The sequence below is a fragment of the Pongo abelii genome, chromosome 4, assembly GCF_028885655.2.
Source record: "Pongo abelii isolate AG06213 chromosome 4, NHGRI_mPonAbe1-v2.0_pri, whole genome shotgun sequence".
Taxonomy (NCBI): domain Eukaryota; kingdom Metazoa; phylum Chordata; class Mammalia; order Primates; family Hominidae; genus Pongo; species Pongo abelii.
Window position 1 is genome coordinate 103506797 of NC_071989.2, and position 144179 is coordinate 103650975.

At 41.9% G+C, this 144179-nt stretch overlaps 3 protein-coding genes and 1 pseudogene across 6 annotated transcripts; 3 read left to right on the plus strand and 1 right to left on the minus strand.

Annotated features, from left to right (window-relative positions):
• The first annotated feature begins 14087 nt into the window (after positions 1 to 14087).
• Positions 14088 to 79570, plus strand: RHOBTB3 (Rho related BTB domain containing 3). Of its 3 annotated transcripts, XM_024246860.3 has the most exons (12): positions 14197 to 14724; positions 14899 to 15124; positions 19924 to 20110; positions 31481 to 31635; positions 35362 to 35473; positions 38479 to 38844; positions 46604 to 46716; positions 51123 to 51243; positions 63290 to 63463; positions 66839 to 67005; positions 71905 to 72001; positions 76266 to 79570. In XM_024246860.3, coding segments are annotated over exons 1-12 (1836 nt in total). In that variant the 5' UTR covers positions 14197 to 14722; the 3' UTR covers positions 76382 to 79570. The 3 variants fall into 3 exon arrangements, with proteins under 3 accessions (XP_024102630.2, XP_024102628.3, XP_024102629.3); XM_024246862.3 differs by lacking the exon at positions 38479 to 38844 and having other exon boundaries at positions 14088 to 14724; XM_024246861.3 differs by lacking the exon at positions 63290 to 63463 and having other exon boundaries at positions 14201 to 14724.
• Positions 51251 to 63283, plus strand: LOC129047231 (60 kDa heat shock protein, mitochondrial-like; annotated as a pseudogene).
• A 17553-nt stretch (positions 79571 to 97123) lies between the features above and the next one.
• On the minus strand, positions 97124 to 105957 carry GLRX (glutaredoxin). Its single transcript, XM_003776635.5, has 3 exons — positions 105641 to 105957; positions 99701 to 99820; positions 97124 to 97536 (listed from the first exon to the last, which is right to left on the minus strand). The coding sequence occupies exons 1-2, from the start codon at positions 105845 to 105847 to the stop codon at positions 99707 to 99709; spliced, it is 321 nt and encodes a 106-aa protein (XP_003776683.1). The 5' UTR covers positions 105848 to 105957; the 3' UTR covers positions 97124 to 97536; positions 99701 to 99706.
• Positions 105958 to 116991: 11034 nt separating this feature from the next.
• Positions 116992 to 132087, plus strand: LOC129059286 (uncharacterized). Of its 2 annotated transcripts, XM_054555285.2 has the most exons (3): positions 116992 to 117431; positions 120483 to 120606; positions 131033 to 132087. In XM_054555285.2, exons 1-3 carry the CDS (start codon positions 117049 to 117051, stop codon positions 131060 to 131062), a joined length of 537 nt encoding a protein of 178 aa, XP_054411260.2. In that variant the 5' UTR covers positions 116992 to 117048; the 3' UTR covers positions 131063 to 132087. The 2 variants fall into 2 exon arrangements, 1 of the variants encoding a protein (XP_054411260.2); XR_008525080.2 differs by lacking the exons at positions 116992 to 117431; positions 131033 to 132087 and adding an exon at positions 123164 to 123449 and having other exon boundaries at positions 120340 to 120606.
• The last annotated feature ends 12092 nt before the right edge of the window (positions 132088 to 144179 follow it).

Consider the following 144179-nt stretch of genomic DNA (forward strand, 5'->3'; position numbering starts at 1 on the left):
GTCTCATGAGATCTGATGGTTTTATAAAGGGCAATTCTCCTGCACACGTTCTCTTGCCTGCCACCACGTAAGACATGCCTTTGCTCCTCCTTCACCTTCTGCCGTGATTGTGAGTCCATTAAACCTCTTTCCTTTATAAATTATACAGTCTCAGGTATGTCTTTATTAGCAGTGTGAGAACAGACTAATACGGCTGGGTCATGGGGTCCATATATTTGGTTGCTTCTGTAAAGGTATTTTTTTAATGAGATTAACATTTAAATTGCTGGACTTTGAATAAAGCAGATTACCCTCTGTAATGTGGATGGGACTCATCAAATCAGCCGAAGGCCTTAATAGAATAAAGATTGTCCTCCTTCAACCAAGAAGGATTTCAGCCAGCAGACTGCCTTTGAACTCAAACTGCAACTTTTCCCTAGGTCTCCAGCCTGCCAGCCTACCCTGTAGATTGTGGATTTATTTGAGTCTCCACAATTGCATGAGCCAATTCCTTAAAATAAATCTCTCTCTCTCTCTCTCTCAATATATAGATATGTGTGTGTATATGTGTGCATATGTGTGTGGGTACCCACACACACACATATCTATTTACATTATATACATATACATATATGTTTGTATATACACACACACTACACACACATATATATACACACATCATGTTGGTTCTATTACTCCAGAGAACTCAGCTAATACAGTTGGTGACAAAGGAGACTCTGCAGGGGAGGAGCCAGGGGAAGAAAATATCCTGCCTCATTCTGCTCCCTCTGATCTCTGCATTGACTAAACCTAACTAGAAGCCAGAGGCCAAAGGAATCTGTCGATATACAAGCTAGCTTCCCAGTGGATGGAGCAGGATGGAGAAGAGGAAGAACGGGCCTGGAGGGAAAAAGAAAGGGTTAAAAGAAAAGGTGAGGAATCATTATAATAAAATTCAGGATGGTGGTTATCTCTAGAAGGGTGAGAAGATTGATTTAGAAGGGCCATATAGGATGGGGTTATTTCCTTGATCTAAATGACAGTTAAGCGGGTATTTGTTTTATAATTATTCATTAAACTATACATTTATGTTTTATGCCTTTTGTATATGTTGTAATTTAAAAGTTTAAAGAAGAAAACAACGCTGAGCAATTAAGAACTTATAAAATATTTGAATTCTAAGTGGTAAATAATTTTCCAGGTGAGCAATTTTGTAGCATTTAAAACCAGTTTGCTTTAAACACTAGAAAGTATGTTATAGACCATTATACAAGTCTTAACAAGTGAAAAAGTTAAATAACCCTGAACTAAAAGATACTTTCCCTCTTTTTTTTTTCTTTAAAAAAAAGTTGCTTCTAGCCATATGGGGAAGAAAGAATAATAGCTAGAGACTTGCATATGTTTAAATGCTAACAGCAAGAGCAGTAGAGAGATAAAAGTTGAAGACAGGGGAGAAGAAAGGTGAAATAGATGCAGTGCAGTCCCTCCAACTTAAAAGGTCTACACATGACACTATCAGAGGGATCAGCCTGAAATCAGATAAGGCATTCTTATTGAATTTTGACTGGAGGAAAAAGTAAAGAATGGATGTGGCTACATGCAAATTTGTTAGCTAATTGCGGGAAGCTGAGGGAAGTTCCCCAGCTGATGCCTCCATTTTCTCTGACAGAAAACAGGAGACTGAGGGAAGAGATATCAAAGTTAGAGACAGGGGTAAGTGAGAAGACTTGAACCACTTTGGAGAGCCAGGCGATACCAAATGCTCAATTGAAGTTGGAGGCCATGAATTTATAGTGCCATCAATATGCACTATTTTGAGATTTTCTACAGCAATATTTTGCAACCCAGATATGGGTATTGAAAAATCACACACTAAGGTTGATCCAGGGTTGGGGTTTTAGACTGAAAAACAATAGAACGGGGTGATGAGAACAGAGACAAGAGATGCAGCATGAAATCTCTGTTGGATAGGGAAGAAAACGAAGACAGAAGAGGTCTAGCAGAGAGTGAGAAAGCAGGAGGATCAAGAGTTAGGAGGTCCCAGGAGAGCACAAGCAGGGAGCAACCAGATGATGGAAACAGGGTAGAACACTGCTTGTCCAAGTTGTTGGATAATTGAATGTGTTGTTTTAGATGTGGAGCTGTTGCAGGCAGTGATATTATCTAGGGTATGGCCATGGTAAGAAGATACAAAGTGAAGGGGAGGTGAAGGTCATCATGGAAAAAGAGGCTGAGATGTTGAGAAGGAGTTCATGAAGACATTGAGATCATAGAGGACATGGACATATCTGGGGTAGAGAGAAAGACAGAGGCTAGATACTGAGCATTTAATGAACAATGTGTGTGTTGAGGCTCTGGAATGAGGTTAGGTGGTTGACTGGGAGGTTGCTAAATGACAGCAACAGGAGAGAGAGACGGGAGTATAGTAAATGTCTTCCTTGAATCTCAGAAGAACAGAAGTGCTTCAGGAGGATGAAAGAGTAATTAACTGGCTCTCCCTCTCTACCCAGATTGGAATTCCAGAAGGTGAACTAGAAAGATTCGGCAGGAAGCAATGCATGGGTAAACCTAGATGGGTAAACCTAGATGGCCAAGATAAGTTACAGCTGGGCCTGTAATAAGGCTATCAGGGAATGGGGCAAGTTAGGTTAAACTGGCTTAAAATTTTCAAGAATTCATTTTAGTAACACCCTGATACTGGGTAGTGAGCAGTATTGGTCTAGCTCTGGAGACTCCAAGTTTTTACATCACTACTTGATATGAGAATCTAATAGTAAAAAACATATATACATTACATGCAATTATTTGCATACCTGTTCAGAGAGTTATAAGATTTCTTTGAACCATATTCAGAGACTGGCTTTGTGACTGTGGCTCTTGGATGATCCTTGTAGTTAATGCCATCATGCAGACAGGTCACCAGTCTTTCCTAAATGGCTGAACCTGCCAATCAGAAGAGAAAATTTTAGAAAATTGGTCAGGGCGTAAATTGGCTTAATGCAGTTTACTCTGGAAATGATATCTCTCTGTGATAACTCGGTGTTGGTATAGTTCTAATAAAAGTGTTTACAGACACAAAACATCCTTGGGATCAAAATGACCTGTACTCCAGGTGCTTAAAAAATGTCTGTTGAACTGAAAAGATAATAACGGGCTTCCCATGTAGACTTTCCTATAAGGGAAGACAGTGTTTGCTACCTATTATAAGTTTCTACCCCTTTAATAGTCAAGAGTCCCATTACAAATGAGCAAATTAGTATTCTAGTTTACACATTGGCCTCTTGTGCATTGGATTGAGACAAATCTAGTCCCCTGAGTGTGATCAACCCTGGGCACCTTGACAAAATAAAGTTTCTGGACTTGCAAAACTGAAGAATGAGGCTTGGATAATGTGACTTAACAGGCAATGTCATCCTGAGGCCAGCCTGAGCAGCAAAGCTGGCCTCTCCCCATGACATTTCTAGCTCAGTTGTTTAGAATAGTGACTCTATTTAGATCAATTTCACTTCCTGCAATAAAAATATTTGAGATTATGATGGGGATCGTTAGCAAAACATTGTTGTAATCATAGTTAATGCAAAAGGACTGAGGAATTTATATTAGATCATAGTGAGTTAATAAAATGCACTGGCTGAAAATGTCTCCTAATTTTAGAGTCCAGCATGGAGAGTTACTAATAGTGTACAATTTGTGGCTGTTTGTGGGTGGTGGCCTAGTAACAGACTGTTCCATTTCAAGGCTAAAGCTAGTGAGTACTAAAATGCTTGTGCTGAAACAAAATGAAGCAAAGTAAACTCTGCTTTGTTTTTTGTCCGTTTTGTTTGTATTACATTATATGTCACTGCTTCTTATGTTATACCAGGGCTTCACATTTCTGAGTGTCTCATTCTTTTTATTCATAGATAGACTCATAGACTTTTCCCATGATTCTGAAGAGTTAGACATAATAATCAGTAAAAACAGATTTTTGCCAATATGACAAGCATTCTAGTAACAACTGATTATTCTTTTGTTTCTGTGCACTAACTTGTTCAACAAAATGTCATTTGTTGCCATATTTTACTGAAGAAAAGGATTTTCTGACTCTTTAGAATTTAATGGGTTCTTCTTAGGATTTGTCAGTTTCTATGGTGGTAAACCAAAGTATATAAAAGAAAAGTCACAGTCTAAACATGACACATCCCTTAATTTTACCCGGTGGTAATTAATCCTTATTTTTATATTAAATCAGTAAGGATACACTATGACTTAAAGGCAAAAAACCTTGGGAAGATTTTGAAGAAATCTGGGCTTGCACTGCACTATTTACGTTGCAGCCTGAATGAGATTTTAGGGATGGGAATAGTGGAGGCTTTGTTCAGGTATCTCTAACTTAGTGGAGAAGTTTGAAAAGCTCTGCTTGCCACTGAAATTAGTCCAGAAGGATCTTTGCTTGGCTGTCCATACTTATCAAATCACTGAGAAAGGTCTAAGTGTCTTTTAATGTAGATGGAGAGTGCCCTTGTCCTACCCAGGTCCTAGAACTGGAGAGAGCTGGTAACACAAGAACATGCTGAAGATGAACATTGAAAACACTCCTTCATTAGCAGAAACAGAATGGGCCTTGTCGGAGTTGTGACAGTTACTGACTGGGCAGGGGGTTTGGATCTGGCTAAATATAGCCAGAGGAAAGAAACTAGTAGTATAGCTGGAAAGATGGTAATGATTACACAAATGCATATGTTTTAATTTGAAGGTAAAAGAGGAAAGAATATCAATCAGAGATATTACTGAGGTCCCAGCTTAATATTTTAAATATTTAAGGAGCTCTAAACAGGAATATCTGGTTCTACTGAGAGCATCAAAAAAAAAAAAAAAAAAAAAAAGGAACATGAAGATCAGAATAAGTAAGAATGTGTCCAAGGGAATCTCAGGAGAGAGTAATGAGCAGGAAAAAAACAGAAAGTGAAAAAATGTCTGTAACATAAGCCAAAATTGTTAAATGTTTCAGCTAGGTGATCTATTAGAATGCCAAAAGGACTATTCATGAGGGGTAGAACTGCCAACCTAATATATAATGGCATTGGCAGGGCTTTTCTTAAAAAAAGAAAAATCTCTAAGAAAATTTTAATTACTATTAACTGTAAAATCATTTTTAACTACAGACAGGATTATAGAGTGAGAAGTGAAAAATTATAAACAAGTTGAGAAAAATGAGGACCAAACGTATTGTGTGAGGGTAGACGAGGTCAGGGGAAATGATCTGTGATAGCTTCTGAATAAAAAAGGAGAACATTTCTAAGCATATTTGTAAAACATGCCAGCTGGGATAGTACCCAATGGATGGCCATAGCAGAGATGCATGTAAACGACACAGCAAGCAAAGGGAGTGCAGGAGATGGGGAAGGCTTTTAGTACAGTTAAAACATGAGCCAAATTATAGCAACACTGAACAAAATCTATATTTTAATATATTAGAGTTTGTTGAAAAGAAGATATACCTGCAAAGTATTATACCACTTAACTCTAATATACTGTATTTCTGTATGATTACAAATGGAAAACTTCCAAAAAATTATGCATAACTACATAATACACAATCAATGGTGCTTGATAATAATACTTGTATTTATTTATATACACTCCTGGGGGTGGTATTTTATAATTTAAAAGAGGTTTTTTTTTTTTGAGATGTAGTCTCGCTCTGTCACCCAGGCTGCAGTTCAGTGGCGCGACCTCGGCTCACTGCAACCTCTGCCTCCTGGGTTCAAGTGATTCTCCTGCCTCAGCCTCCCAAGTAGCTGGGACTACAGGCTCCCGCCACCATGCCCGGCTAATTTTTGTATTTTTAGTAGAGGCAGGGTTTCACCTTGTTGGCCAGGCTGGTCTTGAACTCCTGTTGATCCTCCCACCTCATTTTCCCAAAGTGCTGGGATTATAGGCGTGAGCCACTGTGCCCAGCCTAAAAGAGTCTTACCGCTTTTCAAGAGCTAAATAACAGAGCAGGCATATTAAAGTCTGGATTACCAGATTTCTTTGGAGTTCAACCCTTTGAAAAATGCTAGTAGAAACAGGGAGTTCTGATTCAAAGAAACATATGTTCTGCTATTTTTAAGTAATATTTTAACTGTAAAACCAAACAGTTGTTTTAAAAACATCACTGAGCACAATGATAGAGGTGAGTGGATAACAGAAGTTCGAACAAAGAAACAAACATAGACATTTTCTGAAAGAGTTTAGGATAGCTGGATTTCACATGTACATAACATTCTAGATCAGGGCTTCCCTGGGCCACACTGGAAGAAAAAGAATTGTCTTGGGCCACACATAAACTACACCAACACCAATGATAGCTGATGAACTTAAAAAAAAAAAAAGATAGCAAAAAAAAAAAAAATCTCATAATGTTTTAAGAAAGTTCAAAAATTTGTGTTGGGCCACATTCAAAGCCATCCTGGGCCACATGCGGCCCTTAGGCCACAGGTCGGACAAGCTTATTCTAGATTCTCACTTTGACTTCTCCAAACACAACTGAGATTACAGCCTTGCAATTTAAAAGAAATCGACAATTTAGAAGAAGACTGTAGGCTCCTTCTCTGGGAAGAACGACCCAGGGAATAAAATGAGTAAAGTCAGCTTTGCTGAAGACTGACTAAATGGTTATTGGCTTTGGTGAATGACTTTGCTTAGTCACTCTCATGAAGTACGTGCAAACTCTTGTTGTTTTTGTTTGTTTGTTTTTTTTTAAAAAAAGCTAATCTTGAATTTTATAAATTTTGTGTAAATTTGCACACTTTATCTCCCATTAGATTAGTTAAAACAATACAAATACATTTTTCACAGAGCTGATTTCTAGGCAAGTGAGTCTGCAGTTTATCTGTGTTGCTGTTCCCTATCTCTCCTTTACTTCCTGTCTCGCAGCCTCCCTTACCACAGTAGCCAGCCCCAGTGCTGCGTTCTGCATCCTGGCAGTCCCAGCTTCACTGTGGTGTCTCTAAGCTTGTCCTCCAGAGCACAGCCCAAAGCACCAGCCAGGAGTCTCTGAACTTTTTTGACCGAGCACCCCATCAGGAAAAAATGTGAGCACACTCCCAAGGGCTATAAATTACATGCATATATTACTATGAATACAATAAAACACAAACAGAAAATTTTTAATAGATGAGTTTTCCTCTCAAAAGTTATTGTGAATAAAGCTTTACAGGGAGAAGGATAATTGAATATGTCTCATTTTAAAATCTTGGTTTATATTTTATGACACAGCACTACAGTTATCTGGTTTTATGATTAGTTTATTTAAAGGCTCTCTGAAAAGAACTTAAAAAGATATGTGGAATTTAATGAAGAGCTGCTTCATGATTCTCATTTTTCAGTCCCATTATGCAAAGGTTTTTGTTGATATTTGATGAATATATTTCCCGCTTGCAAAATGTTACTCATCTGTTTCTGAAACTAATGGTAATACATTTTTACATGTTTAACACATAGTTTCAGAACTGACTGAAATTATATTTGGAAAATGTTTAGGGAGTTAGAAAATTCTATAAGATACAAGAGTTTTTATAGGTTACATGCATTGTTTTCAATCACAAACATTACATAATGAAGGAGTTAGTTTCAAACACTGGGTAAGTGCACAGACCCTGGGGCCAATTGTCTGAATTGGAATCCCAGCTTCTCTACTCCCTATTTGGGTAGCTGGGATTACAGGCTCCCACCACCACGCCCGGCTAATTTTTGTATTTTTAGTAGAGGCGGGGTTTCAATATGTTGGCTAGGCTGGTTTCGAACACCTGACCGCAGGTAATCCACAAGTTTCTTGCCTCTTTTTTCAGGTGGCCAAGTTTCTTAACCTCTTTGTGCCCCATTTTCTCTCCAGTAAATTAGGATAATAATAGAACCTACTCCATAGGGTGGCTGTGAGAATTAAATGAGTCAAAATTTGCAAAGCACTCAATGTAATGCCTGGTACATGGTAAGTATACTTAAGTATATAAAGAATTATGGAGCTGGGCATGGTGGCATGCACCTGTAGTCCCAGCTACTTGGGAGGCTGAGGTGAGAGAATCAATTGAGTCTAGCCTAGTCAAAAAAGTGAGACCCTATGTCTTAAAAAAAAAAAAAAATTATGCATAGAACCCCGGACATACACATGCCATGTGACCTAGCACACCCACAAATATACTATATTTTGAAGCAAAAGTGATCCTAGCAGCTTTGTTTATAATAGGCAAAATCCTGGGAATAGCCCACTAGTATATCTACAATGGGATGGATAAATAAATGGTGGCATATATTTTCATTGGATGCTATTCAGCAATGAAAAGGAGAAAAACAAACCACAGCTACATCAACACCATTGAATCTTACAAATGATGATGAATAAAAGAATCAAGGCACAAATACCTACAGTGTGATCCCACTTAGGAAGAGTTCAAAAGGAAGCAAAACAAAAATATCTGTTTAGGAATGCACATAGAGGTTGTAAAAATCTAATGAAAAATGAATAATCATTACAAAAGCCAGGCTCATTATTATCTCTGAGGGAAAGAGGAAGAGGGCTGTAGCTGAAGAGGGGCGCCATGTGTGCACACACACAAGCGCACGCCTTTGCGTGAGCACTGAGAATGTTCTCATTTTTGACCTGAGAGATTTTAGGAATGTTTATTTTATAATTATTTATTAAATCATCTGCATAACTTTTCTGCACTTTTTTTATGTGTGTTGTATTGCACAACAAAAGTTTTTCAAGCTGCTATAAAATTCTCGTTTCTACAAAATTAACTACTTGTATAACCTCTTACAGTGTTGCGTATTCTGGCTCCAACTTCTTTGTTAGAATAAATTGCATAGGAGATAGGCTGTGAATGACTTTCATGTGGTTGCTCTCATTGTAATGTTAGCTTGGAATTCTTTTTTTTTTTAAATGTTTAGTCAAAACAACTAATCCATCAGTGGTTACATGTAAAGAAGTTTTGCATAAAACACAGTTTTTATTTTTAAACAGTCAATTATTATTTACAGTATTGTCAAAAGATGTAGAAGAGAAAATATGTCTTCTCTACTACAGCTTTTCTTTAGTGGATCACAAAAAAAGTTATTTCAAAATGTATTTCATTTATTGGAACACAATGTAGTAAATACTACACTGAAACAGAATTTCTCAAATACCATAAAGTGGAACATATTAAAAACATCTGTGCTTTCAGTTTAACCTTATAGTAAACTTCCCACATTGTTTAACTTGTTCAAATACTTATGACTGGAATTTTAGCAAAACTTCATGTGAATATTCTCAAGGTATTTGCTAACAAAGGAATGCAGTTGTTTTTTTCCATTTGCGTTCTATGTATTATTTTAATATTTTTATCTTGGCAAGAAGAAAACTATTTCCCCAAGAGTGTGTTGCTTTTTGACTTTCATTTTTAAGAAAGCTCAGAAGAGACTTTGTAGCATTTATTCTTGGTGACTTTTCTTGGAAGTATTGACTTGTATATAGTACACTACTTAAACATAGAAACTTTATTGAGTTTGCCTTCAATACTTTGATGTTTAGTTTTTAAGTTGCTAGCTAATTGTAATCAGTTCAGAATATCATTGTCTATTAACTATAATACGCACTTAGGGTGAAATCAATGTTAGCAAGAATGGTTGTAAATTCATACTTAAAACAGTGTTCTTTACAATCCATTATTATGGTCAACTTCTTGGCAAATCTGATTAGTCGTCGGTTTCTTACCTTGCAATGTGGCTCCCAAAGAGTGTCAGAAACATCAGCTTGGCTGGGTGTTTTTGCTTGTTCTTGCATTTTTAACACTGTCTCCCTTGGTTCCTGCTGTAACAGTAGTTTACTTAAATATCATTCATAAGTCCCCTTAGAAACAGAAACTGCAACATGTGGCAACATATTGAAAGTGAACAAAGGAGGTAGCCCTCCCGCTACCCCTCTCTGTGCATCCTATTGCTGCCATGCCCCCAACACTTCTTGTGTCTGCCCACTTACTGGTCAACCTGGGGTACCAGCATCAATCCCGTATTAACTAGTAGTAAAGCTTAATTTCTTTCTCCCTTTTTTTTTCGGTAAAAAAATAATGTGTGTGATTGGAAGTTTATTCTGGAATTTCAGGGATCATCTTCTGTACCCCACCTTGAAGACTCTGGCTCTAGAAAAGTGGTCTTAAAAATTGCATTTGTTTTTAACCTTAGAAAACCCATCTTTTTAATGAAAATGAATATGAAACTTTAATATTTTTTAAAAGACAGCAATAAGACTGCTCTGATTGGCTTTAAGATGCCATGTCAGAGTTCAGATCTCACTGCTTACTCTTTTTCTGCCACCTCCTCAAGCTGATTTGAAGATTCTTCTATGGAAACCTAGTTTTCCTTGAAACATAGTTGGAAAAAATCTTCTGCCAAGCCTAGATCTCTAGGCCTGCCCTCACCAACACTTACTTCCTCTCCAGCTGTTAAGGAACCAACACGTTTTTCAAAAACTGGTATATGAATATTCACAATTTGGGGACTAGTAATAGCCCACCGAATTACTTTACATGTCCTCACTGTACTTTATGCTACATCTTATTTAGGGATAAAAACATCTAATAGAATAAATATGAAATGGTGGCATTTCAGCCACTAAAATAGGAAAAAAATATTATTTCGGTTGGAAGCCCTTCCTGTGTGTTCCCCAGTGACCTTGAGGTTGGAGGACATGTGATATCTGTTCTGTTAACACTGGTAAAATAAAATTTTTTAAATGTGCTAATGAGAGAAACTACAAATACATAAACCAAATAAAAATTTAAAATACAAGGGAAATAACTTTTAAAAAGTGGTCATAAGAAAATTATGAAAAGATCTTTAAGATATCAGGAAATGGACCATCTGTGATATTCTTTTAGCCAAGATAAATAACACTAACTGCTGTAATAATTGACCTCAAAATGTCTGGCTCAACTCACTGAAGATCTATTTATCACTCAAATCACAGTACAATGCATGCTGTGAGGAGGCTCTGCTGTAACTAGTCATTCAAGGACTGGTTCCACACTGCAGTGCTAATAGCCTCAAACACCTGGCTTCAAGGTTGACCTGACTTCATGTGGTTGAGACAGGAAGATAAAAGAGAATGGAGAGACACACTTCTCTACTGCTCAGCAGGTATCATATTCCGTTGATGAGAACTAATCATGTGGCCCTACCTATATGCACAAAATTTGAGAAACGTCATTTAGCTATCTTGGAAGAGAAAACAGGTTTGGTGAGTATGTAGCCAGGCTTTGTACCAGATACTCAATTTGTAGCTTAAGTATCACCAGGTATGACTCCAGAAATCTCTTGGGAAGCCTCCACCACTCTTTTTTCTGCCTGCTTTAATATAGAAACCTTCATGCCAGCACTAACTTCATCTCTTGCTGTTCCTAAGACAAGCCATGATCTTCCATTTCTTTATACCTTTGCATGTGATGTCTGTCCAGTTCTTTGAAATACTCCTTCCCTTCTAACCTCCTCTTCCTCCAAATCTAACAAACTCTTAATCTATTAAGACCTAAGACAATGTTTACTGTCTTTATGAACTTCTGACACAGAAAGCACAGATCTCTTCCTAACAGTCACTGAACTTATCTTTTACTTTGTACCTGTCTCTTTTACTGACTGCCTAGGCCTGTGGCATGATCACTTAAGGAACTAGAATGTTTTCAAAAGGATTGAGTGTGCTAATATTCACAAACTAATTAATATGTCAGAGGCGTTTGAACAAGAATGACTCCATCTTGAGTAGAGGCTGGGTACACCAAGGCTGAAACCTACTGGGCTGCATTCCTAGGAGGTTAGGCATTCTTAGCCACAGGATGAGATAGGAGGTCAGCACAGGATACAGGTCACAAAGACCTTGCTGATAAAACAGAATGCAGTAAAGAAGCTGGCCAAAACCCACCAAAACCAAGATGGTGGTGACAGTGACCTCTGGTCAACCTCACTGCTCATTATATGCTAATTATAATGCACTAGCATGCTAAAAGACACTCCACCAGCACAATGACAGTTTACAAATGTCATGGCAACGTCAGGAAGTTACCCTATATGGTCTAAAAAGCAGAGGAACTCTCAGTTCTGGGAAATGCCCACCCTTTCCAGAAAAACTCATGAATAATCCACCCCTTGTTTAGCATATAATCAAGAAATAACTATAAGTATACTCAGTCGAGCAGCCCATGACACTGCTCTGCCTATGGAGTAGCCATTATTTTATTCCTTTACTTTCTTAATAAACTGGCTTTCACTTTATGGACTTGCCCTGAATTCTTCGCTGGAGGTCCAAGAACTCTCTTTTGGAGTCAGGATTGGGACCCCTTTCTGGTAACAAATTGCTTTAGCTTCTTAAGGTCAATGACCAAGTCTTATGTATCTTGGGATCTCCTATGCCTACCCAGCATAGGCTTGGCTCACCTATTCAGTAACTAAGGAAAAAATGAATACTTTGTCCCTTTCTGACATTTCCAAGTTGTTAGCAACTTTGGTGTCCATTTTTGTTTCATTTTTGTATTAATATTTTTATATTGTCATAAAATATAACAATATTTACCATGTTAATCATGTTCTAGTGTTCAGTACACGTTCTAGTGTTTAGTTAATAATGTTCTAGCGTTCAGTTCTATAGTTCAGTATGAACTATATATGCACCTCATGCAACAGATCTCTGTAACTTTTTCTTCCTGCAAATCTGAAACACTATACCTGTTGAACAACGCCCCCTTTTCCCCTCTCCCCAGCCCGTGGTAACCATTATTCTACTTTCTGTTTCTAAGAGTTTGACTACTTTAGATACTTCATATAAATGGAATCACTTTGTGATTTGCAACTGGCTGATTCCACTTAGCACAAGGTCCTCAAGGTTCATCCATGTTGTAGTTTATGAAGGAATTTTCTTCTTTTTTAAACGCTAATCGTCCATTACATGTGTATACCACATTTTCTTTATCCATTCATCCATTCTAGTGTCTTTGTTTTTGACTTCTGGGTTTCCGGAAAAGACTGATGAGAAACTATATTTTACATTAACCCAAGAGAAAAAGTGATCCTGCATGCTGGAATTTTTAAGGATGGTTTAGGTTCTAGAGACTAAAAGAGAAATCATAGAAATTGCAAAGGGAAATTAGATTTAAAAAAAAAAAAACAGTGACCACATAAAGAATGTCTCCCATTATATCCTCTCTGAGCACGAGAAACTATTAAACTGCTTTCAACCTAGCAGTAAGGGCCCATAATAAAAAGCTGTTGCCCTAGTTTTTTTACTGCCCTACTCAATACCCCCTCTTTCAAACCCTCAAAATAGCTCAGTTGAGAAAAGAAACAGTCCAATTTTACAGAAGGGAAAAATAAATAGATAAAAGGATAAGCAAGAACTCTTTTCAACACAGAGTAAGGTACTGGTTAGAATTTTAATACCGTATGGAGGAGTCTAACCCCAGAGTAATCCCTGGCCCATTTTGGTGTTAGTAAGTGGATCCCGGTGTTCATTTGTATCGAGGTAGTTTGAAGCACGTTAGGGATATTCACAGCCTTTACTTCAGTTCATTATTATGAAAGAATCTAAAGTATCTTTGCATTTACATGATTATGTTTTCAGTTGGTCTGCGGAGCTATTATTAAATATGTGGCCATAACGTGTACAGAAAAATCTCCAAGTAAACTGGCATTTTACTTACTAACACGTTAAACCCCCATACATAACTTCCTTTAAAAACGATCACACTAAACATCCCAGCATTTAAAATCCTGAAGTTTTCGGTAAAATACGCTAAATATAGCTTGAAATAGTAAATAATCCCCCTAAGGCGACATTAGCAAATTAATTGGTGTATGAACAAAGAACCCTTTCTACAGCAGCATGAATGTTGCCTTTATTTTTTCTCACAAGTATGATTTTAGAAAACAGCTGTAGCGCATGTTGACAAATGACAAAGCGGCAGACGTGGTAAAGCACTTTCCGTCAAGGCCAAGACGGGGGGAAATCGGGTTGCTGGGGCGGCACTCGGGCTAGAATCCCTAGTTTCCCTAACCTCCTTTTTCCAGTCCGGAGTGAGCGGGGGCCCCATCGCCCCACCCCCCTTTCCTGGCTCTGGTTACGGCCTTGCGAGTTGAACAAACTTGCTGCAGGCGGATTGGCGGCCGGGAGCTCTCGGGCTGGGGCGTTGTATTTATTAATTTATATTCCGCGGCGCCCCGCGAGGGCCGCTCCTTTGTGTCCAGCCGCCGCCGCCGGAGCTCCGGTGCCTCGGCGGGGAGCGCGTCCCCCGCGTCCGCCCGACCCCCCGGGGCCGGCACGTGCTGCGCCCGGTCCGCCGAGGGGGCGGAGGCCCCGATCTCCCCGGCCCCCCTTCCCTGCCTAGAGGAGGAGGAGCAGCGGCAGCGGCAGCAGGAGGCGACAGCTGCCAGCCGAGAAGGCGCGGCGGAGAGGGGACTGCGGTCAGCTGCGTCCACTCGGGGCTGCGCGGCGGTCCCGCGCCCGGCGATGTTCCCGGGCACTCCCTGAGTAGCCGCAGCTTGTCCCCCGCCCGCTAGCCCGCCCTGGTCCCCGGCTCGCTCGCTGGCTGGCGCGGCCCCGGCCCCGCTCTGCGTCGGCCCCGCCGCGGTGGAGGCGCGCGAGGGGGACGCGGCCGGGGATGAGCGGATTGCGGGTGAACTCGCCGCCCGGGGGCCCCGCGAGGCCGTGAGCCGCTGCTTTTCTCCGAGTCGCCGCCCTGCCCTTGGATTTGAGATCATGTACGTACGCGCCGCCGTCCTGCCATTGTCTCTCTCCAGCGCATGCAGTGCGCCCCAGGGACAGGGGCTGGTGCCCATCCTCGCCGCGCGCTGTCCCCCGCACTTCCTGTTCCGAGGAGAGACCCGCGCGCTGACCGTGCTTCCCTTCTCCCCTCTCCCCCTCTGTCCGTGTAGGTCCATCCACATCGTGGCGCTGGGGAACGAGGGGGACACGTTCCACCAGGACAACCGGCCGTCGGGGCTCATCCGCACTTACCTGGGGAGAAGCCCTCTGGTCTCCGGGGACGAGAGCAGCTTGTTGCTGAACGCGGCCAGCACGGTCGCGCGTCCGGTGTTCACCGAGTATCAGGCCAGTGCGTTTGGGAATGTCAAGCTGGTGGTCCACGACTGTCCCGTCTGGGTAAGGAAGAGCAGCTGCTCCGCGCCGAGGCTGAAGAAGCTTTTCTTTCCTTTTTTTTCCCCCTCCCCCTTCTGCCCACTTCCGTGAGTGTGGAGTGTCCGCGTTACATGGGTCAAATTTTTAAACATTTTTGAGAAAATCTTTGGTCCTTTGTTTCAGTGGGCAGAGAACAGCCCCGTCAGAAAACACTCTTAGGAAGGTAGAAGGCCCCAGTGGGAATGTGGAGCACCTACTGGTACACTTGGCGACTGTGGGTTGTCCCTTGGTAGGCAGCTGACAGTTGCATGTGCCAACTCCAAGGGACGGGGTCACTAGGTTTCATCAGCAAAAAGCAGTGTTTTTTTATGCCTACCCTATGGGTGATAGTGTAATATTGGTGTTCTAAAAATACAGCCCTCTCAAAGCTCAACACAGGCAAAAATACTTTTCACTGGGACAGTTCAGAAATAGTTCCTCTGGAAAGCAGAGGAAAAGACAGGGACTGGGAGTTAATTTTAAATGACTCATTTATAGCACTATTAATTGATCTCTGAAAACTTTTAATTTTAATAATGCAAATACTCTTTATGTATTAGCCATTTGTCTTAGTGACTCATAAATCAGAAATAATATTACTAATGTTGCTTGGAAAACTTTAAAAAAATTAAAATTTGTAATAATTGAACAAAATTGTAGTGAAGTGGATAAATGATAGTCCGATTCTTGAGTGTTTGATTAAGGGAAAAGGAACTTACTTTCTGACACATATGAGTATTTTCAGTATACAATAACATTATGTTTGAATGTTTTCCTTTAATCTTATTTGAAAATCTTTGATTCTTTACTGATATTGGAGTTACGTATGTTTCAGCTAAATGTTACATTTAATAACAGAAGAAAGTTTAGTGCCTGAAAAAATACAAATTACCATTGTGTGAGATTTCACATTTAAACAGCAATATTAAAAAAACTGAATTAGGGCTATAGGAAACTATCACGCCATTCTAAAAAATGTGTAGAATGTACTTGGAAAAATTTCTTATGCAAAGTTCCATATAACAGAACAAAAAGATCACTCGCTCGTGTAAGTTTTCAGTTAAAGAAGAAAGTTATGTTAATTTGGTAAAATAAAAAACAGGCCTTTTCAATTAAGAGATGCTATTAAACCCCTAGTTATGATAGTGATGATGCTGTTCATAAGAAGTGTTGGTGGAGAACCTACTGGCCAGAGTCTATGCAGGCAAATGAAACACTTCTTTTACTTGGGCTCTTTCGTTGTGAAAGATCTTACAGCCTAAAAACATAACGGTTCAACATGCAGTTGAACAAATGTTTAGTGAATCGAGTAAATGTAGGGAAAATAAAACTAGCTACATTAGGATGTTAGAATTGCTTTCCCTGTATTTAATTTGAGCTGTTAACACTTTCCTGTTTATATTGTTAATTTCGCAAACAGCAATGCTTTTGATCCCATATACTTTGTCTGTAAAGTGAAATCTTCCAAATGGAGAAAATAAGTCTCTATAGTATGGATTTTTGCCATATGCTGATTGTTACGGTTTATCTTGCTAATCACTTTTTGTTTGGTTAGACTCTGGCCCTATTTAAGGCACCAAGTTTGTAACCAGGTACAATTTTCTAGGTTATAATGATCTTCAGATATGAGACTCCATTTCTAGAGTTGCTCTTTATAAGGTGCTTTTCTTCACTTGGTGGTAAGTAAAGCCCATCAGAGATACTAAAGCTGATTGCATTAATCAACTGTTATTTGATGTATGTACGGAATCAGAATATTAAATACAGCAGAGCAGATAGAGCATAGCCTTTGATATTAAAAGGATCTGATTTCAGATTCCCACATTGCCATTTCAGGTCTGTGTGTCCTTGTTAAATCACTTATCTTCTCTCAGCCTTATTTTCCCTCTCTATAAAATAATCTGCCTCCTAGAGCTGTGCTGAGATGTGAATGAGAAACTAGCACGTGTCAAGTTCTAAGTATAGAGGCTGGCATTTAGTAGATGCTCTATAAGTGGTAGCTAATATAAAAATAAAGTGTTATAACTTTAGTATAGTTATGAATCACTTGTATTAATACTAAGCAAAAGTAAGATTTTCACAGGTCATTCAAGATTTATACAACTACAGTACCAGTACACTGGGGCAGCGATGTTCATACTTCATACATGCAGCCCCACAATCAAGTAAAATAAAATAGTTTCACTGTAGAAATTCAGATTTTTTTTTTTTAAAGATGAGTTCAGTTCTCCAAATGTGGCTCCAAGCCTTGTGTTGCATAACCCCCTAGAGGAAATCCTGGAACTGATTTACAAGGGGTGGGAGAATTTGATTTCCTTCATAATTCTAGAAATCTTTGGAGTATTTTCTCTTTGGCATAGTTTGAGAAGAGATGTGTTGTTGTTGCCTTGAAGTTGAAATGAGATAGCTGTGTTTCTCTTCCCCAGTTCTCTTCTATAGATCCTTAGCCTTACCCTGGATCCTTGCCTTATATACTTGGCACTTTTAAAACAAATGTGCTGCAGATTTATTAGACGTAGCACGTTATTTAGTATGTCTTTCTCTCTCTTTCCCATGCATTTTTTTGGTGTGGTACATTATTATTTCATTTAACGTTTCTATATCTTTTACTGTTTATTAAAAATATTCCACAAATAGCAGTGAGGTAGTTTAATAGATTTACAGTTTTCTTTGCAGGGTTTGAAGCTCTGATTTGGATTACAAATAAAGTATTTATAGTCTTCACATCCTCAATCCTACAGCGTTAAAGATGCCCAGACCCATTTTTTCATAACATTTTCCCTTAAAGGTCCTCCCCTTCCCTGGATACCTCTCCAGTAACTCTGGAATTTTGAACTATTTGGAATTCAAAAAGCAGCTACTTTTGATTTATTCTCTCAGAGTTAAAGGCTGCTTAATATTGGCCCCACTTTTGTTTAGTTTTTTATCTCATTTGTCTTCCTTGTTATACTTACGCACTCTGTTATACTTGTGTACTTTGAACTTGAATGCTATAACAGATGCAGTTGGAACTGAATAGGCTGTGTGGTTTTGGATTTGGCAGTTTGAGAGTTCTGCTGGGAAGCTTTCCCATGTTTTTGCACTGTGTCCCACTTCCCTTCTCCCCCCTTGCACCCTCTACCAAGTTCAACCCTTTGCCTTTGTTGTTTATAGTCCATATTTTGCCCTTTTTTTTTGGTTCTTTTACCTCCCTTCAAAAATACTGTACGCATCCCAGTTTTGATAGGGTATTCATGACAAAAAATTCTGCAGTTCTTGTTACTCTGAGTGTACTTGTGGGAAATGAGTGGCTGGGAGGGTATGGGGAACTGGGGGAGGCACTGATGAGAAGAAGCTCTCTCTTCAGAAGGGCATTGCTGTGTGATACTCCTCCAGAATGTGCCATCGTAGGATAAAAGCTCTGTCACATAGACCTTGGTTGGCTGATTCAAACACTGTTAACCCTGTTTTAGACTCATATTTCAAAGTTTGAACTTTCTTAGCTCAACAGCTTTTGGACCTGTTAGTCAGACCTAGCTATTTTCTTAATCTAGCTTTATTACATCCTAGAAATGTGTACCAAAGGCCACATAAAAGGACAAATGATTAATAGTTAACTAGAATGTGAGAAGAAAACTACTTGTACATTATTTGGTAGTGGAGTTAAGATACCTAAAGATATTTTCCTTATATCACTATTCGTACAGAAACTGAAAAATTATATTTAAAATATCAACCCAGGCCAGGCGCGGTGGCTCATGCCTGTAATCCTCGCACTTTGGGAGACCGAAGTGGGCAGACTGCCTGAGCTCAGAAGTTGGAGACCAGCCTGAGCATCATGGTTGAAACCCCATCTCTGCTAAAGTACAAAAAATTAGCCGGAATGGTGGTGCACATCTGTAGTCCCAGCTACTCGGGAGGCTGAGGCACAGGAATTGCTTGAACCTGGGAGGCGGAGGCTGCAGTGAGCCGAGATCGCACCGCTGGGCTCCATGCTAGGCGACAGAAAAAAAAATCAAAACATTATATTTTTAAGGAATAGTGTTTGTAATAAATTACTTGCCCCAGTTCTAAATAAATATAAATGTTATTAGCTATAGCACAAAAGTAAATATTTCAGAACTAGAAGAGTTTATCCTGAATTTTTAATTTATGTAAGCAAAATACATGAATTGAAAATATATTCCTTACCATGTTAACACCTTGTAATACACAGTATCTCTTTTTTTAATAAAGGAATTTCTCCCTCACCCCACATTCATACTCTCTATATACAGTACTGTCCAAAGGATGGATCAAGTTGAAAAGTATACATGAATTTTGAAAATATGAATAAAGTATATGGAACTTCACAGAATTTAAAATGTATTGCAGTTCAAAACACTGAAAATCCTGCAGTGTCTAACTGGGTCAGAGGAAAACCTTTGAAGCTTCGTTACTCATACTGTTGCTCTTCCATCTAATGCCATAATGTTACACTTTTGAATTTATAGGTGATAAAAATATAGTGTAATTTTAAAACAAAGGGCTTATTTTTAAGTGCAAATAGTGAAAGAGGTTGCTTATTTCATCTGACTCTCAAGAATTCTCAGGTTCTCCTGTTTAACCATTACATAATTGTCCAGGCTACATGAGTAAGTAAACATTTTTAAAAAAAGAGTTGGCAGACTGCAACGCTTTTAATTTTATGTAGTTACTTATTTTAAAATAATTTTTTATGAATTCCAAAAATTAATGTCATAAATTATTTCAGGATTGATTGGAAGATAAGTAGACTAAAGATTGCTATTTGCATTTTGGTTTAGGACATATTTGACAGTGATTGGTACACTTCTCGAAATCTAATTGGGGGCGCTGACATCATTGTGATCAAATACAACGTTAATGACAAGTTTTCATTCCATGAAGTAAAGGATAATTATATTCCAGTGATAAAAAGAGCATTAAATTCAGTTCCAGTAATTATTGCTGCTGTTGGTACCAGACAAAATGGTAAGTATTTAATATTCTTTTTTGTAGTGAGCATGCAAATATTGTATATATTTTAAATAGTGCTAAGTTTATTAATGGATAATAGGGTTTGTTTTTGAAAACCAAAATGACTTTGGTTCAATGCCAGCTGCTGTCGCTTCATCATTTGATACGATAAAAAAACAACAAAGGAGAGGATCATGAACTGCTGTGATTCCGCTGGGTGCAAATCTGTCTTCTAAATGGCTCTTCTACAGTAGTGATGGAAGTCAGCAATTGTATTATTTTGACATATGAGAGGTATTAGGCTGATGCTGAGCCCTAGAAAACTCTTTTTGATGATCTGAAGGTCTACCCAATTGGGAAGGATAGATTGTTCACATGAAGATGTGGGCTTGGGAGCAGGATTTTTAGGTAGATAACAATGAGTGAGCTGGAAACACTGACAGTGCTGCCTAAAAGAAAGGATTGCTTATTTCCATGGCTGATAGATTCATTGGGTTCAGGCTGCTTCAGCCATTGCTGCTGTGCATATTATTGTCAGATACCTTAGGGCCAACTCAGGATTCAGTTTGATTTGGTGCTATTTTACAGATCTTCTTAGTGGTATTTCCTAGTAAAGCTATTTTTAAAATTTTATTTTACACATTATTCTAAAAACTTTTAAATTGAGGTATTGCAAAGTAAAGGACATAAAGTTTACTCATCTTAGAGTGCAGCTAAATGCATTTTTACCCATGTATACAGCCGCGCAACCCACACAGATCAAGGTATAGAACATTTGCAGCACTTGAGAAGGCTCCCTCCTGCTCTTCCCAGTTAATAACGCTCCTACTCAGAGGTAACTGCTATTCTGACTTCTAACAACACAGATTAGTTTTACCTATTTCTGAACTTCATACAAATGAAATTATATGGTATGTAGTAGTGTCTTAGATTAGGCTAATTTCAGTTAGCATAATACTTTTGAGATTTGTCCATGCTGTGTTTATCTGTAGTTTGTTCTTTTTATTACTATATATTAGTCCATTGTATGAATATGCCATAATTTATTTATCTAGTCTTCTTTTGAGGATGCTTAGGTCGTTACCCAGGAGCAGGATTGTTGGGTCAGAGGGCAGGTATATATATAGCATTAGTAGATACAAGTAAGGCAGGCGTGACCTACCCGTGACCCCATATCCCCTCTACTTCCCTATCTTTCTTTTTATTACTGGTCATGATTCATAAAAGAGTTATCTGCACTTCCTGAGTCCATTTCCTATTCATTCTTCAGTCCACTACAGCCTGACTTTGACTTTCACAAGTGCACCAAGTTTGTTCTCACTCAGGGTCTCCAGTTGCTGTGGTCTGAATTTGTTCCCCAAAGTTCATGTGATGGGCGCAGTGTTGGGCAGTGAGACTTTAGGAGGTAATTAGGGCAAGAGGACTCTGCCCTCGTAAATGGATTGATGCTATTATCTTTAAAGTGGGTTAGTTATCATGGGAGTGGGCTCCTGATAAAAGGATGAGTTTGGCCCCCTTCTGCCCTCTGTCTTGTGAGCTCGCTTGTACTTCTTTCCGCCTTCCACCATGGGACGATGCAGCAGGAAGGTCTCACCAGATGCTGGCACCTTGATATTGGACATCTCAGCCTCCAGAACTGTGAGAAATAAATTTCTTTTCTTTATAAATTACCCAGTCTGTGGTGTTCCACTATAGAAGCACAAAACGGACTAAGACACCACTTATATCCTCGTTAGCCAAATTTAATACACTTTAATTACAATTATCTCTCATTGAAGAGATAAGAGATAATACTTATCTCTTATTGAAATTATGGAAACATACCTCTCCCTCCATTTAGTAAAGCCACTGGTTCTTTTAACTATCTGTCTCCTTTACCTTTCTCCCATCCTCCCACACACACAGCGGAATTGTTTCCCAGGGTTCCATCCTTTGACCTCACCTGTTCTTACTCTTCAGCCAAACAATTAACCTGCTAATCTGTTGCCCTGGCTTCTCCTATATAAACACTGATAACTGTTCAGTCTGTCTCTCTGGCTTTAGTCTTGCTCCTGACACATATCACCATAGACATCATCTTCCTCTGGCCAAATTTCCTGTCTTGGTGAATGATGCCAGTCCTATCCATTCACCCAAACAAGAATCATCCTAGACCCAGCCCAATTCCCCATATCCAGTTGATTAAGAAGCCCTTTTGCTTTTACATTTTAAATAAATCTCAAACTCATTACTTTCTCTTCATCTCCATTGGATTTCACATTCTAGTCATTTGGTTATTTGTCATGGTGGCCTTCTTTTTGGTGTCTTTAAGGGATGGTTTCAGATTTTGTAGGGCCTCAAATTTATACAATTTGGGAGGTCCTTCATAAAGAAAAAAACCCACAAAATAACAGATACATATATGTCCAAAAGTAAGTATTTAGAATGATAAGTGAAAGCACAACAAATTACAACTAAAAAGTTGTCAAATACTACAAACATTTTTAAATGTATGTATATATTTTTGAGATAGGGTCTTGCTCTGTTGCCCAGGCTGGGGTGCAGTGGCATGATCATAGCTCACTGCAGCCTGGACTTCCTGGGCTTGAATGATCCCCCCCCACCTCAGCCTCCTGAGTAGCAAGGACTACAGGCACGTGCCACCACACCCAGCCAATTTTTTTGTAGAAACGAAATTCTGCCATGTTGATCAGGCTGGTCTCCATCTCTTAGGCTCAAGCCATCTGCCCACCTCAGCCTCCCAAAGTGCTGGGGTTACAGGCATGAGCCACCACACCTGGCAACAGATCTTTTTAACAGCCTGATACTTCTTCAACTTTTCTTATATTTTTTGGGTGACCATAGTCTTTGGTCGTCTCTTCATATGATAACCACTGATAGGTTATGGCTGTGTCCCCACACAAATCTCACGTTGAATTGTCATAATCCCCATGTGTCATGGGAGGTACCTGGTGGGAGGTGGTTGAATCATGGGAGCAGGTTTTTCCTGTGCTATTCTCATGATAGTGAGTAAGTCCCGTGAGATCTGATGGTGTTATAAAAGGGTAGTTCTGGTCACGCTCTCTTGCGTGCTGCCATGTAAGATGTGACTTTGCTCCTCCTTCACCTTCCACCATGATCATGAGGCCTCCCCAGCCATGTGGAACTATGAGTCCATTAAACCTCCTTTTCTTTATAAATTACCCAGTCTCAGGTAAGTCTTTGTTAGCAGCATGAGAACAGACTAATACAATCACTTTATGATATTTTCTATAGAGACGAGAATGATAATCAGTTTTTCTTTCAGCATATTTCTTCTCTTTCCACATCTTTCTGGTCCTGGGCACCAGAGTTTGTGTTGTATTCCTATTTCAGCTCGAGATTCTTGTCATGACACCAAGTAAGTATGCACTGTGGGTGGCAGAAGCATTTCTGAAAGTCATACATATATTAGGATAGTTATCAAACACTCAACTATACATGGAAGTGACTATAAACCACAAATAGTTCATTAACCCTAAGGTTAAATTCCCTTTAGCAGCATCCCCCAAATGCCCATAGTTACTCCAGAGCTGCCTGATACAAGATGAAGTGATTTGGAGTGGAAAGAGACCATAGTCTTGACTAAATATCTTATTTTGCAAATTTTACAAAAGAATATGACCATGTGAAGATATATTGCTCAGGTTCTTCCTAGGGCTTGGAAAGGATCCACAAGAAAAGAGTCTTGAAGCTTGAGCTTCATCAGCTTTATGGTAAATTGGCCTCTGGTGTACTATTCCTGGTTTGTCTCTTTCTGAAATAAATTCTCTCAGAATAGTCATCCTAGAATACAAGTCAGATCATGGCGCTCAATGCTTTGAATTCTTTAAGAACTTTCTTCTTTGCCTCTTATTTTGCAAAATTTCAAACCTAAGAAAGTTGACAAGAATAAGACATTGAACCCTAGATTTTATAAACATACACACACACACACACACACACACTTTTTTTTGGCTGAACTATTTGAGAGTCAATTGTAAACATTATGAGATTTCTTTATTCCTAATTACTTTAGCATGTATCATCTAAGAACAAGGCCATTATCTTATTAAGCCTAATACAATCGTCAATCAAGAAATCTAACATACTATTACATTTTTACTATTATTTAAGATATAATCCAGCCAGGCGCAGTGGCTCACGCCTGTAATCCCAGCACTTTGGGATGCCGACACGGGCAGATCATGAGGTCAGGAGATCAAGACCATCCTGGCTAACACGGTGAAACCCGGTCTCTACTAAAAATATGAAAAATTAGCCGGGTGTGGTGGCAGGTGCCTGTAGTCCCAGGTATTCGGGAAGCTGAAGCAGGAGAATGGCACGAACCCAGGAGGCGGAGGTTGTAGTGAGCCAAGATGGCGCCACTGCACTCCAGCCTGGACGACAGAGCAAGACTCTGACTAAAAAAAAAAAAAAAAAAAAAAAAATATAATCCATATTTACATTTCCCCGGTTATTTCTTTATAATGTGCTTTATAGCTGGGGTTTATCATTGTTGTTGTTTTTTAACCAATCCAGGATGCAATTAAATATTACACATTGCATTTAGTTGTTATATCTCTCAATTCTCTATTTTATCTTTCTTTCTGTTTTTGTTTGTTTGTTTGTTTGTTTTTTTTTTAGAGACAGGATCTTGCTGTGTTGCCTAGGCTGGTCTGGAACTCGGGCTTAAGCAATCCTCCTGCCACAGGCTCCCAAGTAGCTAGGATTATAGGCATGCATTATCACATCTGCCTTCTAATCTCTTTTAATCTGGAGCAGTACCCCCAATGGTTTTTGGGGGGAGGGACTGTGTCTTTCATAATATTAACATTTTTAATGAACCCAGGCCCTTTAGTTTGTGTAATTCCTTCATTTATGATAAATGTGCTTGCAAAATAGTTATGTTTCTGTTATTCTTCCTATACTTATAAATTGATATTCTTCTGTAAATGGAGCTTTCCTTTTTCTCTGCTCCCAAATTTTTTTCTTAGAATTATTATGATTCATGGATTTGTATTTTAAATTCAGTATTTTATAATCTGTTCTGATTATTCTTTTGGATGCTCACATTGCTCCATATTTGCCTGCAGGGAGTCATTTCAAGCTACCTCTAATCAGTTTTTAGCCCCTTCCTTATTTTCTGGCACAAGATATTCGAGGCTCAGACTTTGCCTATCCCAGTCCTAGAATCAGCCATTTCTTCAGGGAACTCTGGTTCCTTCTAGGGGGTCAATGATATTTAGAAACCAAGGTCTGGGCTCTAGGATGCTCATGACTTTAGATGTCTTTACTTCTGCGCCCTTTAATTGGCTAGAGCCAGGGATTATACTTTTTATTTAAATCATGGGCACTGATGCCCTTATTTCAGTCCAGTATTTGTATCTCATTTCAATAACTTTTTCTTGTAAAATCTTTACCTGAAATACAAGATCCTTCATGAGGTAGCCTCTGACTGTTTCTATAATCTTGCAGGGCACAATCCCCTGTCTTATGTATCAGTCACACTGAACTACTTGAAAAACTTAATGTCTTTCTTTAGGTCTAGGAAAGTCTTAACTGTGTGACTTCAGATATCACCATCCCTCCATTTTCTCTATTTTCTTCTTTTGGGACTCTCGTTAGACTGATGTTGAAACTTCTGGATCTCTTCTCTGATTCTTTTATCTTTCTTTTATATTTCTTATTGCTTTATTTCTTTGTGTTGCATTGTGGGAGAGTTCCTTGGCCTTTTCTTCTGGTTCACACATTAGTTCTGCTGGGTCTGTTCTGCTATCTGCCTTATTAAATTTTTTATTTCAAAAGCTTTTCATACCAGATCTCTAATGGCTGCTTTCATAATTTCTTGTTCCAATCTTAAGGATGCAAACTTTTATTTTAAAAAACTCTCAGGCCAGGCGCGGTGGCTCACGCCTATAATCCCAGCACTTTGGGAGGCCGAGGTGGGCGGATCACAAGGTCAGGAGATCAAGACCATCGTGGCTAACACAGTGAAACCCCGTCTCTACTAAAAGTACAAAAATTAGCCAGGCGTGGTGGTGGGCGCCTGTAGTCCCAGCTACTTGGGAGGCTGAGGCAGGAGAATGGCGTGAACCTGGGAGGTGGAGCTTGCAGTGAGCCAAGATCGCGCCACTACGCTCCAGCCTGGGGGACAGAGCGAGACTCTATCTCAAAAAATAAAAATAAATAAATAAATAAATAAACTCTCAGGATAATTAATGATGCTTACTAATTCAGTTTTGATTTTTCTATTAAGTTTGGTTTTAAGACGGTATTATAAGTCGTTCTACTTGATGAGATTTTATTTTATGGTATGGATGCTTCTTAAACGTTGGGGAATTCTTAATTTGCCTACTTTTGCAGTTGACTTTCCTTGTTGGATTGATGCCTTCCTCTTTCTCTGCCCAGCTGCTGTCTGGGGATGGGGGCGTAAGTAGGAAAACACCCAGGATCAACAGGCCTGGCTGCTTCCACTGGGGTTCTCCCACTCATCCCCAGTCATTTGCCTTTGGGCCTCCTCCTCCTTGTTGCTCCCTGCATTGTTGAGCAGGGAGCACTCTGGATGTGGCTGCAGTGTGAGCCTGTACTCAGAGCTTCAGGAGGCCTCTTCAGTCTGCCTGCCTTCATTCTCTCAAGCACTCCTGGTTTCTGGGCTGATGAGGTTTCCCCTCTAGTTTTTGAGTGTTGCTGTGTATTCATTCCTTCCTGCCTCCCTCCCTGTCTTTCTCCCTCCCTCTCTTTCTCCTTCCCCCTTCCTTCTTTCCTCCCCTCTTCCCTCCTTCCCTCCCTTCTTCCCCTCCTCCCCATTTTTTTTTTTTTTTTGAGACAGAGTGTCACTCTGTTGCCCAGGCTGGAGTGCAGTGGTACGATCTCAGCTCACTGCAACCTCCACCTCAGGTTCAAGTGATTCTCCTGTCTCAGCCTCCTAAGTAACTGCAATTATAGGTATGAACCACCATGCCTGGGTCATTTTTGTATTTTTAGTAGAGGTGGAGTTTCATCGTAGTGGCCAGGCTGGTCTTGAACTCCTGACCTCAAGTTATCCACCTGCCTCAGCCTCCCAAAGTGCTGGGATTACAGGCATGAGACAACGCACCTGGCCCCTTTCCCCCATCCTTCTTTCCTTCCTTCCTCCCTCCCTCTCTCCTTCTTTCTTCTCTCCTTCCCTCTTCCCCCTTTATTTCATCATCTCTGTGATTTGGCAGGAAGAGGAGATCACAGTGTGGGTTTAGCTTTCCATCTTGAAACTGGAAGTGAATGTTTTCCTTTCTTCTCACATCCAGTCCCCTGTATATGCTGTATTCTTAACTGTAGTGCCCCTCTACACAGCCCCTATCATATAAGCATAGCAAATTCACACTTATCTTTTAAATTGTTACACTTTCTGTGAAGCCTTCCTTCCGTAATCCCCCCAGACAGTTAACTTTCTCTCCTCTGTTCTGTAGTGGCTTTAGACACCTTCATTTCAGTGCTTATTATGTTATAACTGTTTGCAGTCATGTCTGTCTTCTCTCAGTTGACTATGAGTTTTTTTATCATTGCATTTTTATATCCCTGGCACTTGATGTGTGGTAGGTACTCACTAAATGTTTATTCAATGAGTGAATGGTTTTATGGATGATCTAAGTAAGTGAAAAAATCAATTTCACTAACAAGATGAAATTAATTTGCCATACAAGATGTAATTACAAAGTAATTACAAAGCTAAATCTGGCTATTCAACTCGAGGACCTTTATTGGCTTCCCCCCATCCATCCCTTAGAATACATGAAACCGTGCTGGGTGCTGTCCTGGTAATTCCCTTGGAACTCTTTTTACCTTTTTGTTTGTTTGTTTTTTGTATTAAATAGAGATGGGGCCGGCCACGGTGACTCACGCCTGTAATCCCAGCACTTTGGGAGACTGAGGTGGGAGGATCACTTGGGATTAGGAGTTCAGGACCAGCCTGGGCAACATGGTGAAACCCCATCTCTAGTAAAAAATACAAAAATTCGCTAGGTGTGGTGATGCACACCAAGAGTTCCAGCCACTAGGTAGGTTGAGGTAGGAGGATCACTTGAGCCTGGGGGAGGCAGAGGTTGAAGTGAGCAGAGATCATGCCACTGCACTCCAGCCTGGGTGACAGAGTGAGACCCTGTCTCAAAATAAATAAATAAATAAAAATTTAAAAAATAAAAAAAATGGAGATGGGATCTCACTATGTCAACCAAGCTGGCCCCCAACTCCTAGGTTCAAGGGATCCTCCCACCTCAGCCTCCCAAGTAGCTGAAATTAAGCACACGCCATCATGCTCAGCTTCTTGAAATTCTTTTTAAGGTTAAAAAGAATTCAGCAAGTATAATCCAGTCTCATTTCTTTCCTTTGATACACATGTTTTTGACAACCTTGACCCTGTGGATGTCTTCATCATACTTGGCTCTGAATAAATTTTCGGCTTGTACTAAATATTGAATCTATCTTGAAAAGAGAATTTTTTTTCAGAATGTGCTTAGAATGTATTCATAGCTTTAAGCTCCCAAAGACAGGCATCCTTTCAGTTATTTCTGAAGCTCTGGTAGAGCCTGGTCCTTTACTAGGCTAGAATTTTTGAAAAGAATTTCTAAAACTTCCAAACAGTGGCAATGTTGTAGCAATTAACCTGCAGGTTCCCAAAGCCACTACTTTTCAAAGAGATGTTATCCATTTGAATGTCAGAGTTACATTGTGCTTGCTTTAAAAAAATAGACAGCATTTTATGATAACATCTTAAGCATATAAGGGAAAAAAAGACTATAATGTTAGCTAGAAGTGTAGCACTCATTCAGAGTCACGTGACCATGCGGCACCACAATTTAAAATTAGTTTGAATCCTCTGCTTGTTCCTGATTAAATGGTTAATGTAAATTAATTTAATTCAGAATCGGTTCTCCTGCTATAACCAATACAAGCCAGACTTCTACTTGGAATCTTAGATCATATAGCTGACTGATCTTGAAGAATATAGGAATGGTTCAAAAGAGAACCACAAAGTAACTATTTAGAAACAAAAGCCTCTCAAGAAGGTTTTAAGAAGTAAGATTTTAGAATCCAGATAAAGGGTAGGTAGCTAAGTGGCAACATAGTTACAGCATAATATAGTATAGAAAGACTAGACATTTTTTCCTTTCTGGTGAGTGAACAAAAACAAATGTCTTCAGTGACATAGAAGAGATACAGGGGCACTTTCTAGAAACGTGTGTAGGTAAGTTGCTTACCACCATGCACAGTGGAAAAACCACCCTGCTAGGATAAACCTGAAATTAGTTGTATTTTCTCCCTCAAATCAAGATTGTTAAAAATTATTTTACATTATGTTCACTTCACTCTTCCACTTGAAACACTCCTGTCTCTGCTTGATTTCTGTCCAGAAATAAAGTTTAATAAGATGATCTGGCTACCCACTCCATTCCATCAACATAAGGAGACCTTTGTAGATATAAGAAGGCCTCTGTTTTCAGAAAATCAAAGGCACTGTTTAGGAAGGCTTTGTGAAGAATGTGAAATACCAACATGTTATTTTTCAAGATAGGCTAAATTCTGTATGAAAACTTTATTTGCTCCAAACTTAAAATGATCTTAGAAAAAGTAAAAGTAAAATCTCAAATTAGAATTTATGGCATAATTTAAAGAACTCAAGTTTAATTTTTAAATCACTGTATCTTTGGAATCAGTAATTCTTTACTAAAACTATATTTTTATTTTTCCTTTTGGTGTCACTTTTATTATCAGGTGGAGCAAGTAGCAGTGTTACGATTGTTTCTCTATCTCTAACCCACAAAGAGACTTGGAAAAGTCACATAACCTCTCTAAGCCTCAGTTTCTTCCTCTGCAAAATGAGAATATGAATATATGGCTTCTGAGCTCCAAAATGCTTTCAGTGAAGCTAAAATTATCTAAGCCATGTGTGTCTGTGTGTATGTGTATGTGCATTTTTACATACATGGTATGCATATGCACTAAATATATTTAGCGTATACCCGATATTTACGTATCTGCTCCATCTGTATGCAATTCATTCACAAGGAAGTTGCTGCATATGCTATGGGGGAGTTGCTCAAATGTCCTTTCAGGGCCAGCGTACTTACTCCCTCAGTTATTGGGGCTTGTTGGCTGCTGCTGGTGCACATCTGAGCCCCTTTTCATGCATTACTCTGTGCTGATGGGAGCTGCCTTGCCCAAGTTATCCCTGCTCCAGGGGCTCAGCCCTTGTCTGATTACTGGTCGATTTAGGGATAGGATACAGCTCAGCTACCTCCTTTCCCCAAAGGAGGAACAACTCTAAAGGCCATCTAAGCTCCAGAGCCCCCTGTAGGATCAGCTTTGGTCCCTGTTCCAACAGTACTGCAATTCCAATTTTCCCTCTACCTAGTCCCGCATTCCTCACCCCCGAGAAGCGTTATTCCCAAGATCACTCCCCAATTAACCTTCTCCACACCCCCCACAGGAAGCCAATCTACAACAACATGCATTTCTAGAAATGAATTTACCCTCTTTTGATCTGGCAGCCTTTTTGAATGATGACACATCTGATGTTGTGGTCACGATACATAACAAATCTGGCTGACAAATATGGAGTTAAACATATATTTTTAGGCTTACTAGGGATGTTCTTATAGATAGATTGTTCTACCACCTTCCTAGCCATAGATCTATAGATGGTACAACTGTGAATTTTGGGACTTTCACTTTTTGAGTTAATACTTTTTATTTCTTCAGTTTTTAATTTTTTAATCTTAAAGGAAAAGATAAAGAATGATTGAACTTGTTCTCTGAAGTTGAATGCTTTAGAGTTTAATGATTGAAATGTCTGAATTAATAGGAATGTACTTCATATGAAGTTTACAAAGAGAGTGACAATTTTGTTGCCTGGAAAATCAGGTCAAATTGAAGGTTCTGTTACAATAGAAGTATAAGGTTTATTCAAACTTTGTAAATAGATTTAAAGTTTATTATATTAAAAAAGCAAATCCACTGTTTTCCATACTCTCCATGGCAATCAAGTCATTACATTTATCTTCTTTTCTACTGGCCTAGAAATACTGATATTCAGGATGTCAAGTTTGTGTAAAAAGAAGCAGGCCCACGAGTACTGGTTGTTTGTTAATATCCATTCACCTACTTTAAAATTTTTCTATTTTCTAAAATACTATTTATTATTCTTGCAGTGAATGCTTGTTTATTTAGGGACCTTTCTATGGTCATTGACACTTTGTATTCAGAGTTTAGTGGGTAGTGGATATACTGAATGCTTTTGAACTGTGGCTCTGGTATGAGCTCTTAGTTTGTTGTTTAATGTTCAGATTGTCTGTGTACCTTTTTTTTCCTGTTTAATTTCGAAACTCTTTGTTTTAAAATTTGTTTTCTCAGAAGAGTTACCTTGTACATGCCCACTATGTACCTCAGACAGAGGGAGCTGTGTTAGTACAACTGAAGGGATCCAACTTGCAAAAGAACTAGGAGCGACCTATCTTGAACTCCACAGCCTTGATGACTTCTACATAGGAAAGTATTTTGGAGGAGTGGTAAGTGGAAATTCCTATTAAGTATAAAGTTATTTGTCAGGTTGGCTCTTTAGGTATTTTGTAGAACATCAGTTAGAACTTCAGATTTAAAAGCATGATTTGTCTTACTTAACCTTGAGAAATAAAATGAGAGTGAGTGGCAAAGGTTTTATCAGAATAAAATTATAATTTTATTTTTCTCTCCAAATGAAACCTTTTCTATTATCTAATATGATATTTTGGAATTTTTCATTTGGTGATCTTTAGTAGTCTTTGTTGTATGTATCAAAAGCATGTTTACTTAACCAAACCTGTGATGCCACTTTTAATAGTCATCTTTATACAGCTGAATGAGCCTGGCAGCCTGAGCCAGCAGGCCCTGAAAGTTCTCTTTCATTTCCATCTACTAGTTGGAAAGAATAATTTTTCTTCCTCTGTGTGTGCTTTGGCAAAATTTTATATCCTCCTAATCTTGTTGTAGCTCAAACAGATTCAGAGGAACTACTTACACAAATAGCTGTTTGTTGGATATGTGGGAACAAGTTTGCTTCCTTGGTTGCAGTGGTGCATATTGGGTTCTGCAGTCATTTTGATGCTGATCTTAACACACAGCCCCTCCCATATAGTATTAGGACTATAATGTCCTTGGAGAATACTGTGGAGTTGTATCATTTAAGAATTTGCTGACACAGAAACTACATTTCCAAACCTCTAAGAAGCAACTCCTCTCAACAGACAAATCTGATATACACGGATGAGAAGTTAAAAGCAAAGAAAACCTACTTTAAGCAGGAGCACTTTGGCATCCCTCATCGGTTCCCTAGCTCTTCACCAAGTACTCTTTCCAATATGCTCCAATATTCATTGTGTAAATTCATGTTGAAATGTTGAGGTTCCACAGATGACTACAGAAATATCATTTGTGTAAATGGGTAAAATAAAGACCAAATATAAATGCTGCTAATTTCCATCAAATATAAATGGCTTTTATTCACCCAATAATATAAAGAAACATTAATATTACAATGTTAAGGAAGATATACTCACAATATTGATATTATCGATGACTGTGAGAAATTTTGTTGCATTCATTTATAGTGATGAGCAGTGAGTAGAAAGGTGGATAAGAGAAATTTAATCTTCCTGTCAAGCAGATTATGTTCTTCTGGCTTTTTAAAAAATCTTAATTTGGTGAAGAATGGTGTGTTTCCTAAAATACCTGGGGAGCTGGAGAGCAAAAAAAAGGTTTGGTTTTGCTTATTTTGAAGGTTCATTTGTCAGATAGTTTTATGCATTAGATTTGGTTTCATTTGTTGAGGGGAGGCCGTTCCCTTGGAAGCCACAGGTCTCCTTGCTCCCTGTTCCAGGATCCTGAACCAGAAATTCCCAGGATCATTCTTCCCACCTTCCCACTCCCACTTTCTCTCCTCTCTTTCTCTTCTTCTGGCTCCTTTTTTCTCTTTCTTCCTAATATCTAATGTTGCAATTAGGGTTAGAGGCATGATGAGGATTGATGTGGCCAAGGTTGGGAGAAAGACATGGCAGTTTCTTTTTACCTTAACTCAAGACCTGTTGAGAATATGGAAACAAGATCAGAATGGTATCTTTTTAGATGCTTTACTTCCTAGTAAAGTACAACTGGGATCTCGAGTGTAAAACAGAATGGCATTGGCAAACATATGGATGGAGATGATAATGTTAGAATGAAAGGAGCATTGAAAATCTGCATTTAAGGGTCAGAGTTGAAGAGCTGTGCAGTACTACCCTTAGACCTAGGCCAGACAGAAAGCCGCCTGCCTTCCAGCTTTAGAGAGCTCCATCTGTCCGTCCTCCAGTTGCACCCCTCCCCACAGGGCACAAGTCAGTGGAGCCAAGGGTTGTGCCCACCTGGAGCTGGTGGACTTCATTCCTTTCTAGACCTGTGCTGTCCAGTATGGCAGCCACTAGCTACGTGTGGCTATTTATATTTAAATGAAATAAAACCAAGTAAAATTCAGTTCTTCAAGCATATGAACCATATTTTAGGTGCTCTGTGGCTACATGTGGCTGGTGGCTACTGTATTATGCATATATTACAGAACATTTCCATCAACACAGAAATGTCTATGGAATAATGCTAGGACTATGCTCCTAAATCCAGTACCCCAGAATTCTCTGGCCACTGGTCCTGGGTCTGTTTCGGCCTGTGCAGGCCATTTTCCTGGGACAGTCCTCCTGATGGTGGACCACATTGCTGGTATATGCACCCCTAGGCCTGCAGGGTGGCCAAAGGGTGAGTCTTTATGGGGAATCGGGGAGGGGACAGTGGACAGAGCTTGGATGTCCACTTGTGTGCGCAGAGCTCTTTAAAGCATGAGTTAGAGCAGGAGGTGAGAAGAGAATGGGTGGTCTTAGGGCTCAGGAATTAGGGATCAGCTCTCCCTTTGCTGTATAAACCTCTGAAGAATCTGAGAATTTAAATATAAATCTTGCCTGCCAGGCTTTTATGATGATGTATTTGTCAAAACAGAAGTATAGAATATCTTTTATGTAACAGTTTGTTTTCTTGATTTACAGCGTTTAAATATTTAGGTGTGTGGTGGGTGGGCCTCCATTTGGACTTTTGCCCCAGGCCTTGCAAGCTAGGGCACAGGCCTGAAGCTATGTAAATGCACCTGAGTGAGATTTTTAGTTTGTAAAGGACAGATTTTAAAGAAATTTGTTCAAGAGAAGAAAGTGAAGTTTCCTGGCTCATGGGAACATCTGTAGACATAGAAGCAGCTCTGTTCCTGCTTTAATTTCACTAATATTAACTGTGGTGGTTGCCCACTGAGAAAATTATTAGCAGCCACACAATTGTAGTGCTTGGCTTTCTTGAGTATTCAAGAGAGTAGCTGCGTGGGATGGCATGCACTTATAATCCCAGTGACTTGGAAGGCTGAGGCGGGAGGATCCCTTGAGTCCAGGAGTTTGAGTCTAGCTTGAGCAACATAGCGATACTCCATTTCTAAAATATATATATATGTATGTTAAATTTAAAAAAGAGAACCAACAATTCCTTCCTTTAAAAAAAAAAACTTTTATTTTAGGTTTAGGGGTACATATTTGTTATATGGGTAAATTGCATGTCACAGGGGTTTGGTGTTCAGATTATTTCGCTAACCAGGTAATAAGCATAGTACATGGTAGGTAGTTTTCTGATCCTCACCATCCTCCCTCCCACCACCCTCTCAAGTAGGCTCTGGTGTCTGCCAGTCACTTCTTTGTGTCCATATGTACTCAATGTTTAGCTCCCACTTATAAGTGAGAACATGTGGTGTTTGGTTTCTTGTTCCTTTGAGTTCGTTTAGGATAATGGCCTCTAGCTCCATTCATTTTGCCGCAAAGGACATCGTTTCATTCCTTTTATGTCTGCATAGTATTCCATTGTGTATATGTGCCACGTTTTCTTTATCCAGTCTATCGGTGATGGACATTTAAGTTGACTCTGTGTCATTGCTGTTGTGAATAGTGCATGTTTCTTTGTGGCAGAATGATTAATAACTATTCCTTCTTGAGTGGATAGTTTATTTATGTTCAGAGAAGGCACAATCTGCTCCACTCGATTCATTTTTTAAAGAAAAAAATTGTTTACATGTGTTTGCTAATGCATACATAGAAATGGTACTGACATTTAAAATGTTTGACAATTGTGACTTCAGATACAAATTTTCATGTTGGATATATAGTTTTGTTGGATCTTCAATTAAAATTTGATTCCTGTTTTAGTTGGAGTATTTTATGATTCAAGCCTTAAATCAGAAGACAAGTGAAAAAATGAAGAAAAGAAAAATGAGCAACTCGTTTCATGGAATTAGACCACCTCAACTTGAACAACCAGGTGCATTTCTTAGCCAATGTCTAGACATTCATTAAACATTCCTTACAGATCCTTTCTCACAGGTCTTAGAGCAATTATTCTCAAACTTGAGCGTGCTCAGAGCTTACCTGACATTCTGATTCAGTCAACCTGGGATAGGGCCTAGAATCTGTGTTAATCAGCCTCCCAGGTGATGCAAAAGCAGATTGGTACTTGAATCACATTTTGAGAAATACTGCTTTAAAAATTGAGCCTATAGATCCTATGTGTCCTGGGTGGGGAGCTGTTCTAGATTAAAGTCTAATGCTAAATAACTACTAAATGCAATGCATGAACCTTGATTGGATACTGGTTCAATAAAAACATCTAAAAGATGTTCTTGGGACATGGGTTAAATTTTAATACGGACTGGAAATTAGATTATATAATGTAATTACTGTTAATTTTCTTATGCATCATAATGGTATTGTGATGAATAGGAGAATGTTCCTGTTCCCAGGAGATGAAGGTGAAGGTATTTTAGAGTTCCCGGGAGCAGTGGCTCACACCTGTAATCCCAGCACTTTGGGAGGCGGAGGCAGGAGGATCACGAGGTCAGGAGATTGAGACCATCCTGGCTAACACGGTGAAACCCCGTCTCCACTAAAAATACAAAAAAATTAGCCGGGCGAGGTGGCAGGCGCCTGTAGTCCCAGCTACTCGGGAGGCTGAGGCAGGAGAATGACGTGAACCCAGGAGGCAGAGCTTACAGTGAGCTGAGATTGTGCCACTGCACTGCACTCTGGCTTGGGCGACAGAGCAAGACTCTGTCTCAAAAAAAAAAGAAAGTGTTTTAGAGCCAAAGCATCCTGATGTCTGCAACTTTTAAGTATTTCAGCTGTGTGTGTGTGTGTGTGTGTGTGTCTGTCTGTCTCCCTAGAGATAAGGGGAAAATTTAAAAAGTTAATAATTGCAAAATCCACATGAGGGATATATGTGAAGGGTATATGTGTGTTCATTGCATCATTCTTTCAACTTTTTTGACTGTTTGAAAATATTTTTAATACAAAGTTCAGGGCAAATAAACTTTAAAATAAATAAATAAATTATATCAACTGTTATCAGAATTTTCTGCATGATTTTGTAATAGAAATAGTAGAGTAGCACTTTGTTGGATCAATGTCCTTTGGAATTTAAGGGACCTCATCTCTTTAAAAAAGTGCAGATATATAGACCACATATATATAAATGATACACACTTGGCTTTGAATTTCCTGGTGTGCAAAGTGAAAGGGGAGACATGGTCTATTAGGTTGCAAACCCTTGGGCCTTAAATCCTTTCTGGATTAGAAAATGAGGGGGAAATGACCACATAAATAATGCAAATAGTTAGTTCTTAGTTCTCATTAATCAAGAAGACAAAATATACCAGATCCTCAGAGAAAGCAAAACATTACATGTCATTTAGCTTTAAAAGAAATACCTTGGCCCAGGCATGGTGGCTCATGCCTATAATCCCAGCACTTTGGGAGGCCAAGGTGGGCAGATCACCAGAGGTCAGGAGTTCGAGACCAGTCTGGCCAACATGGTGAAACCCTGTTTCTACTAAAAATACAAAAATTAGCCGGGCATGATGGCGACGCCTGTAGTCCCAGCTACTCGGGAGTCTGAGGCAGAGCTGCATAAACCGGGGTGGCAGAGGTTGCAGTGAGCCAAGATCATACCACTGCACTCCAGTGAGACTCTGTCTCAAAAAAAAAAAAAAAAAAAAAAAAGAAAAGAAAAGAAAAAAAAAGAAAAAGAAATCTCTTGTGTAGGTCTTCATGTGAGGGCACTAAGTGATATAGTGGATAGGGCTTTCAAAAGTGTCTCTTCAGGAAATGCAGCCTCAGCATTCACAAGGCTATTTCTTGTACTCTTCTATTAAGAGAGCTGTGTGTATAACACTAAAGATATTCCAGGGGTTAAGAATAATACAGTCTGGGTACATATTTGGAACTGATTTGTTCCAAGGATGGATCCTGGGCTCTGGGGCACGTGTCATTTAGGGTTCTGTGAAGGGGCCACAGGCAGTGGAAGCGGGGAGGGTGGGCTGGAATACAGTGCAGGGAGAGCCTGGCCTCCAAAAGACTTTGTTGTTATTTGTTTTATAGGCTGGGGTTTGCTTTGGAATCAAGCATTTTTATTGCTAAAGAAGTTTGAATTCCACTGATTTAGACGGTTGCATACCCTTCAAACAACCCTTCACAAATATCACTTTCCTCAGCTCCTCTTTGGATAAAAATGAGATGGCAGATGTTTTACAGTTAGGGTCTGTGGTGAGGGCCTGGAGTGTAGGTATTCTGAGTTGATTGAGGGCTCGTCTCTCTTTATTGGTGATCAAACTAGTAAACTGAAGGTTATATTTTCTTTTAGAAATTAGGGAGCTGAGTCAGCACTTTTGCTGAAGTGTTTTACTAGAAGGAAAAACTAGTTTTGGAATCCAAATAAAGGGGTCAAAATGTTTTCAAACGATCGAGTTCAGGACTCTGAGCCTTGACTTTGAGAAGTTGCAGAATTTTAACAGCTCAGCCCTCTACCTCTACTTCTGGTCCCAGGGGGAAAAGGACTTCAGATGTGAGATTGGGTTCTTCGAAACTTGGTAGAAGTAAAGAAGGATGACTATGAAATACTAAAGTTCAGTATTTTGGTGGATTGTTTTATTTTGGGACACACAAGTAAGAAGAAATGTTATTTTATTGCTCCGTACGTCATTAGTGGGTTTTTCATTTGCTCTATAAAATGTAAATAAACATAGTATTTGTGTGTCTGTGTTATGAAATTCTACAGTCCCTGAATAATTAGTTTATATATGTTTATAAGTTAGGTTAAGCAGTAGAAAATTGCTGTTTTTGTGCATCAAAAAATGGTTAAATATTGGCTGTTTCTTATGCTTTAACCTAATAATATTTTAAAATATTATACAATTATATTTAAAGTAAACATGAAATTGTTGGGTCTGTAAACCTGAAAGGAGTTTATTATTTTTATTTTCTTTTCCAAAACAGAAAAAATGCCTGTCTTAAAGGCTGAAGCGTCACATTATAACTCTGACTTAAATAACTTGCTCTTCTGCTGCCAGTGTGTGGACGTGATATTTTACAACCCCGATTTAAAGGAAGTTGTAGAGGCCCACAAGATCGTTCTCTGCGCTGTAAGCCATGTTTTCATGCTGCTTTTCAATGTGAAGAGTCCCACTGACATTCAGGATTCCAGTATCATCCGAACTACCCAGGATCTTTTTGCTATAAACAGAGATACTGCATTTCCAGGTGCTAGCCATGAATCTTCAGGCAACCCACCATTACGAGTCATTGTTAAAGACGCCCTCTTCTGTTCTTGTTTATCAGACATCCTTCGCTTCATTTATTCAGGTATCTTGTCAAGTGGTTCTGGTTACTTACAATCTCATAAGCTTTGGAAATGAAACATGCCTGTGACGCTCAAGGGTACTGATTAGTTTTACAGTGATCTTTACCTACCATCTCAGATTAAGATTACACATGAAATATTATTTGCTTTATATATAAGAATTGGTCCAAGCTTTCTGTTTTCCTTACAGATGTACTTGCCTCATCTTTTTCCTATCAATTTCATTTTATTGTGGTAAAATACATAGAACATAAATTTTACTATCTTAACCATTTTTAAGAACACAGTTCAGTGAAATTAAACACATTCATAATGTTGTGTAACTATCACCACCATCTGTGTCCATAATTCTTTTCATCTTATAAAACTGAAACTCTATACCCATTAAACAATGATTCCCCATTCCGACCTCTTTCCAGCCCCTGACAGGAAACCATTCTACTTTCTGTCTCTGTGATTTTAACTCTCCTAAGTGCCTCATGTAAGTGGAATAATACAGTATTTGTCATTTTGTGATTGACGTATTTTACTTAGCATAACGTCTTAACGGTTCATCCAAGTTGTGGCATGTATCAGGATTGTCTTCCTTTTAAGGTTGATAATATTCTGTAGTACATATAGACCACATTTTGTTTACCCATTCATTCATCCACGGACACTTGGGTTGCTTCCGCTGTTTTAGCTATTGTGAGTAATGCTGCTGTGAACATAGTGTAGAAATATCTCTTTTGAGACTCTGCTTTTATTTTATTTTTTGCATATATACACAGAAGTGGAATTGCTGGATCACATGGTAATTCTGTTTTTGATTTTTTACTGCCATACTGTTTTCCACAGTAGCTATACCACTTCACATGCCTACAAACTGTGCACAAGCGTTCCGATTTCTCCACATCCTTGCCAACACTTGCTGTTTTTTTTTTTAATAGTAGCCATCTTAATGGGTGTGATGTGGTATCTAATTTTGGTATTGATTTGCATTTCCCTAATGATTAGTGGTATCAGGCATCTTTTCATATGTTTTTGTATTTGCCTTGGTTTTAAATCTACTTGTAAAAACAGTAATCTGCCAAACAGGTATGTTAATATTTTATTACTTTAAAAAACATCCAAAATATGAAATGTGAGAATTTATTGTCAAATTTAGTTTTAAAAACATAAAATATTCCAAGAGTAAATGAAATCAAGTGTCTATACCTTAAAACCTAGCTATTGACTCTTCAGTTCGACTCTTAGGTTTTGTAGGGCGTCAAAGAGAGAATTGCATTCAGCTTATGGACTGGAAATCAATATCCAGTGTTAGTTGAGGTCTGATTAACTTTGGCTATGACTATCATAGACGTTACTTTTTTTTTTTTTTCCTTACTGTGCCCTTTCTTTTTAAGATTTAGCTTATCAAGTACTTTTCTCTTTGCCCTTTTAAAAACTCAGTAGCAACTATATTTTAAAGATAGAAGTTCTATCTGAGTCATTTTAGCAAATGAATTGAAGGTCTTACATTTAAGTGTCCCATGTAAGAATGGAAAAGAACAGATGTAAAATGAATTTTAATGTAAGCATCTAAATATAAGTTTTCTGAGAACTCCTGTCTTTAATTTTCTTTACCCACTTCAAATCATGTATTAATAACCTGTTAGGCTAAGGTCACTCCTGCTCTGCAGTGTGTCTGGAGAAACATTTATAATTAATTTGTTTTTAGGCTTCAAATAAAACCTAATTGGGAACAGATAAAAAGTTTAAGGTTTGCAAAGCAAGTATCATTTCATACAGGTAGGGAAATTTGGGGCAAACTTTATTTAAGTAATTGATGTTAAAAATAAGGTATTACTTTGTTCATGTGGGTTGTGGTCATGTAATTTTGTAAGTTAAAACTTAAATTATGATTTTGAAAAGTACAGTTGCAGCACGCAGATTTATGTGGATAAAAAATACATATTGGAGTAGAATGTGGTGCTAGGTTAGTGAAATATTGGCTTGGAAAAGGCATAAATTAAACACCTGTACAGCACACACCTAGTATATTGCCTTCAACGGGTTCTCTGTAAGTTTTAGTTGAATTAAAGTGTAGGCTCCAGTAGCCAGGCATCATCATATCAATAAGCCAAACTAGTTAAAGACTTCATTTAGTACTATAGATTTTAACATTTAAACTTAGAATGTCACAGTTCAGAATTTAGGATTTTGAAAAACTAACATGTTTACATGTTAACAGAAAAAAATGTTTTTAATCATATGTTTAAGGAACTGTGAGGGATGTGACTTTTTTATGATAATTTTCTGTTGAAGTTACATGAATTATTCAGTAGGTTTCCACAATTATTATTGACTACTTTCAAAGACGTATGAGCACTCTGAAGTCTTATATCCTTTTTAACATAGTAGCAGTAAAATAGCTAGATGTATTTTACTAGGTAGGATCAGCCAGTGGCTGATCCTGCCTAGCTTTCTCCTGTTATTTAATTGCAAAATTAATACAGGCAGATGGAAAAAAAAGGAAAGAAAAGAAAAAAGTTATCCTTCTACCCCAGACCCTTTCCCCAGAGTCATTTACCTGTTGTAATTTTTTTATGCTTTCATTCTGATAACAGTTTGAAAGAGATTAATATACTGGGGACATTTGCATTAGTAAAAATGTAATCCTAGGTAGCTGCTGCTTTCCAGGGATCGCAGACCATTTCCCATGGCTGAAGTGTAGAGTGAAAGGTGATGGCTAGTGGGTGATGAGGTGGGCGAGGCCTGTGGAAACTGTTCCTGCTGCTGTTAGACTTGTGCTAGAGTTTTAAGCATGATCAGACTGGGCTTTAGAAAGCTCATCTCTGGTGATGGTTGGAGGGTGGAACAGTGCAGCCAAGACAGGCATTCAATCAGGAGGTCCCATTACTCTGATGATCAGCCTCAGGAAGGCCAACATTCAGACAATGGGTGGCCCTGCCATTGGCCCTTCATCATCTAGACCAGTGCTTTTCAAACCTTAAAGTGTGTGCAGATCATCTGAGGATCTTGTTCCTGTGGAGATTCTGATTCAGTTACCTGGAGTGGGGCATGAGATTCTGCATTTCCAGTAGTCTCCCAGGTGGTGCTGGATCTCTGGACTACCAAAAGCAGCTGGAATACCTGCTTTTGGAAGAACTGGGAACCAGCCAAAGCCAGCAAACTAGGGCCTAGAATTCAGTGCAGAGGCCTAGGAAGGCTACCAAGTTATCAGCTTAGGATTCAAAGTAAAAATGGGGTGAGCTGCAAGGCTGACTGAGGCAGAGCTATTCGGAACTGGGGCTCTCAGTACCCTGTGTGTCCCCTGCCTGACGCGAGGAAAAGTGGATGCCTAGTGGTTGGGTGGAAATTAAGTAAGCCTGGAATAGGGATCGGGGGGCAGGCAGGCATGATGGTGTGGAGAGCCTACTGAGCTACAGGTCTTCAACCAGTTCAGAGTCCTGGCTTCTTAACCTGACACTGACCCGTCCCATTTCGGCTGTGATCTCTCCTTGTACGTCACAGCCAAAGCCGGAGGTGCTGTCTGGTCTGAGCAGGGGCACGGGCCATTGACCTGGGGCTGCAGAGATCCAGATGCTGGTTAAGGAAAAGGGAAAATAACTGGTTCTGCAGGTATCTATTTATTATTCTTTAATTATTTACAGATTACAACCTCTGGCTCAAGGAAAAGTTTCATTTACATTATGTTAAAAAGAGATATCAAAGCTGTATTTGCACAGAAAAGACAATTTTGAAAAATGCTGAAAATTAAGAGAAAAAAATTTACCCAGATTCCACTATCAACAGAAAATGTCTAAACATTTATTGCTTTGTTTGATCCTCTAGTCATTTGTTTGTGTATGAATAAGTGACACTGTTTTTGAAAAAATGTATTTTGTAATCAAATCAAACAAAAATTTTAAACCTACATTTTTCTCAGAGACTTCAATAAATGGGCCAGGCTTGTTTTTTTGTTTTTGTTTTTGTTTTTTGTTTTTTTAACATTTTTAAACCTGTGAATAGAATACAAGTGTTAAGGCACAGTTATGCAGTGGTTTTCCCACAGAAGTGCTGTGGTCTGCCCTTGGGTTATGCTAGAGAACCATTGAAGACAGGAATTGTTTGTTTGTGTTCCCATCAGATGGGTTGGTAAAGCAGAGGTTGAACTCCATCGTGTGCTCAGGAATATTTGCCTTGAGCAAACAGGGGCTAGAGAATTATAATAAACCTATCTCCTGTCCTTTTTTTTTTTTTTTTAAAGAACCAAATTACAAAGAGTATCTTAATTATTTTTAAATAACATGCTTTTTTTAACCTTTAGGAATTTGAAATTTGGTGAGTGTTATGTCACCATGAACATTTGGGTCATTATTTAGGAGCGACCTGTTTTAACAACAGTCCAGTTAACATTTTACACCTATCTCTTCCTATTCAAATTTTTGATTCAATAGACACAGTCTATTTTTGCATATGTTAGTTTTCTATTGAATAACAACAAACATTGCATAATGTATAAGTACTTAACTACTAATCCTAAGGAAAGAGGAGTAATGTGATAAGTGAAGCCAGCCCTTTCCTGGTCTTCGGGGAGTAATTCTTACATGGCATACAATTGTAACATTCTTATAATACTTGATACAGTCTTATGGTTGCACATTCTTGAGTCATATGATCTCAGATGGTTAGGAAGTGAAGTATTTGTAAGAACCTCAAGAATTTAGCTTTGAGCTCTTCCTGCCACAGATGGCCCTTAGAGTTTCACATCACTTATTGAAATGCCATCAGAGTAGACAAATATGTGGAAGCAAGCTTTCATCTTCAGTTTACATTCTCCAGTTCTTAGAATCATTCCATGGCATGCCCTTTTCTGTATTGCATAAAAACACAGCCTAGTACACATGAGTATACCATGCGCTCTAAAAGTCTAAGTGAATTCAGTGCTTTAAGAAGTTAACTAAAGAAAATCCCAGTCAGTGATGCAAGATGTCATCCTGCCCTTGTCTGCAGTTGATCAATCGGTAAAGATAGGCAAGATGAGTAAGTTCTGGAGACCTGCTGTGTGACATTGTGCTTATTGTTAATGATATTGTATTTGCTAAGAGGGTAAATCTGGTGTTAAATGTTTTTACCACAGGAAAAATAAAAGGAAAGTCCCAGCCTTAGGATTATTGGTTTATTAGGACCTAAAAGTCTCAAAGATGACTTGATTAATGTTTCTAATTATGAAAACAGCCCAATCAGCAGTGTGCTCTTGAGAATGTCTTACTTTCATTTTCAGTGAGTGATTCTTCCTGTGTGTGTTCTCAGACAGTTCAGTGGCCTGTGGGGATTTACCTGCTACTAATTCCATCTATTTAGATTATTTGATGCTTGCTTGCTTTTAGATAATCTTCTGAATGGAGATATTTTATAGGTGTTTTTTAGTTAATATGCTTTTACTTAAATAACAATGTAACTTTTACATATATAAGTATGTAAAAGAACACAGAGACAGTGCTTGTGTTCTTCTTTAGATTGGATGAGTGTAGACAATAAAAAATACTTACATGTTCCCTTTCCTGCATACCACTAACACTGAGTTTGGGTAATGGCTGAAATTTCTTTCCTTTTTCCTCTTTTTTTTTTTTTTTTTTTTGAGACAGAGTCTCACTCGGTGGCTCAGGCTGGAGTGCAGTGGCATGATCATGGCTCACTAAAATCTCTGCCTCCTGGATTCAAGCGATTCTCCTGCCTCAGCCTCCCAGGTAGCTGGGATTACAGGCACATGCCACCATGCCCAGCTAATTTTTGTATTTTTGGTAGAGACATGGTTTCCCCATGTTGGCCAGGCTGGTCTCGAACTCAGTGGTTGAAATTTCTAAAGGGAAAGCAGTGGCCGTCAGCAGCATACAATGCACATTAGGGTCACCAGGGAGAATTTTAAAACACTGATGCCAGGGACTTCAGACCCAGAAATTCTAATTTACTTGATCTGGAGATGAGACCTCCTCTGATGGTATTTTATAAAAGATCCCAGGTATTTATAATACACAGGTATGGTTGATAATCACTGGCATAGAGTAATTTTCTTGATCTGGGATCCATTGGCTTCTAAGGGGTTCTTACACTCTGACATTGTTATACTGACTTTAATGTTTGTGTGCACATGAAATTTTCTGGTGATAAAATCTAAAGAATTTATGAGATGGGAAAAGAGGATGTGGCCACAAAGTTAAAAAGCATTCATGCAGAAAGAGAAAAACAGAAATCATAGAGCTCTTCTACACTACACAGCTTTGGGAATTTGAGGAGGAAGGGGAGCAATCAGTGAAAGCATAGAAAGAGCTAGCAAAGGCAGAAAGAAGCAGTGGTGTGCTGGAGCTGGTACCAGCTTGTGAGAGCCCGCTTGTGTTTATCATTCCCATTTCCTTGTTCTGTGATGTCATGTTGGTAGCATCACAAAAATGGCAAATGCTACATATCATTTGACTCCCTCCCCCAGGACACACTGTAAGTATTAGGAAGGCCAGGTGGGGAGAAGTTGAAAGGATATGCATTGGTGCTTAGTGCTGCAGGACTCAGCTGTAAGGAGCCTGAGAGCTTCTGGACTTGCAATCTGCCCCTTCCAATTGGATTTGGTTCCAGTTGGTACAGACTGGCTGCAATTGCCTGATCTCGTTGGTTTAATAAGTGTTTATGTGCCTGCCTCATTCCCCAATATCCATGAAGGCATCTGGTGAGTGCTGAATACAGGAATGAAAACATCAGAAGAAATAAACTGAGAGCAGATAAAAAAGGGTCTCGAATTACCCAGAGAGGTGAAGTGACTTGTCACACTAGCAGTTAATAGCTGAGGTAGAACTGGATCCTAGGTCTCCTAACTATACCACCTACACTAGGCTTCTTGAATTATATTTTTATGAGATAGGACCTTCTATAAATCATAGGATGGATGCGAGTAAGCTCTTGGAATATCATGATCAGATTCGTGCTTTTCAAAACTCACCAGCTTTGAGTAATAGGATGGATTTGATGGGGAAAAGGCTGTTAGGGAGCAGGGAGGTTGGATAGGAGGTTGTTGCAGGCCAAGTAAGAGAAGTCCTTGGGGAAAAGGTCAGCTTTTGCTGACCATAGAATAAGAATTTTACAAGACATAGAGGAAAAGAGGCTGACAGAGTGGGAGAAGTGAAATGAGCCTAGGAAGAGAGTTTTGAAGTGGGCTGAGGAAAGGCAAGGGACGGTGGGGGTGATTTTGCTCCGAAGACATGAGCTACATGGACGATGTAGCTCCCTTCCTCAGGCCGGTTTTGTAGAGTTGGCTCCCAAGCATCCCACTCTGCCCCTGACAATGCATGAGACCTTCTGAATGCATTCTGTTGCTGCTGCATGTTCCTCTACCTGAAGATAGTCACTGCTGCCCATAACTGGTAAGATTTAATTCACCCTTGGGAAAGACCACATCTACCTTTTTACTCAGGGCAAGTAAATAATTTGGGTGCTGGACCACTTGTCATGGGAACTCATATTCTGACCATTGCTGTTATCACTAGCTGCCCACCTATTGCAGAGAGGTAGCAGCAGTCCGGGGAGGAAGACTTCAGATTTTGAGAAATAATTTAGGGGAAGTTAAACTGATTTTTTTGAAATGTGAGTGCTGTTTAAATGTTTTAGTATAGTTATAAGGATATATATCTGGTAAAGAAAAATTAAAAGAAAGCACTAAAAAAAGGGAATGTTGTATTTAATAAGAGATATACTTTTGTTACTTCCTCATTTAACAGAAAAATCCAGCATGTACTAATTTGTTTACAGGTGCTTTTCAGTGGGAAGAATTGGAAGAAGATATCAGGAAGAAGTTGAACGATTCTGGGGATGTTTCAAATGTAATCGAGAAAGTTAAATGCATTTTAAAAACACCAGGAAAGGTAAGTTAATTTGTTGTAAGTTAGTTTACTTTGACCCTCTGAATTATAACTCACATACTATGATGAATATAAAATTGAGTCATTAGAAGAGTCAAATACTATATAAATGTAAATGTTTCCCTTAAGTATATTTTGCCATTTAAATATTTAAAACATAAACATGGGTTATTTGTATCTTAGATTGTGTGTGTGTGTGTGTGTGTGTGTGTGACAGGGTCTCACTGTATTGCCCAGGTGGGAGTGCGGTGGCATGATCTTGGCTCACTGCAGCCTCCACCTCCTGGGCTCAAGTGATATCTCCCACCTCAGCCTCCCAAGGAGCTGGGACTACAGATATGCATCACCACACCTGGCTAATTTTTAAATTTTTTGTAGAGATGTGGTTTTTCCATGTTGCCCAGGCTAGTCTCAAACTCCTGGGCTCAAGCAATCTGCCCACTGTAGCCTCCCAAGGTGCTGGGTGAGCCACCATACTCGGCCCTATCTTAGACTTTAATTTATGTAAGAATTAAAATACATGTGAGTCATGTCTTTAAAATGCTCATTTACGAATTCTGCCTTCTGAAACATTCCCCTGGAGCTCTGGGAATACACCATCTATATCAAGAATAAAAGGCTGTTTAATTTGTCCAGGTACAGTTAAGGTTATTAGAGAGGGTGCCTTCTCACTCCTCACAATTTAAGTCTCAAATAGTTTTTGAGAGGAAAGCAGTTTTGCATGTCCCTTTTTCAAGTGTTCTGAGAAATCTATTCAACGAGGTGGACAGTTAAGGATTATCTCATCAGTTATAGGTTCAAAATTATAAATTAGATTCAAGTTTATAAAAACAGACTTTGTATATTGCCATAGACTGGTGCACATTAAAACAGTAACTTGGGATTGTGTAGTCTGTAAGGGCTTTAAAAAACATTTCAAAACTTTAAGACATTACACAATTTAGCCAGTGTATTCTTTTTTCTGATTTTGTGATAAACAAATTGGCTGCAGTAGATAAATAAGGTAAGTCATATGCAATGCTTAGCAGAATAAAGGTATATATTAACTGTAAGAAAAATGATTATTCCTTTAATTTTTTAATACAGATGACTTTTCTGTTTTCTAAAACCTGTTAACATTTTAAAGTTAATGTTTTGCAAATATAAAACTGTACTAGCTTTTAGTGAAGATTCTTGATTGTTCTTTAGTTGAGAAAATAGTCTTTTTTGTAAACAAAGTAACGTGGAATTAAGGGGTAAGATTTTTTTTTTTTTAGTAACACATTGAAGCAGGTATACAGAAGCTGTCCAGTTTTACAAGTATATGGCAGGATGGTAGCTCTTGCAGTCTAATTCAACTAAACAATCATTTGTAAAAATTTGCACATATGCCAAATTCTCATTTTCAAAACAGTTCATCTAGTTGTCTTGATTAACTTGTTTATGGACCAGTGAAAATGTACATCACGTACATTTGTGTTCTCTCAAAATTCTGCTCTCCCATTTTTTTCGAATTCAAAACAGAATAGATGAGGGAATCTGTTTATAGATTCTCTCCCTCTCTCTCCAGTTCTCTCATACATTCATGTGTAATATACATCTATAAAATATTCACAATATGCAAATTCATAACCTTTATATGGCTGACAAGTACAGAAATCTTGTCTTTTCTTCTAACCCTGTACCTTTTCTTGAGTCCGATTTGGAACACATTCCTTTGAATACTAAGAATAAAATGAATTCTTGTTAGGGAAAGGGAAGGCTGGGTGATATGATTCCATGGTATTGTGCTGAATTCCCTCCTCTGCACAGGTGGGAGTGCGGTGGCACAGGAAGAAGGGGTGAAATAACTCTTCCTTCCCTTTCCCAGGTTAAGGGGCTCTCTCATTTACTGAGTACCACACAGGGATGTAACCCTGAATTGGGACTCAGGAAATGTAGATTACAATTGTGAATCTGCCACAAATCATCTCTGTGGCTTTGAGCAAGTCAGAGCTTCCTATAAAATGAGGGATAAATTGGATGGTTTCTGAAGCCTCTGTGAGCTCTCCAATTCGGTGATGCTTTTTGTTTTTGTTTTTTGAGACGGAGTCTTGCTCTGTCGCCTAGGCTGGAGTGCAGTGGCACGATCTCAGCTCACTGCAAGCTCCGCCTCCCAGGTTCATGTCATTCTCCTGCCTCAGCCTCCCAAGTAGCTGGTACTACAGGCACCCGCCACCACACCTAGCTAATTTTTTTGTATTTTCGGTAGAGACGGGGTTTCACCTTGTTAGCCAGGATGGTCTCAATCTCCTGACCTCGTGATCCTCCTGCCTCGGCCTCCCAAAGTGCTGGGATAATAGGTGTGAGCCACTGTGCCCAGCCTGGTGACGCTTTTTGACTGTTACTCTCCTTAAGCGTGGCAGTCACTTGACTCCCATGCCCGAATTCTTTCCATGTGTATGATGGTATGTTGTGTATAGGATCTCAGAATGACTTTATAGGACCAGGATTTGTATGATCCTGTTTTGCCTCTCTGTTTTGCTTATGGATACCATTCTGGAATGTTTTTTTCTGCCTTAGGAGGAAGAATAATATCATTTTTCCCTCCTCACCAAAGATTTTAAACTTCCCACCATAGTAGATTAATTTAGAGTGAGAAGTAGGTGTCATTTATTCTTATTACTGCTAATGTCGTATGTTTATTTCTTAGGGATAAAGCTTTCAGAGTTCCCTAGCTAGCCAAGCAGAGGATTTGCATTCTGACCAGGGCTGGGGCTCTGAGATTCAGCAGGGGCAATGGATGGAGACCTCAGAATTTAAAGTGAATAAAATGTGATATTTCAATAAAAATCATAACTAAATCATTCCAAATTAGGGAACAACATAGATTTTAGGCAAGATTGCGGTCCTAATGAATCCTCGTATTTACAATGACTTAATATTTCATCATCATTTGGGTAACACTACCTGAAAATATTCAGGCTTGTTTTGTTCATCCACTGTAAATAGAGTAAAATTTTAAAAATGAAAGAAAGAAAAGAAAAGGGTGGAGGGTATGGAAAGGGAGGCTGGCCCTTGACTTCCAGGAGGGTTGGCACAAAGGGGATGCCTGAAGACCACAGAAAGGATAGAGCACTAAAGCCTGAGTTATACAGAGAGGCTGCTCCTGGAGCCACTAGCTCCAGCCAGGCGCGACAGGACAGACGAGTTATCAAGGGAGAGGTCTCTGGAACACCAGATCAGAAACCCAGGAAACTCTTTATAGGTTCTAGTGGGCTCTGCTGTGAGTAGGAAGGACAGTTAGGATTATAAGATTGGAGATGAAGATGAAGGTGAACCAGCTGGGCCCGGTGGCTCACACCTGTAATCCTAGCATTTTGGGAGGCCGAGGTAGGCAGATGCCTGAGGTTAAGAGTTTGAGATCAGCCTGGGAAATATGGCAAAACCCTGTCTCTACAAAAAATCAGCTGGGCATGGTGGCGCAGGCCTGTAGTCCCAGCTTCTCAGGAGGCTGAGGCACGAGAAGCACTTGAGCCTGGGAGGTGGAGGTTGCAGTGAGCCAAGATCGTGCCATTGCACTCTAGCCTGGGCCACAGAGCAAGACTCCATCTCAAAAAAGATGGAGGTGAACCACTTCATCACTCTCGGTTATTTTTTTAAATGTTCACTCCTTTAAGAGAAAGTGTTAAGCTAGTAAGTAGAAGGAGGATATGGTGTGATAAGGGAAAGTTGTATTTTTCTTTTTTTTTTTTTTTTGGAGACAGGGTCTCACTCTGTCGCCCAGGCTGGAGTGCAGTGGCATAATCTCAGCTTACTGCAGCCTCTGCCCCCCGGGTTCAAGAGATTCTACTGCCTCAGCCTCCCGAGTAGCTGGTATTACAGGCATGTGCCACCATGTCCAGCTAATTTTTGTATTTTCAGTAGAAATGGGGTTTTGCTATGTTGGCCAGGCTGGTCTCAAACTCCAGACCTCAAGTGCCCACCTTGGCCTCCAAAGTGCTGGGATTATAGGCATGAGCCACTGCGCCTGGCCAAAAAATGTATTTTTCTTAATTACAAATCAAGGCTGTCTTAATGAACAAATTAGGTTGTACGTGTAAACATATTTTAGTAGGCATTTGTATGGAGTTGGACTACTGTTGTCTGTTTCTCAACAAAGACTTATAGGGTTTCAGGACCTTGCAGCTTCTCAGCTATGGAGCTGAGTTTTCACTTAGGCAATTCGTTTACTGCTGTGAATGCCGAAGAGAGCAGTGTTGTTCACTGACAGGCAGCTCATACATTTCTTAAAGGTAAGTCCCTTTGAAACCTGTGATCAGAGATGTCATAGAGTAGGGAATCATATTTCTTTTGAGATTTAGCATAATTTTCCAAATTCCTAGCCTAGCCTATATGTTATCAAAGCATATTAAACAACCTTTCCCCTGTATTTTTATTTTCCCTTATAGATTAATTGCCTAAGGAATTGCAAAACCTATCAAGCCAGAAAACCTTTGTGGTTTTATAACACTTCCCTCAAGTTTTTCCTTAATAAGCCGATGCTTGCCGATGTTGTCTTCGAAATTCAAGGTATGGATCAACTTTTACAAAGTTTATGATTCATTTTTATTTCTTGTTTTCTTTCCTTGCTTTCTACTTCAGGTTTGAATGTTTGGTGTGAAGGGATGATTATTCCCTATTGAGGGATGTAGATTAATACTACCTTAATGTCAACAAAATCTTTCAGGTAAATAGGAAGTATTTTATTAAAATGAGAAAAGAAATTTATATTTCCCTTAGTATTTTCTCCTTTGCCATGTGCTTCATCAACTTTTAGGGCCTAGCAAGGGATGGGATGATCTATAATATTTTATTATATATTTTTGTGTGTATTCTTTAAGATCCTAGTGTTTGCTGCATCTGTAGCTAACCCCCTTAAAATTATTTTATCTCTAGCTAATTTTATCCAGCTCTCTTCCTTTTTATTTGAGCAAAAGGAATTGACCATTATTTTATTCAGCTGTCTTCTGCTTCTTTTGAGCAAAAGGACTGAGGGTTATGCCTGGCCCACCTCAGGCAGCCATAGATATTGCTACATTTATTCCTCCTAGCACTCTGAGAATTTTATCACCAGAGCAACTGAGAGCTGCTGCTTATCTCTCTAAGAAAGTAAGGCTACCTAATTTTAATGAAGATGAGCTGTTTGAGTGCCCATTATTGATTACTCGCTTGGATAATTTTGTCACTTTAGTAGATTAAGATCTAAAGAATGTGGTGGGAGCCGCCAGCACACAAGGTGCCGCCAGGTGGGGGAGAGGCGGAGGGAGGGGACGTGGCTCATCGCCATGTGCGTCTTACATTCTGTCCCTCACTGGTCGCTGACCTGCCTGACTGCACAAGCTCTGCCGCTGCCCCATAGAAATACCTGGATTACCCAGTCTTTCCGCAGAGGAGACCAGGATACTGGGATCCTCATCTCACTTGGGCTTATGCCAAAGATGTAAAATTTGGTGCAGGTGCCTGAGCCTTAATTCTTCAAGGTGTCGACCTTTAAGCTGATGCTGTAGCTGCTACAATGGGGCCGAAGGGAAGAACTGTGATTATTGAATGAAGCTAGGGAAGTCCCAGAGTAACAAAAGATGGTATGACTGTTGCAAAGTCAATTGGCTTAAAGGATAAATATAAAAATATTGGAGCTAAGCTTGTTGCCAGTAACACTAAGATGTTGCCAATAACACAAATGAAGAGGCTGGGGATGGCACCACCACTGCTACTATACTTGCACTCCCTATGGTCAAGAAAGTCTTCAAGAAGATTAACAGAGGTGCTAATCCAGTGAAAATCAGGAAAGGTATGATGTTAGCTATTGATGCTGTAATTGCTGAACTTTTAAGAAGCAGTCAAACCTGTGACAACCCTTGAAGAAATTATTCAGTTTGCTATAATTTCTGCAAATAGAGACAAAGAAATCAGCAACATCATTTCTGAAGCAATGAAAAGGGTTGTCATCACAGTAAACGGTGGAAAAACACTGAATGGTGCATTAGAATCACCATATCTAATTTTTGCATACCTTATTAATACATCGAAATTTTTGCATATCTTATTAATGCATCGAATAATTAGGCTAAATTTTTGCATAACTTATTAATACATCAAAAGGTCAAAAACGTGAATTCAAGGATGCCTATGTTCTGTTGAGTGAAACAGAAATGTCTAGTGCCCAGTCTATTGTACCTACTCTTGAAATTGCCAGTGCTCACTATAAGCCTTTGGTTGTCATTGCTGAAGATGTTGATGGAGAAGCTCTATGAACCTTCCTTTTGAATAGGCTAAAAGTTGGTCCTCAGGTTATAGCAGTAAAAGCTCCAGGTTTGTTGACAATAGAAAGAACCAGCTTAAAGATATGGCTCTTGCTGTTGGTGGTGCAGTGTTTGGAGAAGAGGGGTAGGCCTCATAACACAGGAAAAGTTGGAGAAGTCATTGTGACCAAAGGTGATGCTATGCTCTTTAAAGGAAATGGTGACAAGTCTTGAATTGAAAATTGTATTCAAGAAATCATTGAGCAGTTAGATATCACAGCTAGTGAATATGAAAAGGGAAAAGTGAATGAATGGCAAAATTTTAAAATGGAGTAGCTGTGCTGAAGGTTGGTGTGACAAGTGATGTCAAAATTAATGAAAAGAAAGAGTTACAGATGCCCTTAATGCTATAAGAGCTGCTGCTGAAGAAGACATCATTCTGGGATGGGGTTGTGCCTTGCTTCAGTGCATTCCAGCCTTGGACTCATTAACTCCAACTAATAAAAATAAAAAATTGGTATAGAAATTATTTAAAGAATATTCAACATTCTGGCAGTGACCACTGCTAAGAATGCAGGTGTTGAAGGATCTTTGGTAGTTAAAACAATTGTGCAGCGTTCCTCAGAAGTTGGTTATGAGCTATGGTTGGGGATTTTGTGAATATGGTGGAAGAGGAATCATTGGCCCAACGAAGGATGTGAGAACTGCTTTATTAGATGCTGCTTGGGTGGCTTCTCCATTAATTACAGCAGAAGTTGTAGTCACAGAAATTCCTAAAGAAGAGAAGGACCCTGGAATGGGTGCGGTAGGTGGGATGGGAGGTCGCATTTCTGATTCCTAGAATAGGGCTTGACATTTATTAATGAACTGTGATAGGAAGCTCAAGGCAGTATTTCTCACCAGTAACTACAGAGAAGTCATTTGAAGAAAATGACTGAAGAAAACACTGGGTGATGTTTTTAAAAAATCACTACAACCATCAGTTACTGATTTCAGCTGACAATAAATAGCAGTTTACTGCTGTCATTGTCCATGCCTACAAATAATTTATTTTGTATTTTTGAATAAAAAGACATTTTTACATTCCTGATACTGGGTGAAAGAGTGACGTACCAATGTACTGCTTTCAGCTTAAATCACTGAGGCATTTTTACTACTATGCTGTTAAAATCAGGATTTTAGTGCTTGCTAACAGCAGATGAGAAGTTAAGAAGCAGCTTTTCTGTGGAGAGGAAGAATAATTGTGTACAAAGTAGAGGAATACCCAATTATGTGACAACCTTTATGTAATACAGATTTGTTTAAAGTTAAAAAAGAATGAATTGTCAGATACCTTCAGTTAGGCAAGAAAGATCGAAGGAGCTGTTTTCCAGTGAAAATCTGAGTAGAACTTTAGATGGGCAATTACTAAAAGGAAGATATAATCTAATTTAATGGTAGAATTGTGTAGCAGCTAACAATAGTCATTTACTTTTAAAAATATTTCCTCAGAAAGATGCACATTACTTTTAACTTTGGTCATGTGCCAAGACAGGGAAATGGAAACTTTCCAATGTACCTTCCGACAAGCCACGGCCAGCCCCGTGTGCAGTGTGAGCCTGGGACGCTGAAAGTAGGGCAGCAAGAGTGACCTTGAGATACAGAAAAACAACTGGGAGAAAAGCTAACAAGAGGACACAGACTTTATATCATGCTTTCGTCATTTTAGAGAGACCTAAAACTGGCTCTATGCCCCTCATATGATCACACTTTATTTGTTGCCTAAATAAAGATCCAAAGTGTCTATCTAAAGACAGCTTTCATAAATTACTCATTATAGGTAGGGCATGCCTAGTCAGGGATAAAGCTCCTGGTGATTACAGAATTCTCTCATTAGCTTCTAGGAGAAAACTGTTGATGAAGACATTTACTAAAAGTGTTTGGTACGCTCTATCCATACCAGAGAAACACAGGAATAGATAATTTTGTACAATCATCTAAGAAGCTTCTCATTTCAACAGAAAAGACTACATCCATTGTTAAGAAGAAATATGATTGGTAAATTAAAAAGTATTTCCACCTTTCTAAAATTAGCTTTTAAAAAAAAGTCTAGTTTATGGAGATTGAATCAGTTTCTGCATTCTGAAAGAAGGAGAATGATGCCGCTGGAGATGGCTGAATGCTCTCTTCCAGATGACTTCCTGGGGGGCACTGGGGTCACCTGTGATTTAGGGTTGATTGGACTCACACTGAGCAGACTCCGCAAGATGGAGATAAGGTGGGGGCAAACCGTTCCAGTGACCATTATAACAACTTAGGGCACTGCTTTTCATAACCAGAAAAAGAATTGGTAATCTGAAGGTTATATGGTGAACATATGAGAGTAGTGTCTAGTGGTGTTTGATCCAGGGCATGGTGAGTTCTGGTAGATGTCTTCTGTCCTATAACATAGTGTTTGTATTAACCAGACCAAGCATCTCTGATCTTCCTGGATGTTCTAGCTACTGGTTCTGTGGCCAGGGCTGACCAATCTCTTAACATTTGCATAGTATTTGATACAAATTAGGTACAGCGTACTCGATTAGGTATTTACTTCCTAAGTCATAAGTATGTTTTAGTCCTCTGTCTGCTCTTTTTTTTTTTAACCTAGGTTCTCTTGATTGGAGTTTGGGATGTTCCCAAACCCCTCAGTCATCCCCTAAGACTCTGGAAATTTGGGTTATTCTCTAAATGACTAATCTCATTCTTTGTGTGTGTGCTTTAGAAGTTTAACTGTGAGAAGGAAGCCATAATTCCTGGTCACAGGAGGAAACTTAAAATTTCCACTAATAAACGATCTATATTGTTACATTGCTGTGTCTCCTACAGTCCCTAGAACTGTGACTTGCCTTTAATAAATGGCTATTGGTAGTAAGATTAATGATCCTAAACTTGGGAATCCACCACTGAAGCATAAATGCGCTTGAAGAAGACTTTGCCTTGTAATAAACTTGTGAAAGGAAAGAGGGTCCATCTCTTTGCCAGGGATGTTCATTTTGCAGCATAGTTTGAGAGCGATCTTTTTCAAGTAAATTGAATATGAATGCCTGGCCCCATCATACATTAATGAATTAGGGGTTGTCTCCCATCCCCACCTTTTCTCTTTTGCTGTGTTATAAAATAGCTACCAAATTTGCTTATAATTTACATAGGAGGCATTGGCATCAAACATTATGTTAGCATAACTCACTGAAAAGATTTTCGAAGGGAATATGTAACACATGAAAATATGTGTCATATTAAAAGAGAGAGATAAGCAGTGATGTGGTGAATCCTTGCTCCTTCTAATCTCGTGCTTTTCTTCCATGATTCTACCTACTGCAGGCACCTGCTCCCCTTTCACCCTTTATGCAGGGGCTGGGGTCAGGAAGGGCTGGCTGGATGTCTGTGCTGATGATGTACAGCAACTGCTGTGGTGCTCTTCATTGCTTCCCCAGCTCTAAAACCAAGTCTTCTTAGGAGTCAGAAGCAGGGAACAGCAGGAATGGTGGAGGCAGGATCTGGCAGCAGCTTCTCTAAGGCCAGCTGTAGGCGAGGCACACCAGCTCCTGAGAGTTGGGGAGGGGAGCTGTAGACAGCAGCAGCAGTGTCATTTCCTCAGGATGGGCCCCAGTTCCAGCCTTGGCTTTGTGTCCTGACCAGTGTGTCTGTGGGCAAGTCACCTGACATTTCTTGTCTTCAAGTCTCGTTTGTGAAGTAAAGAGGGTGACGAACTACACGGATAACAAAAGGTTCTTTTTAGTGTTAAGAGTTATGTAACTAATAGCCATCCTTCTTTGATTGTTCTTGCACTGCTTACAGAGTAGCAGTGAGAAAACTAAGAAGAAATTTTGAGTTAGAAGTTGAGTGAATTCTTGCTCCTTTCATGGTTAAAATATGTGACCACCAGCCCATTGAATGGAATGGAACGTGTTTGAATTTGCCTCACTGTGGTCACTCTGGAAGCAGGCTCAGCTTACCAGGGCCATTTCTCTGATGTACCTTTGGAATTCTTCCAAAATGTGTAGGGAGAAGTAGAAAAACCAGAGGCACTCTGAGTGAGGAAATAAGCAGATGACTCAGCAAATCACCAATCTACTTCATCTCCTTGAATAGCAAATAGTTGAATTTCATGAAGAAACTTTTTTTCTGATTAGGAAAGTCATATACGATTGTTTTAACCAAGTGTGCACAGAACGATCACACTTATAGAAAATTTCTGTTTTGTTCATAAGTGAATTAAAAAGGTCAGGAAAGATATATTCCCTATTGTGAACAGTGGTCATCTTTAGAAAATGAAATGGGCATGGTGATTGAAAAATGTTGTAAGTGCTCATTGTAGGACAGTCAGATGATACATAAAGATGCAAAAAATAAAAAATAAAAATCACCCATAATCCTATGCCCCAATAACAATCACAGTTTGATTTTGGCATAATTTCCCTCAAGTCAGTTTTCTTCTGCTTAGAAAAAGGGGCTGGGAAAATAGATACTGTCTACTCAATTGTGTGTCTTTTATTTTTAAACTTATGTCTTAAGCACTTTACACTGGATTAAAAACCCCTTGTTAACATTTTTAATGTCATTATATGGCTATATCCCATGTTTTTACTATAGGTGTAAATTTAGGTATCTCCTTTATTTTCATTATTAGAAATAACAGCTGCATTGAAGATTTAATGTAAATATCTCACTCTGAAATTAGGATTATGTCCTTGGAATAGATTCCTTGTCAAAGAATAGGAACATCTGTAAGACATCATAAATGCTATGAAATTGTATATGTCCAGAAACATTGTACTAATTTACATTCCCATTGGCAGTGTATGAAAGTGCTTGTTTTCATACAAACAAATCCTTGTCAGCATTAAGTATGCTTATATCTTAATTTTTCTTGCAAATTTGATACAACTGTGTGTTTTCAATGTTCTAGTCTAGTATCAAGAAGTTCAGACTGTGCAAATCAAAATCCAAATCTCTTCTGATCCATTGAATCTTTTAGTATTGAGACATTTGTATTACATATATATATGATAGCACTGACTCTGGCAGCAACTCTGCTAGAGATTCTATATGTAAATCTCAAGTCTTGAAACAGTGTTGTATTTTGGTATTGGTATTCACAGCCCTACTTGCCACATGATGGTGGAGCAGAGATTTGCACTTTAACTCAAAGGCGAGCGTGAGAGTGCTTAAAACACCTGGTTAGTGCACCTAGAAAAATTAGATTGATTTCAGAATGGCACAATCATAACTGTTGCTCTATTTAAAGTCAAATTGCATTCTCTCATGCATCCTATTTTACATTCTTGTCATTATCTGAAAATGTATAAAGGTTAAGTACCCTTAATCTAAAAACCCAAAATCCAAAATGCCCTAAAATCCAAGATTTTTTGAGTGCTGATGTGGTGCTCAAAGAAAATGCTTATTGGAGCATTTTGGATTTTGGATTTTTGGATTAGAGATGCTAAACTATTAAGGAGATTAGAGATCCTAAACTATTAAGAATGTGTGTGTATATATATATACACACACACATACTATTAAACATTCTTAATAATATATGTATATACATATCTCTCTCTTTCTCTCGAATATTCCAAAATCTAAAAAAAATGGAAATGTTGAAACATTTCTGGTCCCAAGCATTTCAGATAAGGGCTACTCAACCTGTGCCAGGCATGAAGGTTTGCTTTTTAGATCATGTTAATGCCTCTCAATGTGACAGCCTTTGGGCTGTATGGTTTTGAACTGTAGCTAAATTATTAACAGACAGCTAAATTTTAATGTCACTCTGAAAAATGAATGTCTAATTTTGGGGGCTGTAAGTGGGAATAGCAATTGGAAGTGTGAAAGTACTTCTCACTTTATCATTGATGTGTAATTTAAATGTTTTACACCAAACCAAAAAAAAATTGGGAAGGAAAATATTTTTATATTTTAAATTTATGTCAAACTTAAGACAGACCCTCAAAGTAAGGATCGGTAACCAGTCTCAAATCTAAGTTACAGTGAAGTCTTCAGATAAATTTACAATTTTTTTTGCTATACACTTTACTTAAAATATTTATGATACAAAATACATACTTTGAAAGATTCATAGTTGTGAAATAATTCACATTGGAATGTAACTTTGATATTATCAATACAAATTTATGTGAAGTAATTGGAATAATTAAAAATTAGATGATTATCCATTTAAATGTAATGTTTTGGCTGGGCATGGTGACTCATGGCTGTAATCCCAGCACTTTTGGAGGCCAAGTTGGGTGGATCACCTGAGATCGGGAGTTCAAGACCAGACTGGCCAACATGGTGAAACCCTGTCTCTATTAAAAATACAAAAATCAGCCAGGCAAGGTGGCACATACCTATAATCCCAGCTACTCGGAAGGCTGAGGAACAAGAATCGCTTGAACCCAGGAAGCAGAGGAAGCTGTGAGCTAAGATCATACCACTGTACTCTAGCCGGAAGACAGAGTGAGACTCTGTCTCAAAAAATAAAAATAAAAAATAAAAAATAATAATTAAAAAATGTAATTTATTTTATAATTATATTTTGTAATTATTTCACACAATAATAATAAATTTGAAGTCACATGTAATAAGTCTTTGGCTTCTTTGCTCCAGTTTTGAGCATGAATATTAACCTCATGAGAGGTTTAAGGAAAACTAAATGAGAATGGAATCTATGGAACAATTTAGACCAGAACTGATATACTAAGGCACCTTGATGAGGTGGTAGTGCCATGGGTCAGAAAGACCTGGTTAAGATCTTTGCTTGGATGCACACTTACTATGTAGGTTTGGTTATGTTACTTTACATTTCTGGTTCTTTTGGTTTTTTGCCTATAAAATAGGGATACTAATTTCTACTTTGTGGCGTGGTCATGGGGGTTGAGATAGTGCATACAAAGGACTAGCAGAGGCTTCACCTGCAGACTCCACTCCTCTTCACCTGCAGTGGCAGCTAGTACTGGTGGATCGCTGTACTTTTTCCTGCTGAACCCACGTTCGCAGCCAATCTTTCCTTTAAAGTGTCCCAGGCCTTCACCAAAAACTGGCTGGAATTAGCCTAGGATAGAAAATGGGATACCATCCCTGTAATAGGTGATCATCAAATATATATATTTTCTCTACCACTCCCAATTTGTTGTTTTGGCGTGTAAAAAAAAAGTTACTATAGCAGTTCTAAAGTCACTCTTGGTAAATATTTAGAGAGGTACGGATGTCCTTTTGATATGAGTCTGTGTCACATGAAGAGTTCTTTAGAAAACGCATTCCCTCCCCATTTACTTAGCTAGTACATATTTTGGATCTCTCTTGAGCTAGGTAGGTATGCTTTTTTAGGAATGAAACCAAAAACAGTTCTAAAAATTTCACTTTTGAAACCTGGAAAGTACTATGAAGAAAGTGTGACAAATGTATTTTATTTTAGTAAACAGTCAAAACAAAGATTCTTGGTAATCTGTGTAAAGTGACTAGAAAACTTGGGCTTTTCATTTTTGTTTCACTCTTGTAGTTCTTTTCCTTAGAAAAAAATTCTTAAAATTGTAACATCAAATGAATACTACAAAGAAAAGATAGTTTGGCCTTGACAGTTTCAAGGAATATGATTATCTTTTAACTAGAAAATGCTATCTTCCATTTCCTTAAGTAATTTCTTTACCTGTATCCTATTGCCAGTTAGTACATAAACCATAAACCGCATTATGTTCCTTCAGCATATTTTTATATACAGTGTTGAAAGATCTAACCATACTAAGGTATTGTATTACAGTTTCACAACAGAACAATTTATAACATCAAAACAGTAGTTTAAAGAGGTGAAAAACTGAAGTTGATGTTTTCTTAACAGGAAGTGTAATGGTTTTCCAAACTAAATTCCAACCTTGAAATAGGCTTAAAAATGCTTTAAGGTACAGTTGGCCGGGTGCAGTGGCTCACGCCTGTAATGCCAGCACTTTGAGAGGCTGAGGTGGAAGCATCACTTGAAGCCGGGAGTTCAAGACCAGCCTGGCCAACACAGCAAAACCCTGTCCCTAGTAAAAATACCAAAAAAGTTAGCCAGGCATGGTAGTGCATGCCTGTAATCTCAGCTACTCGGGAGGCTGAGGCATGAGAATCATTTGAACCTGGGAGGCGGAGGTTGTGGTGAGTGAGATTGTGCTACTGTACTCCAGCCTGGACGACAAAGCAAGACTCTGTCTCAAAAAAAAAAAAGTACAGTTGTTCCTTAATGTCCATGGGAGATTGGTTCCAAGGACCTCTGCAGATACCCAGATCCGCTACACTCAAGTTCGTGATATTAAATGGCTTAGTATTTGCATGTAACCTATGCATATCCTCCGCATACTTAAAATCTTATCTCTAGATTACTTACAATACCTAACACAATGTAAGTGTTATATAAATAGTTGTTATACTGTATTGTTTAGGGAATAATGACAATTTTTTAAAAACTTTGTATATGTTCAATACAGTTGGAGGGTTTTTTTTTTCTGAATATTTTCCACACTCTGTTGGTTCAATCTGTGGATGTGGAACCCATGGATTCAGAGAGCTAACTGTACTGAGTGTTTTGTTGCTGGGTTTTGCAACTCTGTTATAACCACATTATCAACAATTTCTGTTAAAATTTCAAGGTTACTTATCAAATTCTACCCCCATCAACTATCTACTTGGTATTTTTTGGTAGATCTTAAATCCCTGTGCTTAACCCAAGTGATAGATCATCCAGTTTATTTAAGTCATGCTTCTAATTTTTAAAAAAATAGTGCCCTATTTATCTTTAACATTTTAAAACCTTACAATTACAAGTCAAATGGCATGACTGTTTGTATTCTTTATTAACTGCTGTATACAAATATAGCCAGCATGCTTTAATTATGAAAACTGGTCCTTCCCAGTGGAGGGACATTGTCACAGTGAGGCAAGGAGGGGAGTGTGCCTGCCAGGAGGTGAGTGTTGACTGGGTGGGAGGGCTTCCCAAGTTACTTCCCTGCTCCTCAGGTAGGTGTGGCTGTGCAAATGGCAGTGCCACGCAGTAGGCTCAGAGCTGGCAGTGCCAGGTGTTGCTTATAGATCCTGAGTGATTATTGGCTTTGGAAAAAGCCACTGGGCTTAGATGTAACTCTTTTCTTCTTTTCTGAGTCAGGAAATGTTTTGCTTGGATTTAAAAGGGATGAAGAACCCAATAATTGTAAATGCTTTAGAGAAGACTATATATCCCTGATGAGTATGAGATTTTAGAGATATGTGGGTAAACTCTTGGGCAGGGCTGAGTGGTTTGGTTTGGTTGGAGAGTTACTTTCTCGAATGCGACAGCTTTGTCACTCACACTGGCTGTGGTGTCTTCTATGAAAGTAAAAACTGCTCCAAAGCAGAGGTAGCTTTGTCTTCCTCCTCTTTGCATCTTCAATTCCAAATGCAATGATTGGCACATGCTGATTCTTGGTAATAATCTGTTGAAGTGATCCAGGCTGAACTGAAGGCTGGCAGTGTATATTCATGGTTTTCTAAAATGGAGGAAGTAGAGAGCCCTGGCCACCCATGGCCCTATCCAGCGCTGCCTTTGTGTGGTGCAGCAGTAGCTAGAGAGCCTAGCAAGCTTTTCCTAGAGAGTCAGTTCAGTTCAGTGAGTTCAGTGAGCAGTATGGGCTGAGAGAGCCCTCAAAATTCAACGTAGCGCTGGCTCTCCCAGCAGCAGGCATTGTTCAGGTGAGACAGAATGGTTGCCTGGGGAAGTAGTGTGCTGGGGAGACTGCAGGGATTAAGGTCATCCTCTTCCAGATTTTCATCAAGTCTGAAATGCTCTCCTTGGCTCCACGAGAGATTCTCTTGCTATTCCTACTGTGGTGTATGGACTGCTTATGGTTTACTTCTTACAGTTTCCTGTTTCAGATAAGGGGAAGCATGGCCAAGATGGTTCTGTGAGTCAGGCCCAGAAGGGTAATGGGGTTGTTTTCTTGGGAGGCACATGGGCATGGGTAGTAGTATTAATATTTCAAGCCAATTGGAAAGGATCAATGTTTCATTATAAAAATATGAAGCAAAATATTTCATTTCAGTGTTTCTATTTCTGGAAATACAAACTAAGTAACGAATAGTTGTCTGACTTGCAAATTGTTGGTTTCAAGGTCAACATCTGAACTTTCTTTATTGCTTCCTTTAAAATTAAGAAGTTTCTGGATAAATGGTAGTTATCACTCCCAAATTCAGATTCTGCATATCAGCCTAGCTGTCCCTAATGTAGTGGTCTAATTAGAAGGAAAATTGCTGGAATAACCCTGCAGGTTTATCTCACTTGTTTCTGGTTTCCCTTTTGAACCTTTCAGGTACGACAGTGCCAGCCCACAGGGCCATCCTGGTGGCCCGTTGTGAAGTGATGGCAGCCATGTTTAATGGTAATTACATGGAAGCAAAGAGTGTCCTGATTCCCGTTTATGGTGTTTCCAAAGAGACTTTCTTGTCGTTTCTAGAATACCTGTACACAGACTCCTGCTGCCCAGGTTAGCAATACAAATGTTGATAGTATCTCAGAATTCTTTCTTTCCTTGCCACCCATTTTGTTAAATTGCATTCTGTGAAATCTATTTTCATTTAAGATTTATTAGTTGACATCATGGAATGTACTAAGCAGTTAGAGGTGGTGCTGGAACAACAATGAATTTTCATTCAGTTCAAGTGGAAGTGCAGTGATTGGGTGCCTTTTATGGGTCTCTGACGCTGGCACAAGTTCACATGTCCCAGCCAGCACCTACAGCATGGGGATCACTGTAGGCAACCGGAAATGGAGGTGTCTTGTGGTACCCATGGCTACCGTAATTCTAGAGATCGGGGCAGATTCTTACTTGGAGCGCTGTCTCTTCCACAAGAAGAGGAGGGTTGTGCAACTGCTTTGATGTCTGTGACTTCTGATTGGGGCACTTTTAAGGACTTTCAATATTCTGAGACTTTTTTGGTCTTCCTTCTGCCCAGAGGATGTGGGATTTGTAAAGGCCTCCTTCTGACTTCTGTTAAAGTCAGAAACTCCTCAAACTGACTTCTCTGAAAACTTTTCTTGAGATGTTTAGAATGCCCAGTGGACTGTAGGATTCATTTCCAAATTCACTGACCAAGGACTATCTTTGACCAGGAACCAAACATCTGTGGCAGCTCTAGGTTGGGACAGATCCAGCAGGGTTCTTCTAGCTGGAGGCACTTGAAGAAATAGCAAAATTTTTTCTACAGGCCTGGAGCCTTGCTTGTGATGCTGGCAGGGAAGCCCTCTGTGAGTAGTCTTCAGCCTTTGGCCACCAGATGGCTCCCACCACAAGCACAACTAGATTCGGCCCCGTGGAGCTCAGTTCAGAAGCCTGAGACCTTGATTAGAGAACCTGGTCAGGCACCCTAATAAACATAAAAAGCAAACATACATTTCAAGCCAGACTGCTCTTCAGATTCACTGCTTTAATTTTTAGAATGGAAAGGTTTCTTACATTGGGTATTGAAATAAGTTTTAAACAAGTCATGAGCCCTCTAGTGAAAGATTTTAGAAGTTCAAAAAGAAGCAAATTTATTTGTTTTGATTAAATTAATTGTGGGCTTGCAGCTTGCTGTAGAGTATTTTGGAGCCAGTTGCAGTTGTTTCTGTCAGTGTTAAAGACTGACTTATGGCCAGGTGCAGTAGCTCATGCCTGTAATCCAAGCACTTTGGAAGGCTGAGGCGAGCAGATCACCTGAAGTCAGGAGTTCAAAAACAGCCTGACCAACATGGTGAAACCCCGTCTCTAGTAAAAATACAAAAATTAGCTGGGCGTGGTGACATGCGCCTGTAATCCCAGCTACGCGGGAGGCAGAGGCAGGAGAATCGCTTGAAACTGGGAGGCAGAGGTTGCCATGAGCCAAGATGGCGCCACCACACTCCAGCCTGGGTGACAGAGTGAGACTCTGTCTCAAAAAAAGACTGACTTAGTATTTTTGCCTAATAAAAATGAAAGCATTTGTTCTTTTTGGAAATAAAGCTTATTGTTTATTATTTCGTTGTTGGCAAATTTATATATTAAATTTACAAATTGACCAGATTTGGAATAATAGGAAAATTTGATTTTCAGTCATCCTCTCACTCAAGTAATTGAAGCTGCTAATATTAAGTTTTACCTTGCTAATTAGAAAATATTACAGAGGAAAGCAGTAATAATGATAGGATTTTTTAAAATTGGCAAAAGTGTGTTAGGGAAAAATGAGTCAAAATGAATAATCAAAAAGTTAAGCCAGATACTGGAATCTATGCATTGGGAAGATCACAGAAGACAGATAATGTTATTATGTTAAATATTCACCATACACAGTGTTCTTGGTTCCATAGCTACAAAAGAATGTAAGAATGTAAGGAGGGATAAGAACGAGAATTACATGGAAAACCAGATTTCTAGGGAAGTATTGAAAAAAACCCCAGCCAAATTGGGTGGTTGCCAGGGGCTGGGGAAAGGGGGAAACAGGGAGTTAGTGTTTATTGGGTACAGAGTTTCAGTTTGGGAAGAAGAAACATGTTCTGGAGATGGTGGTGGTGATGACTGCACAGCAGTGTGAATGTACTTCATGCCAATGAATCATATACTTAAAAATGATTAAAATGGGCCAGGCGTGGCGGCTCATGCCTGTAATCCCAGCACTTTGGGAGGCCGAGGCAGGTGGATCACGAGGTCAGGAGATTGAGACCATCCTGGCTAACACGGTGAAACCCCATCTTTACAAAAAATACAAAAAAATTAGCCAGGTGTGGTGGTGGGAGCCTGTGGTCCCAGCTACTCGGGAGGCTGAGGCAGGAGAATGGCGTGAACCCGGGAGGCGGAGCTTGCAGTGAGCCAAGATCGCACCACTGCATTCCAGCCTGGATGACAGAGTGAGACTCCATCTCAAAAAAAAAAAAAAAAACTCAAAGTTAAAATGGTAAATTTCATGTTTATTTTATCACAATAAAAACAAAACAACAAACCAACCAACCAACCTGAAGACTAAAGTCAAGAAAAAAAAAATGGCAAGGATCTAGTTTAGCTAACGGAAAGATTTACCGGATAGTCCTGGAATTAATTTTTAAGGGCAATTATAGAATCATCTTTTCTGAAGAATTAAAAAAAAAATAGATTCACTTCTGAGTGTGAAGGCTTAAATGGATTCTTTTTATTTATTTTTACTTTTTTATTTTATTTATTTATTTATTTATTTTATTTTTATTTATTTATTTATTTTTTTGAGATGGAGTATTGCTCTATTGCCAAGGCTGCAGTGCAGTGGCACGACCTGTGCTCACTGCAACCTTTGCCTCCCAGGTTCTAGTGATTCTCCTGCCTCAGCCTCTCCAGTAGCTGGGACTACAGGCATCCACCACCACACCCCACCACACCTGGCTAATTTTTTTGTATTTTTAATAGAGACAAGGTTTCACCATGTCGGCCAGGATGGTCTTGATCTCTTGACCTCGTGATCTGCCCACCTGGGCCTCCCAAAGTGCTGGGATTACAGGCGTGAGCCACTGCGCCTGGCCTTCTTTTTAAAATGGAATAATAGGCCGGGTGTGATGGCTCACATCTGTTATCCCAGCACTTTGGGAGGCCAAGGTAGGAGAATCATTTGAGCCCAAGAGTTTAAGACCAGCCTGGGCAACATAGTGAGACCTGTCTCTACAAAAAAAAAAAAAAGAAGAAGAAGAAAGGAAAGAAAAAAAAGATAAAATGGAGTAAAAGTGCAGAATGCTGACTCCCTCGAGGCTTTTCCTAAGCACTCTATTCTATGGTGGATGATAGTCAGCATGTTTAATTGTTGTTTTTTGTTGGTGGGGGGTGTTGAAGTCATTAAAGAATGGTTTTATCATCCACTTTCTCTCATGTCCCTTTTCTCATCAGCTGGCGTATTCCAGGCCATGTGTCTCCTGATCTGTGCCGAGATGTACCAAGTGTCCAGACTGCAGCACATCTGTGAGCTGTTCATCATTACCCAGCTGCAGAGCATGCCAAGCAGGGAACTGGCATCCATGAACCTTGATATAGTTGACCTGCTTAAAAAGGCCAAGGTAATTGACTCTGTGCATCTGATAGCCTAATTTTGTATAAAATATTTTTCAAATTATACCATTTTAAAATTTATCATTTTTTAACATACGTTAATACTAGTCTTAGTTTGGAAGTTTGGCTAATGAGGCTAAAGTGCCTTCGCAACAGTTTATCTGGCTAGATAATTTTGAAGCATTAGGGTTTGTGTGCAGTCCCTTTATAAGGAGGCAGAATGTCCAGATACGGAATTTTTTTAACTAAATAGGGGCCTTTAGCAGAGTCATTTGAATGTGTCACATAGGCATTGTAGGAAACTGTGTCACATAGGCATTGTAGGGACATTGTAGGAAATAGAATTATTTATGTTGAATTTCCCCAAACAATCACATCTTCAGGTTCCTAAAAGGGAAATGACAGACTTGGTCCATATATACTGATAGTGATGGTTAAGCTAAACTAATTTACTTCTTCATTTTTTCATCCATATAATGAACATGTTTTGAAGTTTCAGTTGTATGTAGGAGATATTGGTGTGCTTCATTTATCCTTGCAGAATGCCGTTTGTTTTCATGTCTCACCGTATTAGCAATCACTGCCGTACATGTACATGCTTCTTCTGGGCCTCTTGTGAGCTCAGAGTCTTTTGTTTTCAATAATTATATCATTACTGATTTTAGAGAACGGGGGTGGGGGAGTTACATAATTAAGTTAATTTTAAATAACTGCAGTTACAGAGGCCCTAAATTATGAATCGTAGCCAGGTCTGCAAATAAACTAGGACCACTGTGTTGAAATCTACTTCCCAAACCCCCAGATGTGCTCACAGTCAAAAACCTGCCAAATCCTTATTCCCACTTTCTTTCATTCCTGGAAGCAGAAAGCTTATTCAGATAGGCCATCCTACCGTTGGCCATTCTGCTATTCCGCCATTCCATCCACTGCTCGAGACAGTTTCAGGACTTGTGGTAGTTATGGCACATTCTTGTTAACTTGTGGAAGCCGAGCCCTCTAGGTTTTTTTCACAGGAATATATTTGTTCAATCACTACAGAGTGTCAGTACTTCTTGAAATATTATCTGGCATCCAACATATCTATACCTATCAACTTTGACATCCAGGGTTACAAAAGCATGACAACTTTTATCTCCATCCACATTGCTAAAATGGAGCCACATGATGGGGCAAATTCCAGATCTGTGACAGCTGACTGCTTGCCTCCAAGCTGAGACGAATTCATTCATCAACACTTCTGTTTATAGAAGGGAATTTATTTAAAGCATCTAGGTCTTCTCCTACTATCTCCTTAACTATTTTGGACTTCATTTCTCTCATAATCAAGTCTTACGGTCACATGTATTTAATTAGGGCTAAAAACAAATTTAAAACTTGAGTAGGGCCAGGTGTGGTGGCTCACGCCCGTAATCCCAGCACTTTGGGAGGCCGAGGCCGGCGGATCATGAGGTCAGGAGATCGAGACCATCCTGGCTAACACGGTGAAACCCAGTCCCTACTAAAAATAAAAAAATAAAAAAATTAGCCGGGCGTAGTGGCGGGCGCCTGTAGTCCCAGCTACTTGGGAGGCTGAGGCAGGAGAATGGCACGAACCCTGGAGGTGGAGCTTGCAGTGAGCCGAGATCGTGCCACTGCACTCCAGCCTGGGTGACAGAGTGAGACTCTGTCTCAAAAAAAAAAAAAAAAATTGAGTAACACTGATCTCTTTTTGTAATATATTTACATTCATCTCATGATAAATAAATAGCTCCCCTCCAAATTTAGTTTACAATTTTTTAAATTCTTTCTAGTAGTTTCACAATCTCAGTTCATTTTTGATGTATCATTTTCATACTATTCTAACAAGTTGTTCATACTTTTTAAAAAATTGGACACAAGTTTCTTTTTCCTTATCTTTTAGTATCCTCTTAAATCATTTATGTATAAGAGAACTTCCCATGTGGTCCCATTGATTTCTTTAGGTGCCTCCCCTCACTGCCCCCCTACACTTGGTTCCTTATGAGAATCATTTTTGATTGCACTGTCAGAAATTCTTGACTTGTTTTCCCTGATTCTCTGGTTTCTGACTCTCTGATTATCCTTATCTTTTCCCCTTGAATTTAAAACAAGCTAAGATACCAGCTCATTTTAAATTTTGTTTCTGAAGACTTTTTATTTTCTAAGATTAAGCCTAAATTTACCAGTTTTCCTGTATTCTTTTCCTGGTGGTTCCTAATTTGGCAATTGTGAATTCCAAATAACAGAAGTTTTCTTCCCAAGTTTTCTTTGAAGTTCCTAGTTTGAGGTTTCACTTCACCAGTCAGTTCACCCTGTTGGTCAGAATTTGGTTAACTTTTCCCTTGCCATTTCTCTGACTTTTAGGAGTGAATTTGTCTTCTAGCGGAATTAGACTCCCAGTAGCTCTCCAAATAATCAAAATTTATGAACACTCTGCCAGTTTTGTACTGTGTGTCAGGAAACATCATTCATACTTTCTTAGATAGATGAGCAGTGTGGGTATTCTCTCACTGCTCTGTCCATTTTCCCCTAACCTCTCTCAGTTCTCTACCATGATTTACCTTCAGGTTTCCATCAAGGAAGACTCTTAAAATACAAGAGTTGAGGTGGAGATTCCTTATCTCTACTCCTATTTAAACCCTATCTGTTCAAACTTTGGTGATTCCTATGAAGTTGTATTTATTCTCGTATTAAAAGTTTTAATGCATCTTCTTATTTATAATCTATATGTTAATATTTGGCTATCTGAGGCACAAGTTGTATTTCTGAGAGTTTCCAGGTACTTTCTTGTGAGTTTATGGGTATTTTCTCCACGTTCTTCTTGTAGCTCTTAAGTTCTATTGCATTTGGTTTATGGCTTTTTAATGCCTTTTTAAAAATTCTGTTGCTTATTTCAGTTTGAACCCATTTTCTTACGTCAACACATATCCTTCTAAAACCTAGTTTTTACAGTGAGACATATTCCATTCCTGTTACAGAGTCCCTAGATTGTGAATCTGGGCCAGGTCTGTACATTAGCTAGAACTGCTGTGTTGAAATCTACTTCCCAAACCCCCACATGTGCTACCAATTCCTCATTCCTCAGTTCTTTCATTCCTGGAAGCGGAAAGCTTATTCAGATGTGTCATCCTACTGTATTTAAGATATTTTGGATAATATAATAAGATTTAAGATATTATAATTGTGGACTCTTTGCAAAAGAGCACAATTATAATATCTTAAATCTTGGTCAAAAATAAAGTTCTTCATTTTTAAGCATGCTTTGTAGCCAGCTGTTTATTTCTGTGACCTCCCTTTTCCTTCTCAGTCACAGCCCTTAAGGCAATGTCCTAACCTCCTGGTGTTTTGTTATCTGCTCTGGGTTAATCATGTAATAGTAGTGGTGGCTTCTTTAAAAAGCTGAAGGTTCTTACTCTTTTCCCTTGAGATTGCACACATTCATCTGCTAAACGATAAGGGGAGAAAAAACTGTTAAAATGTTATGTGGGATTAGATAAACTATAAAATTATTTCCAGTTCAAAAATTCTGATTTTATGTAATGAATATAAGAGGGACCTGTGAATTTGTGTTTAAATACTCTCACACTATACAGCTTTAAAAAAAAAAAAAAAAGCAAATCCTTGAGTTTTTTTATTAAGGTTTGAGATTACTAATCTTTCTTCAATTTAGTATTAGTTGTTGCTTATTTAATATTTTTGCATCTCCTTAGAAGAGCTATACTTAGCCAAAAGGTGGAAACAACCCAAACGTCCATTGACAGGTGAAGAGATAAACAAAATGTGGTATATATGTACAATGGGATATTATTCAGCCTTAAGAAGGAATGAAATTTTGATATCTGCTACAACATGGATGAAACTTGGAAAATATTACCGTAAATGAGCCAAACATAAAAGGACAAATATTTTAGAATTTCACTTATATGAGGTATCTAGAATAGTGAAATTCATAGAGACAGAAAGTAAAACAGTGGGTGCTAGGACCTGGTAGGGATAGGGAGAAAACAGATTGTTTAATGGTACAGAATTTCAGTTTGGGATGATAGAAAAGGCCTGGAAATGGATAGTGGTGTTGGGTTGCCCCACCATGTGTATGTACTTATTAATGACACTTAACTGTACACTTAAGGATCGTTAAAATGGTAAATTTTATGTTACACATATTGTACCACAATAATAATAATGAAAAAAAGAGTTCTATACTCATGTACCAAAGTTGCCTGCCAGCAAGTTACTGTCATCTGCATTGGTGGTTGGATGGATCAGTGAGTGTCACTGGATGGGCACCAAGGTGATGATGTCAGTGGCCTGCTTGCTTGGAGTTTTCCCTCCGTTAGCAGCTGTTGGAACTCAGAATGAGGAGAATGGAGCTGGAAATCCTGCTCAGTTTACTGTACTTCTCATTAAAAGCAAATATTTAGACACAGCTTTCTCTTAGAAACATTTACACATTGAAACCCATGCCTTCGGCCGATGGTGTTTCCTCCTCAAAATATTTTTTGGCTTGCTCCTCAGGTGAACTTGTTTTAACATTGCTCGCCATCATCTGCTACGCAGATACAGGTGCAGTTAGTGAAGTCCGTGGCTTTAGATTAAAAGCTTAAATTAAATCTTCAAGAACCTCAAATAGATGCAGCCATGCGTTGCTTAAAGATGTTTGGCCACTCCGGCAGCCGTAGATTGTTACTCGCTGTTGGCTTGGCTTCTTCTGAGAATGTACTTTTAACATTATTTGCTAATAGTGCTCCCTCATCTTGTCTGCTGTCACAGTAGACTGAAAGCTGCATCAGGTAAAGGCACATTAAACATGAATACGGGCTCTCCGTGATTGCTCCCAGGCCGTTCTCTTGATCTTATCATACTGGTGGCCATTATGTGCAATATTATTTCACTTTTCATTTTTCTTGCAGTTTCACCACTCTGATTGCCTTTCAACCTGGCTACTTCATTTCATTGCTACTAACTACCTCATCTTCAGTCAAAAGCCTGAATTTCAGGATCTTTCAGGTAGATTGCTAATTTCTGTTTTGAAAAGAAAACTTTATGTTCTTTGTTCTTAGATTTGAGACATAAGTTGTAGAAGTAGTACTTTTAGCAAAATAAGAATAGTCAATGTCATAAATTTCTTGTAAATTATGCAGTGTGGTAATTGAGGAAACAATTTATAGTCACCTGTGTTACATAAGTGGCTTAACCTGTGTTACACAAGGAGTTTTTCTAATGATTATTTTATAGCTACCATCCATTTTTAAACGCATTTTCTTTCCCTGAAATAGATAAGGTGACAAAATGTGTCCTCAGGTGGCATTTGGTTGTGAAAAATGATATCTTAGTTCAAACTACCTAAGTCAGCAGCAAAGTTTAAACAGTACAGATTTAAAAAATTTTTATAAAGGAATTTAACTCTTGTTAACTATAGGATATATAGCTTTATTGTACTGGATATCTGTATTTACTGAGTATATCTATATGGGAGTCCCTTATATTACTTTGGAATAACAGTTTTTCATATATAAACAATGTTGTGAAACTTACTGAGAGTATATGTAATATGCTTTCTAAGGTAAATTATAAAAATTAAAACCAAAGTGTGAACTACTGAGTACTGCATAAAAAGAAAAAAATGAAAATATAATAGTTGTCAGAATAGACAGTTTAGATGCAGTGGTTTGCTGATGTTGTTATCTAGCATAGACTCAAGGAAAATTTAAGCTAAAAATAAAAGGAAGTGAAAGATTACCTGATCAAGGAGTTTCACAGTCTGGACAAATAAATCGCCGTGGAGATAACTGAAGTGTCTTCTAGGGTGGGGGACAGAAAGTAGGGAGTGGGTGAGGAGAAGGAGAGAGAGAGGGAGTAAGGGAAAGGGAAAGAGAAGGCTAAAATTTACAGTTCTTGGACTCTTCCCTCCCTCCTTCAGTCACAGTAGTTCCACTTTATCTGTTTCATATCTTGAATTCTACCTAAAATTTTACTTCGTAAAAAAGACTCTGCTGGTAAAAGATATAAAAATCATATGGTCGAGATGGTGATTCCACCTCGGTGTAATCCCAGCCGACTTGGGAGGCTGAGGCTGAAGGTTCACTTGAACCCAGGAGTTTGAGCCCAGCCTGAGCAACATAACGAGACCCCTGTCTCTAAAAGAAAAAAAAAGTAAAAATCTCTTGTTTTTATTCAGCTACTTGTGCAGTTAAAGAAAACCCAGGAACACACAATCCGTTTTTGGGAGATATATTCAGCCGATCAACAAACATTATATGTCTATTGGGAGCCTCCTTACATAAGTCAACTATTAGTACAGTAGAGAAGCATAATCACATCAAAACAAAACAGTTATTTATTAGCTATGTACTTTGTGCAAGGAAAAAACAAAGTCAGTTCATAAAGATAAGGCTTGCATATGCTTGCTGTCAGAAGGAACATTCTTCTATAGTTATTCTTTAAGTAGCTGCTTCTATAGTTATTTAAGAAGCTTGCTAAAAGTTAAATGAATTGCACTTTGGTCCTGGAGCCAGTTTCATTATGTTACCTTAGGTCACTCTTATTTGTAAGAGAAGAATAAGATTATTTTCTGCTTACTATCTTGTATAGATATATGGTATATATGGAGTACTATTACAACCTTGGGAGAAAGATGCCCTATAAATCCTTTTAGTTATGAATTTTCATTATATGGTATTACCCAATTGCCTATAAAGTATGTTATGACACCTGGCATGGTGCAAAGCAGGACTTCCAGTGCGATGTGAGGTGGCAGGCTAAGGAGGAGATGATGTGTGGATGTTGCCTTCTGTTCCTTTGATGGGAATTAAAAGGGAATCATGAGATCTCTCATTCTGCAGTGCCTCTTCCTGTCCAGGGTCCTGCTATGAGGTGTCATCCTCTTGGGCAGAGGAAAAAAGCGCCTTTTGGATAAGGGAAAGTTTAATTGTCTAAATCAATAGTTACTAACTGGCCATCTATGGGTTAGGTGTAGCCTGCCAACATGTTTTATTGGGACCCCACAGTTAAAAATGTATAGTACTGGTATTTAAAAATAACCATATTTTGGCTTCTTCTGAAAAATTGGAAGATCTGGCTACCCCAGGCCCATTATCCTAGTGGCAACATGTGGCTTGGCGCTGGCGGCCCACCTAAAGGAGCATGCGCTCTCCAGAGGGTCCTAAAGGAGCATGCGCTCTCCAGAGGGTCCTAAAGGAGCATGCGCTCTCCAGAGGGTCGCAGTCACTTCTCTCCAGTGCTTTACACCTGGCCCACTGCACACAGTCACTTGAAGTTGGGGAAGGTTCTTGTCACAGTCACTCTACAGCTTCCTTATAGAACTGCCCATCTTCAGTTTCAAAAGTTCTCAAATTACTATTGGAATTCTACAACTTGTTTTCTGTTGACTGAGAATTTTTCATTTTTAGAGGTGTTTAGAAGTCAAAAAGTGAGACTGGAAAAGATGTCATGTCAGTACAGGCACAGATACATCAGAACCCAGTTAAATAGGTCATTAAGTATTAGGTTTTTGTATACTGGACTCATGAACACAAACAGCAGTGCACAGGAATATGTTACCCTTGGCATTGATGGATTCATTATTCTCACAGTTTAATTTAGCTCGATATTATGTGTTATGTGTTACGGGGTTTTGTTTGTTTTGTTTTGCTGGCTGCCAGAGCTCATCTCTAATAACTTTTCTCTGGTTTTTAATATTTACTGAGGGAGTAGCCTCATGTCACCTTTGCTTCCTATTGAAACTTAGAGCTGAGCAGCTAGTTTGTATGGTCCTGCAGCCTGAATCAAGACCCTATTAATCTGACTTATAATAGAAGAGGTTAAACAATAGATGGAGAATCAAGTGATTCTCCTGCCTCATCCTCCTCAGTAGCTGAGATTATAGGCATGCGCCGCCACACCCAGCTAATTTTTTTTTTCTTTTTTTTTTCTTTTTTTTTTTTTTTTTTTAGTAGAGGCGGGGTTTTGCCATGTTGGCCAGGCTGGTCTGAAACTCCTGACCTCAAATAATCCGCCCGCCTCGGCCTCCCAAAGTGGTGGGATTATAGACATGAGCCATTGCGCTTGGCCTCCAGCAAGGTCTTTATGATCTGTGTCTTGTGTCGGCCTCCTATCTCATTCTGTAACCTAGAATGCCTAACTGTCTGGGAATGCAGCCCAGTAGGTTTCAGCCTCATTGTCCCCAGCCCCTATTCAAGATGCAGTTGCTCTAGTTCAAATGCCTCTGACAGTTGTGCTTCACCAAAACTGGAGAATGAACAAAGCGAAGGACCTGGAGTTCAGGAATGCAGGGATCCAACCCCAAGGCAGGAAGCAAGTCCAGAAAGCAGGCAGGGCAGCAGCAACAGGAAAGAACAGCTTATCTGATGACTGGCCGGGTGGGAAGCACAACTGAGAGGGCTTGAAGGACTTTGGAAGACTAAGTTAACTACAAAGAAAACTAAGTATTATACAAAAAAAAATTAGCCGGGCGTGGTGGCAGGCGCCTGTAGTCCCAGCTATTCGGGAGGCTGAGGCAGGAGAATGGTGTGAACCCGGGAGGCGGAGCTTGTAGTGAGTCCAGATTGCGCCACTGCGCTCCAGCCTGGGTGACAGAGCAAAACTCCATCTCAGAAAAAAAAGAAAGAAAAGAAAACTAAGTATTATAAATGGAAAAAAAAAAAAAAAAAAAAAAAGTCCGTTATATCCATGAAAAACAAAAGCTTTATTGGAAAAGAAAAGGAAGCCAGGCATGGTGGCTCACACCTGTAATCCCAGCACTTTGGGAGTCCAAGGCGGGCAGATCATGAGGTCAGGAGATCGAGACCATCCTGGCCAACAAGGTGAAACCCCGTCTCTACTAAAAATACAAAAAATTAGCTGGGTGTGGTGGCACACGCCTGTAGTCCCAGCTACTCGGGAGGCTGAGGCAGGAGAATTGCTTGAACTGGGGAGGCAGAGGTTGCAGTGAGCTGAGATCGCGCCATTGCACTCCAGCCTGGGCGACAGAACGAGACTCTATCTCAAAAACAAAAAAAAAGAAAAGGAAAATAATCAAATACTACTCGAAGTAGTGGACAAGATATATATAATTGTAAGTCACATAATAACTTAAATCCTGATCCTAATTTAACCAAAATGGTAGTAAATTGTTTGGGAAAGCTTGTGGGAATGGTAGGAGATGTATCACAGAGCTTGGATCTCATCTATTAAAGAGGAAATCAATAGCTGTTATCTTAATTGATCCACAATAAAACATATTAGGTTAACATTCTTTTTCTTAAAACTTCAGTGGAAGAACGCAGTTTTGTTGAAAAGCACAGATGGCCGTCGAATATGTACTTGAAGCAGCTTGCGGAATACAGGAAGTATATTCACTCCCGGAAATGTCGTTGCTTAGTAATGTAACCTGGAGCTTTTATATACTACATTTCTTTTTTATTATTATGAAGAATGGGATACCTCCAGGTTCCAGTAAAATTCTTCTGACCGAAACCAATGTGGGTGTTAGAAAAATTACCATATAGCTTAATATGTTTATTAGTTCTCTTTGGAAAAAAACTACCATTGTGGTCTTAAAAGGGAACAAAATATACCATAGGCTAAAACTAAGGCTTTCACTCTAGAATGAAAAGCTGTTTTGCAGCTATGTTTTCCCTTAAAGATGTCCTGTTGCTTTAGTGATATTTAGACCCCTCTCAGTTAAGAAATGCTTATATTTAAAAAAAAAAAATTATGTAGGATTAATACAGAAATTTCATCATGTCTGATTAATTGCTCTGTTAAAATAAGGGGCATTTAAAGACCCAGCATAACCATTTGTATAATGAGAAATCTAGGGGAAAACCAATCAGTCCAACATGAGATTTTAGGAATAGAAATTTGCCGGCCATTTGGAAAGTGAAATGCCACTTAGTTCCCAATTGGTGACAGTGTTTGAATCATCATAAAAAAAATACCTGCTTTTCATCTGGACAACCCAATTGAGCCACTTTATCTCCTTTTGGCAATCTGAGTAGGCAGGGAACCTAGGCAGGGCTGGCTTTCTTATCGTGTAACTTGTGTAGCAGCACAGGGCCCACACTTAGAAGGACCCCGCACTTGGTTCAAGGCTCTGCTATAGCGGAAATTCTTAATAATGTTTAAAGAAGGGCCCCATGATTTCATTTGGTGCTGAGCCCTCAAAATTATGTTTATTTCGTGGCGGGAAATATCCTATGTTTTCTTGCTCAAACAGCTTTCTCTCTGAAAGCAGAAAAGAGGCACTGATATAAAGGGAAGAGAAGGAGGCTCACCGGAGGGAAGAGAACATAGTGAAGATTCCCACCTTTGGGGAGGTCTGAACCACCCAGGGCCTCCACTGCCACCTCGGCTGGCAAGGGAGAAATGTGTTGTGTTGTCTCAGCTTTAAAACAGTCACAGTTCTTGCTCTATCATAGATGAACAAATACTTTCTTGATCATTCTGTAAGACCAGGAGGTTGTTAAGAGCGACTAACCAGCCTAACTTTAATACACATGTATAAAGATGTTCACAGAGAAAGATGCTCTGTAGAGAATTTGCTACCAAAGTTGGCTCAAGAGTTTTTTTTTTAGTGTTATTTACCAAGATTAGAACGTCAGTGGTTTAAATTCTTTGAATTCTTTTCAAGGACTGCAAGATTATTTGATAAAGAGTAGCATGAATCTTGTCCTCTAAGATTACACAGTAAGTTCAAAGAAAGGATATAAGTCAAAGACTTGTTACATAGAGGGAGAATGGACTGGGATAGAGGACAGAATGACAGTTTCTTTCTTTCATATCACATGTATAGAGAAATAATTATATCAGAAACTCACAAATCTAGAGATGGAAAAACAGATTACTGTCTATTGTCAGCATCGTTTTCATCTGTAAGTCAGTACTGGAATATATTTTTCTTTTAATTTCCAGTGACTTTAGAATACACACAGTTTTTCCAACTTTTCAAAAATTTGATTAAATGGTTTTATAGTATAATATTGGGACCCCATACCGTTAGCCCTTGTATGTATACCAACACTGCCATAGTAAAACATTAGGCCAGGCATGGTGGTTCAGGCCTGTAATCCCAGCATTTTGGGAGGCTGAGGCAAGTGGATAACTTGAGGTCAGGAGTTCGAAACCAGCCTGGCCAAAACAGTGAAACCCCATCTCTACTAAAAATACAAAATTAGCCAGGTGTGGTGGCACACACCTGTAATCCCAGCTACTCAGGAAGCTGAGGCAGGAAAATCGCTTGAACCCAGGAGGTGGAAGTTGCAGTGAGCCGAGATCTCACCACTGCACTCCAGCCTGGGTGACAAGAGCGAAACTCCATCTCAAAAAAAACCAAAGTGAAACATTAAAAATTCCCTATAGATATATTCCAGGAAATATTTTAATTGGGCTGATTTTAATTAGGTTGTATCAGTGAAGATTACTGGAATCGATTTTATGTCTTTTGTATTTTAATCACTTGAGTTAATCAACCACTGGCAAATCCCATATGACAAGGATTAGCATTGTAAAAAATAGATACTGTGGTAGATTTCTAGAAATTCATTCACATTTAAGACTTTTAAAATGCAATAATAGCCTTTTGTTTTTCATGAGCATATTCGCACCCCTATATGAATTACAGCATTTAAAGTTCAAAATCAGTAACTTTTAATCTAGGAAATTGAAAACTATAAGTTGCAAAGCAAAAAAAGGTATTTTCTTGAAAATACTATTTAACGTTTAACTAGACTATAGGTAGTTCCTTAAGGTTGTTTGACCTGAAGTGGAGTTGGATTTGGAAGCTGGTGCCCAGTTGGTGTGGAGTGTGTAGTTTTGTTATGAAAGTTCTCTACCACCTATCTGTGTGAGTGACACCAACACCCAGATGTCACAGCTCTCCAGAGCTAGTCAGAAGAGAAATCAAATTAGTGTTTAAATCCATTTGCATATTGACTCGTCAGTACCTTTAACTCAATTTAATATAACAAGAAATTGTAAAATACTTATAACGTAGATTAGAGAAATGAGTGCTGGTTTTGAGAGTTGTTTTTTTAACTGAAAGATTATTTCTAGATGGGTAGTGCTTTGTGCTGGTTTCTGCTTCCATATATTTCCCAGTCATTTTAATTAGAGAAGATACTCTGTGGTAGAACTAAGGCCTTTCCTTTCTTGGCCAAAGTCTTTACCCTATTTAACCCTTTGTATATTTCTGACTGCTCACTGTTCGTATTATAGGAGACTAGATTTGTAATATAGAACTCTCCATAACATGAATGAAATTAATTCTGTCCAAGCCAGCATGGTGGCTTCATATTGAGTAGTAACAGAAGTCTGAACAATTGGATAAATTTGACTTCCAAGACAGCTAAACTTTCAACTGCAGTTTTAAAAACTACACTACACTGTTATAGTTAATCTGACAAACATGTCCTCAAAGAGTACTTTATTTTATTTAAAGCATCTGTTTAATTCAACCTTTAATAATTTTGCAAAGAAGGGTATGTGTGTATTTTAATATAGCCTGACCTGAATTTGTATGTTTTTAGCTTTAGTATTTAACTTTTTGTAACAAATAAACCTTTTTTAAAACAAGTTTAATGAAGTGTCCTGTAATTATTTTACCTTGGATGTTGAAATACTGAAATGATTTGGAGAATGCTGCCTTGTATTTCTCAAGCATAATTATGCTTCACAGATAATTTTCATTACGTGTAAAATATCTAGAATGTTGCTGATACTATAGCTGACTCGTGTGGTGAGATAAAGAAATTTATATTATCTTTAAAAGTTAAGACCAGAATTTATCTCAGCAAAATAACTGCCTTTATTTAGAAAAATGCTTTGATAATTAAACATAGAAGTGAGCCCCTTGTAGGCTTGAGTGTTGTCTGGCACCAAGGCTTGGGAAGTGGAGAAGCTGCTCTGCATAATAGATGGAAAAGAATTTGGAACTTCCCGGGGCTGAGGAGCCCAGGTAGGGAGGGGAAAGAGACAAGGCAGCCATACCATTAGAATGGATGGTGCATGGAGTGATGCAGCCCCTCCCCAGAAGGTTCCCAAATTTTCAGTAAAGCCTACTAAACTCATGAAGGGTTCCACAGTTCCTTTGGAATTATGTTCCTAACACAGATCTGATCTGGACACACATCTTCATAGAAGAGTCCTATGGCCTTTAGTTACCTCCACAGTCCTCTCTGCCATGAGGCCTTTTATAACTTAGCCCTGTCTTTTCTGCCTGAGCACTCATCCCCCAGGCAGAAAAGGTACTGCCATCTTGACACACTGCACTGTCCATTAAGATTGTGTACTGGCAGACTTTAAACTCTTCCTATGGCTTGGGGTGGGTTGCCATTCCCTGTCTACTTTGCAAACTCCTGCATATCCTGAAAAGCCCATCTTAAATATCATTTCTCTTTTGTTTTCTGTGACTTTCCCAATAAGAATTTGTTGCTTTTGTGTGTACCTTTCCTTAGCTCTTTATTCATACCTTTGTTATGGTGCTTACGGCATTTCTAGGTATTTGGGTATTGGTGGTCTCTACTGGGCTGTTACTTGAGGGACAGGGACCATGTCTTGATTTTTCTTTGTGACCTGCTTCCCTACCCTCCATCTAGCACAGGGCCTGGCATAACCTGTGTAATACATGGGACTGAAAAGTCCAGATTGCTTCAGCTGGAACAATAATTGCAAACTTGTAAATGAAAATGAAAAGCATGCTAACACTTAAAACTGTTTGCTCAATGTCAAGAGTAGCCAGTATCTGCCAGCATGTGGGACCAGGGTGATCAGGGAGGCCAAGTGTATGGGGAGTTGATGAACATATAGAATGGAAAAGTGATAAGTGATGGACCACTGAGGAGATGCAGGACATGAACAAAATAGTCCTTGGAGACATCTTTGCCTGGGAGTCTTCACTGGAGTTTGGGCAGTAAGATGAGATGGGGAGACAGAAGAGTTTTTGTTGGGCATAACGAAGTTGGAAATTCTCTTGGTGCTATACACAGTGTTTGACTGTATGCAGATGTTCCTTTAACTGCATGCACTTAATTTTCCATGTCATGAGGCAGGCTGTGTCTCAACATCTCAGTTGTCCTCTACTGTTATAGCTTAATGTTCAACAGTAAATTAATGATCAGCATTAGCATAAAAGTGTCTGGCATTCTCTCACGTGTTCAGAGCAAAGAGCTCTCTTATTTATAATTATTTAAGAAAAGAGCATGCAATTTATGTCACAGCCTGACAAGTTCTTCCTGCCTGCTGCCTCCCAAAAAACCAATGCATTGAGAAGGGGGTCTCAGGACCAGGTGGTATCTCTTGGTCTGCCAAAATGCTAAATCTGAAAAACACCTGGAAAACCAGTTCTTTAGGTTTCAAAATAGTGATATTATCCATAGGAGTAGATGGGGAAATTACAAATTTTGCAGCCTTCAGTTGCATAACCCTGGGACAGTAAGCAACTTACAGAAAAGCAAGTTAAGCAAACAATGGATGGTTATTGTTCACCCATGCCTATTCTTTAGCAAAGTTCAGGCCCCTACCATAATTCTAACCTTGTGACCTTGTGTGGTTTCAATTTTTGAACAAGGAAGAGATCGGTTCAAGGAGGGAAAGGACTGTTAACAATTTCCACACAAGAATGAGCAAAAGTACTTTAGACAGAAGCAAGATGGAGTCAGTTATATTAAACTTCCCTTACTACTATAATTTTTGCAAAGGCAGTTTCATTTAGTGGACACAGTATATTATTATTTTTTAATTAAGGAGAAAGGAATGGGGATCTCAACCTCTCTTCCTTTGTTGGGCACTTGGAAGATCTGAAGAACTTTTTAACCCAAAAACATATGAACAAAAGCCAAAACATTAACTTGCCTTGAAGGTCAAGCCCAGTCCCTCATCTTTGACCTTGTGCCTATCCTGTTTTGTTCATGCCCAAGCAAGATTCTGTTTCTTCCCCTACTACCTACATCACCACTAAAATGCTTTTGCTTTCAATACTTGTAACCTCTAGGACTCCAAAGGTCCCAGTGGTTTGATCTCTGACATGTCATATTCAAACTCAATGGTTCAACAGTCAGAAATTACTAAAAGGGGTCTCATTCTCTTTATTTTTTGATGGTTAACATTGTGTAAAAGGTAATATATTTGCCTGGCTCAAAGCTCAAAATAATATAAAAAGTCAACTTTGAAAAGAAAGTGCTAGCTCCCATTCCTTCCCCTCATGCCCCGCATCCTTCACAGGTATTCGGATTTATTAGTGTCTTGTGCATGAAAACTGTTTATTTATGTGAATACAAGCAGATGAAAGCGCATATTTCTCATCTTCCTCCCTATAGGAAACAGAATAATGGCCTCCCCAAAAATGTCCAGATTCCTAATCCCCAGAACCTGTGAATAGGTTGCCTTTCATGGCAAAAGGGATTTTGCTGATTTGATTAAGTTAAGGATCTTGAGATACGAGATTGTTCTGAGAGGGTTCATTGTAATCATGAGGGCCTTTATAGGAGGCTGGCGGTAGAATGAGCATTAGAGGAGAAGGCAGTGTAATGGCAAGAGATTTGAAGTGGCTGCCCTCTGCCCTCAGGGGCCCTGAGCCAAGGAATAAAGATGGGTTCTAGAAGCTGGAAATGCCAAGGGGATGAAGTCTCCCCTGAGCGCCTCCAGAAGGAACCAACCTTGCTGAGACCTGGATTTTAGTCCAGTCATTCTGATTTTGGACTTCTGACCTCCAAAGCTGTAAAGAGAAAAGTCTGTATTGTTTTAAGTCACTGTGTTTGTAATGATTTGTTACAGCAGCTCAGTCAGTCCAGTAAACAGTTGGTTTAATGAATTGCTTTGTGGGGTCTTAATAGCTGAAACACAGCATTTTGTTAAACAAGTTGTTCTCAAACTGTAGCAGTCATCAGAATCCCCTGAGGGGCTAATTAAAACAGGGGCTGGGTGTGGTGGAGTGTGCCTGTAGGCCCAGTCACTTTGGAGGCTGAGGTGAAGGATTGCTTGAGCCTGGGAGTTAGAGTACAGCCTGAGCAACACAGCGATACCTTGTCTCCTAAAAAATAAAATTAAGGCCGGGCACGGTGGCTCAAGCCTGTAATCCCAGGACTTTGGGAGGCCAAGGTGGGCGGATCACCTGAGGTCGGGAGTTCAAGACCAGTCTGACCAACATGGAGAAACCCCATCTCTACAAAAAATACAAAATTAGCCAGGTGTGGTGGCGCATGCCTGTAATCCCAGCTACTCGGGAGGCTGAGGCAGGAGAATCGCTTTAAACCCAGGAGATGGAGGTTGCAGTGAGCTGAGATCGCGCCATTGCACTCCAGCCTGGGCAAGAAGAGCGAAACTCCATCTCAAAAGATAAATAAATAAAAATTAAATTAAAATACAATTTAAAAACCCAGAAACAGAATGCTGGGCCTCAGTTGCAGAGTTCTGATTTTGTCCATCTGGAATGGGACCTGAGAATTTGCATTTATAAGAAGTCCCAGGCGATGCTTATGCTGCTGGTCCACATACCATGCCTTGAGAACCCATAAGACAGTTCATTTCAGTTCTCAGGTCTGGAGCAGCACCCAGCTCCTCGAGGGCCCTTCCTTCTCCTCCATTCACTGTCCCAGCCCACAGGGGCTTACAGGGGCCTCCCTTGCCCTTCCACCACCAGCGTGACCTTTGACCTCTAGACCCCAGGCTCCTTCTTTCTCCTTGATAGTTTTTCCAGTTCCATCACTCGACCCCCATTTTTCTAATTCTGTTTCACAAACATTTGACCAAAAGACCACACTTTTCCCTGAGGCCTAGGGCAGCCTAGCAGCTACCACCTCCCAAAATGATCTCTCTTTGTGGGAGGGTGGGTGGGAGCTGCGGGCTGACCTAGACCTTCTCAGGATCACACATTCAGCCCTGTGCCCTCCCTTCACATTTTGTTGACCTTATAATCTCTCCTGCTCAGGGTTTCTCTGGGCTTATACTGAGCGCTGGGTCGTTGACCCTTTGGACCAATCAATGACCCAGGGCTATGAATTCTCATAGAGTTGATACAGGAGTTATTAAGAAATAATTTTTAGGCAGATAGTAAGGTTCTCCGTGGAATTTTTCCTGTAATAAGAAACAACCCCTGAACCATCTCTTTCCTAACAGAAAATGCGGCTTGAAGGGCCAGGCCAGCAAGCTTTGACATGCCAATGCAGGCCCATAAAAACTGGGCTCACTTAATATGGCGATTCCTGCCATCTTTTCCTTGTTACCAGGTGTACCAAATGTCATGGCCACCTCCAGATAACACCATGGGTTCAGAACATCATGGCGGCCCGTATTTGCATACTAAAGGGCTAAGGTGGGAGGGCCAGGGTTTTTGTGGGCTAGGTAAATGACACATCTGGTCAAACCAATCCCTTGGGCCCTAAGCAAACCAGACACCACCTCCTCCAGCATCGCAATATAAGCAGCCACTTTTCTGTGCACACAGGGTTTTCTCTTTGTTCGAATCCCCCCTCCCTCTGTGTCTGTACTGGGGAGCTACTTTCTTCTTCCTTCCTTGTTTCTTGCCTATTAAAGTTTTTGCTCCTTAAAACCACTCCACGTGTGTTCATGTCATTAATCCTATTGGCTCGAGACCAAGAACCCTGGTATTCCTCCAGTCATCAGAGCCGTATCAGAGTTAATGTAAAATTAAATTCTGAAAAAACTTAGAAACAGTCTTATATGAATTTTAAAGCATTTTAAACATGAAATTTGAGTCCCTCAATATTTTTTGTTTAAAATGATAGAATTTTCTACCATCTCAGAATATATATTTTTACCTGAGTTTTCTACCTTTTTGTTAATTCCTGATTTTTAAAAAATATTCAGCTGCCTTGTAAGAATGAGAAGAAATACTAGAGCACAATCATAAATAAATAATCTTTTTAAGCTTAAGAGCCTTGCAACACCAAATTTGGCTAAGCAAGTTCTAAAGAGAGTTACTGAGTAACACTGTCCTCAGTCAGGCTGGCTTGGAACTCGAGAATGCTTTTTCCTTCCTCCTCCCAAGTGGAAGTATCTTGCTTTTGGCTTTACTTTTCATAAGTTTAAGGCTGAGGAAAAATGCAACATCCTCAGTTTCAGTTTCCATAAAATTAAAATTTATGTAGGCAGTTTTCATTTTCCTCAAAATCTCTCGTCTAATTCTCTCCCCATTGTCAAGCCTGAGTCACTGATTGTTTTTGCACCATTGTTTTTGGGGCGTCTGTCCCATTGGTTGGAAGAGGACTAGGGTTGGTTTTCTAAATTTAGTGACTTCCTCTGAGGAGTGGATGGCCTCTGAGGCAATGAAGCCATTCTAGTTTAAAGTAACTACATACCAAAATCCCTGAGAGGCCACCTGGTAGAACCCTGATTGCAATGCTGCGGTGCCCAGGCGAGGTGAAAATGCTTTCTTTGACTAGACAGAAAGCAGAAGTTAAGAAAATTCCTTAGCAAGAACTCGGATATAAAGATTATGTACAAAAGCTAATAGGCGCTATTAAGTATGCCTGGGCATTTTGCTAAGCTGCACATCACCACCACCACCAACAACAATAATAACAACAAAACCTTCTCTTTTATAACCTTCACAATTTTTGTTTGTTTGTTTTGAGACGGAGTCTCACTCCATTGCCCAGGTGATCTCCGTTCACTTCAGCCTCTGCCTCCCGGGTTCAAGGGATTCTCTTGCCTCAGCCTCCCGAGTAGCTGGGGTTACAGGCACCCGCCATCACACCTGGTTAATTTTTGTATTTTTAGTAGAGACAGGGTTTCACCATGTTGGCTGGGCTGGTCTCGAACTCCTGGCCTCAAGTGATCCACCTGCCTTGGCCTCCCAAAGTGCTAGGATTACAGGTGTGAGCCACAGCTCCCAGCCTGGCCCTCATGACTTTTAATGAATGTGGTAAGAAAGACTGATCTTGTATAGCACCTTAGTAGGCATTGGGTGGCCCTACGCTGCTAGAGGGTGTCCTTGTAAACATATTTGTTGTTTGTAACTTACTTTTTTGTTGTTGTTCACAAATGTCATTTGCTCAGACATCCAAAGAAGATGGGCTACCATTAGCTCTTACTTTTTGTGTGTCTTCTAACACTCTCTCCAAAATATAATAGTTGCTTAGGAAATGTCTGTTGAATGTAACAGAACACAGCAGGGAACACAAAATCACTGGTCTCCAAGTGGATGGTATTGACTGTTTGGGCCCAGATACCCATTTGTGCTTGGGGCCCAGGGAACTTGGCCAGAGGGCTCAGGGGAGAGGCCTAGGGGACACCAACATCAGTGGAAGGGTGAGGCATCACCTCAAGAGACTTCACAGGCAGGACCTCAGGGAGGGGCAAGTGTGGAAGGACAGGAGGTCCATGGGAGGCATCCAGGAATAACTTCAGGAGACATTGGGGCCTGGTTTGGGAGCAGGCAAGAGGTGTTTGCATGAAGTCCATAAGCTGGTGAAGCCTGAGGAAATGGAAGTATTAGTTATTATTTCAATATCACCATTTACTGTGCTCTTACTGAGGGCCAGACATTCTGCATACATGACTTCCTTCAGAAGAGCTGATACGGCACAGGAAAGTGGTCTGGTGGGGTGGTTGAGCATGTGATGAAGCCAGACTGCACAGGCAAATTCACATCCCAGCTCCACCCCTTCCTGTGCGACCTCAGACAGGTAAAGTGACGTCTCTCTGGACTTTATCTGCTCATTATAACGTGCAGCTAATGGACTACTAACCCCATAATGTCACTGGGAGGAGTAAATGAGGTCATACGCATTAAGTGCTGAAACCAGTGCCTTGCACAGAGTTAGCACTCTGCAAGTATAACCACTCTTATTATCTGTATCATTTTATTGTCCCAGCAATCCAGTGACCAGGGGCTTTGCATGTCTCTATTCTAAAATGAGTACAGTGAGTAATAGCCTAAGGTCACATGGTTAATAAGTGGCAGAGCTGGGAAGAACTAGGACCTGACTCCAAAGCTCACATACTCTACCGACTAGCAAACAGCCTCCACAAGCATTCTAAGAAAAATGTACAATAATCCAGCAAACACGCAAGTCAATGTCCTCCTTTGAGGATGCTGTTGCATTGCTGTCTTTGGGCAATGTGAGGGAGGCTGGGCATGTTGCCGGGAGACACATTCTTCTGGTTGACTTGCAAGGCTGACTCCAAGGTCAAGGAGTTATTAAGGTCATCCTCCCTCCCCACTTTCCTTCCCACCCACCTCTGAGGAAACGATTCCAAAGTCTGACCTGATTAGGATTCTTCAAATGCTGTAACTCGTCAACACACCAACCTTGTGGTTAATATTTGACTTAACCCAAAATGGATAATAGGAAAGAACAGCATGCTTGGTAGGAAGTGTTTGGGGAGAATGGAGAGCTGGTTGCACGGCCCATTCAGCCGCAGGGAAGCCAGAGAGTGAGGTTTCTCTGTTAATCATCTTTAATTTTAATTTAATTAGTTAATTTAATTTTCATTATCCTTAATTCTTATAATAAGAAGCCAAACTAGAGAGATTTGCTTACCTATAGTCACACAGTTGGGAAATCGCCTAACTGGGATTTGAATTCAGTCCACGTGGCTTCTAAACCATGAAAGGAGCAGGAATTTTAGATTCTAGGGCCAGTTCCTGTTAGGAGCTGAGCAGCTTAAACATTCCCTCATTGAAGAAAATATGCTTCAATAAAGTTGTAGAAAAAGGAAGAAAGAGAAGAGAGAAAAGAAAGGAGGAAGGAGGAAGGGAGGGCAGGAGAGAAGGAAGGGAGGAAGAAAAGTATAGGTAGCTAGAAAAATGTGTTCTGACTGGTTCTGTAACTACTGTAGACCAGTGATGTGTTCAAAGCAAGGCCAGCAAAACTGGATAAAAATGGAAAAATTTTGTTTCTGGGCAAATGCTTCTCACACCCTCTTGTGATCTTCTGAATTTATTACCCACTGTGACACCCACAATATAGCCTTGTGACACGGAATTCTACAATCCATGAAGAGCAAGTGCACCTTTTTGTGTTTGCTTTTGCTAACTGCTTGCTGCAGTTAACAGGTCCTAGAATTTATGATTTTCCAGGAGAGTTCAGTCTTAACGATGCCACTTATACAGTTGTCGATGCTTGGGACTGTATTGATAAATCAGCTCTAACAGCTCTTAGCACAGACTTTGGTCTATAATGATGCTTGAATTGAACCGGGAGATGAAGACTCTGATGGACTTTGTGTCATTATTGAGAAACTTGGGACTTACGCCAAGTTATCAGCTAAAAGTGTAAATAAGTTACAGAATGCTGACAGGAGAAATGCCAAATATTGACGTGATGCACCCATTCAGCATCTGTCTTAGGCTGTTGGAGCTGCTATAACAAAATACCATGGACTGGGTAGCTTATAAACAACAGAAATATATTTCTCATAGTTCTGAAGGCTGGGAAGTCCAAGACCAAGTTCCTGGCTGCTTCAGTGTCTGAAGAGAACACATTTCCTGGCTTGTAGATGGTGCCTTCTCACTGTGTCTTCACATGGTAGAAAGGACAAACTAGCCCTCTGGGTCCTCTTTGAAAGGGCACTAATCCCATTCATGAGGGCTCCACCATTATGACCCAATCACCTCCCACAAGGTCCCACTTCCTAATACCATCACCTTAGGGGTTAGGATTTCAACAAATGAATTTAGGAGGGGCAGAAACATTCAGACCGTAAGAGCATTCGTTGCATGAAATGGTGTTAACTGTGGAAAAGCAAGTGAGAGCGGCAAAGGGGAGAGAAGTCAACGCACAAAATATTAGCATTTCCAGTGCTTCCGAGAGAGGTGCTTCTTGAAAAAAGGATAGGTAAAAATTTTGAGATATAATGGGTACTTAGTCACTACTTTGGAAATTCACAATGCATGTAACATATTAAAGGCTCTGGCAAGTTCCAAGGTCAAGCTTCCAGCCCAGCAGTCTTCACAAGCCTGTGTGAATGTCTGCTAAGTAAATTTACCAAGCTTGGGGTCTTTCCAGTGCTACCCCTAGCTCTGCTGCTAGTGTCCTGGACAAATGAAACATCTACTTCTTTCTTTCTTTTTTTTTTTTTTTGTCTGAGATGAAGTCTTACTCTGCCGGCCAGGCTGCAGTGCAGTGGTGTGATCTGTGCTCTCTGCTCTCTGCTCACTGCAACCTCTGCCTCCCAGGTTTAAGCGATTCTCCTGCCTCAGCCTCCCGAGGAGCTGGGACTACAGGCACACACCACCATGCCCGGCTTTTGGCTTTTTTTTTTTTGGAGACTGAGTCTCACTCTGTCATCCAGGCTGGAGTGCAATGGCACGATCTCGGCTCACTGCAACCTACACCTCCTGGGTTCAAGTGATTCTCCTGCCTCTGCCTCCCGAGTAGCTGGGATTACAGGTGCCCACCACCGCACCGGGCTAATTTTTGTATTTTTAGTAGAGATGGGGTTTCGCCATGTTGGCCAGGCTGGTTTTGAACTCCTGATCTTAGGTGATCCACCCACATTGGCCTCCCAAAGTGCTGCGATTAACAGGCGTGAGCCACCGCGCCTGGCCTAATTTTTGTATTTTTAGTAGAGACAGGGTCTCACCATGTCAATCAGCATAGTCTAGAACTCCTGACCTCAAGTGATCTGCCCATCTCAGCCTCCCAGAGTGCTGGGATTACAGGCGTGAGCCACCATGCCCAGCCGAAACATCTACTTCTAACATGTTGCAGATACTAATTCCACAGTACTTCCAGAGTGTCTCAAGTGTAAGACTGGATTGGGAGCCCTGATTGAGCTCATCTGCTGCATGACTCCACATGACTGATCCCCTCTTCATCTCTCTAAGCTGGAGGTGCCTCTCAGGGATGCTGTTTTCCATCCATCCTCTGTTACCCTTTCCTATATCTCAGCAAAGGGAAAGAGGTAAATATTTTAAATGCTTTTGGGGTTTAATGAGGCTAAGAGTATCTGTTTTTAAAGTTTATCAGATAAAAGGCAAAGACTCTAAAAATGAGCACAAGTCCTGCAGGCTAGCATTGTGTAGCCCAGCATTTCCAAACTCATGGAGCCCATTTTTTCATGTAACATTTGCTGATGTGCCATGGACCCAGTGTTCTGAGACAGCTACTCTGGAGACTCTGAGCTGGAGTAGCTGGGATTACAGGCATGCGCCACCATGCCTGCTAATTTTTGTATTTTTAGTAGAGATGGGTTTTCGCCATGTTAGCCAGGCTGGTCTTGAATTCCTGACCTCAGGCAACCTCAAGCGATCCACCTGCCTTGGCCTCCCAAAGTGCTGTATATAGCCTCTTTAAATGCCTGGGAAAGACTGCTAAAGATTCCTTATACACTGACCTCGGTAGGAGTAGATCATTATTTGATATTATCCTCACATGGCAGTGATTTGCTAGATTCTCTGTAAGTAGGAAACTTCAGAACTACCAGTGTCAGCCACCTCTTTGGTTCAGGGCAGTAATTTTCAACATTTCCAAGCTTGTAGACCCCTTTTATTGCCATAGTAAAAGATGGGGCCGACCACAGCCTCTCCACATGTACTGGTGTGTTTTTGCCATCAACTTAAAAAGCAGAATTGGTCAAAAGCTACTATGAATGCTGGGATACTTTTTTTAAAAAAGTAAATTAAATATTTTGAATAGATAATTATATGTACATGGCAGTTATCCTTGAACTGAGTTTATATTTTATTCCTTGCTGCTGCTGCCACACAGAAAATAAACCAGGAAAAACTTCTAACTGGGTAAATCAGCTGTTCACCTTTATTGAAATATTGGAAAAGGGCCAGGCATGGTGGCTCATGCCTGTAATTCCAACACTTTGGAAGGCTGAGACAGGCAGATCACTTGAGGTCTGGAGTTCGAGACCAGCCTGACCAATATGGTGAAACCCTGTCTCTACTAAAAATACAAAAAATTAGTTGGGTGCCATGGCACACACCTGTAGTCCCAGCTGCTTGGGAGGCTGAGGCAGGAGAATTGCTTGAACCAGAGAGGCGGAGGTTGCAGTGAGCTGAGATGGTGCCATTGCACTCGAGCCTGGATGGCAGAGCAAGACTCCATCTCAAAAAAAAAAAGGAAGAAATAGATGCAGTTGAAGCTTTGTAGACTCGTACCTCTTTATGTATATACAATGGAAAACAGGATATGTGTATTCTCTGATCCTTTCAATAGGCCTGAGGACCGCTCCTCACCAGAGTTCTGCAGTGCACAGCGGCTCAATCAGAGGAGAAAAAGTCCTTGTACTAAAGCTCATGCTCCTTAGTGGGGATCACTCATCCCTCACTTACCAAATTCCTATAAAGGAGGAGAGATTTTTCTTCTCCTTCCAGCTCAGGGAGTGTTGAAGGGGCGCTTTGCATCCTTTGCTCCTTTTCTCACTTGGAGGAGGAGGATTCCTCTGGTTAGATTAAGGACAGTCTATCTGCCACTGGGCCACACACTCACACAGGGGTGGGGAAACGGACTCAAAAATAACCTAAGGTGTGGCCACCCCTCCCTTGTGCTGCCAGCTAAAGGCTTCCTGGATGGGGAGGAGAACTAGGGCTCCTTGGTTTTCCTGTGGTTTACCTGTCTGGAGATGCCCACACTGTTCCCTTTCTGGGGGCAGCTGTCCCTGCCACCCCCTGAACTTTTTAATCGCACAGCGACTGCTTTGGTGAGGCTAAAGGAGATCTTCTATGCAGGGGGCTGGATGAAGTCACCCAGAGTCAGCTCTACACAAGGGTCGCATTCTAGATGTCGGGGGACAGCCCCTGTGGCCACAGGTTCCAGCTGCGCTCTTTAATTCTGTCTTCCCAGGAGTTGCTGGTCCTCCATTCCCAGAGTGGGTCCTTTGGTCCCCATTTAACACATCTGGCTAGAACCCTGGGCAGACTGTGTTAAAGATCATCCACACTCAGTTCTCAAGGATGACTTAATAATGGGAGGAAGCGCAAAATCTCCACCCCATAAACAGCTTGTAATTTTACATATGAAATGTTTTAAGTTTCACAAGGCACACAAGAGAATAGGGAGGAGGCATCTCTTCTTGCTTCTGAGAAAGCTCAGCGGCAGGTCCCCAGAGGCTTGAGCCCAGCCAACTAGGAGGGAGGAGTTGAGTGTGCTGAAAGAGCCCGTAAAAAACCCCAGAGCCTCAGCTTGCACGATGTTCTGTGCCGTCGTCGGCTCTCCTAGTTCCCCTCTCTCTCCTACCTTCAGCTCTGCACAGCTCACCAGAAAAGTCGCCTGGAGACAGGAAGTATAAACTTGTGCATAAATATAGACCCATTTTTAAATATCACTTGTGCTTAAAGGGACCAGGCCAGAATTCTCTTCCCCTAATGAGCAAGATTAAATTCTTCCGCTTCAAACATTCGGTGTATTTGGTAAGAAGACCCCTATTAATATAAGAAAGGAATTCTAAGTAAAATATCTCAGGATCCCAGTTGTTTACAATATTTCCCACGACCTGTGAACAATTATTATGGTGTAGTAAATTAGGGAACATGGCTTTCTCTGGCAACCAAATGTCAAGATAGCGACCTAATAATACTCACTGGGGATATAAATAGTGTGGTCTGGGCCACATAGATCCATTTACCACCAGTTTAGGAATTTACCATCAGTTTAAGAATTTACCAGTTCTTTCTCCTTAAGGGGCATCTTTGGACAGCCTTGAATTGGAAGAAATGGCTGTCTGGAGTCCAGCCCAAAGGGCCAGGCTGGAGGAAGCAGAGAAGGTGGTTATTAAAATCAACAACATTCACAGGAGATTGGATCACTTGCTTTCTTCAGTAAACAGAAAGAGTAGAGCTTTGGCTGTGAATTTTTTGGTTGTTAATTTTTGCTGTTTTTTTCTGCCAGCCCCTAGTGCCAATCTCTCCCCATGTTCTTTGAAAGATCATTCTTTCTATCCTTGCAGATCACACAGAATTACTCAGCAAGGAGCAGGGCAGAAAACAGAAGGTTACATGAGAGTCTACACACCGGCCAGGAAGCTGCCAAGTCCCTTTTCCCTGCTTGGCAGCCAGAACCCTGAGGATGAGGCCCAACCCCCAGCTGTGAAGCTGGAGAGACTGAATGGCTCAAAAGAAAAGGTGTCCAGGAACCAATAATTGGGGGATCTCCCAGTGAGGCAACCAGATTGGTACCTGTTCACTTATTCTTTAATTTGTTCACTCAAGAAAGAGCCTACTATCTGCCAAGCAGTCTTGATGCTGCAGATACAGCAGTAAATAGACACCAATCCCTGACCTCAAGGCACTTATATTCTAATAGTGAAGAGACAGTAAACTAAATAAATCATACCATATATTAAAAGATAGACTGGGTGTGGTGGCTTACGCCTGTCATCTCAGCACTTTGGGAGGCCAAGGCAGGCGGATCACTTGAGCTCAAGAGTTCGAGACCAGCCTGGGTAACAAGATGAAACCCTGTCTCTACCAAAAATACAAAAAATTAGGTGAGCCTCCATGGAGGCGTGCGTCTGTGGTCCCAGCTACTCAGGAGGCTGAGGTGGGAGGATCGCTTGAATGTGGGAGGATTGCTTGAGCCCAGGAGGCAGAGGTTGCAGTGAGCTGAGATCGTGCCATTGCACTCCAGCCTGGATGACAGAGTAAGACCCCATCTCAAAAAAAAGATAAATGCTATAGAAAAAAATTAATTGAAAAAGAGGGATAGGGAATGCTGAGTGAAAGTGGAAGGGAGACTGTTAGATAGGGGGTTGGGGGAGCCCTTGCTGAGAAGGTGACATTTGAACAAAGACTCTATCTATGGTGAAGCTATCAGTTGGCAAGCCTAATCTATACACACAAGTCTTCCAATCAGTTTTTTAGTGCCTCATTCTTTAAATATTTACAGATAGTCAGATCTCCAGACATTTCAGGAAGGCTTTCGAATGTAAAACAGAGAAAGAAAATTGGGGCTCAGAGGAAAAACAATAAAAAAGAGAAAGACGCAGTTTGCTAACTTTCTTTCTATAGCCATTCTCCCCTTCTTTTGATATAGATCTCCTCGAGTTTTAGTGAGTTTTAGTTAGGTAAGAGGCTTCCCAGGCAGGGGCCCCTCTGCCTAGCCTACCCTGCAGTTGGTGGGGCTATGGCACTAAGTTCTGGCTAATGGGATGTGAGCAGAAGTGGTACATAGGACCCCTGGGTCAGTCATGACCCCTTGGAGCAAATGCCACCTGCCTGCCTCTGGACTTTTTTGATAAAGAAGCTTCTATTAGGCATTATATCTTTGTTATAGCAGCCTAGCATGTTGTGGAGGAAAGAAAGATAGACTGTTACTGTGTCTATGTAGAAAAAGGAAGACATAAGAAACTCCATTTTGATCTGTACTAAGAAAAATTCTTCTGCCTTGAGATGCTGTTAATCTGTAACCCTAACCCCAACCCTGTGCTCGCAGAAACATGTGCTGTGGTGACTCAAGGTTTAATGGATTTAGGGCTGTGCAGGATGTGCTTTGTTAAAAATGTGTTTGCAGACACTATGCTTGGTAAAAGTCATCGCCATTCTCCAGTCTCGAGTACCCAGGGACACAATGCACTGTGGAAGGCCGCAGGGACCTCTGCCCAAGAAAGTCCGGGTATTGTCCAAGGTTTCCCCCCACTGAGACAGCCTGAGATATGGCCTCGTGGGAAAGGAAAGACCTGAATGTCCCCCAGCCCGACACCCGTAAAGGGTCTGTGCTGAGGAAGATTAGTTAAAGAGGAAGACCTCTTTGCAGTTGAGATAAGAGGAAGGCATCTGTCTCCTGCTCGTCCCTGGGAATGGAATGTCTTGGTGTAAAACCCGATCGTACATTCTATTTACTGAGATAGGAGAAAACCACCTTATGGCTGGAGGTGAGACATGCTGGCGGCAATACTGCTGTTTACTGCACTGAGATGTTTGCGTAAAGTCAAACATAAATCTGGCCTACGTGCACATCGAGGCACAGCACCTTTCCTTAAACTTATTTATGACACAGAGTCTTTTGCTCACATGTGTTCCTGCTGACCCTCTTCCCACCATTACCCTATAGTGCTGCCACATCTCCCTCGTCGAGATGGTAGAGATAGTGATCAATAAATACTGAGGGAACTCAGAGACCAGTGCTGACGTGGGTCCTCCGTATGCTGAGCGCCGGTCCCCTTGGCCCACTTTTCTTCCTCTGTACTTTGTCTTTTTGTCTTATTTCTTTTCTCAGTCTCTCGTCCCACCTGATGAGAAATACCCACAGGTGTGCAGGGGCTGGCCCCCTTCACATGTATTCTAACTCATACATGTGGGTCACAGGAAAGAGGAGATCCAACATAGGAGAGAGAAAGGGAATCCCCAGAATGACAGTGAGGGGAGATCCCAGATAGAGAACTCTGCCTGTCTCAGGACAGAGGGCAGCAGTCCAGATTGGAGCAGTGTAATTTTCCATGTTGAGGGTTCTCTGTAGTTGTATAGTTTTTAATTTGAGGACAGAAAGCTGAAATGGGCCTGAAGCAGATCCTTATCTGTACTTAGCTTGCCTGGTGCCGATGACATTTCCGTTCTCCCTGCTACACAGCTGGCCAGCTGAGGAGGTGTGGGTGTGCTTTGATCTCCTCCTGAAAGCTGGGGGCAGGGACATGCTGAGCTTAGAAGCAGAAAATGCAGAGCAGCCCTCTGCCATTACCATATTTCTGGGGGACACCCCGTGCTTGGCTCACACAATAGCCTCCCTGATCGTGGGATGCCGTGTTTCCAAGGACTCACTCAGCACCACTTCTGCTTCCCCAGAAGAGGCTCTGGAAAACTTCCAAGGGATGCTGAAGCCAGTCTATAACTCAGAGTCAATGTTCAGTTTACCTGTTCTTGGGATTGTTCGTCTAATTGTGATATCACCTTTTTCTTACACAGCTAGGTCGGTGTTATTGTTTTTCAAAAGTAAAATGTATTGCTTAGAGATATTATGAGTAAAACTATAAAGTATCAGAATGATTACAAGAAAAATGAACTAGTGGTTACCTCTGTGGAGGGATGGAGAGAGAGAATACCCTTGGGGAGGGGCACACGGCCCTGTAAAGTACTTTACCAGGACCTGGGTTTGAGGCGGGTAGAGCAGGAAAGACTTTTAGTACTATTTGGCTTTTTAAACCATATGCATACATTGCTTTGATAAAATAGCTCTTCTATGCTGGGAACTGGGTTTCCATAGTTAAGTCTAGGATCTTGCCTTTGGGTACTTTTTTTTTTTTTTGAGACAGAGTCTCGCTCTGTTACCCAGGCTGGAGTGCAGTGGTGCGATCTCAGCTCACTGCAACCTCCACCTCCCAGGTTCTAGCAATTCTTCTGCCTCAGCTTCCTAAGTAGCTGGGACTACAGGCACGTGCCACCACACCCAGCTAATTTTTGTGCTTTTGGTAGAAATGGGGTTTCACCATATTGGCCAGGCTGGTCTCGAACTGCTGACCTCATGATCCACCCGCCTGAGCCTCCTAAAATGCTGGGATTACAGGTGTGAGCCACCGCGCCCAGTCGCCTGCCAGTACTTCTGAATTTGGCAAGAGACCAATACAGATGATTAACTACAACATAGCCTGATGAGAGCTGTAGAGTATCTACATGCACAGTGTTTTTGAATTCCAGAAGAGGGAAAGATGATTTTTCAGTCAAAAGGCCATGAGAGGAGAGAGAAAATATAGGGGAAACGATCTGTAAATTAGGCCTTGAACGAGGAGGAGTTTCAAAGTAAAACAAAGAAGAAAAGGCATCTCAGGAGAAAGAAACACAATGAACATGGACAAAGAAGTGTGAAAGTGCAGGCAAGTGGTCCAGAGTGGATCAGATACTATAACCTCCGGTGGGGGGGCTTTCATATTGTGCAGTGTGTAAACTGAACAATTATCCATAGCAATCCTGGTTGAAGGGAGTGATTAGGGCCCACAAAAGAAAGAAGCAAGAGGTACAAGGGCCTTAAGTGGGAAATGGCAAAAAGGAATATGAAATGAAAAGGACTGTTATTAAACCCTAAGCATTATTCAGTAAGTCGGGGCTGGCATTTATTTCAATATGAAATTTCAAAATTATATCAACCATTTGTACTCAGTGAGTGATAGCAGCACGTGTCTTTATTTATAATGGCAGGGCCAAACATAAACACAGTTTTAAGGTAGTGTATTTCGCATAACATTCCTTAATGTCTTGAGAACATGGAAATGAATTGGACAAAAATCACTCAATCATCTATAGGTATTTTTTTATTAGAAAAGAAATTAAGTGTTGTCACTAGAGACTGAAGGAAATTAACAATCTTACAATTCTAGAACAGGCAAACTTCATGATAAGGGATTCTTAAGTTTTCAAAGTGTAGGAGCTCTTTCACAGATACACTCTTGGTGTAGGGGGCTGTAAGTTTTCTCAGATGTTTTACACTTCATGCTTTAATCTTTGCTGGTAGTCTAAATCAAATAAATACACAGTGTTCAGGATTATCTGGATAGCCATCTTAAATAACAGAGTGTTCCGCATGACCACAGCCTCTGCACTTGTGCCTCTGATCCATATGACACCAAGACCAACTATGCTTTTCATATGATTTCTCCAATTGGGTCCTGTGACCTTTCACAGAATTGTTGAACATTTCCTATGAGATCTGTGGAGGACAAGGTGGAGAACACTGGTTCAGAGCAGTGATTTTCAAGGTGGGATGGGATGGGGTGGAGTTGAGTGGAGAGATGCATGTAGTTAGAAAGAACACATTCAAAATACCCACTGATTTCATAATACAAACTCCACAAAGTCAAGCAGCAAAATGATTTTAGCTAATGGGCAGTAGCAGATAACCAACTGTGGATTCATCATTGTGGAGAAGGAGTCTGGATAAACATAGTTGAAAAACACTGGCTTAGAGGTAGAGACATGCCGACACATGGAGAACAGTAAGAAACGTGTGCCAAAGAGAACAATTGAGGGTCAGTGAGCGAATCCTGGGCCAGAACTTGTCACAGTCTTCTGAAAACCAAAGAGCACATCCAGAAGAAAACCAAGATGGCCCGTCAACCTTCTTGGCCCTGTGGTTAAGAGCAAGTTGGTCCACTTTTAAACACTGAGCCAAAAGAGGAAAAAAGCTGTTTGTGCCCCCAAATTCATCCACCAGAAGTGCTGTCATCATTTGCAATGCCATCCAGCTCTTGAGGAGGGACGTCAGCATGGGGCCTGCTCTGCCAGGAAAGAATGGGATCTCCTTGTAAGGCAAAATCCTTCCTTTCTCTCATTACCAGAACACTTACACCTGCCATTTAAACACACTTTGTTGCAGATGGCCTTGAGATGCAGCTGCCGGTAAAATACTGACAGCATAGAACACTGAAGGAAAAGGCCAAATGCAAATAAGGAGACTTTCTGAATATGGGGGACTCTAATGCCCACACCAAAATAGAAGCAGTTGGAGAAATAACATTTCCCATCTTCTGTCATTCTTAATCTAAGCCTAAATTGCTAAACATGTCCCAGAATAGGAAACATTTGGTACCACCATTAATTGGGTTTGAGTGCTTTTAGTACCAGTGGTAAGGCCAGGAAGTGAACTCAGACAGACATAGGGTGCACCTGCTGTGATGATAGCGTAGAATTCTGATTAGAAGATTTATAGCATTGACTATTTCATTTCAGGGAAATCAGTGGTATTTTTTCAGACCTTTTTCCCTCTTCTGTTGCTATGCTGAGTAACCATCACAAATAATGTATACTCATTGCCCAAGAGATGAGTTATTAATTAGCAGGCAATAGATACCCCTCCAAGAACATTTTGGTTAAAGAACCATTCATTTCTCCCTCAACTAAAGCAGTATTTAAGTCTGAGTACAGGTCTCTGAATTGGCCTGCTTGGGAGCTAGCTAACGCTAGTTGTGCTGGGGAACTGGGAGAGGGAGGAGCTCAGACTCCAAAAACATCACGGTTCCTTTCTAAAATGTTCATCGCCCTGTGGTTTTCCACAGAGCCAAAGATCTCCTTTAGGTTACTGATTTTAGAAAACTTTGTTTTGGCTTTTTAGATTTTAGAAAACTTTGCTTTGGATTTTAGAAAACTTTTTGTTTTGGCAAATCAATAGAGTTGATTTGCCAAGTGAACACAGGTAAAGCCAAAATGACCCGAGTTTCACATTGCATTTTGAATAAATCCAAATTGCTTACCATGGCCTGGGTGCTCTGGCCCCTGCCCACCTTTCTCGCTATTCTTCCTTTTCACTGCACTTCATTCACCTATTCCTGCTTTCTTTCTGTTCCACGAATATCCCCTTACCTGTTGCCACCTCAGAGCCTTTGCACTTGCTGTTCCCTCTGCCTGAGAAGCTCTTCTGCTTCGTCTCTGCATAGCAGTCTCCTTGTCAACCAGGTCTCAGGCTCAACCCTTCCTGAGAAGGGACCTCCCTTACCATGTTAGCTCAATTTTCTCCCCACTCCCTGACATATTCTATCACATTATTCTATTCTATTTCAGGATTTGCTTGTTTTTGATCTGTCTACCTCTCTAAAATATAAGTTCCAGGTTATCATTTTATGCATCATTATATTCTCATGCATCTGGCATATGCTCAATAAATATTTGTTAAATGAAGGTTGAGTGAAAGGATTTCTCCCATTGACACGATCTCTTTGTAAAGTGTGAAATTCATAAGTGATTGACATCACCGTTCCTCAACTCACCCCAAATCATTTTTTCCCCAGCCAGAATGCTGTCCTACAGTATAACAAACCATGACAGAAGAATTCCACGGTCTCCCATGTTCCTGGCCCAGCACCTCACCTGCCACTCACCTGTGGTTACTGCAGAGCTCCAATCTGCTTTAGGCGCGTCAGCAGTTCCCCACTCTGTTGCAAAGAGACTAGATCACTGCATCCGCCTATACAATCTTTACCGATAAAGACTCGCGGCACCTAAAAAAGCACACGACCCAGGACATTACTACATTACTAGATTAGAAAGAACATTTCTATCCTACCACTAAATATTTCCCGTGATTCCAAACTTTTCAAATCACTTTACAACCTCCTCATGTATATGCTTACAGGACAGGACTTCCTTTCTGTTATAAGGGGTAACATTATTAACTCAAGAATGTTTTTATGCCAGAAGAGTTTTCAAGTCGAGTGTGCTATGCATGAGCTTGTCCAACTTGTCAAAGGGATTTAAAAATTTCACTCTACAGAAACATGTTTCAGAAGGAGAATTCTGATTGGCTGCAGTCAGACCACCTAGATTGAACTCTGCTGTCTCTGCATCAGGGACCACAACTAAGATTTTAAACTGGGTCACAGCAATCAGGAAGGAAGGAGTTCGTTTCTAAATAGAGCTGGAAAAGTATTTGCATTAGGTCTCCGATTTTTCAGGTCCACGGTTTATTAAATACAATCATCTCTCTGTGTTGTTAAAACACAGGTGAGGGCCAGGCATGGTGGCTCATGACTGTAATCCTACTACTTTTGCGAGGCTGAGGTGGGAGGGTGGCTTGAGCCCAGGAGTTCAAGACCAGCCTAGGTAACATAGTGAGACCCCGTCTCTACAAAAAATACAAAAATTAGCCAGGCATGGCGGTGCACGCCTGTAGTCCCAGCTACTCAGGAAGCTGAAGTGGAAGGATTGCTTTGGCCCGGGATGTCGAGGCTGCAGTAAGCTGTGATGGTGCCATTGCACTCACACCTGGACGACCGAGCAAAACAAAGAAAGCAAAACAAAACAACACAGGTGAGCTCTGTCCTCAACCAGGGGGGTGTAGTGGTGTTTGAGTCTCCTTTAATCGCTGGTCCATCATAAGATGGTTAAGTCACCCTGGACGTGGGTGCGTCACCCACGCCAAGCCACAGTCATGACACCTGCTGAATAGGCTCCTCTCTAGTTACACACTTCCTCCCTGCTGCTAGGAGCAGACACATTCCAGAATTCCAGAGGGCTTTTAGAATCGCGAGGCAGGAGGAAATACCCTCAATGTGGCTGAATTTCTAGGCCAAGGGTGTTCCACCAAGGCTGCCTGGCAGTGAAGAAACAAGCCCCATGGAGGTCACCGCATCATCAGAGCCAGCGGGCCTCTCCCCGAGTACCAGGAACGTGCTGGAGGGGAGGGAGAGGTGGAGGCAGAAAGCAGTGAGACTATTTTTCAAAGCTTTGGGCTTTCCTCAGAAAGAATAATTGGAGGAAATTGTCCAAAAAGTGAGAAAGATGAGAAAAGGGGCTTAATTATTGTGGATAAGTTCTTACAGCACTTTTATGAAAAAGGGGGTCTGGGTGAAGGTAGGCATTAAAAATAAAGCCTAAAAATTAAAAATAAATCTTGCATGTTTCCATGGCTATTTCCTGTGCTCTCACAGAATAACTGAGGCTTTGAAAACCCACAGCCCTGGAGCTGCCCCCCAGCCTCCTGAGAAGACTCTGAAATGTGACCAGGCTGCTCCCAGCGTGGAGTTTTGTGCTCAGTGTCTGGCAAAGAAGCGAAAGGCTCCTTTACCCTCACACCCATCCTCTAGTCTGGACAACTGCAAAACTGCCTTAAATCGTACCAGTGAATGGTACACCTAACGGGAGCTGAATGGCAGCCTGTACAGGACAGCACGGGGGGCTGTGGCAGTGAAACCAAAGCAAGAAGTACTGTTGATAAAGCTGAGCAAAAAAGAGGAAATACCCTGTGCTGCTTCCCCTCCTGTCCCTTTCCATCCCAGCCTCCTCTTTAGAGGAACTTGAGAGTCCGCTACTGTCAAGGAGAGGAAAGAACTGCAACCCCAAAACGAGTTTGGTAATCCTGTGGTTCTTATTCTCCTGGAGGAGGTTTCCCCAGCCTCAGCCAGGAAGCATCTTCTGCACGCTAGCTAGGGTTACACAAATGCAACTACTCAAAAGCGATTTCTCAACACTCCTCGGCTACCTCCCTGGTATAAGCCACCTTCATTTGTCACCTGAATACCTGCTATAGCCTCTCAATGTCTCCCAGCTTCAACCTTCACCCTTGCCCTACTGTCTCTTCTCCCCACAGCTGCCAGAGTGGCCCTTTCAAAATGGGGTCAGATCAAGTGACTCGTCTGCTCAGCACCCACCAGGGGCATCTCATCTCACACCGAGTACCAGTCACAGTTCTTCCAAGCTCCCATTAGCCCTCAGACCTCACCTCCACTAACTCTCCTACTGGCTCACAGTGCTGCGACGATACTGGCTTCCTTACTGTTCCACAAACCTGCCAGGCAAACGTCTACCCCAGGACCTTTGCATTCACTCTACCTGTAAATTGTGTACACCCATCTCCCTCAGCTCCTATAGATATCTGCTCGAATGTTCCCTTCTCAGTGAGACCCAATGGCCCCATTTAAAACTGGACCCTGCTGCTTCCTCCCTACCTTTTCTGCTTTTCCTCATAGCACGTGCCACTTACCACCTCCCAACATACTGTTTTATTACTGTATTTGTTTGTCTCCTCCACTAGAATATAGGTTCAACAAAGGTAGGTTTTTTTTCATGGCAGAAAAGGCAGAGTTTTTTCCCCAATGTCCATAAAAGTGTCTGGTACACCGTAGGTGCTTAAAAATATTTGTTGCATCCAGTAAAATCATCATTCAAATGTGAAGGAGAAATACTTTCTAAGATAAACAAAACTTGAGGGAATGTGTTACCAATGGAATCACCTTGCAAGAAATGCCCAAAGAAGTTCTTCAGAGAGAAGGGAAATGATACAGGTCAGAAACTCAGATCTATGTAAAGAAAACTGCATTAGAGGAGAAATAAATGAAGGCACTAATTTAGGAGCTGTGACTATAGCAAAACAAAAACAGGTTTTACCAAGTACATGGCTTGATTGAAGGCACTAACTTTCCATAATCATGTCCTGCTGATTACCTACTAGATACAGCTACTTTATAGAATAATTAAGACTGCAGGTTCAGGCCGGGCGCGGTGGCTCACGCCTGTAATCCCAGCACTTTAGGAGGCTGTGGCAGGTGGATCACGAGGTCAGGAGATCGAGACCATCCTGGCTAACACGGTGAAAACCCGTCTGTACTAAACATACAAAAAATTAGCCGGGTATGGTGGCAGACGCCTGTAGTCCCAGCTACTCAGGAGGCTGAGAGAGGAGAATGGCGTGAACCTGGGAGGCACAGCTTGCAGTGAGCTGAGATTGCGCCATTGCACTCCAGCCTGGGCACAGAGGGAGACTCCGTCTCAAAAAAAAACCAAAAAAACAAAAAACCCTCAGGAGCTTTCAGACCCTTTGAATACAAACACTTCCCTGTTGGGGATTAAACATGCAGCTTTAAAAGACTTATTCTTCCCCTAGGAGGAATGCACTCAGAATTCAAGAATCTGTGAAAAATGTTTTTCTAAAAATGAAAAACAGGCTTGTTGAGGTGGATCACGTCTGTAATCCCAGCACTTTGGGAGGCTGAGGTGGGAGGATAGCTTGAGGCCAGGAGTTCAAGACCAGCCTGGGTAACATAACAAGACCCCCATCTGTACAAAAAACTTAAAAAATTAGCTGGGTACGATGGCTCATGCCTGTAGTCCCAGCCACAGGAGGCCGAGGTGGGAGGGTCACTTGAGCCCAGGAGTTTGAGGCTGCAGTCAGCTATCATTGCACCACTGCACTCTAGCCTGGGTGACAGAGCAAGACTCTGTCTCTTAAAAAAAACCTTAAAAGATCACTACAAGAAATATTGTTGTTCTACAAAGAAATGATAAAGCAATTGCTGACCAGGTGTGGTGGCTCACGACTGCACTTTGGGAGGCTGAGGTGGATGGATCACCTAAGGTCAGGAGTTCGAGACCAGGTTGGCCAGCATGGTGAAACCCCCATCTCTAATAAAAATACAAAAATTAGCTAGGTGTGGTGGCAGGTGCCCGTAATCCCAGCTACTTGATTGCTTGAACCTGGGCGGTGGAGGCTGCAGTAAGCCAAAATCACACCACTGCACTCCAGCCTGGGCGACAAGAGCGAAATTCCATCTCAAAAAAAAAAAGTAATTGTTAAATGAACACATGAAAAGGTTTGCTTTACCTACTGGAGAATAGATGCTGTTGGGCTGAGAACAATAATCCCAAATTGTGTTGCACATTGGAATCCCCAAGGGATTTTTCCAAATCGTAATGCTGGCCAGGTGTGGTGGCTCACCTGTGTAATCCCAGCACTTTGGGAGGCCAAGGTAGGTGGATCGCCTGAGGTCAGGAGTTCGAGACTAGCCTGGCCAACATGGTGAAACCCCGTCTCTACTAAAAATACAAAAATTAGCTGGGCATGGTGGTGGGCGCCTGTAATCCCAGCTACTTGGGAGGTTGAGGAGAACCCAGGAGGCAGAGGTTGCAGTGAGCCAAGATTGCGCCATTGCACTCCAGCCTGGGTGACAAGAGTGAAACTGTCTTAAAACAAACAAACAAACAAAAAAACACTAATGCTTGGCTCCCACCTCTGACATTGTGATTTAGTAATTGAGGGGCATAATTTGGGCATAAGAATTGTTTTAAAAGCTCTCTAGGTGATCCTAATGTGCAGCAAAGTTTGGGAACCAATGGCTAAAAGGTCCTCAGGGTGGCAGCCACAGTGGGGCCCATAGTAGTGTTTGCACTGCCCTTTACACCTCTCAGGGCCTGGGCATCCTATGCAGCTGGTGGTCCCACTAGGCAGCAAGAGCCTCTCTCGTCATTGTGTATACTCCAGGACCTCAGCACACAGCAGTAGGGTGACACACTAAGCCCCTCTCTGCACCAAAATGCTGACTTCTTATTAGAGAGAAGGGGAGAAACAACCTCCAATGCTTTATACTCAGAACCCAGAGACAACCTTGTAAGTCAAACTAAAACTGAAATAGGGTATGTGCTTGGCCCAACACTGCTGTAGAATGTGCATCCTAAAGGGGAACTTAGCTGAGCTGGTGGGACATTTCTCATCCCACCTCACAGCAGAACTGATACAGGTGATGTGGTTGTCATCCCTCCTGAAGCCCAGTATGCAAAGCCAGGGATGCTGAAGAGAGGAAGTCTTTCAGATGGAGTAGAGCAATTTTTAGAGGGTCCCACAGTCTATTCGTAGCAAATGGGACTTTGAGGTCACCTAATTTGGTCTTGCAGCTGGGATCTTTGAGGACTACTGGGGTGGTGACTTGCCCAGGATCACACAGCCAGCCATTATAAAAGCCAGGCCAGAACTCCAGGCTACTCCAGGCTATGATTCCCTACTATGTGGGGCCTGGAAACATCCATAATTAATTTAGAACAAGGGGCAGATAATGGTACATTAGATTTTTCCAGTGGGAGGAATTAGATAAGGAAGAATGAGCAAATTAGAAAAAGAAAGCCTAGAGAAAAGAATGAAGAACATGAATCTCATGTTAAATAACAAACACATCACACCCAGCCCTCCACCCCAGCTTCCACCTCCAGCCCTGCCAGCTGAAAACTGTCATTTCCTGGCAGTGCTTAAAACAAAGACTCTAGATAATTCCCCAGGGACTCACCGGCAAGCTGCTGGTCCCACTTACCCTGCCACACAGCAGACATCAGCTGTACTCCCTCTTCCTCTCCGTGAAGACCTTTGGCTGCAGTGCCGCCGGTCATTCAAGTGACCGAGATCCTCTCTAAGGCGCCCTCCCCCACACCCCCCGCCCCGCACAGCCCTCTGGACGCCTTGAAGGACGGAGCCGCAGCCTTATCCTAAAGAAAGGCACAGCTCTGACAAGAAAAGGCAATCCGGGAGCCTTTCCCTAGCCGTTTAAAATGAAACTCACCGTTCTTGCTCCCGTGAGCTGTTGCAAATAATCTTGAATCTCGTTAGTGTGGTTGGTGGCTGTGATATCGACAAATTCCAGAAGCCCTTGTTTGATGGGCAATTGACTGAGGATCTCTTGGGCCCTCCTGCAGTACGGACAGGTGGGCTTGATGAACACAACCACCTTCCCAGGCTGGATTTTGCAGTTCACAAACTCTTGAGCCATGCCGATGGGCTGCGGTCTCCCCGAGAAGAATCCTCAGTTGCAGGTATTGCTTGGAGTATTGAGCTCTGACCCAGCCAGTTGGCTCCTATTTAATAAGGAACCTCCCTGGAGGCGGAGTTTGCCTGGTAGCTTGCTCGAGTTTTAAAGGGACAGCTTCAAAGACATTTCCATCTGGTATACTTCACTAGTTAGCAATGCCTAGGAATGCAATACTTGCTATGTAATCATTGGTAGCTATGAAAGACACTCTGAGTATTTTTGTTGTCCTTGGACATTTGGGGAGTTCCTGCCCATTGGCAATGATCAGAGTTTAGTCACCTCTGGGGAAGCATAAAGTGCTTACTCACAAAGGGGCTGAGGAGGCAGTGACTTCTTAGAGCAAATTCTTATTTTCCCTCTAGGAGATACAGTTGTATTTTAAAATGCAAACAGAAACACTTAAGAAACAGAACACTTTGAAATCTCTTTTAGAGGAAGTGAAATTGAAACTGTGACTTTGCACTCCTCATGAAGGTTGCTCTCAGAGCGTTTTGCTTGGACTGTATGGTGAGTGTTTGTTGTTGTGATCTTTTTAATGGAATTCATTCTCAGTATTTAAAAATCTGGAGGTCTCACAAAACAATTTGGACTTACAACTTCTCTCTGAAAAGTCAGGTCGGGCAATACAGAGCTTGCACCTTTTAGTGGAAGCTGCTGGGGCTGACAGCTGTTGCCCCCTTTGTATAGGGCAAGTAGTGGCTTTGGTTTGCCACAGGTCCCAATGACAGGCCCATGCCTGAGACACCGGCTTCACCCCATAACCATTTGAGTTGGTAACCCTTGAACAGCAGTTTAATATGGAGGCAAATTCCAACACAATCCCTGATACAAAACTACAGATGAAATGAGAATCTTTTTTTTCTGGTTGAGCCTCTGTTTGTGACCCTCTGCTTTTAACTGTCTGTGAGGGGAAGTAGTGTTGTAACTCAGACACCACATTCACTTCAAGTGTTAGAAGACACGGGTTGTAACAGTACGAAATCTTTCGCTGTTCCCCAGGGTTCCCATTCTCCTTATCCTGCGAAGCAAAGTCTTCTACTCTTGGGTCTAGTTCCGGCCCCCTCTAGTGTATGGTAGCTTAAATAAACAAATCAAGGAAAAACTATGTCCTTTAAACGTGAATCATCCTTTCACCAGGAAGTTTTACGGTGAAACCAGAGTATCTTCAAAGAGGCGGGGCCAAGGCCAGAGCTGGACACCACCACTGCCACGTAAGAGGAATCCTAAGCATACTGCGATCAAGGGAAGGGAAGAAAATCCACTCCCGGAAGCAGCTTTTTACTGTGACTCTCATCATTACTAAAATTAAAATGGCAAAATGAGAAGGTCAGATTCTGAGTCACGGAGGGGGAGCTAAGTGAGAGCTCTGTCCAGAGAAAAGGATGTGGCAGGGCTGGGAGGCCCCTCACGCAGTCAGGGCTCCGGACTTCCCACTTCCCTCCAAAGTAGGCTCCGCCACAGAGTCTGAGCCTCCTCTCTTTTTTTATTCTTTTACCTCAGAACCCTGTGGCCAGGCTCCTTCCAGAGGCCCCTGCCAGGAGGTCCAGGGTCTCTTTCAGGGCCCTCAGGCTGTTGCCTTATGTTCCCTCAGCTTGAGGTTTATCCCCACTACTTGCACCTGCTACTCACTCAGAGCCTTTCTCTTCTCCGGTCTGTTGTTGGCCCCTCCCTTCCTGCTGCCTCTTCCTCAGCCTGCCACTGTGTTCAAAAGCCGCCACCACCACCACCACCACCACTCTCCATTTCCTGCTTTCCTGCCTCTGCCCTTTCATGAAATTTACTGTCTGTACCTTTCTCACCTCCATTCTCTCATTTTGTTGCGATCTGACCTTGTCAACCATTCTGCTGAATCGTTGGCTGACACCAGTCATGGCCTCTATGTCGCCAAATAACCATTTAGCTAGGTATCCTGACCTTTTGCAAATTAGTCACCTGGCCCAAGAGGCTGGGATCCAGGGAGACTATTGTCTGCTTCTCACTCAGTCCCAGGGACTGCCTGGTGTCTGAAGCCTTAGGATGATAAGGCACAAGCTAAAGGCATTTTTTTTTGTGAGGCACCATATGGAACATGGAAGACAAAGAGACGGCAAAGAGGGGGTATCCTCTCCATTTCTCAGAAAATGATGTGGCTTCAACTCAGTGAAAAATGACGCCTCTGCTGCATTGTACAGCAGGAGCTGAAACCCAGCATGGACCTCAGGGCATCTCAATGGGAAGCCGCCATGGGGGCTGCAGATGCCTCAAGTGCTGTGGGTGGAAAGAGGGTGTGCATGTGGAATAACACGTGTGGACTCTCCTTTGGCTTGTATGAGACACTCCCAGGCACGCTCAGAAAATACACATTGGAGGGTGGGAAGTGAGGGCATTTTTTAGGGGAGAATCAGTCCTGCTGTACAGATGGTTGGCAACAAGCTAGTGAAATATGTGTGGTTACTTTTTTTATTTTTTATTTTTTTGAGATGGAGTCTCACTCTGTCGCCCAGGCTGGAGTGCAGTGGCACGATCTCCACTCACTGCAAGCTCCGCCTCCCGGGTTCACACCATTCTCCTGCCTCAGCCTCCCGAGTAGCTGGGACTACGGTGCCCGCCACCATACCCGGCTAATTTTTTGTATTTTTAGTAGAGACGGGGTTTCACCGTGTTAGCCAGGATGGTCTCGATTTCCTGACCTCGTGATCCGCCCACCTCGGCCTCCCAAGGTGCGGGGATTATAGGTGTGAGCCACCGCGCCCGGCCAATGTGACTTCATTTGTACTCACAGGCTGATGAGGGCTGCAATAAATGTGGCCACAAACGAACATTCTTCAGGGTTTTTCCTTACTTACCCACTGTGCAGGGTTTGGCCTTGTAGATCACCGCAGGCCTCTGGAAGTTCTCTTCCCAATGCCCATTGCAGCATGATATTTTTGCTCTTTCTATTGGATATTGTCTGTCTCTTTGTTAAGAATTTTGCCTACACATATGGTCTACCTTGGGGCTTGATCTTCTCATTATGTACACACCCACTCCTTGAGAGGTCGTAGCTCCACACATGACTTCAGCTGTCAGCTTTTTACTGATGAGTATCACATGTTTTTCCTTATCTGGACCTCTCTCCTAAGCTTCAGGGATGGCTATCTCATTGCCTACTGAAAAGACCCACCTGGGGATTCCTTAGCCCTCTCAGCCTCTAGGAAACCAAAACTGAATCTCCCCTGAAGCCACCCTTTTTCCTCCATACCTGCTCATTGAGCCTGCATGTACCTTCATGTACCTTTTTGGCCAGGGCGCAAACCTGGCAGGCATCTGTGCTGGCCTCTGCTTTCACTTATGCATAGTGGCCAAACCCTACCAAGTTTGCTCCCTGAGTGCCTCCCTGGTCTGAACACCTGACTGCTCCTGCTGGTCCAGCCCTCATTAGTTCTTCACTCCCTCTTGTAGCACCTCCACCCTCGCCTCGCTGCCTACTCCACACTGTTGCTGGGGCAATCTTTAAAAATACAGAACCTATCTTGTTCCCTCTTAAAACTAGTCCATGGGCTGGGTGCGGTGGCTCACGCCTATAATCCCAGCACTTTGGGAGACTGAGGCGAGCAGATCATGAGGTCAGGAGTTTGAGACCAGCCTGGCCAATATGGTGAAACCCCATCTCTACTAAAAATTAAAAAATTAGCTGGGCGTGGTGGCATGTGCCTGTAGTCCCAGCTCTTTGGGAGGCTGAAACAGGAGAATCTCTTGAACCCAGGAGGTGGAGGTTGCAGTGAGCCGAGATTGTGCCACTGCACTCCAGCCTGGGTGACAGAGCAAGACTCCATCTCAAAAAACAAACAAACAAACAAACAAACAAAAAACTAGTCCATGTTTCCCCAGGACAAAATCCAGATTTCCTTGTGGGGATGTGGCCCTGTGTGATGGGTCCTACCTGCCTTGCTCATAGTATCCCAGCCTCCCCTCCCAACATTTTAGAGACAGGAGGCAGCCAAGGGTCCCTAGTGAAACCCTGCCTCCAAGTCTAAAACAACCTGAAGGCTGAAAAACTGGACTGCTGTCCTAGCACTTTGGGAGGCCAAGGCGGGTGGATCACCTGAGGTCAGGAGTTCAAGACCAGCCTGGCCAACATGGTGAAACCCTATCTCTACTAAAAATACAAAAAAAAAGTATCTGGGCGTGGTGGCAGGTGCCTGTAATCCCAGCTACTTGGGAGGCTGAGGCAGGAGAATCGCTTGAACCCAGGAGGTGGAGGTTGCAGTGAGCCGAGATCATGCCATTGCACTCCAGCCTGGGCAACAAGAGCAAAATTCTGTCTCAAAAAATACCAGAAACAAAGACAAAAACTGGACTGCTGGTCCTGGATGAGGCCCGCCCTTTCCTGACTGATTCTTTCTGAATAATGCCCACCTGTGCACTGGGAAGGCGGAATGGAACTTTGGGAAGTTTGCACCGTTTGCAGTGAGGAGGAGCCTGGCCTCCCCTGTTCCTGTGTGCTGACCTGGAACTCAGTCTGTGAGCTGGGAAACCTGCTATCAGGACTCTCTCTTGCTTTGCTGAGAATTATTTTTCCTTTTTCCTTTTCATCCAATAAATTCCATTTTCCTCACCCTTCTATGTGTCCGCAAGCCTAATCTTTCCCGGTCGTGTGACAAGAGACAAGTTTTACTGGAACTAAGGGGAAAGTTATGCAACAATTTCTCCTTTGCTCCAACTGTGTGGACTCTGAGCCATTTCCTCACTGCTGCCACTCACACTTTGGACCTGCTGCTCCCTGTGCCCAGGGTGCCCTTCCTCTTATTTCTGTGTGGCTGACTCCTGCTGGCCCAAAGGGATTCAGATCAGGATGGTGTGTTAGCACCTCTAGGAAGTACCCCAAAACACACACCTCTTTCCCCCATGGGATGGGTGCCTCTCCATGGAGCTCACATGTCATACTGCACCCTGACTCATCACATGTCATTGTTCCTTTGTATTAATTTTCTGTCATCTATAGTGAGTTCCTTGAGGGCAGGGAAAGCGCTTTTATCTCTGCATTACCAGAGCCCAACGGATACACACTGGTTCTTATCCATCCACCCATCCATCCAACAAACATTTATTAATCAACTACTCTCAGCCAAACACAAACATCCATCATACAGCCCCAGGTCTTAGGAGTTTATAGTTTAGTGGGCAATATAAATAAGGAAAATGGACACAAGTGTTAGAAAGTGTTCTAGTTAACAGAAGTGTGTATGGGCATTAGGTTAACCAAAGGGAGTAGTCACTCCCAGCTGGAGGGTGGCTGAGGAAAGCGCCCATATCAAAGGAGAGCTAGGCTGAATCTTGAGAGATAAGAAGAAGCTTCTGAGTGTACAAGGAAGGGAAGGGCCTTGCAGGCAGAAGGAGTAGGAAGAGGAAGAACAACATAAACGGTGCTCGACATTGAACATGGATAGAGCATTGGGGGTTTGAGTAGGGAGTGGAGAGACAACTGGAGAGCAGGCAGAGAATAGGGAACTTTACCACACTGAAGAGGGAGGAGTTCACACACAGGCACCGAGGAGCTGGAACAGGTATACTTTACACATAGATAGATTTGTAGTCAAACATTTGATGTATTAATGATGGTGTCACATCTCCCAAGTCACACAATGAGTACCTAAATGCAGTTTGATCACAGAAGGGCTCTAATGAGTGACAGGAATGCTTTGGAGCTGGCAAAACTTTCAGGGTCCCTCTGTGTTCACCCTGGGACCAGTCCTGGCTTCACAAGGCTTGAAGTGGTACGAAGGGGCGGCTCAGGGGGTGGTGGGCTGCCATTGCTCCAGCTGCCCTCAAGGCTGCTACACTAAGCACGGCTGCCCACGTGGCCCCTTAGGCATGCTGCTGTGGGGGCTCAGGAGACAGAGCCTTGGTACCAGCCGCCCTTTTCAACCTCAGACAATGAAGGTTCTGGTTTGGGGCCGTGCCTTGTTTTCAGAGTCTAAGTCTTTAGGAAGCTCTCTCTGGCCCTCTCCAGATTTGACTGCGGGGGACACTGACTCTGGCTCTAACTGCAGTCTCTCTGGACAGATGTTTCCTTGCCTTCTACCTCTATGCAGGGCTGTGTGATACTGAACTCAGTAACATTGACAGCTACCATTTACTGTGTACCTACTGTGTGCTGGGCTCAGTGCTAAGAGCTTTCTATGCATGATCTCTAATCATCACAGCAACTTTGAAAAGTTGATATTTTGGATCCCAAACTGACTAGAAGAATAAGGAAAATCTTCCTAACCTGAGGGACTTGAAGTTCAACCAAGGTCAGGAGTACGGGCTGCCTCCCTACAGGCTCTGCCATACATTTGGAAAGTCTCTCTTGTTGCCCCGTGTCTGCAAACAACCATGTCCAGAGGAAATGGGAAAGCGTTATTCTAAAGTTTTCCCACACCAAACCTCACCTTGTGTTATTGGTTAAATTGCATCACAGGCTTATTCCTAACCCAGAGACTAGCAAAAGGAATGGAGTGACCACCACTTTTGGAGAAAATGAGGCCCATTGCTGGATTAGAAATGGTTTGACTTCTAAAGGGAGACCTCTGATGGGGAGAAGTAGATTCCTTAGCAAACAGGAATTCCCTAGGAAGGAAGAAGGGAAAAATGGTTGTGGGGTAGGCAACCAACAGTGTTCATTGCCAACTCCTAGCACAAACTGTTTAGAACCAGTGAGCCACCAATGGGAACTTTATCTTGCTTAGACAGACAAAATTGAAAACACTGAAATAAAAGGTGGGGCTTGTGCTGTTGGGAAGAAGGTTTTATCTACTCCAGGCCTAAATGTTTTTCAGTGAAGTTATCGAAATGATATTTATTTAACCAATAAATATCCCATTACAGTAGGTATCAGTACCTGCCATTTGCTAGTAAGAAAACAGACCCAGGAAGGTTAGGAGACTTTGTCCCAGGCTTCCCAGCAAGGAAGCGGCAGATGTGGGATTCAGGCTCAGGTGTTGGGTCCAAAGCAGATGCTCTCTCTGCTGCTCTACAGAGCAAATTCCAAGGTCTTAAAGGAAGGATATCACAAGCCTGAAAGGGGTCCCGAAGACCATCTATTCTAACCCCCTCGTGAGCTTGCCTCCATGCCATGGCATTTTTCCCACTGGGCGCTTGTCCAGCCTCCCCTTGAACCCCTCCATGGAACAGGCAGGAATTCACATCTATGAAAAGAATGCTGAGTGTCCCTCATGGAGCAGGAGCCCACTCCTCAGGGAAACTGAGTACCTGCACCCAAGGCACTCGCAACTTTCAAGTAAGAGGGAACATGTCATAGTGTCGTTCAGGATCTCAGATCCAGGATCAGGGAGAGGCAGCACCTGTGTGCACGACATCATGTGAGATAGAATCACAGCCTTGCTTGTGAGAAAGAAAAAGAGTGGTCCCAAACAGAAGTGAATTTAAATTCACATGGCAAGGCTTTTCTGAAAACACACCTGAGCACATTTCTGTTTGAAATCTATTCGTGATGTTTCTACCAGCTGGTGGTCTATCTGAGCAGCAGCTCCATCCTAAGCTAGGTTTACTCCATACAGCTGATAGAGGCTCAGCAAAGCTTAACTAGGCCTGTCATAAACTCGCCCTACAACTAAAATGAGACATTCCTGTTATCTTATTCCTAGTCTAACTTTTATCTGGTTAATTCTTTTTGTCTATACACGTCCAACTCCCAAACAATCTATGAACTGGATATCTTTTTGTTGTAAATAAAAAAATAAAACACCGACAAGTGTTCAACTTAAATACTCCTTAAAGAGGCACTAATTTAGAAATATATCAATATAATGAAATACTTAAAAATTTTTTTTAAAGAGGCAGAATTAAGTCAGTTGATATGAAATAATCTCTAACATATGTTATTAAGATGCAGCACAGTGGCATCCGTATGCTAGCTACCATTTATGTTTAAAAAATGGTATATTGAATGGGACTTTTTTGTTTGTTAGAGTAGAATTGGAAGGGGAAATCTGAGGATTATGAAGGATAAATAATGCACCTTGTATAGAAAGCCACCAACAACAGGCCAGAATTCCTTTCTAGGGCTTTCTTAAAGATGAAACAACTGACCTTACAGCTATCGGCACATACTCCCCACCTTCCCACCCTAGTTGGCCTAGTAAGGAGTGTTGGAGTTTTTCCTTTCCCACCACGACCCCTGCAAGCCACATGAAATGGGCCCCAAGAGAAACATCATTAAACATTGGACTTTACTTGCAAGAAGAGGAGGCTGGTGCCTCATTTACCAGTTGGTCAGCTGCTTAGGTATAGTTGATGCATTGATCTGCCTTGTGCCTGCTGAGCAGGGGCAAAGAGCCTTGGGAGAAATCGCAGAGTCTGGCTTGAGTCTCCCATGGGCAAGTGCACATGGAAGGTGACAGCCTTGAGTTGTCTTGTTTCCTATCACTGGGCAAGGACAGCCCAGCATAAGAGGCTGTGGGGTGTACACAGAGGCAGAGGCTGAAGGGGCTGGAGGAGGTCAACCTGCAGCTGGATCTGCCACATTGGGGAAGCCATGTATGTGAGAGAGCCTCTTTGAAGAACTTACCTGGCAGCCTCAAAGAGCCTGTTTTAGGGTGCCAGCCATTAAGATGGTTAGTGTTGGCCAGTGAGGCCATGAGCATTCACAGAGAAAGAACCACAACATAGGAAGTTCAGTAAGGAAACAGTTACCCTCCCTCTCCATTGCCTCTCCCAGTCCCCAACTTTGATAAAGGAGGGGCAGGAGCTGTCATTGAACCTGATCATGACCCATCCCTCTCTACTCCAAGAGGAAAAGTGAAGGGACAGGAGTAAAAGACAGATATGCCCCCTGCCCGCTGCAGGTGCCCCCAGGTCATGACGGGGGTGGGTGATTTGAGTAGATATGATTGTAATTTTAGACTAGATTAGACCAGAATTTTTAACAGCTAAAAGTGAGAAGAAAGCTATGGGACCCCTTCATTTTCTGCCTCCCTCGTAGGGATGGGAGACTGGACAGAGCACAGTTGTAAGTTGTGATAAGTTAAATCCCCTCCCCCACCACCCCACATTTTAGGTTAGTTTCCCACAGCTCCATATATGTGGATATGGGCAGACTATCTCTGGAAGGATAGAGAAGAAATGAGGAAATACCTCTTGAAGAATGACTTGCAGACTGACCCCAGGCCAGGTATACTTCCTGCATATCTTTTGTGCTGGTTTTTGTTTGCTTGTTATCACATACAAATATTACACAAAATAGGCAGAAGGCATGCCAAAGCAGTGAGAGGGAACAGGGAGGATGGAAGAATGGAGACAGGACCCTTATATCTCAGAAAAAATCAACCAGATTTATCTCTTTAAGGTAACAGGTTCACACTGAGGTGCAAAACTCAAATCTATTATTTGCCCCAGAAGGAGTGGGTGCCGGGGTGATGGAAGCTACTCTGCACACGGTTTGGTCCTGAGGGGCAGAGGAAGTGAGGATAAATGAGGATACTCACAGACAAGGTGCATGCTAGAATTGGCCTATCTGGGTGGCAGGAGACAGAAGAGACACTGGGATGCACACAGCCCTCCATCTGCCTGTCCTCTGCCTAAAGGAGTCTTTTACCCACTTCCTGGGTCATGAGAACATTCCAAAAAGTGGAACCTGACCCTGGCCTTCCCCACCAGATTGCCTGCAAAGGAAAACGCACTTCATTCAAGGATGAGTAGTCAGAAAGCGCCATCACGAGATCTGTGTACAGATAATAACAGAGGAAAGGGGTCTGGGACAGGGAGAGAAGAAACATCACCATGGTATTACAGATATATGTACAGGATTCTCCCTGTGACGCTGTTTGTAATAATGATAATAATAATAATAACTTTAAAACTTGAGAATGGCCTAAATATCCATGAATAAGGAACTAATTATACAAAACATGGTACATCTATATAACTAGTTATTTTGAAGCCTATTTTGTGTAATATTTGTACGTGATAACAAGCAAACAAAAACCAGCACAAAAGGTATGCAGGAAGTATATCTGACCTGGGGTCAGTCTGCAAGTCATTCCTCAAGAGGCTTTTCCTCATTTCTTCTGTATCTTTCCAGAGATAGTCTGCCCATATCCACAAAATCATGAGTTCTGTCTGTACATGCTAATATGGAAAGAGATTCAAGATAAATAACTTTAAGTGATTTATTAAATAGGCAACATATAAACATAGTATAAAATCCTAATAATACAAAAGGGTATACAGTGCAAAGGAAGTTGCTCTTTTTTTTAAAACCACAAATATGTTTATTCCTCTAAAAACAGTATACCATCTTTCCAGTTTTCAAAATGTTATTATCAATTATCTGCAGATTACTCTCAGTAATCTGATTTTTAAAAATCTCAGACAGAGCAGAGCAATTCACCAGCACCATCATCAAGCGAGCTACAAATCTATCCTTTACCGAAGCAAGGAGACACTTAAGATCAAGTCAAGAGAAGAGCTTTCAGTGTTTACAGAAGGGGTACTCACATCCATTTGTCACACACTTCAGGGCCCCATATCCCCCTTTTAAATTGTCTAACTCCTAACCCGGTTTATTTTTATAGTCTGAAAACAAGGAGTCACCCAAGTGAGATATTCCTTCAGAGCACTGTTGAAAATGGATCAAACGTGGAGATCCTCCAGATCCCTGTTCTCAAGTGTTAAAAATATTTTATATTAGCACATAGAATATCCTTGGATATATTCTGTTATGTTCTAAAGCGTTTGTGTTTCTCCCTTTTTGATGATGTCTTCAATTTCTTCTGAGACCTTTCCTGTAGAGTCATTTGGTTCTATTGCTTTTAACTTCTCTTGATACTCGAGTGGCAAACCATTTTTATTTTTGCACCCATGCAAATAATCTTTTTATACTGTGAAGACGGAGGAGCACTTTCGTAATTTGTCATCCGATAACTTTGACAAGTTATTTCTCTTCCTTCTTGAGTTGAAACTTTAACTTCTATTACAATAGATGTTCTTTTTTTTTTTTTTTTTTTTTTTTTTTTTTTTTTTGAGACGGAGTCTCGCTCTGTCGCCAGGCTGGAGTGCAGTGGCGCGATCTCGGCTCACTGCAAGCTCCGCCTTCCGGGTTCAAGCAATTCTCCTGCCTCAGCGTCCTGGGTGGCTGGGACTACAGGCGCCTGCCACCGCGCCGGGCTGTTTTGTATTTTTAGTAGAGACAGGGTTTCACCATGTTGGCCAGGACGGTCTCGATCTGCATGCGGGCCACACAGAAGCCCGCCGCCGAGGGGTTTCGGAGATGTATACTTTCGTCAGCCGGTTGCTACCGTAGGCGAAGTACAGAAAACTGTCCTCATCCGGGCCCGGGACGTCCCTGCAGCCCAAGTTCGTCATGTCCCACTGCTGCCTGCACGGGAGCCTGGAGCAGAGCTGTGAGGAGCCGCCAGAGAGCGCAGCGCGGCGGCCCAGGACCCCGGCCCAGTGACTGCCTCGCTGCCGCCTCCAAGAAGTTGCACTTTTACCTCATCCCTCAACAGTTCAGATCCTCTCACCAGGGGCAACCCCTATTTTTGGATTCTTGTGCTAGGATATGTTATCAAATTTTTTTAAAAAGGTCAGACCACCGTATGATTCCCTGTGTGTAAAATTTAAAAGATTACATATATATTTGCAGGTGTGGGTATGTGTACAATATATATAATATGTCATACGTATACACAATACAATAGATAAAATCAATATATATTATTTTTTCTAAAAAGGGACTAATGACTCTATTAATTAATTACTAATTTCCCCATCAGTCAGATGGGGAAGGGGCTTTTTATTTTCCATCTTTCTTCATTGAATATTTACCATATGCACTTTCAGTTGTATGTTTAATCTTTTTATTTATTTAAAGTAGATGCTGGGATGTAGGGAGGTGGAGAAACCTGTTTGGACTAGACTTTAAAGAACTGTGGTAGAAGGGTATGAGATACAATAATAGCTTGAGGGAATAGCAGGATTGAGAAAAAGCAACTTTCATTTAAGGGAACCTTGACTATGTTTGTTTTATTTTTTTTTCCTTTTGCAGAGGAAGCAACTAGTTGAAGGGGGAAAATAGAGAGAGACAGAGAGAGAGAAAGAGGATGCCTGATGGAGCAAAGTCACCAACAGCACTGGAGGAGGGGACAGAGGGCCAGGCAGTGGGGCTGACCTCAGAGAAGAGGGGTGCACCTTTGGAGGGTGCACCGGGAGGGGAGGGGACAAACAAGGAGGGTGCCGAGGCTGACGATGGGCAAGCTAACTGGCCACAGTGCAAGCCCAAGGGGACGAGGGATTCCAGACTCTGGACACACAGCCGAAATAGCCAACTGTGGGTTCCTGGCTACAGAGGAGGTGAGTGGAGCCAGGAGAAGAAGATGAGAGAAGAGAAGGGAGAGGCATTAAGTCAAGATGAAGAAGAAAAACTGGTTCAGTGCCAGGGTTTAAAAAAACAATAATATTTTTAAAATGTTATGCCCAGTGACAGGAAATTCAGGCTCTGGGTGACAGGAAATTCAGTAGGCACTCGGTGGCTGCTGGGCTGCATGACTAAATTTGTGTAGCAATGTCAAATGCTGAAACAAAACAATAAAAGTTTTTTAAAAAATACTTTCAAGGTTTTGGGAAATATAATTTTGGTTAACATGACCCCACAATTAAATGAGGTCTATTTAATTAGGGAGGCAGTACTTCTGGAGGAAAACAAATTGCCTAGGCTGTCAATTTAGCAATGCAACAAAACATGAAATCAATAGTTTATTAATATCAGGTGTATGGGTATACATCTGCCTTATACAGAAGCAAGAGCTGCATTCACACACCTGGTTGCAAATAAATTAAACATGAGCTGAGATGCTCAAAGAAAATGAATCACTTAGGGATAGAGCATCTCTAATTAGAAAGGACAGTTTGTCCCACCCAGAAACAATCTCTGGGCTCATGTGTAGATGGAACTGTCACTTGGAATGACTTGTCAAAAGGGCTTCAGGTAAAACTAAAGCTGAAACTGAAAGGTAAAACTCTGAGCTAATAATAACTATTGACTCACATCACCAGAAAGTTTTGGAAATGAATCAAGGGGAAACAACAGCCACTTAGCCCTTCCTCACCCAAGAATCCTCTCTGCCATTCCTTTCCATCCAGCACTTTTTCCCTGTGTAATAAGTTTGGCTTTCATATTTCATTACTCCTCCACAGAATGTGAGGTTCAATTATAGGACTGTCACACAGATAGATGAGAAGTGTACTTGTGACAAAATGTTCTCCAGTGGGCTTCTGGCTAATATATTTTTGGCACATCGAAATTATGAAAGAGGACACAATTGTTGGTAAAACCAGGAAGGCATGTATGTGCTGAGTATTCCGTGTCTAAAATCAAAGTAGGCTGGGCGCAGTGGCTCACGCCTGTAATCCCAGTACTTTGGGGGACAGAGGTGGGTGGATCATTTGAGGTCAGGAGTTCGAGATCAGCCTGGCCAACATGGTGAAACCCCATCTCTACCAAAAACACAAAACTTAGCTGGGTATGGTGGCGTGTGCCTGTAATCCCAGCTACTTGGGAGGCTGAGGCAAGAGAATCGCTTGAATCCAGGAGGTGTAGGTTACAGTGAACTGAGATCACAGCACTGCACTCCAGCCTGGGCGACAGAGTGAGACTCCATCTCAAAAAAACCCAAACAAACAAACAAACAAAACAAACAAACAAAAAAAAACCGCTCACAAAAAACAAAAAACAAAGTGCAGAACCATGTGTATAGGACAATCTCTTTTTTATGAATATAAAAATCTAGGGTATGAAAGCATTATATAATGTGTGTGTATATGGTTATATATGAATGAGATAGAGCTGTATATCCTAACATGAAACATTTCCAAGTGAAAAACGTACTAAATTTGTTACTTTGCAAAGTAATATCTACATCTAAAAAATGAAAAATAAAAAAATGACACATGCATAGACGCATGTGCTGTGCAGTGTGTGTGCCTAGACAGGGGACAAGGAAGAGGCACAGCCAGCCATGGGCAGTGCGACCTTGAGGAGGAGTGAACTGGAGCGGGATGGTGCAAGTTTTCAGCTTTGCTCTGTAAACTTCTATATTATTTGAAACTTATACAATCAGGATATATTCCTATATGACTTATGTAAGAAAATAAAGAGAAACAGTAAGCACCAAAAATGAAAAGTGTGTCATCAACTCTTTGAGGCCTTCATGGGAAACTGGAGAACAAGACAGGAGTTAATACAAACATGAAATGACACATCCAGGTCTACTAATCATGACCACACTGGGAAAGAGGGGACAGAGAATTTGGTAGTCGTGGCAGACCCAAGTATCTTACTTCTGCAGATGTGAGGAATATCAGAGAACTGTGAAGAGACTGAGCTTGAAAGTTCATCTCAAAAGGTCTTTGCCCTTCAGCAGTGACATGGCAGTGGGGAGGAAGGAAGAAAACAGGCTGTCTTTGTGTGGCTGGTGATGCCTAAGTGCTGGAGCGTGAGATGGACCCCAGGCCCTGTGCCATAGCTGACATGTAGGAATAGGCATTGGCACTGGTGAGAGCCAGTCTGCATGTGACAGAAGCAGCAGATGATCAGAAATGGAGGGCGCTTTCTGACAATGACACCATCATCCCACAGGGAAGGAACATCTGACTCTTGGCTCACACTAAGATGCTGCCAGAGCGGCTGGTCTCAAAGGGCAAAACAACAGCCCCTGATGGAAAGTCTTCACGACACAGCCTCCGAGGTCCTTCTGCTCAAGGTAAGAGCCCTGCTTGCCTGGCTCTATCTGGATTCCGGAAAACACTCAGGCACAGGGCAAGCTGAGGAAGGGGCGGTGTGGGGCGGGGCGGTGGCAACAAGTCAGTCTTCTGAATCCCCTATCAAAAATCTGTGAAAGGTAGCTTTTTACAATGAGGGTTGGAAACACTGATACAGAGGATGCTGACTGGGGAGGTTTGGAGCCAACCATTTGACCAGGCCTGTCCGTTACAATAGAACCAACAGGGCAACCTGGAGTCACATAGGCTAATCTAAACCAGCCTGACTGATCCCCATGTCCTTCCCAGGACTTCACTGCTCCAAGAGTAATCAGTCACATGTCTCAGGAGCAGGAGTGAAATCTTTGACCTCACAGCAAGTGAAGCTGGTGAAGAAACAGAAGAGAAGTGAGAATGGGTCCATCTCCACAATGAGGGGAGCATGGAAGAGGGAGTCCAGGCCCTGCCAGCTGAGGAGATGGGGACATAAGGCACAGCTGTGGAAACTCTGGGCCACCACTCTGCAGCATCCCCAAAGCCTGCTGTGGTACTCTGTGGCTGCTCTCTGCATCCTGTCTGGCTACTAAGGCGAAAGGGTCTCAGCTGTTTAGGCTAGTGCCAGCCATGCTCCCTCTAATGCCTAAGTGAGGGTTCCAAGGCCTCCACTTCAGCATCTGGGATACTACAAGTGGAACCCAGGAGGAGAAGGGGCCCTAAACACGAGCAGGGGATTTTGGCATCCAAATGTGTTGGCCTGGAGACTGAGGAGCATAGAAGCTTGGAGAACACACAGCAGGTGTTGATATGAGGCTGGGCGATGGGGAAATGGAGACTGGGGTTGGGAAACCAACCCATGGAACAGAGGAAACACAACGCCTTAGGCCTTTACATAAACAGCTTTCAACCTGTCTGCACAGGAGAGTCTCCTGGGAAGCTTTAAAAATACCTGTCTGGGCCCCAACCCGGAACAACTAAATTGGGAACCCTGGAGTCCTCTTGGACTTATGCTCCTTCTAGAGACCTTTCTTCCTCAGTGGAAAACCCACTCAAAGGTATCTTTTCCGTCTTTGCTGGAAGGCAGAAAATTCACTTGGCACACAGGCTTCTCTGCCAAGTCTTGGGAAGTTTACCTACTCTGTGAGGTGCTGTTTCACTATGAAATTTACTCCCCTGTGACGTTCAATCCAGGAAACTGAGTCTCAGGGACCCTGGCTAACAACAGCCCTCACCTCCCTTTGGGTGTATCCCCATTTATTTATGGAAAGTGTTTTCTGCCACGTGAAGCACAAAGATTTACTGAGAGGAGGGTGTAGCAGAGTGGTGGGTTAATCCTGAGTGGAGTTGCTTTGCTGTGCAGGTAACTTCCTCTTCCCCCTTACAGCATGAACAGACAGGCCTTTGTGTTTTGAGTTCTTGATTCCCTTGTCCTGGGTGTGGAATGGACAAATGCTAAGCTCTTTTGCTTTTTAGAATGGAGATGTTGTTTTGAAATGTAAGCTGGAGAGAGGTAGGGGACGACAACTAGGCTTTGAGAAGAAGGGAGTGGCCTGGCTCTGATGGTAGAGAGAGGGTGGCCAGTCTTGAGTGGTGGGAACTTGCATACCACTCACCATCCAGCACCCAAGTTGAGATGTACATCTCAGGTGAACTGAGTGAACTGAGGCCATGGATACCTGGGGATGAGACCCACAGTCTCAGGAACTGGGAGCCAGGTGAAAGGGCCAAGGACCTCGCCTGATGTGGAGATGGTGGGGGCCACCAGAGGAGCCTGCAGATGGGAGCATCGTCCTGGGGGCCTGGACAATGAGCAGCTCACTGGCTACCATGCTGCACTAAAGGCCCCTGCGCAATGTTCCTGAATGGTGGAAACTCTAGGACTCTAGACTTCTTTGATCTTCCCAAGGGAGGGATGAGCACAAGGTGATTGGAGACTGGGCCAGATTTAATTTTCTTTAGAGAAATTAAGAAATGTGGCAATTCTTTTTGAGGCAGAGTCTCGCTCTGTCGCCAGGCTGGAGTGCAGTGGCGACATCTCGGCTCATTGCAATCTCCACCTCCCGAGTTCAAGTGGTTCTCCTGCCTCAGCCTCCTGAGTAGCTGGGACTACAGGCATCTGCCACCACGCCCAGCTAATTTTTGTATTTTTGGTAGAGATGGGGTTTCACCATGTTGCCCAGGGTGGTCTCGATCCCTTGACCTCATGACCCACCCACCTCAGCCTCCCAAAGTGCTGGGATTACAGGCGTGAGCTACCGCGCCCGGCCGAAATGTGGCAATTCTTATGCTCTAGGGTAGTGGAGTGATTCACGTGACCTATATAGATTTGTTGGTTTAAGCAGATCATTGAGGGAGGGCGTTTCCATCCAGCGGCTTTGAAGAAGAGGGTAGAATTAAAGTCTGGAGTATGACATGATAAAACCCAACAGAGCCAAAGGGGTGATGCAGGAAAGCCAGAGGAGGAGATCCTGGTAGCGGGTGTTCTAAAAGGAACTTTGGAACCAGCAATAACTGGCATTTTCTGTGGGATATGGATCTAAAGCTCTTCTGTTCCTCCTCTAGGGCATCTTCAGTGACGTTGAACCTGGTTCCCCAACATTTACACGTGATGGCGTCTCTTACTCCAATTCCTCCTTGGAAATTTTTTAAAGTAACTATGATTTATTGTTACAAAAACTCCTATAAAAATGTGTACTTCCTCTCATTCCTGACCCCTAGCTTCAGTTCCTCTCGCCAAAAGCAACCACTGTTACCAGTTTCTCGTGTCTCCTTCTGGAGATGCCCTTCATGTATTTTTTCTTAAACGTATCATTTCTGCTGCTGTTCCACCCCAGCCCTGGTCACTTCACAATTGACCTTGAGCAGATGTACCCCTAACTCATTTTTAGAATGCTACTCACGATTCCATTTTGTGAATGTACCCTCATACATTCAACCAGTCTCCTGTTATTGGAGTTTCCAGCATGACTTTCCTTTCTGTGTGAGTGTTTTCTTTTGGAGAGCTCAGAGGTACCTGGGGGGGACTCAGGAGCTTGAGGTCAGAGGACCCAGAGAGTTGAAATCCTGGGGAATTGCTAATATTGGGGAACTTTGGGGTTTCCCCAGCCAAGGCATTAGAGATTTCAGGTGATACTAAAAATATCTCAAGGGTTGATATTTCAGTTTTTTTCCCTCCTCTGATTCCCAGAAATTTCTGGACTAAGCTCCCCTTATATGCATTAGTGGAGGGATGAAGAGAATGCAGCTTTACAGGCCCTGCAGTCTGACTCAGAGGCTCTCCATAAAATTGGATTGAATTGAATATACCTTATCTTTTGCGAACAAAAATATAGCATTTGTTGCACAGTTTTTTTTTTTTCTCCTCTGAATCTTCCAGTAGACAATGGCAATCCTTGCAAAGACCTTCCTATTAGTTTTGGGAATCAGCAGATGGTGTCCGACATGCACTTAATTTGTTTTTTCCTTCCCCCCAACTCTGGCCCCGTCTTTTTTAGGCCCTGCTGTTTTGCTGGGCTGAGCAGTATTCCTGCCTTTCAACATCACCCTGAAGGCTCTGACCTGTGAGCACTGATTCACAGGTGGTGTTGGAGGCACTTTAAGATTCCTGCCATGTCATCCTGTTCCTCTTCTGACACAGGCAAGAGCAGTAATGTTCCAGTTGGGCGTTGGCTTCTTCCAGGACTGGGTCAACATTCAGGAATTATGAAACTAGGTGCCTCATTTCCTCATGATCTGAAAAACCAAAGGCAATTCCCTCAGGAGGAACAAGTGGGTGGCTGCCGTATAGACACCAGCTGGATATCCTCATAGTCGGAGTTCGAGATGAGGAAAGGGTGATGCCCCTTGATAGCAACTTAATGCACATGGGGCATTATTCTGACACATAGTGACACACCTGGCTGTTGTTACTCCTCTTGGATTATTCCATCCCTTGTACTGAGAGCAAGGCCAGCCCCACCATGATGAAGCAATTGGTTGGGAGGAAGGTTTACATAAAAGAAAGGAGAAAGAGAATGATGCAAACTCCATTTTTGTTTCTTCTTCACCTAGTTGAATTCTATAGCAACATAAGCAGAAACACTAGATCCTAGCTCAGGATTCCCAGTTGTGGTGGTGGGAGAGGTACCCCCAGGAAGTATTGTAGGACTCCCGGAAGTACACACAGGGCTAATGCTAGGCTGCAGTTCAGCAGCATGCGGCAAGGACCAGCAGCAGTTCTGATTGGCTGGGGCCAACGCGATCTGGGGTGTTAATATTTTAAATATGTCTAGGTGTATTCTGATATTTAATATTACGTAAACATTTTATATGTGGAAAATAAAGGAGGGGAATTTTGTAATTCAAACTACAGGAATTGGTCGGTGAGATGGAGAAATGCAGAAATCACAGTGGGAGGAAAGAAATCCCTGGGGACCATCCCAGCATTTGGGATGGTGGTAATAAGAATTTTGCACGTATCAGAAGGGCACATGAGTAAAATATGGTTGAGAAACACTACATAAAATAGAGGTGGTTCTGGTTTGATACCAGCAGGGGCGATACACGAAGAAAACCCCTGTTATAAATCTTCTGTGCATGCCGTTGCGGGGTGGTGCGTTGTCAGACATAGAGATTGAAATCACTCAGCCTTGTGGTCATGCGGTGTGCCAATGGCCTTCCCGAGTCTTTGGGGCTCCTGAGCAGTGTTCCAGGCACCCTGGTTTGTTCTTACCATTCTGTGATTTCAGGCTCACGTGCTGGAAAAGGGCTTCCTGAAGTAGAGGCCCACAGAAGGCACTACAGTGTGGTGGTGAAGAGCGTGGTTTCAGTCCCAGGCAGACCCAGTCCCAGGCAGACCCAGTCCCAGTTCCTCGGCTGCCACTCACTGGCTACAGAATGCAAGCAAGTGACTTAATCTCTCCGGCCCCCAGTTTCCTCTTTGGTGAGGGTCATAGGACTCACCGCAGAGGAGAGGGGAGGAGCATTTGAGATGATATACTGATAATGTGTTTTCCACAGGGCCTGGCCTAGAGCAGGTGCTTAGTAAGTGGTAGCTGGCACTGCCAGTGCACAGGAGTGAGAGAGCTTGTGAGTTCCACTTCAGCCACAGAAGAGGAGGCAGAAATGCCATGAAAGTTGAGAACTGGAAAAGGGTGATGATCAGGAATAATGACCCTAAGGAAGCAGGAAGTCTTCTGAATCCTCGAAGATTTTCCTGTCCCCAGTAAATCTCCAGTCCTGATGAAGAAAAAAATCTTGTTTCTTGTTTTTGAGAGTGTCAGAAGTAGCTGGAAAGATGTGTCCTGTGCCTAGCCAAAGTTAGGAGAAAAGAAAACACCTAGGAACCAGAGGCAAAAAAAAAACAACAACAAACAAACCTGGAACCTGGGGCTTGCAGAAAGGCAAAAAAAAAAAAATAGCAGCTGACAGTCAGCCAGGACTCAAAGTGTGGCCCCAGGGGCTTGGTCAACAAGAAGCCTGTGGCAATTCCTGACACAGTAGTTCTGGGAAGTTGATTTACCCAATAAACCTCCTTGCATGGGCTCAGTTTAAGTTTGTGGCTTACTATAAATAAATGTTTGTTCAATAAACCCAACTGAATGGGCAGGCTAGCTTGGCTAATAGTATCTATGATTTAGCTACTCTAGAGCCTTCCAAAGGTATCAGGTGTGCCTTATCCATTAGCACAGAGAGGCACAGGGCTGAGCAGGTGAAGGGAGCACACCGCTGTGGTTTGACCTGCTCAGTATCCCTTCTTCCTGAAACAGAATCTATCTTTTCTTCTTGGGGAGCCACCCCTCCACTACTTTTAGCCCTTGGCTTAGGTTCCTCTTTTAAGACTCAGTTCTACCAGGAGGTAACCTCTGGTAAATTCTCAAATCCCAGTGCCAGGGTTAGGCATGCGATCAAGGCAATATATCCAAGGAGGGGTATGGGAGACAATTTGAGCCAATGAGATGCAACTCTATACCTGGAGCCCCTGGGCCAGAGACTTAAAGTTTGTATATCTGCAATTGTTGGGGTTTTGCCTTCTCTCCAAGAAAGCCTGAGTGAGGATGAAGACAATAGGATAAAGCAGAAATGAGAGGGAGAGATGGATTCCTCCTGACACCATTTGAGCTCCTCCTTCTCCAGCTGAGCATGAGCTAGCCCTGCATTTTCCCATTGCTTGGGCTTGTAAATTCTCTTTGTGCTTAAGTGGGTTTGAGGTGGGCATCTTTCACCCAAATACAATGGGAAACTGAGAGGATACCTTCTGTTACCTGTTCACCAGCAGAGTGGAAAAGCAACAGAGTCCTCCTTGTGACCTGAATTATAGATTTCACAGCTCTTTTCAAGGGTTAGCCTCTGTGTTGACTTTTGGTCTTCCCAACTCAGGTGCTTGACTTAAGCTCTAGTCTGAAATTAATTCCACATTTTGTAAAATAAGGAGGAAACAGGAGTTGGTGAGGAAGCATCAACATTTTACAATAAGGTCAATTTATATAAAATTTGCTAAACATCCGCCAGTGTATCCACTGCCGAGCCTGGATGATCATCTCCAGCATGGAGTACTGTCTTTTTCTTAGCTGCATGGGAGCCATTCTGAGAAACAGTAGGAAATAACTTTGTTAAAAGATGAAGAAGAGTCATCTGGACAATGGAACTTAGTATTCTATTACCTTTCAAGTTTGATGAGTATGGGTTTGGGGTTTAGTAAGTAGTAAATACAGTTTGCATGTCTGTGTCTCTGGCAAGAGGATATATATCTCTGAATAGAACTTGGGCAGCAAATATAAACTGCCTTTAGGTTCATATAGTTTGACAAACATGCTTTTCTAACCTGTGGGTCAGATGGAGATGTGGTTCTTTCTTGTTCCCTGCAGACACCCTGGTCTCCCTTTGTATTAGTCCATTTTCACACTGCTATAAAGAATACCTGAGACTGGGTAATTTATTAAAAAAAAAAAAGGTTTAATTGACTCACAGTTCAGCATGGCTGGAGAGGCTGCAGGAAACTTACAATCATGGTGAAAGGCAAAGGGGGAAGCAAGGCATGTCTTACATGGTGGGAGGAGAGAGAGACAGCAAGTGAAGGGGACGTGCTACACTTTTAAACCACCAGATCACAAGAACAGCACGGAGGAAACCACGCCCATGATCCAATCACCTCCCACTGGTTCCTCCCTCAACACTTAGGGATTATAATTCAAGATGAGATTTGGGTGGGGACAGAAAGCCAAACCATATCACCCTTCTTCTACATATCCAAAATGTTCCCTACCTTTTCAATTCAAGCCATGTGTGAGATTGGGAAAGTTCTCAATGTGCTTCAGTGATCTTATCTGTAAAATGAGCAGCTTGGATTAGATCAATGGTTCCAACTTAAAAAAAGGAGTAGAATTCTTTGTTCAAACAGAGCTTACACCAAACCCCCATAAAGTAAACAGATAAAACTGGAGCTATTGAAATGTGGGTGGGACCTGGAAGCCTCCTTGGTTGGCCTCAAGGATGGCTCTTGAGGTAACTTCATGAGCCTTTAAGACTCAGATGAACAGCCAGTCCTGATGGCTTATGCCTGTAATCCCAGCACTTTGGGAGGCCAAGGAGGGTGGATGACCTGAGGTCAGGAGTTCGAGACCAGCCTGGCCAACTTGGCAAAACCTAGTCTCTACTAAAAATACAAAAATTAGCCAGGTGCGGTGGCAGGCACCTGTAGTCCCAGCTACTCGGGAGGCTGAGGCAGGAGAATCTCTTGAACTTGGGAGGTAAAGGTTGCAGTGAGCTGAGATTGCACCACTGCACTCCAGCCTGGGCAACAGAGAGAGACTCCATCTCAAAAAAAAAAAAAAAAAAAAAAAAAGACTCAGATGAACTATTTCAGAGCCTCAGACCAGATGTTCTCCAAGATCTTTTCCATCTCCCAACATTGCAGTCCTGTTTTTAAGTGCCACATCTTCTGTGAAGCCTTTTTAATACCCTGGCTCATGCAGATTGCTTCTTTTTCTGTGCCACTTAGCGTTTGTGACTATGCACACACACTGCCCATATTTGTACACTGAACCACGTATGGAGATTGTCTTTCTTTGAAGCTTGTACCTCTATGCGTTTCTTTTGGAAACTGACTCAAAACTGACTAGTAAGGTACAGAATGTAACTGAAAGAACTCAGGAAATAGGGAGATAAATTTTGTTCACAGTCCAGGGAAAGGTCTGCCCTCCTGGAGCAAGTCGCCTGTGTTGGCAAATGGTGAGCTGTTAGCCCAAAGCAAATAAAATCTGGATAGATATGAAGCATGGGTACCAGGCACAGCTGGGCGGGCACAGACCTAAGGTCCCCATAATTGGTCCGTCTCCCAGGTCTTTTTTTCCTGGTGCTCGTGTTGGTCAAGCTGTGGTAATTGGAAGGCCATGGAAGATGTTTGCATAGCCTCACCTTTCAGCGTCACTGGGCCAGCCACTGCAGTAGATGGTTAGGTTACTACTAAAGACACCGTCAGGGGGAAAAGCCTGGGCTTGTCTCTACTACCCCACCTGCCTTAGTTGTTTTCTTTCCACTGTGGGTCGAGTTCTGCTTTCCTGAATAGCGGTCTTTTTTACTGTCATTCTCACTCTGGGGTTCTGTGTAAACTTTAGGGAGCTTAGAAACATACCTCACACTGGATGTGATTTTTGCAAGACCAGCCATGTTCAGTGGGACCTACCCTAGGACAGTATGTAGTGAACAGGTTCTGGAGGCTCAGGAAGAGACATTACGGCTGGAGCACCACCTAGTGGCAGTGAAGAACAGTGCGTGTGATGAACCAATGATCTTCCCAATGAAGTGTAAATGGGTAAATATTAAGTTAAATCGCTTTCAGGGATTCCCTTTCTCCAAAAACAATCCCACTTAAAATATGCTTTAAAGCAAAAACTATACTGGACATAATTTTTAGTCTTTTACTAATTATTCCAAATATATCAGTGCCATCATAATGAAGACTAATTATTATAGAGTTCTCAGTGATAAGATGCTTAATATTAGCCTATAAATGATTGCTATAATTTACAAGAGGAATTGGGAGAAAGAATGTGGCTAATTCAGTGGAAACTCACTTCTGAAAATTATTCAGTTTGCCACAGATCTTTTGGAATATTGAATCTTAGAATCTTTGTGTTGTGAAAAGTCTCAAGGATACACTAGCCCTGTACTGAATATTTTCTTAGCCATGGAAATCTTTCTTCTGATAAAATCTTATTCTGCCACCTGTATTACCTTCAAACCCTTAGAACTGTCAACAAGGGAAGCCATGCAGTTGTCTATACGTTCGAATTTGATGTACATATGAGGTACAGCTTATGCTGTGGTCATACTGAGCTTTTCCACAAACCTACTAAAACATATACAAAAAGATTATCACCACTAAAGGAGTCATCTTCAGAGGCAGTACTTTTATGCCAATAGAACCACCACTGATCGCGACAATTTGGGGACTTCTCTTTTAAAAGTGCCTTTGTATTAGTTTATACTGGTGACATGAAAATCATATTACATTACTTTGTGTCCTATTTGTTTGGAACAAAAAACTGCATTACACAGCTCAGTCAACTTTCTTAATTATCAAATTGATCAGATATCCTCTATTTCTCAAAACTAAATCTTTCCAAAAGGTAAGAAGATGATGGTCATGGATTTTGCAGTACATCTCTGTGCCTCTCAAACTCTGGGAGATGATTTACCCTTGAAAGAGCTCAAGGTGATGACCTTTAAAAGGTTTGCAGATACAAGGAGAGAGATAGATGGGAAAAGAAGTGCAATTCATTTTCGATTAGAAAATATTCCTCTAATTTCTAATTCTAATTCTAATTCTAACTTCTAATTAGAAAAGTTTTAAAGTGATGTAGAAGGTAAGACTAGGGTGAGTGGGGGTAATGAGAATGAGAAAGTCTTTAACAGGGGGACTATTAAAAGACTCACTCCTTCAGGATGGCTTTGGTATAATGTGTATGATTGTAGAGACAGACTTGGTTCCTACAACAACAGAGGCAAATATTCCTATTTTTTTCACAAAAAAAGGAGGCAAATATTCCTATCTTTTTCACAAAATATCCAACATTTCACAGCAGTTTGCAAAGATTAAAGTCGGATCTCAAGTTAAACCTGGTGTAGCCATAGTACTAATCATACACAGTACTCTTTGTTCATTTAATTTAGTTGAAATTAAAAACTTTATAAGTATAATTTTAATAATGAATTATTTTAAATAGGCAACATACATATCAACAATTGGTTTCAAATCTGTGCTTGCTGGCTGAGAAGAGGGGTTAAGAGTGTGAGCTCTGACTTCCCAGGACTGAATTCTAGCTTGACCTTGGGCAAATTACATAATATTTCAGTGCCTTAGTCTTCAGCTCTGGAAAATGAGGATGATAATAATTGCACCCCCTTAAAAAGCTGTTGTGAGGAATGTAAAAGAACATTTTCTCCTTACAGGAGCATTTCTCAAGGATGGATCATAACTGACTATTGTGTTTCTCAAGGTTGGCTCCAAACCAGAAGCTGAATAAAGAACCGTGAACTTGGAATGACTGTGGGATGTTAGGCTCTTACTGGTCCTAACTGAAGACTTTTTCCCAACAGCGAGCAATGGGGCTTCTTTTAACCAACTCTATTTACAACTTTAGATTCATTCCGTTCTTTCCAAAGTACTGGATTTCAACACTTAATTAGCAATAACCACATGAACCTACCCTGGCAAGCCCTTTAACAACTCTGAATTTTCCCTCTCAGTGAGCTACTACTTAATTCAGTAAATTTCTCCCTATCCTGTATTCCTGTGGCTAGCAAGTCAATAGACTCAGCTTTTATTTTATTTTGAGATGGAGTCTCGCTCTGTCATTCAGGCTAGAGTGCAGTAGCTTCATTTTGGCTCACTGCAACCTCTGCCTCCTGGGTTCAAGCGATTCTCTTGCCTCAGCCTCCTGGGTAGCTGGGACTACAGGCATATGCCACCATGCCCAGCTAATTTTTGCATTTTTAGTAGAGATGGGGTTTCACCATGTTGGCCAGGCTGGTCTTGAACTCCTGACCTCAAGTGATCTACCTGCCTCGGCCTCCCAAAGTGCTGGGATTACAGGCATGAGCCACTGCTCCTGACCTCAACTTTTAATTTTTATCTATCGATCTAGTCTATTATTACCCGCTACTTACCTACCCATCCATCCATTCATTCATCCATCCATCTGCCCATCCTTTTTTTTGTTTATTAGCTCTTGTCTTTGTTTTATTTGTTGATAGGCCCAAGTAAATTAGTATGTGTAAAACTCACTTAAAACAGTGCTTAGCACATGGTAAGCATAATATGTGATAGCCCTTATGATCTAGTAACTCACCAGTATCTTGTGTGTATTAGAACAATGTGCCTCTGAAATATTTTAATTATATCTCTATAAGAGCATACATAAATGATAATATATAAATCTCAATAACAGAATGTTTCTAACCCAAGTTTTAAGTAATGATGTGTGTTCAGGAATACTTCATCTGGCATCTAGGGGAATGGTTGGGAAGATTTTGAGCTTCTCCAGTGGGAAAAAGGCTGGCATATTCAGCTCTAACTTCAGAGTCAAGGTCTTTGAAGTTAATAAATAAAGGGTTTTTAATTTTGAATAAAATAAAAACTATTTTTTTTTTAGTTTGAAGAAAGACTATTCTGATTCTCTCCAACTTATGAACTTTTTTTTTTTTTTTTTTTTTTTTGAGACAGAGTCTCGCTCTGTCACCCAGGCTGGAGAGCAATGGCACGATCTTGGCTCACTATAACCTCCACCTCCCAGGTTCAAGCAATTCGCCTGCCTCCACCTTCCGAGTAGCTAGGATTACAGGCACCCGCCACCACGTCCAGCTAATTTTTGTATTTTTGTATAAACGGGGTTTCACCATGTTGGCCAGACTGGTCCTGAACTCTTGACCTCAGGTGATCCACCCACCTTGGCCTCCCAAAATGCTGGGATTACAGGCATGAGATACCATGCCCAGCCGAACTTAAGAATTTTGAAAATTATAACTCTGAGCTTTTTAAGGACACAGGGTTAAAAGGTGGTTTGTTGGCAGATGGGCATCAGCAAAGCCTGTTTCGAAAACTCAGCATGAGTGCACACATGCAATCAGCCTTGGCCTTGCACTGTAAATTTTTAGCAAAGTATACAAGTATGGGGTTTTGTTGCCAAGGAAATGGCTTTGTTTCTCTGAGGAAGGAGATATTGAGGACACTTCTCTGTAAGTGATCACCGAGCAAGGCTGTATTGTTTCCTAGACCTGCTGTTCTGTACAACGTGAAGCTCTTTGGTCCTGTCTGTGCCTCTCTGGCCAGTCTTCATTACAGTGGCAGCAGGCAAGCCAGGCTTTTGCTGACATCTACCTTCCCTTTCTACTTGCCTAGGCAATTGTGGCTTGTGTTTGAACGATGAAGAAAAATCTCAGGCAGTTCTGAGTCAGCCTTCAGGTTCCTCAGAAACTTTAAACACAGGAATCAATGAGGTCACTGAGGTCAGGAACTCTAGGCGCCCCTGCCTCATGCTTGGAGCATCAGCTTCTGGAGGTCAAGGGTAGGACTATCAGGGGCTGCAGGACGAAGATGATAGCGGTGAGAGGTGACAGCGTGCTGGCAGTCCTCACAGCCCTCGCTCGCTCTCAGCACCTCCTCTGCCTGGGCTCCCACTTTGGCGGCACTTGAGGAGCCCTTCAGCCCACCGCTGCACTGTGGGAGCTCCTTTCTGGGCTGGCCAAGGCCGAAGCCGGCTCCCTCAGCTTGCAGGGAGGTGTGGAGGGAGAGGCGCCAGGGAGCCGGGGCTGCGTGCCGCGCTTGCGGGCCAGCTGGAGTTCCGGGTGGGCATAGGCTTGGCGGGCCCTGCACTCGGAGCAGCCGGCCGGCCCTGCCGGCCCTGGGAATGAGGGGCTAGCACCCGGGCCAGCGGCTGCGGAGGGTGTACTGGGTCCCCCAGCAGTGCCGGACCACCGGCGCTGTGCTCGATTTCTCGCCGGGCCTTCCCGCGGGGTAGCTGCCTTCCCGCGGGGTAGGGCTCGGGACCTGCAGCCTGCCATGCCTGAGCCTCCCACCCCCTCCGTGGGCTCCTGTGCGGCCTGAGCGTCCCCGACGAGCGCCGCCCACTGCTCCACGGCGCCCAGTCCCATCGACCACCCAAGGGCTGAGGAGTGCGGGCCCACGGTGTGGGACTGGCAGGCAGCTCCACCAGCAGCCCCGGTGCGGGATCCACTGGGTGAAGCCAGCCGGGCTCCTGAGTCTGGTGGGGATGTGGAGAACCTTTATGTCTAGCTCTGGGATTGTAAATACACCAATCCACACTGTATCTAGCTACTCTGGTGGGGCCTTGGAGAACCTTTATGTCTAGCTCAGGGATTGTAAATGCACCAATCAGCACTCTGTATCTAGCTCAAGGTTTGTAAACACACCAATCAGCACCCTGTGTCTAGCTCAGGGTTTGTGAATGCACCAATCAACACTCTGTATCTAGCTACTCTGGTGGGGCCTTGGAGAACCTTTATGTCTAGCTAAGGGATTGTAAATACACCAATCAGCACTCTGTATCTAGCTCAAGGTTTGTAAACACACCAATCAGCACCCTATGTCTAGCTCAGGGTTTGTGAATGCACCAATTGACACTCTGTATCTAGCTACTCTGGTGGGGACTTGGAGAACCTTTGTGTCCACACTCTGTATCTAGCTAATCTGGTGGGGAGGTGGAGAACCTTTGTGTCTAGCTCAGGGATTGTAAATGCACCAATCAGCGCCCTGTCAAAACAGACCAATCGGCTCTACCAATCAGCAGGATGTGGGTGGGGCCAGATAAGAGAATAAAAACAGGCTGCCAGAGCCAGCAGTGGCAACCCGCTCAGGTCTCCTTCCACGCTGTGGAAGCTTTGTTCTTTCGTTCTTTGCAATAAATCTTGCTAGTGCTCACTCTTTGGGTCCACACTGCCTTTATGAGCTGTAACACTCACCGCGAAGGTCTGCAGCTTCACTCCTGAAGCCAGCGAGACTACGAGCCCACGGGGAGGAACGAACAACTCCAGACGCGCCGCCTTAAGAGCTGTAACACTCACCGCAAAGGTCTGCAGCTTCATTACTGAGCCAGCGAGACCACAAACCCACCAGAAGGAAGAAACTCCGAACACATCTGAACATCAGAAGGAACAAACTCCGGACACGCTGCCTTTAAGAACTGTAATACTCATCGCAAGAGTCCGCGGCTTCATTCATGAAGTCAGTGAGACCAAGAACCCACCAATTCCGGACACGGTGGGATCACAGAGAGAGCCAACAGTCCAGGCCATGACAAGCTGGGACCCAGCTCTGCTTCACATGTAAGTTATTCCTCTTCTAATCGTCCCGCTGGGTGAAATTAATTAATCATTTATTCAGAATCTCCACTTCCTGCTAGTTGTCCAACTGGCATGGCTGTAGCTCCTTCCTGCAAAGCAATGTTGAAGAAGCTATGGAAGCAAGAAGGAAGCATGGATTCTAAAAACTGACAACAAACCACTTACCCCTATTGCTCTTCTTCCTAAAGCTAAAGGTAAATCCTGGCTGGAGTTGCAAATGGGAATGTTAGCAAATGGGAATAGGAATGGTGGTTCTAATGTTTGGGGCTCACCACCTTCCCTCCCTTATACTCCTTTCCTGATGCAGAGTGCCAAAGTAGCCAATACCCTCTTTCAACAGGAGCTCACAGGGCAGAAGAAGTCAATACTTAAGGAGGAAAATTACATTAAAAGAAAGATCAAAACTGCACAAGACAATAATACATACCACCCAAAGCAAAAATATTAGAGCAAACAGATCAAGAATTTTTTTTTTTTTTTTTTTTTTTTTGAGACGGAGTCTTGCTCTGTTGTTTAGGCTGGAGTGCAGTGGTGTGATCTCGGCTCACTGCAACCTCTGCCTCCCAGGTTCAAGCGATTCTCATGCCTCCACCTCCCGAGTAGCTGGGACTACAGCTGGGACTACAGACCATGCCCAGCAGAACCCTAGGACCTTCAGGACACCATTTGAAAATTATTCATGGAGAACATGGCATCCTAGAATGAGAAATCCACATCTGGTACTGTCAGCCAGGGTTCCTAGCTTTCAGCAGAGAGGGAACTTATTAAAAATAGATAGGATAGCATAGCTCAACCCACCCCTGAGAGAGAGAGATGACAAGCTTGGAGGTAGGAAGAACGGCCTGGATTCACAATGCAGTGAAGATACTGCTGCTGCCGGGCACAGCAACTATGGCTCATATCACTAGACATGGGACCTGGCTGGGGGGCTCGTACCGGGAAGCCTGGACACGGGACCCTGCTGCTGGGGCTGGGGCTGCAGGGCTTCTGGAGGGTCTGTGTTGCTGAGACTCCAACTGCTGCCCCCACCCACTGGAATGGAGCCTGCCCCAGTTTCTGATTCACAGTTTGAGGCAGGAGTGTCTCACTGGAAGATCTTGCACCATGGGCCTGTACCTTAGCTTTAAAGAAGGCTGTGGAAAGGCATATATGGCATTTTTGTTTCTGTAATTTGAAGTAGCTCTACCTAATAAGACAGAAAATTCTCCAAAAGGAGAAGGAGGTTCAGATGCTAAGGGAGGAGGATATAATGACAAATGCTTACTACAGGAACTTTGGCAAATTGCTTTATCTCTGAGCATTATTCCTCTAGGAAAAATAATGGCCCTTCTAAGTCATCTATCCACCCATCCATCCATCCATCCATCCATTTATCCATCCATAGCAAACATTTGGTAAGAGCTGTTCCAGCTATCTGTTGTTTCATAATAAATGACCCCAGCTTAGTGGCTGAAACAATCATTTCAAGGTATCTCATGACTTTTGTTGGTAAGGAATTCACACAGGACTCAGCTGGGTGATTCTGCTCCCTGTAGAGTCAGCTGGAGTCCTTTGAGATATTCAAGTAGTAGCTGATCTGATCTGGACTTGTCAAAATGGCTTTGCCGACTTATCTGATCCCTTGACCGGGATGGCTGGAAGGCTGGACTCCGCTGGGCTCCACTCCCTCTCCATGTGGTCTTAGGCCTTTCCACATGGACTTATCGGCAGGGTAGCTGGGCTTCTTACATGAAAGCTCAGGGCTCCAAGAGACCAGTTTGCCTTAAGACTAGGCTTAGAGGTGTCATAATGTCACTTCCACCATACTCAGTTGGTCAAAGCAGTCACAGATTAGCCCAGATTCAAAAGGGGAAATAAAATACATAGACATCACCTCTGGATGGGAGGCATCAGTGAATTTGCAGTAAGAGCCTTTAATCCATTGTAAGAACCAACTATGTGCCAGACATAGTGTTAAGAGGGGGAGATATGAAACCAAGACATGGCCCTGTCTTCAAGGAGCTTGCAGTCATACAAGGTTACAAATGAAGGCAGTTAATGAGATCAATGTCAAGAAGCATTGTAAATTGTAAAACAATTTTAATATGAAGGATTGCTTTATCTCTGAGCTTTATTCCTAAATAATCCTAAAACTAGGATCTAACAAATCCCTCTAATGCTCTGAAGTATCAGTTACTATTTGTTGACTGTTTACCAAGAATCAGGCACTCAGTTAAGAATTCTTTTGGTATAATTCTTCCCAATTCTCAAACCAATCCCACTGCAGTAATTTCTTTTTTTTCTTTTTTTGAGACGGAGTCTCAGTCTGTCAGCCAGGCTGGAGTGCAGTGGCTCGATCTCGGCTCACTGCAAGCTCCGCCTCCCGGGTTCACACCATTCTCCTGCCTCAGCCTCCCGAGTAGCTGGGACTACAGGCATCCGCCACCATGCCTGGCTAATTTTTTGTATTTTTAGTAGAGACAGGGTTTCACCATGTTGGCCAGGATGGTCTCGATCTCCTGACCTCATGATCCGCCCGCCCCAGCCTCCCAAAGTGCTGGGATTACAGGCGTGAGCCACCGCACCCAGCCCATTGCAGCAATTTCTACATGCCAAAGCCTTGCCCATGCTTCTTGTTTGATGACATGATATCTTGGGTTTGGTCTTATATCAGCACCCACCACTCTACCCATTGATGCCACTTAATAGATGCTTCTCGACATGCCCACTCAGGCCTCTAGCCACTTAAGGAGAGATTTTCAATTTACAGTGACCCAACCAACCACTCGTTAGATGCTCTGATCTGTTCCTCTCACAATTATTACTTTAATTTGCTGTCCTCTCTCGGGCCGTGAGGCGACAAGCTTGTAGGCTGCAAGGCAGACAGAGTTGAAGACGTATTTAAAAGTGCTTATGCTCTATTAGCAAAACTTAACTAAATTCCTGCTGTGTTTAGGGAACTAGACCACAGAGCACTGTGAGCCAACACAGTTCCTGCCTCAGAGAATAGTCACCCAGACAAGATTTTAAAACTTTTCATTAGTTTTACCTGATTGATAAAATTAGAATGCAGAAAATCAGAAAAGTAAAAAATGAAAAAGCAGCTAGTCATAATCTCACTATCCAAAAACGGTGCTATTCATATTTTGATTTATTGCCTTCTGGTTATTTCTTTATTTATTTTTAGTTTTAAGAAAATTAATATACTTCATTTTTTAGAACAGTTTAAGGTTTATAGTAAAATTGAGCAGCTAGGACAGCTGTTTCCCTCTGCCCTCCTTCCCTGCACATAGTTCCCCCTATTATTAACATCGTGTAACAAAGATCTTGTATTAGTGCCATATATTTGTTACAATTAGTGAACCAATATTCATACATTATTATTAAATAAAGTCTATCATTTACTTTAAGGTTTATTCTCTGTGTTGTACAGTTCTTTGGGTTTTGACGAATGCAGGTCAGTATCCATCATTTCAGTATCCTACAGAATAGTTTCAGCATTTATCTTTTGTACTGTCAGTGCCTACCATCGTACACTCCTGCCTGCAGCTTTTTTTCTTGTTTCTTTATTTTTCATATGTGATCCTAACACAAGCCTTCCTTTATGTGATTGTACCCTTCCTCCACATGTTTATAAACTCTCATAAACATCATGGGATACACCATTCTATACTTAACCATGCCCCTAATGTTGGACATTCATGTTGATGACAAGCGTTCATTTATCATATAGGATATTTTAAAATCATTTCATGGAAATAGATTTCCAGGATCTAGATAGCATTCAGGGGAAAAAATAATTTAGAAAGAAACAGCATTGTATGGTGTCCCCCAACACCTCCCAGACAAAAAGCTTTTGTCTGAAAGTTGGAGGCCTGTGCTGTCTCGGCTTAGTGAGTGCCAGTTTCCGCGTGGCTGCCCCGCACCCTTGGGAAGGCTGTGGAGGGGACAGTGCTGGCCTGGGTCTTAGCTTCCCTGCCCCTGCAGGAAGATCTGGGCTTTCTCATTCACTCCCTTCTACTCTCATCCATCAGCGCCTTCAAACCGAAACCTGGAACTATGGTATTCTCTTTGGCTCTTAGGACGGGTTGGCTTAATGGGGGAAATATTAATAGCACTGGTGTCGGTGGAAGTGACCTTGAGCCATGTAAGATTTTGATAAAACGTGTCACTCTTGTTACCTGTCAGGATCAAACTGCATCACGGAAGCTGCACACGATGACACCCTGTCTGGAAAGTTTTTGCCAGAGGGCAAAAGACTGCAAGCAGAATATCCCTTTGCCATTTCTCATGTAAGTGCACACCAGAACTAATAAGAATAATATGAGAATAAGAGTACTTTTTTTTTTTTTTTTTTTTTTTTTTTTTGCTGTGAAACTGATAACCATAAAATTCGACATCTAGAGTCCTGGAGTGTAACAGCTCCTTCTCATACATTAGCTTCCATTCATTACCCCACAACAGTTCTGCATGCTAGCTGGCGCTATTGCCACGTTACAGTGAGGAGCCTTGGCGTCTTGGGTTCCTGAGAGATGACATCGCCATATGTGGCTCTTCACGACTGTCCCACAGGCCCTCAGCTGGAATGTGGCAGAACTGGGAGCTGAATCCAGGACAGTGGTTTCCTCATCTGCTGTAGCCAGGAGCGGGCCAGGCCATCCTTCTGGACACAGTCTATCCCACGTGGGGACAGATTGGCCAGCCCCAGCCCGTGGGTCTCAACGCGGCCAGAGCGGCTGTGAGAAATCTTGTTTGTTTTAGCCTTTGGAGTCCTGTCTGTTCTCTGACCTCTGACCCAGAACTGTGTGTTCCAACCACTTCCCAGTCTGTTGTCCTGGCTCAAAGCAAAGTGAATGAAAGCTCTTTCCTCAAGCCCTGCTCTCATACTCAAGGGCTCCATGAAAATGAGTGGTATGGGCATGTGGCTGGGGAGTCACTGTGGCCCTAAAACGAGCAGGAAAATAGAGGGCAGGTCCGGGCCCCACAGGGCACTCATGGCAGGGAAGCAGGAGGGTCAGCATCAGGAGCCTGGCCTTTGGCCGGCAGAGACCTGAGTCCTCCCCTTACTCCTGAGCTGTGTAACCTTAGGCAGGGAACTTACCCCTCTGGGCCTCAGTTTCCTCATCGGGAAAGCAGGGCTGATCAGAGTGCATGGCTTATAGAGCACTTTTGAGGATTTCATGAACAAAAAAACAAAGGTAAAGCACTTAGCCTTCTGCCTGGCATGAGTAAGCCCTCAGGAAACTGTAATTGTTATTATTTAGTAGCCAGGAAAATACAGAACACTCAATCTGTTGGCTCCCTGGTGTTTCTAGAACTGTCAGCAAACACTTCCACATCACCAACCAGCAGGGCCATGCATCGAACACCTTTGCTTTTGTCTGTCAGGCCTCCCACTTCAACAAGTGTCCCTAGGTTTAAGTCAGTAACCTCCTAGGCAGGGAAAGTTGCCTCACGCATGTGACATGCGAGCACGTCTCTAAAGGGGCAGAGGATCTGGCAAAAACATAGACTCGCAACTTGTCTGTTTCCTGAGACACCCACAATTGGCCTCATGGAAGCGGTTGACTTCTTCCCATAGCTGGCTGTGTCTTACTTCATTGCCTCCTCCAAGCCAAGGGCCAGCCCTGCCTGGCTGGGGGATCATGACAGCCTTTGTTCCCATATGGGCAAAGTCTTTTGAAAAGAGGGAAAGATCATTAGTTAGCTGTCAGCCTCCAGCGTGGTTAGGTCATGAGTAATTCTTCCAGAGAGCCAGATCACTGGCAATTCATTTGGTCAAGAACGTTTTATCTACTTGTACGGCGTAGCGAGGAAATAAATGGAACAAGTTATGTAAAAATCTCTGTCAACTGAACAATTCCTTACCAGTCCAACAAGGGGTATGACGACGATGCCACTTTTCCTACCTTTGAGAGGTCATGCACAGACACACGCACATGCACACACCACATTATACCCCCCCACCACAAATAGGTGCACCCCCCTCCCCCCACATACTCACTGGTGCACACATACACGCCATACCACATTCTGTAGTGAGGAAAGGATCATGTGCAGCCTTGATGACTGGTTTGCGTAACGGGTGCATATTTCTGCTAGTGTTTTTGTTCTTGCAGTCAGGCCTGGTGGTTGTCTGAAAGCAAACCTCAAGGAAAGGACTTCTTGGACTCCGCAGCTGCTGCAGGCTGCTGCTCCACCACAGGAAGTCCAGCAGGTGGCGCTGCACCCCGCGCGGACCCGGCTTGCCTGTCTTGGCCCCAGAGAGGTCAGTTGATGCGCAGTCGGGAAGTAGGTCTGCGCGCACCCCGCTGCAGCTGTGGCAAACGCAAACGATGACACACAGGCTTGACGAGGGCCTTTGTCAGAAGCAATGGGGATCTGGCGTCAGCGCACAATGGGAAACAAAGTGCTTCTGCCTGGCTGGCCAGAATGCACGTTTGCTCACTATTGATGCCGGGGCATTTACAGGCAGAATGAGTTCATGTGAAATTTCAGGATCTGTCATGACTCAGATTCAATTTCTGTAAACCAGAGTCAACATTACATTTCCCTTTACTCTGGGCCATTCCTTGAATTTTTAGGTCACCAGTTGTTTTTGTACTAACTGAAGGGATTTGAGTATTTCACAAGCACCTTATTTTTATTATTATTTTTAGGGCATTACCAATTTGGGACGGATCTGTAGTGTGAGAGATTGTTGTCACTCTTAGCTCCAAACATAGGTTGGCTTTATATATTATTTACATGTTCAGAATTATACTGTTTAGAAATTCAAGTGAAACTTGCAAAATACTTTTCTGGCAGGAAGCTCTGAAGAGGATCGTTCATGGAAACAAGGATGACGACTTGGGTAAGAAATGCAGGTGACTCGTGAGTGGGTAGGGAGTGGAAGAGAAGACGGCTGGGAGGTTTTACCGTTCAGAAAAAAATGGAGACAACTAGAGTTGATCTGAAGATTATGGCAGAATTCAATATTGGGGGAAAGAAACAAGATGGGGGTTAGAAATTAGAAACAGCAGAGCTCCACAGGTTGGAAAGGTTGGAAAGGATTTGAGCAAGAGAACAAGAAGGAGCCTGCTAATAGCACCCTGGGTTTACATCAAGAGAAGCACCTGGAGAGAATTAACTCGGGAGGAGGCGGGGGCATGGGAAACCTTTTCATCTCCAAGAGCGAGCAGGAACAGCAGCTGGCCTGAACTTGAAGGTACACCAGGTAGCTTGCCTGGGCCAGGAGAAGGTGATTCTCTTCTATGTCTCTCTCCAAATCCCTGCTTCTGATGCTGCTCCTCTACCCGTATTGAGGGGAAGATACATCCCTAGGAAGTTCACTGCACCCCATTCCTTGTTCTGGCTAACTGGTCCCCTAGGAATTTTTCTACTAATTTTCACTTCCCCTTCTCACCTGGTGAAATCTTAAACCTTACTGTTCAATACAAGTTCTACCAAAATTTCTATACCACGTTGAATTTTTTGTGTTTCCTTTGTTTTTAGTTCTTTGGGAGTTTTACTTAGAAAAAAAGCCTCTGGGGACTAGATAAGGAAGGAAACCTTCATGTGGACCCTCTTGAGCTCTGTTTTCGTTCCTGGCCTCACTGGTGTGGGCTCTCTGGCTGCCCTGCTGATCTCTTGCTTTACTGCATTTGGGTGAGGACTGAGGAGAGGGACAGGAGTGTATTCACTAGATACTATTCAGACTAAAGGATTAGATGTCGCAGGTGAATAAGCAAGAAAGCAAACACATAAACAAACAAAACATCTGAACGTTTTCAATCCAAGTGGAGCAGAATTTAGCTTTTCCAGCTAAACTCTCCCACCCGTGGCACCCAGGGAAAATGGTGCTCATATTGTAATATGTTCTCCCATGGATGCGTGCAATATTATGAGTAATTTTTGCCTTGTGATGTAAATTCTCTTTCTTCCTCACTCAGAAAAACATATTGTAGTTGAAAGAAAAAAAAAAAAAAAGAATTCTGGCCGGGCGCGGTGGCTCATGCCAATAATCCCAGCACTTTGGGAGGCCCAGGCGGGTGAATCATCTGTGGTCAGGAGTTCAAGACCAGCCTGGCCAACATGGCGAAACCCCATCTCTACTAAAAATACAAAAATTAGCTGGGCATGGTGGCAGGTGCTTGTAATCCCAGCTACTCAGGAGGCTGAAGCAGGAGAATCGCTTGAACCTAGGAGGCAAAAATTGCAGTGAGCTGAGATTGCGCCACTGCACTCCAGCCTGGGTGACAGAGTGAGACTCAGTCTCAAAAAAAAAAAAAAAAAAAAGAATTCTGATCCTTTGTGTGTGTGTGTGTGTGTGTGTGTGTGTGTGTTTTATGTGTGTATGAGAGGACACAAATTCAAACTGAAACTTTGCTAAGTAATAGGTTTTAACTGATGTGGATACATCAGGGTAGTGAGAACAATAAGTCTGGAAAAGACAACAATAGTTATCAATACACATACACTCTCCCACACATACAACAATGCCTGGGTCTACTGCATTTTAATATCTGCCGAATAGGCAGCATGAATTCACATCATTTCAGCGATGGGGAAATGGAAACTCGCAGTGAGCTTAACTGAATTTCCTGAGACCATGAGATGTCAGAAGGGCCACTAAATCTTTCAACTTCCAACTCATACTTTAAACTCCTGCCTCTTATCCTTTTCGAAGTGACTGGGGAAGACCAGGTATAGATCTGTAAAGTGCTTCATTCCATTTTCAGAGGAGCTGAGGTCAGGTGCCTCCTACAGTCAAGATCTCGCCAAGAAGACGGTGGCCACATTCCTCAGTTCTCAGGCGAGTGTTTTGACACCTGGGTGCTCCTGCCTGATGAGCCCAGCATTCATGAAGCACATGTGACAAGAGGACGGCTGGAATATTGCTCAATATTTTCAGGCCGACGGCACTGGCTGCATGTAATTTGAGAGGAGTGTAGAATGTCAGCCGGACTTTTATGACGCACCCCTCTCCTCTTCCTGAGAATTGTTTGCATGTGGAGATTTCCTGCCTATATTTTTAGTGTCAAATTTTTTTGTGGTTGCTCAAGTACCTTCGGCCATGTTTTAGTGACTTACTCAGAAGCCCTGATGCCCCTGATAAAACTGATGACCATTGAATGGAAAGAAGTCAGTGTGGAAAGCCCAGGCATTGTCCCATAGCTGACCCTGTGGGTTTGCACTGATTCCTCAGAATAAGTTTGCAGATAGCTTAACTTCCAGAATTCCTGAGTTTCACTAGTCCCCCTTCTTTATGATGAATTGG

Coding starts and splice junctions, on each gene's coding strand:
- LOC129059286 (XM_054555285.2), top strand. CDS start 117,049: ATGTTGGCCAGGACGGTCTCGATCTGCATGCGGGCCACACAGAAGCCC. Junction 117,432..120,482: donor TATCAAATTTTTTTAAAAAG/GTCAGACCACCG, acceptor ATCATCCCACAG/GGAAGGAACATCTGACTCTT. Junction 120,607..131,032: donor CCGAGGTCCTTCTGCTCAAG/GTAAGAGCCCTG, acceptor TTCTCCTTACAG/GAGCATTTCTCAAGGATGGA.
- RHOBTB3 (XM_024246860.3), top strand. Junction 31,636..35,361: donor GAAAGTATTTTGGAGGAGTG/GTAAGTGGAAAT, acceptor TTCCTGTTTTAG/TTGGAGTATTTTATGATTCA. Junction 46,717..51,122: donor TTTTAAAAACACCAGGAAAG/GTAAGTTAATTT, acceptor TTTCCCTTATAG/ATTAATTGCCTAAGGAATTG.
- GLRX (XM_003776635.5), bottom strand. CDS start 105,847: ATGGCTCAAGAGTTTGTGAACTGCAAAATCCAGCCTGGGAAGGTGGTT. Junction 99,821..105,640: donor AGCTCACGGGAGCAAGAACG/GTGAGTTTCATT, acceptor GTGCTTTTTTAG/GTGCCGCGAGTCTTTATCGG.